This window comes from Cryptomeria japonica, chromosome 11 (genome assembly GCF_030272615.1).
Source record: "Cryptomeria japonica chromosome 11, Sugi_1.0, whole genome shotgun sequence".
Taxonomy (NCBI): Eukaryota; Viridiplantae; Streptophyta; class Pinopsida; order Cupressales; family Cupressaceae; genus Cryptomeria; species Cryptomeria japonica.
The window spans coordinates 197,631,011-197,764,253 of NC_081415.1; the positions used below are offsets into that span (position 1 = coordinate 197,631,011).

The window sequence follows — 133,243 nt, forward strand, 5'->3', positions numbered from 1 at the left end:
TGGATTTTTCTTGTCTGGATCCTTTTCTCACAAATACCTCAACCTTTTTCACTCTTTTCTTTGACTGAATTTGACTTTCTATGGTCTCAGCACTACCAAGTACTTCTTCTTTAGGTTCATTGGGGGCTTCCAGAAGTGCTTTGGCATAAGTTTCAATGATATGATCATCAGTCTCATAACCCATCTCTGTTACCCAAATTATTCTAGGGATGACTGCTTCCATCCAGATCTCATCCTTTTTGATTACAAAACATATATCATCCTTGTATTTGTTGACAATTTCCTGTGATAGTCTGATTCTTTTGTTCCTTCTGACCTTTAGTGCTTGAAAATACTCATTGATATTTTTTTCCTTGTTTTCACCCATGTTGTTGAATAAGTCTAATAATTGTTTTCCTACCAGTATGTCAAATCCAAAATCTTTGTTGCCTATACCGGGAACCTGTTTGGTTATATGTAGCATTAGACATACAAGTAAATTTCCAAATCTAAAAGTTCCTTTCTTATCCTTCTTGATTTTGGCTAAGTTATCAATCAACTCATCTTTTAACCATTCACATACATCAATTTTCACATTTTCTTTTACCATATCATGAGCACTCTTAATGCATAAACTGGAAACTGAGTTAAGTCTGTTTGCATGAGTTGCTTTGTACCCTAAAATCATGCTAACAAATCTAACATTTATATCGGTCACATCATTAACCCTTAGAGACCTTCTGTCTGATGTTGCACCAGTTAAGTTCATTACTAGGTCATTGGAGACCTTCTTAGTCTTGTCAGGTCTGTTACCGGTGGAAGGTAACCCTGTTACTGCTTTCACAACTTCCTTTGTGATTTTGTGAACTGAATCAAGCCAAAATAATGAACCATGTACCCTGCTTAAAACTATCCTAACCACTTCCTTGGGAAATTCAGGAATGCAGAGGATTTCAATGAATCCTAGGGTTTCAACAACTTTATGTTCATGTTTCACATTTCCGGAATTGTCACATATAACAGTCCTATACATGTTTTTAATTTCTTCATCACCTAATTCCTCTATGTTGCAATGAATATACATTCTAGGATCTTCTGCATAAACAACACCTTTTGGAATTTGGGAAAAAGCACCTATATTGTCATCTTTCTTAGCTACCTTGGGAACTAGCTAAAATACAAGCCTAGGGCGTTTTATAACCTCGACTACTGTAGGGTTTGCTATGAATTCAGGTGCAGAGGAGGATGCCATGATGATAAATACCTTTTTCTACCTTTGGATGGATTGATTGCTGAAGTGCTTTGCCTCTTTGCTCGAAATGCCTTAGCTCAGAAATCTTCGCGCTCTCTGAATGTTTGAATGCTCGGTGAAGTGAAATGGAGCCAAAACCTTATTTTATAAAGTCTTTTCTGCTACCTACCACATTAATTGCTTGTCGGTAATGTATTAACTTATCTTTATTTGCCAGTAATGAGTGATTTTCAACTTCTTTTCTCTAACCGAGGGAATAATAGCACATGTGTCATTAGATTGCCAAACCCTCAAGATAATTTTCTTCAATTAGATGAAGAACTTCCTGTCGGTGGAGCATTGCTCTGTCCTGCCGGTGGAGCATCACATTGTCCTGCCGGTGGAGCATTTGTTGGTTCTACCAGTGGAAGAGTATTCCCAATATTTAGATCAGCTTTTCTAATCCATTGCTTTGAGAATTCTTGCTTAACCTCTTCAACCTTTTATTTACCTTTCAAACTAGTACTTTTGTTGTCTACCGGTGTACCTTTCCTTCTACAAAATTTAGCAATATGACCAATCTTGTCACATGCATAACAAGTTACATTATTTTTCTGAATAGCTTTCCCATAACCTATACCGGTTTGTGTTCTACATTGATTTGATAAATGTCCAAATCTTCCACAAACATAACATCTTACATTCATTCTGTAGTTTTCAGAGTTATGACCAATTTTGTTGCATTTGGAGCATTGACCGGTGGGAGGATTGATATTCTGATAATTCCTAGATCTACATTCATTTGCCCTATGACCATATTTATTGCAGTTAAAGCATTTTCCATTGAATTTGTAGGTATTAGAAGGTCTTACCGGTTTGCTGTGATCTTGGGTATTTGCAGTACCGGAGCTTTCTCCAATTTCAAATCCAATTCCAGAAGTGTCACCTTTGGGTTTTTGATTCTTCAATAAGGTACCAAGTTCTTCTGAGCTTTTCTTGAATTTTTCTTTGTGTTGATTTGCAGTTTCCAATTCCCTTTCCAAGATTTCTTTTTGTCTCATTAGTTCATTCAAGTCATTCTGAGTATGCATCAGATCTGTCTTCAACATGTCATTTTCATAGCTAAGTCTTGTGTTCTCATTTGCTGCATCACTTAGTCTTCTGGTCAATTCTTTTTCATTCTTCTTTCTGTCCTCAATCTCTTTGCAAAATCTCATAGTCATATCCTGCATTTCATTTTTTGTTGTCATGATCTCTTGTTTCAACTTGCTTATCATATCATTAAGTGATTCCTTTTCATCATTCTCATTTTGCAATTTTTCACAAAGTTCTCTTCTCTTATTTCTTGTAACAGTAAGATTTTCTTGAAGTGCCTGAATGATATCTTGAGCTGCTTTTAAATCATCTTCTAATTTGATATTCTTCAACTTCTCTGCATCATAGTCAGTAAGAGCTCCTTCAAGTTGCTTCATCAGATTTTCCATCTTTACCGATGTCAAGATCTTCCTCAAGCTGTTAGGCTTCTGAAAATAGAGGACCAGGCTCTGATACCAATTGTTAGGGTTCCCACAGATACTGAGAGGGGGGGGTGAATCAGTATCTGACTGGTAATGTGATTTTCTTAAAACAGAACATGTAGAACATAAAGTAACAGTATACCGGTATGCAAGAATTAATGTGATTAACAGAACCAAAAACATCCACATGAAAAGAACACCATAACACAAGATGTTTAACAAGGAAACCCAGTGTGAGAAAAACCTTGGTGGGATTTGTGACCCACAATATTCACTTACTGGCCAATAAGAGAATATTACTTACAATAGGGGCCTGCACATGCAGGAAGGCCAACTGCCTAGAGCACACTGCTCAATAAGAAGTCACACTGACTTACAATGAGGATTATGCAAATCCAATGATCTGTACTACTTTACAATAGCATCTTCAATGCCAGATTCAGTACCGATTCTTGCTCTATTCTTTACATATACCCTTGACCTATAATTCGCACATTAGGTCTGCCTAATAATTTTCTTTATGCTTCCTATCCATATCCTACAAATGTCTACAATGATCTCTTTTATATACAAGAGTCATTTTACAATTTGCCAAGTCGACTTACAATAATAAACAAAATATTACATATCAAAAATCCTGTTGGCCTCTGTGCCGGTATACATCTTTTCTTCTATTCCGGTGTCGGTGCCGGTGTAGAGTGATCTTGCTGATGCTGGTGCACTGTCTTTCTTGAATAATGCTTTGTCGGTATAGTGTCTTGTCGGTGCCATAGGATTGCAAGGTTGCCTGTGTAATGCTTTGTTGGTATAATGTCTTGTCGGTGCCATAGGATTGCAAGGTTGCCTGTGTAATGCTTTGCCGATATAATGTATTGCCAGTGCCATAGGATTGCAAGGTTGCCATCAATGACAAAACCTTCAATCACACACAATGTCTCATTGGAGTGTCCATATGCCAACAGTTTGAAACAAGGGTAGATCTCTATGTGGTACCCCTGGGATTATATGACGTAATTATTGGAATGAGTTGGTTAACAAACCATCAAGCCAATGTAGATTGCTATAACAAAGTTGTTGAATGTTTGGATGATGGGGGAAAAAGGTCAAAATCCAAGGAAAGTTTAAACCCATTAATATAGAAACCATCTCAGCCATGCAATTAAAGAAGGAAAGGAGAAGAGGAGGCTTAATCTATATGGTTGAAATTGATGAAGGAAAAGAGGAAAATACACCAACCTTTGAAAATGCCCCCTTCTTAAAAGAATTCAAGGATGTTTTTCCAGAAGAATTACCCGGCTTACCCCCTAAAAGGAAGTTTGACTTTTCTATCGAAGTACTACCAGGAGCTGAACCAGTATCAAGGGCACCCTACCGAATGAACACAACTGAATTACAAGAGCTCAAAATGCAATTAGAGGAACTCTTAGCTAAGGGATTAATAAGGCCAAGTGTATCACCATGGGGAATGCCAAACTTATTTGTTAAGAAGGATGGAACCTTAAGACTATGCATCAACTATAGGATGTTGAACAAGGTCACAATAAAGAATAGGTATCCCTTACCTCGCATAGAGGATCTTTTTGACCAAATGAAGGGAGCAGCAGTTTTCTCAAAGATAGACCTCTGGTCAGGGTACCATCAACTCAGAATTAAGGAGAAAGACATTCTGAAAACAACTTTCAGGACTAGATATGGGCATTATGAATTCACAGTAGTTCCTTTTGGTGTAACCAACACCCCAACTGCATTTATGAACCTAATGAATAGTGTACTCCATGACTACTTGGATAAATTTGTTTTGGTATTTATGGATGACATATTGATTTACTCTAGAAATGAGGAGGAACATTTAGTACACCTACAAATTGTTTTGCAAAGGTTGAGAGAACATAAGTTATATGCGAAATTGTCAAAATGTGCCTTCTTCGAGGAAAAGATTCACTACCATGGGCATATAATATCAAAGGAAGGAATAGCAGTTGATCCAGATAAGATAAAGGCAATAGTAGAATGGCCAATCCCTAAAAATGTTTTAGAGGTGAGAAGCTTTATGGGGCTAGCAGGTTACTATAGGAGGTTTGTGGAAGGTTTTTCTAAGATGGCAAACCCAATCACCTCATTACAAAGGAAGGGTAAAAGGTTTGTGTGGACAGAACAAAGTGATAAGGCATTCCAAATTTTGAAAGGGAAACTAACTTCAACACCTATTCTAAAGGTACCAGATCCGAATGGACACTTCACAATCGTAACTGATGCTTCTATTGAAGGTTTAGGAGGAGTACTTGTCCAAGATGAAGGGGTAGTAGCTTATGAATCCAGAAAGCTAAAGACTCATGAAGTCAATTATGCACCCCACAACTTAGAGTTGGCAGCAATTGTGCATGCCCTACAAAAATGGAGACACTTCTTACTAGGGAAGCCCTTTGAGTTAAAATCAGATAACCAAGGACTAAAGTACATCTTTACCCAATCCCACTTAAATGCCAGACAAAGAAGGTGGTTAGAGTTTCTAAGTGAATATGATTTTGAAATTGAATATATTAAGGGGAAGGAAAATAGGGTGGCAAATGCCTTAAGTAGGAGGAGACACTTGATGACTATAGCAACTTTCAAAACTTCTTTCAAAAGGCAAGTAATGGATCAACAAGGACATGACCCATGGTATGAGCAAGTCAAATTGACTTTAGAATACGATCCAATCGATCATAAGATTGAAGGGTATACATTAGATGAAGATGGGTTGCTCAGATACAATAATAGAATCTATATTCCTAATTCAGGAAACTTAAGGGAAGTAGTCTTGTCAGAGGCTCACAATACCCCTTATTCAGGGCACCCAGGAGTTAACAAACTTTATGCAGATCTAAAGAAGGTATACTTTTGGCAAGGGATGAAGAATGACATTGTCAAGTATGTGGCTAAATGTTTGGAGTGTCAAAGAGTAAAGGCAGAACATAGACATCCAGCTGGATTGTTGCAATTGCACGATGTACCTCAACACAAGTGGCAAGTTATTAGCATGGATTTTGTGCAAGGGTTACCCATGTCACCTTCTAGGCATGATGCAATAATGGTGGTAATTGACAAACTCACTAAGGTGGCACACTTTATACCTGGGAACCTAACGGATGATGCACCTACCTTGGCTAGGTGCTTTGTTAAGGAAATATTTAGGCTGCATGGAATACCAGAGAAAATCATATCAGATAGAGATGCCATGCAATGTCCCCTCTTTAGCAGTTGACCAAGTGTGTGTGCGTTAGCCTTGTTATACATGGTCCTGAGGGCTAACGAAGGGTTTAAGGGGATCCTGGAGTGTTTTGGCCTAGTCATTTCCAGTTTGGGCCAAAACGAAGTTGATTTACTCAGTTTCAGGCATACTTACTATTTTTAGTAAGTCAGCAGGACATAGTGGAGGCCAGTTTTGGTGTTTGGATTTGATACTCCTTGGTGAGAGCTTTCCGACGAGCTATCACTCGCATTATTCGGAGTCTGATTGCTAATACATTTTAATGCCTGAAGTTCTATTAAAGTAACATTTAATTTAATTGTAAAATATTAAAGTGTTACTCTAATATTTATTTTATGGGGATCTATACCCAAGGAAGACATAAGTGAATATTTTAATATATGTTTTATATTTCTCATCTTTTATCCCACATTGTCGATGAGAGTTGAGTCGACCCTTGGAAAAAGAATAAAAGAAAGCGTTTGTGGCTTCATTAGATATGTTGAATATGAGAAGAAATTGGTGTATGAGTTGTAGACACGTTCTTGGCATCAGAGGATGTCTATCCTCTCTTGTGACATTCTAGACGTCATTCCCCTGGGGTTTGGCCTTTGGAATCCATTGCTACCAGCTTCATTATCAGGCAGTTTGGGCACATTTCTAGCTATAGGCAGATTGGATGTCTTGCTGATAACTTCTTCTCCATTTGTCCGATGCTTATGCCACTTTGAGGGGATGATATATGAAGACATTGGACTGACTAAAGATAAAATATATACTGTAGCAGCCGCGTCACTGTATCAGTCGTGTACTGTAGTAGCCGTGTCACTGTAGCAACATCACTATAGCAGCTGCGTACTGTAGCATCTTGTTAGCAGCAACCTAATGCTATGGCCCAGGCTATCACTCTTTGAAAACAATATTCATGCCATTCTATTGCTGGAGTATTTAGTGAGTTGTATCATTGCCAATATTGCACTTAATCTGAAAATCATTATAAATATAGTGTGCTGGTTATTTCAGTTGTGTGTTTATGCTTTCATTTTCATATTCATGTTACATGCATAGATCCTTGTTAAAAGGACACCAAAAAAACAATACAACAAACCATTTCGGAGTCATAAGGGTTGTAACACAAAAAATAGAGAAATTAGGGACTACAAGCAAAGTGTTTGACGGAATTACTTTATAGCTGTGATTTCTTTTAGAAGTGGATTTTGGGGTAACCATTACAGTGGTATCAGAGCTATAAGTCCTGCCATCTTGTGGAGGTCTTACAAGAGACTTTGGAATAGCTAGATAGAGGGAAAAGTGTTTGACAAAATATCAAAACACTAAAATCAGAAATTAATGAATTAAAAACATGCTAAGCATGTATGTTTAAGCATGCAACAGAGGCCTTATAACTTCTGCCATACCAAAGCAAGACAAAACAGGAATTTGAACTCACAGAGCGAGCAGTCTAGTTCATTCGTACAGATGGACATAGAATCCAATCATACAGACATAGAGGAGATATTCTTTGATCAGGACAACAGTATGGGTGACCGAGATGATAGGAATACCGGTCCACATCAGGGAGAGGTAATGTTCAGACAGTTACTGGGTACATTAGAGCAAGGGCAGCGTATGCAGCAGGAGCAAAATAGGCGAATGGACATGATGTTGCAGCTTATGGCTAGACAGATGTGCGTCAATATTAATCCAGGTGATGCCAACAATGGAAACAATAACAATGGGGGAAACGATAACAATAGGGGTGATGATAATAATGGAGGCCGAGGCAACAACAATGGCCCTGAGAATAACATTAATGGTAATAATGGACATGGCAACAATGGGAATGAGATGGATAACTTTAGACACGTTGCACGCCCAGCTCGAACAGCAAGCTCGAGACCTCTTCTACCCACCTTCCCACCTAGGGATCCAGTTCAACCAGTGAACGAACCGCAGATTACTGAGTTACAGGGTCAGTTCAGGAGGGACTGGGAGGCCAATGGACCTGAGTTTCAGGCAGATATTTCCCTCAAAGATTATATGGACTTGAGGATGAGACATATGCCTAGAGCAGGAGGGAGGAAGCATAATTTTGAGCTGAGAAAGAAAGTTGGAAAACTTTCCTTGCCTTATTATGATGCTTCAGGGAAGATGACCGCACGAGCTTGGGTGCAGAAGGTAGATACATACTTGCAGCTAAATCCTATGCCTGAGGATGAGGCTATCAAGTATGCGGCTATGCATTTGGACGGCGTTGCACATGAATGGTGGCATCATGGCATGGTAACTCTGGGGCATAATCAAATTACATCCTATGAGGAATTCACAGAAAGATTGATTGAGAGATTTGACACTAGGGATCCCGAGTTACATTTCAAGGAGCTAGCACAGTTAAAACAGTCAGGTTCTGTGGATGCTTACATCACCGAGTTTCGGCGTTTGTCTGTACTTGTTACTGATATCTCTCCTAGGAGATTGGTAGTGTTATTTTGTGATGGGCTTGCTGATCCATTATGTGGTTGGGTGAAGGGACATGATCCACTCACCTTAGCAGAAGCAACTAAAAAGGCACAAGATTTAGCCCCTTCGGTATACAAAGGAAAATACCATTCAACAGATTCTTCCTACCGTAAGGACAAAGACAAAAAACCATTTCAGAAAGAGTATAACAAACCCAAAGAAGGATCAAAAGGACTAGACAGTGAAACCTTGAATGAACTACGAAAGAAGAAACTGTGCTTCCAATGTAAAGAGCCTTGGGACTTATCTCATAAATGCCCTCTCAAGGCTAAGGCAAATCAAATGGAGTATTTTTCAGCAGAGGAGTCAGAGTCAGAGGGGGAGGATCAGCACTCCAATTCAGATGAGGGTAACACGATAGAGGAGAGAAGCATTCCTAAGGATGATAGATCATTGGCACGCTTGACAGGGGCCCAAAAGGCAATCACATTTAAGGTCAGGGGTACTATTCAGGGGCAGAAAGTGATATCTCTCATTGACACTGGCGCTACGCATAACTTTATAGATACATAGTTGGTAGCCAGGAGAGGCTTACAGACAGAGGAGAATGATGGTTTTAGAGTCATGGTGGCTAATGGCCAAAAGCTATTATGTACTCAGAAGGTTTCGAATCTTCACATTAGATTTGGAGATGGCTACGAGTTGGAGGATGATTTCTATGTCGTGGACATGGGAGATTACGACGTCATCCTCGGTATGACATGGATGGCATCGTTGGTTGAGTTCACTTTCAACCTAGCGAAGTTGGAAATGAGGTTTCAGCATGAGGGTAGTGTTGAACACTATATTTGAAAATAAAAAATATATAAAAAAAAATGTATATTCCCATAGGCGTGAAGACTGAAAGATGTTTCGGCCAGCAAATTGTATCGAGCACTGCAAAAGAAGTTTCATCAAAAGAGTATTTTCATCGAAATGAGGTATAGAAAGCACCAAGCAAAAGTATTTCAGCAAAAGTTACTTTTGATGAATGTAGAAAATCACTCATCGATACTCTAAGTTTCATCGAAAAGGTAAAAAACGAAAGGCAAAAAGGCAAAAGTGATTTCGAAGGAATATCATTACCAAAGAAACTCATAAAGCATTCATCGAAACGCAAGTTTTCATCGATGACATAATGTCGAACAAAAGCAAAGGTGTTTCATCGATAAAGGAGGATATCGATGAAAAAGGAATGTCGATGAACATACATGGGCCCTCACCGAAGAAAGAAACTCATCGAAAGAATGATTTCGATGAAACTTGCGAGTGACTTATCGAAAAGGAGGTCTATCGATGAAAGAACGACTTCAATGAGTCTTGAAAGTGGCTTCTCGACATGGGCTACTCACCAAAAGAATAGTATCGAAGAAAATGGGCTATCGATGAAAGATTTAAACACTCGGCCGAAGACAAGGGTTTCATCGATAACTTGAAATATGATCACTTTGAGCGAACTGTACTTCCCGTGAAAGAGTTAAAGGCCCAAGTGAAGAATGTCACATCTGCAATTAAGTTTAAACACTTGAGTAGCCGTTGTAGACAAGTTGCCCATACGATTACAGTTGAACTGATTGAATTTTCATAAGAACCAGATCAATGCTAAAAGACTGAAAATTGCGAAGAACTTGTGGAAACTTGCGAACGATAACCAGAAGAGCTGAGCATTTCTCCAAGTAAGTGTTGTTTCTCATATTTGCTGTAATCATGGAACCTTCGTCTTCTTCTTCTAAAAAGAGTAGGAAAGGAAAAGAGTTAAACCCTGAAGAGAAGCCCAAGAGACAAAAGAAGGAAGGAAGAGCTCTGACTCAGGATTTATTAGACCAATGTCCCTCATCTAGTGTAAGGTCCAAAAAGATCAAAAGTGAAGAAGAAGGATTGGAGGATAGATTTGAAAATCTAGGAGATATTTGGACTGAAATCAGAGGACATGAGTTATTCTGATTTAGTTACAAAAGAAGGGACGCTCCTGAACCCATAAGTAATCTATGGAAGAAGAACTTAGGCAAATTGGTAGTCCCAAATGTGTTTGTAGATGTAGAATTAATGAAAGCTCTGGTAGATTGTTACAATCCAAGAACCAAAACCATATGTGATTACAGAGGGAATACATTAGTGGTAATTAACAAACAGACTATTGATATGGTGTTTGATTTGGACTGGGAGGTGGAGGAGAGTATCGATATGAAGAAACTTTCACAAGAATTCTTTAGTTTGGAAAACATCTACAGGACTTGGAGGCTACCTATTCACAGGCCAAAAGTGGGTGGGTCATTTGTTCCATTCAGCAAAGATGACAAGGTGTCATTTGATGTCAACCATTTCCATCCTTATTTTAAATATACCTACTATGTTGCAGCTCAAGTATTAGGCCTAGAGGCTCATCCACTCATGGATATTGGGGTTATGGTTCTGTGTGCTGATTTACAGTCAAAAGACCCTAGGTCATTTGATTTTGCCACTTATGTTGCAGATGCTTTAAATCATGGATTGGAAAAGTTGAAAGGGGACCTTGTGAATGTTCATTTTTCATTGTATTCCTTGTTAATGCATATCATTCTTTATTGTGGACAAGAGATTAATTTCTGGTCAGATGATTTCTGCATTCGATCCTATGATAAAAATGGTTTGAAGAAGCCAGTTCAGTTATGGGTATCTGCATGGGACCAGAGGTTCATGAACAACCAGTACTGGCACTTTCAAGAATATTTTGTGAAACCTCTTAGTGCAGCTTTTGGGCAACACAGGGATTACACTTTGTCCCCTGAAATCAAGAGATTTCTCAGACCAAAGGACTTCTCTCCAGAGTCACAGATTGATCATAATTGGGGTGATTGGTATTGCCATAACAATCACACAGAAATCAGGGTATTTGGATATGAAGGAAAACCCCACATGCTCCCAATTACAGTGCCAAACAGGGTGGCTAGCCTGGAGATTATAAGACAATTGTCTATTGTCAGTGCTAAACACCTTACAAATTCTGGTAAACAATCCATTGTTCTAGGTTTATTGGTTTTTTCTGATTTCATTGTTAAAAGTTCAAAAAGTTATCATTTACTGCAGAACAAGTTAGACTACTATGGCATGACTCTGGGTGAACCTAGAGAGAACTTCGACCCTGAAGGATATATAAGAGCTACCAGAGTATCACAAAAACTCAAAGCTGGAATACATGTGGCCAAAATGCCAGATGACCTGATTAAGAATCTTGAAAGAGAGGAGGCCAAAGCTTTGAAAGAAAAGAGTGAGTTAGTTTGGGAGGCCTACAAATGGAAAAGGGTAAGGGGAATGATAGATGGAGACCTAATTGGAAATCTCCAAGATCCTCTGGAAGTGGCTAAAAGGCTGCTTCAACATGAAGCAGAAATCATGCATAGAGTGCCTTCACAATTCCTTCATTTCATTAATACTGAGAAGGATAGTTAGCCCCTAGCCCACATGTCACCAAAATCGACCGCCAGTAGTATCCCAGCTGATTCTCCTAGAGAAGATTATCCTCCTGGTTTCGAAGCAGAGATGAATATGGACACTGGTGAAATTAACATCAAGGATGTCGTCGATATAAGGATGACTGAGCATGAAGATTTTGTTGCTGATGATGGATTCACCTCCTCTAGGGAATTTCTTTCATTTTTATACCAATACAAAGGAGCTCATGTAAAACGAAGCATGGCTGGAAGACCAGAGGAGGAACAGATGAAGAAATTGCAGGATGAGATTGATGTCCTCATGAAAGATATGACTCCTGAGAAAGGGAGGAAATTACTGAAAGAGGCCGGTGTAATCATCTTCTCTGGTTGGGATATAAACTCAGCACTTTTATTTGACGGCTTCCTGAAGAAACAAGACTTAAATCAACAGGTGTTGCCTCAGGAGATAGACAAATTGTTCTTAGGCTTTGGATATGATCCAGACAAGAAAGCTCTCCTACAATGGGCATTATATCCAAAGGGGAAGAGGCCTATCATTGTAGACATTGAAGAAACCTTTGGGCACCTCATGGTTCATCAAGTTGGTAAGACAGACCCTAGGGTCACTGCTAAACTCAACTTGGATGTTGCTAGATTGAACCTGGACCAGACAGAATTTTTGGTCAGAGAAAACGTCACATATAAGGGGTTATATGAAAAATCTAAAGAGGAAAATCAAAAGTTGCAGGCAAAAGTATTGCAACTAGAGACAGGGACTCCTATCAGTGAATACACCTCATACCCCGCAGGACGTAGCTTGGACGATGTCTCTGATGCTCTGTACTGGAAGTATCAAGCAGAAAAGGCCAATAAACACGCAGAAGGTATCCAACAAAGGATGGACAAACTGGTCAACGACATCATAGGACATCGGTTTAACACCATGCTCTTGCAGGTTGAACCATATTGGAAAGTATATAATGGAACGATAAAGGCGTTAACAGAGCATGAGAGACTAAAAGAACGACTGCATGAAGTACTGAATAATGTCGATGCCATGACACCAGAGGAAAAAGCTGAGGGGACTGCGTATATGGAGAATCATGTCAAACTTGAGGATACGCTGAGGAGAGACCTGAAGGATTTGGATGATGAGAAACCTGTTGGAATGCCCTCCGTCTACAAAGAAGGAGAAGTGATATCCCTGGAGGATTTGCGAAAAGAGCTCGTCAGCGTCAAGGATTGGGCCTTGTCAGAAATAGATCGAAGTAAAGATATGGCCCCTACTGTCAACCAGATGATATTCAAGTATCTATCGCAGGGAGATGAATTAAAGAAACAAAGTGCTCGAATCAAAACCTTCAAGGACGATGATTACATTCATCATTTAGGACTTCTAAATCTCTTTCTGCTTAAGTTTAGAAACACTGAAACTAACGATTAGTATTCCGAAGAGTCGTGTCTCTTCATGAAAAGCCTTCATCCTCATTTATATATGAGAATGATTTTTGTAATATGGTGATAGGGATTAGATAGGATGAAGGTAGCGATAAATGACAGCCTGTAAGTCTTCTGTATACGAACCATAATGGAATACAAATTTTGATCAATTATTTCTCTGCATATGTGTTACGGATCATTTCATTTTCTTTTGGCAATCGTCTGTGATTTTGTCTGATAAGATAAGGTTATTCATGTTCTTAAGATCGAATTTATGCTTTGTATTATAATGTTGCAACAAAAGTTTTGCTTGCGGATTGTGATTGTTCCTTGCAGAGCTTAATTGACTGGTCCCTTAAGGGTAGGGTTAAATTCACTCAATCAGCATATGATATAAGCATTTATTTGGTTCCAAAAGAAATAATAACTGACAGGTTCACAAAGGGATGAATTAAAAAACTGTCTCACAAGTTCGCATCATAAGTCCTGAAGAAAAGTGTAATGACTCTGTAACCCAAGCAGCAAAGAAGGCACTGGCTAAATTACAAATTACATTCATCATCTCATTCATAATTGATTGTTTTAACAACAATAGAAGTGATTAAGAAACATAAGACAAACAGTTATTACAACAACAATCTTGAACTCATCTGCTATATCTCCATTCAAGGAACTCATGCCATTTCAAGATCAGGAGATATCAGATTAGGTTAATAAATCTGCTATAAAAGGCACTGGTTATTGGTGACATTCAGTGAATAGGTATACCCGCCTAGGTCCTGCAGAGCCTAAAGTGAGAGAGTTAGTAACCAAACAGGTTCACTCTATATGTTGGCCAAGTCAATTGGAGGGTTTGATCATAGGAGTTGGCATTTCCTTAGAACCTATCCAATCTGTTGATTTGAGACCCAACAGGTAGGACTATTGTTCTCAGGGGACTTTTAGATGGGAGTTGCAGGGTAGTCTCTTTGAGGAGAATGGAGAGACTTCTTCGGCATAATGACATAGAGTGGGCAACAGAGTGCTTAGTTATGCCATCTTCACCGGAGCCTCGGGTGAAGATTCATCCACCAGATATATAGGAGATTCTTGACAGACATGCCAAGGTATTCAGTGATATTCCTCACGGGGTTCCTCCTGACAGGGGTGCAGAGCATGTTATTGAGCTCGAGGAGGGAGCCAAACCAGTGATGATCACTCCCTATCGTCATCCTAAGAAACATAAAGATGAGATAGAGAAGGCAATTAAGGAATTGTTGGAAATGGGGCACATCAGGCCTAGCAAAAGCCCCTTTGCTTCAGCTGTAGTTCTGGTAAAGAAGAAGGATGGGACAATGCGCATGTGCATCGATTATAGGGCATTGAATAAGAAAACAATAAATAATAGATATCCCATTCCTCGGATTGATGAGTTGATTGATGAATTGCATGGAGCATGCTTTTTCACCAAAATAGACTTACGGTCTGGATACCATCAGGTCAAGATGAGGGCAGAGGACATTGAGAAAACTACCTTCCGATGTCACTATGGCCACTTTGAGTTTATGGTTATGCCATTTGGACTAACCAATGCACTCGCTACATTTCAGAGTTGTATGAACCAGGTATTCAGGAAGCAGTTGAGGAGATTTGTCTTGATCTTCTTTGATGACATCTTGGTCTTCAGTAAGACCTGGGAGGAACATTCACAACATTTGGAGGAGGTATTATCTATCCTAGAGAGAGAGTCTTTTTATGCCAAGGAGTCTAAGTGTGAGTTTGGTATGATAGAATTACTATACCTTGGGCATATTATTAGTGCAGATGGAGTTCGAGTAGACCCTGAAAAGATTAGAGCTATAGTTGATTGGCCTACTCCTACAAACCTCACACAGCTTAAGGTATTCTTTGGTCTTTGAAGATTCTACAGAAGGTTTGTTAAGGGTTTTTCACAGACGGCAGCGCCTTTGACAGATCTCACCAAGAAAGGGGCCTTCATGTGGACAGGGGCAGCACAGAGGTGTTTTGAGCATTTCAAGCAGGTAATGTCTTCATGTCCAGTTCTAGCTCTACCAGATTTCACGAAGCCTTTTGAGCTTCATTGTGATGCATCGGGTGATGGGATTGGAGCAGTATTGATGCAGGAGAAGCATCCCATTGCATTTGAGAGTAGGAAGCTCCGGGGAGTTGAGAGGAGTTATTCTGTCTATGACCGGGAGATGTTGGCCATAATACATGCATTGGCCAAATCCCGATCATATTTGGTAGGTGGGTGTTTTGTGATCAAAACTGATCACAACAGTATTAAATAATTCATGAACCAGCGTGATCTTAATGACCGGCAACAGAAATGGGTTACTAAATTGTAGACTTATGACTTTGACATTGAGTTTGTCAAAGGTAAGAAAAATGTGGTGGCTGATGCCTTATCTCGGAGACCTCACTTATGTGCTTTGGCAGAGATTTCAGGAGATTGGAGAGATCGTATTATAGCAGAATATGTCAGAGATGCTTGGGCTTCTGGATTGATTGCAGGTACTATACAGGAAGATCGCTATGAGGTGATAGATGGATTGATCAGAGTTCGGGACAGGGTTTATTTGATTCCGTCATCACATTTGAGAGAGGTGATACTGAAGGCATTTCATGATGCACCCACAGCTGGGCATCCGGGGATTTTCAAGACCTACAGGTAGATCCGAGAGCGGTTCTCATGGAGAGGGCTCAAGGATGATGTTCAGAGGTATGTCAGGGAGTGTGCGGTTTGTCAACAGAATAAGGGAGAGCACACATTTCCTCCAGGTTTATTACAACCCTTGCCCATTCCTGATAGGAAATGGGAAAGTATTTCGATGGACTTCATCACTGGTTTACCACAAGTGCAAGGAAGGGATTGCATCTATGTGGTGGTGGACCGTTTGACGAAGTTCACTCACTTCTTTTCTATTCCGTCCATTTACATAGCAACACAGGTGGCTGATCTTTTCTTTAGAGAGATATTCAGGTTACATGGGTTGCCCAGATTCATTGTCAGTGATCGGGATAGTAAGTTTATGAGTGTTTTTTGGCAGGAGTTGTTTAGGTTGTGTGGTATAGATCTTACACCTAGCACTAGTTATCATCCGCAGACAGATGGGCAAACAGAGATTGTGAATAAATGGGTGGAGGGATATTTGAGGAACTATGTAACTGCACAACAAAAGGCTTGGGTCAGATGGTTGCATATGGGAGAGTATTGTTATAACACCACTTATCATATGTCCATCAGGATGACTCCTTTCATGGCACTCTATGGTTATGACGCACCTAGCTTCATGGATTTAGTTTTGGGGGACAGCAGAGTGCCCAAAGCCAAAAACTTATTGCAAGATAGTCAGGACATCCTGAAAGTGCTCAAGGAAAATATACAGCAGGCCTAGAATCAACAGAAATTGTACGCTGATCAGCACCGAATAGAGCGCAGTTTCGAGGTAGGGGATATGGTTTACTTGAGGCTACAACCATATAGACAGTCATCGCTCAAGAAGAGCGGAGCTGAAAAGTTGAAGCCTAGATTTTATGGTCCCTACAGGGTGATTCGCAGAGTGGGTGAAGTCGCCTATGAGCTTGAGCTTCCAGAGGGCAGTCGGGTGCACAATGTGTTTCATGTGTCTAGGCTTAAGAAAGCTATTGGTCAGAGTGTAGTGCCTTCTACAAATTTACCCCCTTTGGATGAGGAGGGGAAGCTTGTGTTAGTACCCGAGGCTATTCTGGACACTAGAGAGAGGAAGCTTAGAAATAGGATAGTGAAGGAGTATTTGGTCAGATGGAGAGACCTGCCGGAGGAGGATTCTACATGGGAGAGTGAGCAGGTTATTCAGCAGGCTGGACTGAGATTGCTCGAGGACAAGCAATTTCAAGGGGGGCAGACTGTAATGTCCCCTATTTAGCAGTTGACCAAGTGTGTGTGCGTTAGCCTTGTTATACATGGTCCTGAGGGCTAATGAAGGGTTTAAGGGGATCCTGGAGTGTTTTGGCCTAGTCATTTCCAGTTTGGGCCAAAATGAAGTTGATTTACTCAGTTTCAAGCATACTTACTATTTTTAGCAAGTCAGCAGGACATAGTGGAGGCCAGTTTTGGTGTTTGGATTTGATACTCCTTGGTGAGAGCTTTCCGACGAGCTATCACTCGCATTATTCGGAGTCCAATTTCTAATACATTTTAATGCCTGAAGTTCTATTAAAGTAACATTTAATTTAATTGTAAAATATTAAAGTGTTACTCTAATATTTATTTTATGGGGATCTATACCCAAGGAAGACATAAGTGAATATTTTAATATATGTTTTATATTGCTCATCTTTTATCCCACATTGCCGATGAGAGTTGAGTCGACCCTTGGAAAAAGAATAAAAGAAAGCGTATGTGGCTTCATTAGATATGTTGAATATGAGAAGAAATTGGTGTATGAGTTGCAGACACGTTCTTGGCATCAGAGGACATCTATCCTCTCTTGTGACATTCTAGACGTCATTCCCCTAGGGTTTGGCCTTTGGAATCCATTGCTACCAGCTTCATTATCAGGCAGTTTGGGCACATTTCTAGCTACAAGAAGATTGGATGTCTTACTGATAACTTCTTCTCCATTTGTCCGATGCTTATGCCACTTTGAGGGGATGATATATGAAGACATTGGACTGACTGAAGATAAAATATATATTGTAGCAGTCGTGTACTGTAGCAGCCGCGTCACTGTAGCAGCCGTGTACTGTAGCAGCCGCGTCACTGTAGCAGCCGTGTACTGTAGCAGCCACGTCACTATAGCAACATCACTGTAGCAGCTGCGTACTGTAGCATCTTGTTAGCAGCAGCCTAATGTTATGGCCTAGGCTATCACTCTTTGAAAACAATATTCATGCCATTCTATTGCTGGAGTATTTAGTGAGTTGTATCATTGCCAATATTGCACTTAATCTGAAAATCATTATAAATACAGTGTGCTGGTTATTTCAGTTGTGTGTTTATGCTTTCATTTTCATATTCATGTTACATGCATAGATCCTTGTTAAAAGGGCACCAAAAAAACAATACAAGAAACCATTCCGGAGTCATAAGGGTTGTAACACAAAAAATAGAGAAATTAGGGACTGCAAGCAAAGTGTTTGATGAAATTACTTTATAGCTGTGATTTGCTTTAGAAGTGGATTTTGGGGTAACCATTACATGCCAGATTCACTTCAAGGTTTTGGACCACTCTTCAATCAGCTCTAGGAACTCAACTAAATTTTAGCACCGCATACCATCCTGAAACCGACGGTCAGACAAAAAGGAAAAATTAGATTATGGAAGACCTACTTCGCATGTATTGCATGGACCAACAGAGGAAATGGGAAGAATACCTACCTCTAGTAGAATTTGCTTACAATAATACATATCAAACATCTTTGGGAATGACACCTTTCGAAGCATTGTATGGTAGACCATGTCGAACACCTTTGAGTTGGGATAGTCTTGAAGATAGAGTAATTGTTGGACCAGATATGTTGAAGGAGATGGAAAGGAAAACTAAGGAAATTAGGCAAAGATTGAAGGAAGCCTCAGATAGGCAGAAAAGTTATGCAGACAAAAATAGGACACCAAGGGAGTTTGAGGTGGGAGAGAAAGTCTTCCTAAGGGTTAGGCCACACAAGAGTTCGTTAAGATTTGGGAAAAAGACTAAGCTTTCACCTCGTTATGTTGGACCCTTTGAAATATTGGGAAGAATTAATCCAGTTGCATACCGGTTGGCCTTACCTCCCCAGTTGAGCCGAATCCATGATGTCTTCCATGTATCTCTTCTTAAAAAGTATGTACCTAATGAGAAACACATTTTGAATTGGGATGCTTTACAGGTCCAGGAAATGGGAGGAATAATGATAGAGCCATTCAGAATCTTGGAGAGGCGCTAGTGCCAGTTGTGCAATAGAGAGGTTGATCAGTGCAAAGTGCAATGGGACCAGTATGATGAAATGGATGTCACGTGGGAAGATACTAAGGAGATGCAGCAGTTGTTTCCTTTTTGTTTTAATCATGAATTATAGACTCTTTTGGATGCATCCAATAAGTGCATCGGGACGATGCACAAATTAAGGGGGGGAGGATGTCACAACCCTCATTTATCACTTTTGGATTTAAAATACAAACTCTATTATATGATTGAATGAATATTATAAAAGGATAAAATAATAAAACACACACACACACATGGAAAATATACATTTTTCTTAGTTATTTATTTACTTTTCCACATCCAATTATGGCACATGTTGTAGGAAGAATAAGAAGCTTCTAGAGGATTCTCCACCACCTTGCATGTAACTCCTCCACTAAGTCTAATCAATTTGCATGAAGTCCAAAATTGGGAAAGAATAGCTAAGATTGCTTTGGAGAAATTTTCCCAACCTTGAAGGATCAAGGGAGGCTAATTGAAGGATTCATAGGGGATTCTACATCAATTGGAAGTATCTAGGTTTTTTCTTCTTATTTAGTTTTACTTTATTTTGAATCATGCATCTTATTTTTGCTGTGAATTAGATTAGATCAATCTTGGTTCAATGCATTGCTGAAATTGGATTAGATCAATCTCGTTTTTCAATTCCTTGCTGTAATTTGGATTAATTTAATAAAATCTTGTTTATATACATGTTGTGAATTAGTTTTGAAGAATAAAATCTTGTTTTCAACTCCTTGCTGTAATTTAGATTAATTTAATAAAATATTGTTTATATACATGTTGTGAATTAGTTTTTAAGAATAAAATCTTGTTTTCAACTCCTTGTTGTAATTTAGATTAATTTAATAAAATCTTGTTTTATATACATGCTGTGAATTAGTTTTTAAGAATAAAATCTTGTTTTCAACTCCTTGTTGTAAATTGGATTAATCTTATTTTATATACACGCTGTGAATTATATTCAAGGAATAAAATCTTGTTCATTTTTCTTGCTATGAATGGATCGAATCCTCCTGTAGGAATAAGTTAACTTCTCTGTAAACAGAAGTCGTCTGATAGCAAATTATAAATCTCAGTATACCCATTATTCTCTGAGGAAGCGAAATATAAGTCTGTCTCTGTAAATTTTAGATTGAAAAATAGAATATAAATTCACCTGTGTGAGCTCGCATTTCTCAGTATAATCATTTATCTTTCAATTATTTGTACATTGCTGGGAACGAATTAATCTCCCTGGGTTGTTTTATCTCTGTGATTAAATTCTCATTCGCATAAAATATTCCTTTTGTTAAACTTATATCTCTCTTATATTGTAAATAGACTGGAAATAAAACAGAAATATTTAACCACACACACACACATATATATATATATACATATATATATATATATATATATTTATTTATATCTATGAAAATGAAGATATTAAACACCGCAAACAAATTTAAATTTTGAATCACGCCATTTATGAGTGTCGGGCGGTGTGCAGGCAAGTGGAGGCAGTTTAGTAACCGTCGGGGAAGTGGAAACTGTCACTGCAGTGGCCGCAGGGTAGTGGAGGGGACCACGGGATCCCCTCACCACTGCGGGCCTGCTTCCACAGTACTCGCAGTGGTGATGGGACCCATGGGTCCCACTCCCACTCCCTCCATTCCAACCCCTTTTTTTTCAAAATGCCATTTCAATTAAAAAAAAATTTGTGGTATGTTAGTATTTTTTTTATAAAAATTCTAGTTTAAATAAAATTTTAACTTAGGTAAAAAAAAATTTGATTTATAATTAGTTTTAGCAATTTATAAGTTGTAAACTAAATTATACCAAATTTTATAATTAGATTTTTTTAGAACCACTTAGCAATTAATTCATATTAAATGATTTGAAGCTAAATTCTATTTTGGGATTAGTAGCTTTATAAGCAATACTCTCGCATGTAACTTACACTGCCTTCACCTCATGCAAATTGCTTTACATTGATTACATTTATTGGTGTTCCATCTCTATGCAAATTTCACGTTTAATTATTAGCATGTAAGTTTCCCAATTGTCATTTTTATGCAAGTTATATTTCAAGTTATGAATAATAAAAAATGCTAGTTATGGTTTTTATTCCGTATAATTCATCAAGTAAGCTATTTTTGATTAATTGAGCTTTGTATACGCATTCAATTCATAATTATTTTCCAAGCATGATGTTTATCATAAGTTAGAAAAATTAAATAAAGGAAGTTGGGAAACCAAAACCTAGCAGCGTTCGGTATATACAGTGCCTCTGGTTCATGCTTACGGGTAATGTCGTCGTGTTGAACTACTGCACTTAACGCCTAATAAAGCTGCATCAACGACGTATGTGGCATCGTCCTTATAAATCGTCGGGGAGTAATAAGGGACACTTGGAAGTTATAATCCAAGGGGCAGGTAATCCCTCTTGGATCGATAATCTAATAAGATAATTTTTAAATGATTTTACATCCGTTGAGATAAACCATAGTAAACCCCCTATAGGGATGATGATTGGAATGTGTTTATAAAACTGATTTAATCTCGAAGAATTATTGTCGATTGGCAATTGGTCAAGGGTGACGCTCATGATAAGAATTAGGATCTAGTTGTTTTAGGCCACAAGCAATAGGCCTTCTTGAGCCTTTGCTTAAGCGCTACCATTGTGGGTAGCAACTGCAGAGAAACTGTTTGGGACATTGACCCTAGAAAGGGTTGCGTACCCTCTAATCAGTTTACATCAAACCATAGAGTAGAAAATAGAACTACATACTTTATGCCTTGATCCCGTGCCGAAGCGAGTATGTAGGCAGTCTTGGGATGGAGTTGTCCCTCGTACTCAAGTGTTCGTGGGTGGGGTCTAGGCTTGGTAAAGGAAGGATTGAGTAAGAATCCTATTTTGAAAGATAAAGATAATTAAATTGGAAAAAGTAATTCAATGCATACTCCTAAGGACGGCAACCTCGGTGCACTTCTGTTAGAAGAGTGTAGTACTTAGTGAGTGGCTCAGGACCCAAATGGTCCCGATGAGTCTAAGTCTCTGGCCAGAGCACCTCCTATCCCGATCGGATAGATGCCTACCCCGTATGGGTAGATGCCTATCTCGTATTGGATAGATGAAATCTTATGTCCCGTATGGACAAATGCCTAACCCGTATGGTTAGATGCTCATCTCGGATGGATGAATGCCTAATCCAAATGGATGGATGCCCAGAGTATGCGATTGAATCAAACATAATGATTAAATTAAATAAAAAGAAAAGAATGGTCAAATTTGTTGAGTTAATTATGGTGGGTTATTACAAGGACAAGTAGAAGATTGCTGGATTTATTGTTTGCAGAAAAGATTTGGGAATGAAATATTTTATATTTTAAAGTGCAGCAATGTGAAAGGGATTGTAATTACTTTGAAAAGAAAATGTATCTATTTTAATAGAAGTCCTCATTTAATAGAAATGAGGGACTAGTTTGGGTATTTTCTCCCTCTTGTAATAATGTCTATATTGTATTCTAAAAATGCCTTAAATAAATGCATTATTTCTGTTAATTTATTATTGCATAAATGAAATGATTATGTTAGGTTTTAGCTTGTATTGTTCTTAAAAGTTTAATGAATGCATGCATGTTACTTTGAAAATAAATATTCAGTTTATTTCCTATTTGCATATCTCTAAGGATAGATTCAAATGATTCTAGATAAATAAAGTTGCAGAAATTAAAATCACATATTTATTTGCAGAAATTTAAATCTAGAAATCAAATGGTCTATCTAATTTAAATAATCACATATTTATATAGTTGATGTTAAAATTATTAAACTCTGTTATTTACTTATTGCAGAATATAAAATCTAAAGTTAAATAACCTAGCTAATTTAATTAATACCCTTTTTATTTAGAGGCTGTTTAAATTCTAATTTATGTCATTAATCTAAGATTAAATAAATGATTTCAGATTATAGCAACTTGGGATTTAAAACAAAAAAATAATAATATATGGTTGCTTAAAAGAAAATTTAGCCCTTATCTAATGAGTATCCAAAATATATGTATATAAATAAATAAATAAATAAATAAATATAAATATATATATATATATATATATATATATATATTTATATTTATATTAATATATATTTCTATATAGATTATAATTATATTTTTATAAAAAAACAAAACAAAAAAAACAAAATAAAATAAAAATATATTTTTTAGGACCTTGGGAAGGGGACTTCTCCCTTGCGGATTTTCCTGCAGGGCGGCCCCCCCCTCCGCACTGTGGGCGGCGACCCCAGCGACGGCCACAACCGCCACTATGGGCCGCAACCCACAGTGGGGAGGCTTCGGCCCCCCTATGGGCGGCGCCTCACAACGGCGATGCTGCCGGGGTGCAGGTCGCGTTCCACAGCGGCGGCCTAGGTCGCCTCTGTGGGCCGCGACCCACATGCTTGGTAGTGGCTGCCCCTGCAGGGAGCCCCCCTTCATGGCCGTCATAGCCTCCCTCTCACAACCAAAAAAACTTCGGCCGCCTCCGCCTCCTCCACAATCCGCCGCTTGGCCTCCACTGTATACGCTCGGCCCCCCTGCATAAAATAAAAAAAAAAGATAATTCGAAACCCTAACCCAGGGTATTCGAAAAGTAAAGAAAGAATAAGAAATGAAAGAAATAAAAATGACTTTATTATTATAATAATAAAGTTAGGGTTTGCATGGATAACTTTTAATAAAGTAAAAACATATTGATTTATAAATATACATTTATATGTATATATATATTTACATATATATATATAGAGAGAGAGAGAGAGAGAGAGAGAGAGAGAGAGAGAGAGAGAGAGAGAGAGAGAGAGAGAGAGAGAGAGAGAGAGAGAGAGAGAGAGAGAGATTTTAAAATATGAAGGGGTAGGGCAAATTTTAGATTAAATATTTTATTAAGTGTTTTTAATCTATATTTGTTTATAATAAACATACGGGAAAATATATGTTTTTGATAAACATAAGGGTATATTTTAAAATGATGTTTAATATTTTATTATTATTTTTGTAGTTTGATCTGATATAGATTTTGGAGATTAAACCTTATAGGACAATTTTCGTTATGGATTTATTTGACCCTATGTCGATTTAGTTTATTCTTATTTTAATTATTGTTAAAATAAAATTTAGACATTTATAAACTAAGAGCTAGGACTAATTTAATTAGTTCCAAAAAAAAAAAAAAACAATTAATGGTTATTGGAGATTAATTTTATCTACGTCAATTAATTGACTAAATTAATTTATTGACTTAAAATGATGAGATAATAAATAGTTCTTTTAGTGTTCCGCATTTGATTTAAATTAATATCACTTACTTGAGTTGTGGTTAGGGTTAACCCACACATAGTTAAGACAAACTTGCTAGTGCATTACATGTTAGCAAATTTAATGTTTTAAGTTGTGATTTAAAAAAAAAAATTTATCTCGTTCATGCCCAAAAGTTTGGGCATGACCTATAATAAATCCTTAACACATTTGTATAACTTAGTCACTTAGCATACTCTTTAGATTCTTTTAGAAACTATGAAAACAAATACTCCTAATATCCATTCTTTCATTCATCATAAAATCATCATAGTTTGTATAACCATTCTTTTCTATAGGACTAGATTATTATTTCAAGTTTCATTATATATATCTAAGATAACTAGCTCATTTACCTAAGTAACATAATCCATTTCATCTAGATAATTTTCATTTCTTAAACAAGATCTATAACAACAACTACTATTCTTCCAACTTAATTTCCATAAGATTATACATACAATCCCATCTTACAATTTCAATACAATACAAATGCATACACACTAACTCTTTCTTATCCACATTGTCTAACTTATAATCTAACATTACATAATGAATATCCAATACTTCAATGAATGTACCATAAGAACTTCACCTAACTATTACATCTTCCCTTTCTCAATTACATCAGCATCCATATGAAGATACATAACATAAGGGTACATAATCTCTTATACAAATATAAATCATCATGATACAATGTTTCTTTTTCCAAGTACATAGAAATAAGCTCCAAATAATATTCACATGAGGAAGAATTCAAGAATCCAATCCATGCATGCTAACATCCAAGAAGAGGAATATCCCAATGGAAGAAGGCATCAAACCACCCGACCATGTGGAACCAATAGGAACCACCACCTGTGCTAGGAGATGACATAAGGTTCCAACTCACACTCAAGACCTAAGTCGACACCCAACAACCATAGGATACAACATGACACCACAAGACTCCAACATAAGAGTACAACATCAAAATACATCTCATGGCTAAATCAAAACAATCAACCTCCAGAGGCACAAAAAAATAATCAAGGCATATGAATAATGGATATATGTGGGGTAGAGTGTCATCACATGCTAACCTCATGTGGCATCTGTCTCCACCTTGGAGTCACTCAAGGGAGATCCGGTATACCGCTCCAATGGTCTTCCCAATCTAGGATCCCAAAACCACCTCCCTGGGTCCGTCCAATTGGGGCATACAACATCATATTCTTTATCTTGATTAGGTGAATTCCTAAATACCCAATAGACTAATCAATTATTTATAATGTTATCACTTTCGAATTAAACCATAAACTCTTCATGTGATTCCATAGGTCTAGACCCCCTTACTAGAGATCTACTGCTCATAACCTAGGTCAAACAAATGCAAGAGCCCACTCTCCCAAACATAGACCAAGACAATAGGGTAAAAACATAATAAGATGCATCATAATAACAACATGAAACTCATCAAGGAAAGCATCCAAAATTCATTACAAATCTGACACAAACATAAACATAAATGATAGTTATAACCGTACAAACAAAAGCCATATAACAAGAATCATGCCATAAGCTCAAAGAAACATAATGCAAAAATAAAGAGAGCCTCAAGAGTTATATAAACACAAAAATAGGGAAAGATTATGTCCAATGATACAACATAGTCCTCAACAAGCACAATCATAACCTCTCGCTGGAGTTGCATATACTCATCCTCAACAGGAAGGGATGCACACATCTTGCTGGAGCAACATTCCATACCTCAACAAACAAGTGCACAATACTTGTTGGAGCCCAAATAGGATTCAAATGAATCAAAAAGGAATAACACAATGCCCAAAAACATCAAATATAATAGTACAGAGCCTCTGGAGTCCAAATCCATCAATAAAAGTCAACCGAGAGGTCAAAACCCTAACAAAAAATGTTGATATTGTTTTGGCACTTTTGTCCTACTCTGGTGCTATTGGCTCCTAGAGTGGTGCTATTGGACTCTGTTTTAGCACTTTTGTACCTGGGTTGCAATTTTTGAAAAACAAGAAAAAGAAGCAATCAATCTTGCCCAAATTCGGGCAGAGGCTCAACCAGGGTCTGAAACTGACTCATAACACATCAAAAATCATGATATAAGTAGAATAGGGAATACACAATCCCAATAAGGTCATATATCCAAGAATTTAACTTCAATCGGCGAATACTTGCACAAGAAAGTGTCGTAGAGATAACCATATCAAACCAATACACAAAAAAAGATCACCAGACAATAAGAGGTCCTAAAATAGGATTCACAAGGGCAAATCAAGCCTCCACAACTCAAAAACCATCACATAGAACATTCACAGGAAGAACATAGCCATAAAATTCACATATCAAAACACCCATTTCCTTCGCTACACAAAATCAAAATTCCGGATTCAAATGCAATCTTTTATAATTTATTTCTTTTCAATCAAAACAATAGTAAATAACTAAAATCACTCACAAAAAATTTCCCCAAAACAATCTTTTAGCAGACACGAAGAAAACAACTCTTTTCAAAGATCAAAATGCAAGAATGAAAAAAGATCTCCAACCTGGAAGTAGAGTGATGGTAATGCAATCGTAGAAGAGCAAAAATCCAAACCAACAAGCTTTCCAAAATCCAATCCAACCAAGCAATTCTCACTCCAAGAAATTCGAAATCTAAAAGTCGCAAAAAGATATCCAGAAGCACACACCACAAAAATGCTCACCATGCCAATAAATAAGATCTCATTCAAAACTACAGAAAAATATTCGTCAATCAAAATATTCCAATAATATATATTATATACCAACCCCCCTTCCAAAAATCGAGGTAAGAATACAAAATAATATTATTTACTTACCCTCAAATCTCAACCAATAAAATAATAGGGTAGGTATAAACATAACATTTAATTACTCAATTAGTAACAAGAGAATGTAATATAATAATTAGTGATAATAAATTAAAGCCCAATAAAATAAATCAAAGGCATTATAAATAAATGTTCCAATTAAATATAGACCACAAATAATATAAATAAATAAACAAACAATTAAATAACAATAACCTCACAATCACAACTCCCAAGAGGGCCAATCATAATAAGGGGTACATACATAACAAATAAATAAATAAATAATCAAAACAATAAATAATTAGATAAACAATAAATAACCCAACAATAAATAAATAAACAATAATTCAATAAATCAAAAGCTCATATAATAAATGTTCAATTAAACATTAGACCATAAAATAATAATAATAATATAAAATCATCAAGTAAATACAAATTCATGAAATAAACATCAATTAATAATAATTCACACATTAATATCAAATATTAATGCCATCCATTAATTTAATTTTATACTAAATAAACTATATAAACTGATTTATTATTAATTAATAAATAATCACAAATTCACAAGGCAACCCAACATAAGGTTGAACAACATACCACATGACGTAGACCAACGACTCAAGCCAAGACACTAATTGACAAGGGTATCAACTTAAACCTAAAGTATGAGAGGGAAACACACGTCATCTCCGACAACTTGCCATTGGGATAAGACACGCTCAGACCTATGAGACCGGGTCGAGTCAATGTCTGGTACCTGCAATCCTGCATCCACCACTAAAACACAATACAACATATGTATGATACACATATATCATAAATGATCAGGCAAGTGATAGAGAATCACAACACCATATCATGCTCACAATGAGTGGTGTGACATCATCCCTATCATGAAGACACTAGAAGGCAGTCACAATCATCAACTCAATCATTATCATAATTATAGAATAGGGTTAGCATAATCAAGATAACATCACAACCTCATAAGCAATATAATCCATACATGAATAGTGAGTGCATAAGCCTGATAAACATATTAGTCCAAGACATAACTTCATCCACATAAATCATAATGAATCCACTAATATCAAAGAGACTATCAGAGCACAAATATAAAAGTTTTTATCACATTCTCTCATAAAGGATGAGTGATGGAGGGGCACTACATTTATTATACTACTAACAACCTTAAAAGACAAATCCCCTCTTAAATATCAATTTAGATTTGAGAAGATGTGGTTCATAAGAGAAAACTTAGAGGATTCAATTCAACAATGGTGTTTCAAGCCAACAATTCTAAAAGGGATGAAGATGTTTATATTTACAAAAACAAAATATAACGCTCAATTATTGGAATAGCAATTATTTCAAAAATATTTTGAGGAGAATATTATAATAGAAAAGGAACTAGAAGAATTAAATCAAAAGTATCTCCTCAAGTATGTTTTAAGGAGATCACGTAAGAGAAAATAATTTTATGTCTTAGAATGCATAAATATTATGTTGAGAATACATTTAATGGATCTCCAAATCTAGAGAAACTTGGTTGGATGGAGATTTAAATACAAAAAAAATCTACATTTCTTCAAAATTTAGGAGAAGCCAAAATAATTGACAATATTTCATCAATAAATACTCATCATCTAACAAATGTGAAATATGTCCATCTTTAATTCATTTCCTTTTATTAAAACATGGTGGTGGGTAGTAGTTGCATAGACCAATTACTGAATAATCATTCCCTACTTAACAGAGGAAGAAAATGAGATTTTAATGGTTCTGGTAATCAAGCTAGAAGTAAACAAAGTGACTTTCCAATTGCCTCCAAACAAATCCCCATGCTTGGATAAGCTACCTATGTCCAGGTGCAGTATAATGTGTTGAAGATATTTGAATGCTAGAGCCACCTTCATTTTTGTAATTACAATTGTATCCCAACTTACCAATTAGATCCTTTTGATTTTATTATAATCTACTACTAGAAGTCCCTTCATGACCTTTCCATACCTTGTATTTATTTTTGTAGAATGTAAAGGTATCAACCCATAATCCCCTTTACTAGCACTTTTGAACAACCTTAAAGATGTTATTGAAATACAATAAATTTTGAAACCTAGGGAGTTTGCAATTAATTTTTTGTGTCATTTTCCTTGTGTTGAAAAAAATATTGGTTTTTCATTGTTAATTAATTGAATAGATAAATAAATATAGGTACCAATCATGCATTTGATTGTGGTAGCCTCATCCATATGAACTTCCACATATAATATAGTGTCATCAATAAATTTCTAACGAGTAATGGGTTCCATATTTATAGCAACTTGTACTTAATATGAAATCCAATAAAATACTTAGCATTAATTTCTCTCCCAAGGGCCATTGACATTATTATTGTGGTGTCATAAATTGTCACAGGCCAATTTACACCTCATGTTTGTGCCCCTACTTAACTTGTCCTATCCTCATCACTTTTTTAGGTCCGTTTTGTGCCTATTATCCATCTTTGAGGCCAGGAACACCCATTGGTGGGTCCCCTGGTGAGGTACCCCTCCCCCCTGAGCCTTATCTTGGTTTCTTATGTAGAAGGACCATGGTGATTGGCGCCATGGTACCTCTTAATGGGGCCCAAATTTGAATTGGGGCAGGTGTTGGATTTCCCTAATGAGAATTGATCCCCATGGCTCCACATGATCGTTGGACGTCGACCTAATCGGTAATTTACCTAGAACCCCCTATATAAAGACATTTTATAACTTATTTAATGTAGATCAATTCAAAGTCTCCATCTACAAGCAATCTATCATTCTTACATCCCTGAAGCATTCATTATCAAGCATTTTCAGAGATCTTCAAGGTTGCATATTCATCATTCAACCATTGTGGAGCAAACTTACATCATTCCTATGCAATTATGTGTGTGATTAGGGTTTTGGTCATGTTCATGCCATTTCATTCAACATATGTTATTATATTCAAAGAAGAAAAGCACCACCATTAACAATTGCATATCTAAGGTATATCTATCTAGCATTGTTTTTAGCATCTGCATTATTCCATTCAAAGTTAATTCCAAAACCAAGCTTTGACTTATGAAAATCCCTATTCCCAACAATTTCCCTCTTTTTTATTGTGTGAAGGAACAGGTACAAAGTTGTGTTTGGGAGGATCAACATGATTCACAAAGATGAACATGTTCACCTTTTGATGGCGAGAAATTCAAAGAACCAAGGCAACCACCACCACGGTCCCAAAAAAATAAGCCAAACTCCTAGGAGCAGATCTAAATCATTTTTTTTTTTCAGATACAGGTCGGTGTCTCTGTATGATGATTGTAGCTCATTGTTTATGCTTGATCTCTTCAATATCCTTTCATTTACCCCAATTTTAGCATTTTCACAGTTCAATTTAGAAAGAGAGAATAAAACCCTAACCCAAGCGGAGCCGGCTAATCATCATTTGAGATATTTTTCCCTAGAGGAATTAAGCCTAGATCTATTAGCTCCAACCCTCTTTCAATGTGATGGTCCTTGTAATGCCCTGCCAGGAAACCCCGAAGGGATAAAGCTAAAAACACAAGAATAGAGTGCAAATATATATATATATATATATATATATATATATATATATATATATATATATATATATATATATATATATATATATATATATATATATATATATATATATATATAAACACAACACAATGATACAACGAGATATCATAAGATTTGAAAACACAGCGGAAGATTCAAATAACACCTAAAGAGTTTCCCAACGTGATTACTTAATTTGACACTTAATTCGACTCACGCTAATTAATCCAATTAAGATGATTAACTTAATGACATGATAATACTTTAAACAAGGATAAATTCTCTCTGTAAAATAAAATTATAGATAACATGATTAAGTTCATCCATTACCATTAAACCATACATTACATTCAATCTTTCATTAAAACATAAATCATGCATCTAATTTCATTGCATACTTTAATTTCATTCTAAACTAATGAATACTTACCATGATTCAAATCCACATTCTTTCATGATCCAAATTACTGCATTTAATAAGATGACTACATACATGCATTTAAGATTAACTTCATCTAACCCACATTATACATTCTAACATAATTTCATCCATACATGCTAAATTAAAAAAGAAACATAAGAACATAAACATCACATAACACCGAAATGATATCGGAGTTCACCCCTAGTGGGCTACATCTCTGGGTCTGCTCAACTGCAAGACCCCTCTGATAAAATAATAGGGTGAAGAATACATAAGGTTCACATCATTTACAATCCTTCCATCAAGGCGTACATAAACCAATAATACATACGACCACATCGGTCAAATAAATACATGAATGATCCCTGAATAGGAAAGGATCCAACTGAACTTGATAAGAAGCAAATACAAGATCAACTGGAACATCCGCAAAACTAAATCTTCTCAACCCATCATAACCAAACCATGGTCTAACACGAATATCAGTTTCTCACAAGGGTGCAAACAATAGGATGACTCCTCAACATTGCTTTTATCAAGGACGACACAACAACACACTAGCGAACATAAGGGACAAGTGTCATCACATAACCTGGTATGGTTACCATGGTAGGTCTTCATAGGTTCTGGCCCCATCCATTGGGTTACCCTGACAACCTATTCCGAACCTCCGGCCCATCCAAGCCTCATGTGGACCCACACATCCTTTCGTGAAGACAAGGTTGATGGTTTGCCATTTCAGGCCTTCTCACTACATGTCGGGTCTATACTAGCAATCATCCCATATGTGAGGCACAATTAACTTACTTAGTGATTCATTAACTAACTCTCTAATATGCTATTAGGTTATCACTTATTTAGACACACTTTCGATGGGTTACCTAGCAACCAGTTTGGGTGCGGCCCCCAATCGAAAACCACTTTCCCATATGACACTAGACCATAAACCAACAACTCCTAAAACCCAGGAATACACAAGGTCAAGCATACATAGTTCAAAACGGTAGGAATACCCACTTGGTCAAACAAGACATCATACGAGGTGCACTGACTAACAGTACTCTAAGTAGAGACCTGACCAGCTATGGTCAACCACGAATCCACATTCAACACCTGCATAAAGAACATGACCAGATACAACACCATCACAAGAAAACAGTCAAAACTCAAGATCAAGGACATAAGCAGGTACCCAAATCAATCATACGACAGTGTCCAAAAAAACAAAATCAAAGACTTGCCATTTCTTAAGCAAATGCGAATACAGAAAATTAAACATGCATAGACATAGATTGGAAAAGACAATCTTCTTTCCTATTGTTTACACACAACAATCGATCCATTTTTCGAAAGGATCTAAGTTTGATTGCAGTTTGTCTACCTCGTCTAGGTACAGGTCGTTCATGGTTTTCTAACTCACTAAGTTCATTTGCATCATAACATTAATATGACTACTTCCTCATGAGTTTTCAACCAAAATCACATTAATACAAATATTATATACACAGAACACCCAATGATATAAAATCAAATATTCAGATTAATCAACTAACATATGATATTTATTGTTCAAAATAAAACATCATTCTTATTCTTTTTGAAATAAATAAACCACTCTTATATCTCCAAACAAGCATATACTTTCCAAAAATGGAAATATACATTTAGAAAGGGGCTAAAACAAAAAAGTAATCATTTTCCGAATTAAAATAATACTTCCTTACGTATATTTAAAAAAATATATACAAGCCAAAATATTAATTAGTATATATATTTATATATATATATACATTAATTAATAAAATTAGTAATCTAAAAAACTATTAATATATATTAATTAGTAACTTAATAATAAAATAAATACTTTTCTTTTTCTTTTTTTTAAAAGAAAAACTTTAAATTAAATAGCATTGCAACTTTAATATATATATATATATATATATATATATATATATATATATTATTTTATAAAATTAAAATTAAAAAAATGCCAAAGGGCAAACCCACGTGGAGACCACGTGGGCCTCCCTTTCCTCAAGGGAAGGCTGGGGAGACCATGTCGTGGTCTCCACCCAACCTCAGCTGAGTGGAGGCCACGACATGGCCTCACCATCGAGCCTCTCCCCATGGTATGGGGAAGTCTCAACTCTCCCCAACCATGGGTCGAGGGCCTTGTCTTCCATGTCGCCCCTCCCCGATAGCCAAACATTAAACTAATAAAAACAAACCCCAAATCTGCAGTCTTAGACTTAGAATTCTCTGAGAATTAAATTTCATTTTCAAATCCTTAGACACATATATATGCATTTTTTGATAATCTCAAACAAAACCCCCAAATAAAATAGACTCGGAATTTTTCTGAGACAAAACAGAGAATGGATCCAGTCAATTTTAAACACATCATTTCTTTCTCAAAATGAAGAAATGGATTTGCATCCATGAAACAAAGGGTTCAATGCTAAATTAATTTTTCAATTCATATCCAAAATGAAGGAGTTTTCTTAAAGAAAAAGGCAACCACACACATAGGAAGCTCCTTTAAATTCAAGCAAATTTCAACAAAAATAAAGTGTTAACCAAAATGCCAACCTTGAATGTTATCCTGGAGGTGTTGAAGATGAGCTCCACCTGCAAAATACCCAAAATCCTTCCACAAAAATGCCCCAAATTCTTCCCCAAATTTTTTTCCATCCAAAAATATATCTCTCCAAAATAATCCTCCCCAATATTTTTCCAAAACCTAGGTTAAATGGGAAAAGTTTTGACTAAAAAATCCCATTTTTGAATTTAAAATATTTTTATTTAAAATAAAATCCCAAAATTCATTCTTTTCAACAATCATATATACTAGACTTGCTTTTCCTAATTAAAATTGATTTTTCCAAATAATTGAAATTAACCTCTCCATTCCAAAATGCCAAAAAGAACAAATCATTCCTATTTCGAATAAATTTAAATATTTTCTTTCCAAAAGCATAAACTGAATAAATTCATCATTAAAATTAACCATTTAATTTCGGACTTGCTATAAACAGGAATTGAACAATTCTAATTAACGATTAATCGCATAAAGGGAACCTATTTAATTTAGTCCCTTAATTACAATGCATAAACACACATTTAATCAAATTAAATACTAAGGATTAAATACTCAATTTAACCACACACAAAACATGAAACCCAAGAAAGCCAAACAGATAGACGACCTGCATACCCCACCAAAAGGGAATACATACAGACGATTGACAATGCTCACTTGAGCACGACTATGGTCAAACGGGGTCTTATAACCACCTAATCCAATCTCTAAGGACCAAAGAGGAACACTCACACCTGCGAAACCCGGTGGAGATTAACCTCGTACCTATGTGGTACTGTACCTGCAATCTCTTGCAACCAAGAGTTATATATATATAATGAAAGTGTTAGCCCGAGATTAATAACACAAATCAGGAGAACTAATAAACTTACATACGAATTGATGCGAAAACCACCTTAACAGGTAGGCACAATAATCATAACATCTGACTATAACATCATAACATGGTAAACTAACCAAGGTCAAACCGAGATTAGAATCTGATTAGGGCAGGGGTACTACAGTCTTTTAAGCAAAATTAGTGGTTTTGTTACCTTAATTGGTGAAACCCTAATATTTCACCATTTCAATTACAAAGAGGAAGGGAGACAAAGTGTTCTTTATTGAGAATATGAGATAGAAGCTAAAGTAATAAATACAAACAATTACACTCTTATTCAAATACATATTTATAGGATTTTCATAGCCTATTATTTAGGAAACAATATTCCTAAATAGACTGAGTTGTTTTAGCAACTCAACATATGACCATTAATAAAATAATGTATTAAACAAACTATGTAACTAATAGTTCTAACAAATATGTGAACACTATCAATAGTTTTCCCAACGTTCCCCCCCTTAGTGTGAACATGGTAAGAACTCACACTCCACTTGCAGTAAGCCCAACTCTTCAAGGTCGTGATCTTGATTCAAATCAAAGGCACCTCCCATCAAACTTTCATGATTTTCACGCATGCTTACCACAAACCTGGTCATGAACAAGAACCCACCAATTGTCCACCTCGTGTGGTTTTTGGGATCTTCCTACAAAACCTTTCAAGATCCATGAACTGCATTACATTAGTGCTCTTGTTAATAGCACTAATTTACACTAGTGAAGTTATATATGAATCAACATTCATATCGCAAATAGGAATGGAACATTGGTTATATTCCTCCCCACAATGTAAAATTTCCACTTATTCACACAACCAGAAACATAGGAAAACAAATCATATGCTACATACTAGAGAATAAAATGCCATCAATGTTGATAAGCGACCCCGTAGTTGGTGATTGACGAGAGGATGTTGATTGTCCTCCTTCCTACATTATCTCCAACCTCTAGTTTTGAAGTTATCTAAATCACTTATTCATCATCACTAGGACATAATAGCTCTTCATCATGGGCATGGTTTTCCCAATTAGTTTCTTTAGCTAAGGAAGCATGATGATCCAATTTATCATCTAGTAGATCTTGTGCCCTCTTCTTACAATTCAAAATCACATGTCTTATTTCACTACAATACAAGCATTTATTTTTTTCTTTTGAAGGAATATGCTTGGATGTGTACTCGCCTTTTCTTGCTTTGTTATGTACAAATAAGACCTCTTCATATTCCGAGTCTTCATTATGTTCAAGTAGAGTAGATATTACTCCTTTAGGACTGATGGTTACCTTACTTAAAGTGAACACCATTCCAGACATATGTTTAGGCAAACTATTTAGGAGTATTACTTTGGCATCATCATGTTTTACTTTCTCATCAATCCCAGCTAGTTGATTTTGAAGAGAGTGAAACTTACTGATATGATCTGTCATTTTGGTACCTTTTTCCATCTTCAACCCATACAATCTCCGCTTCAATGTTGTCTTCACACTTTCTACTTTAGATATGAAGAGCTTGTTTAATGACCCCCAAATCTCTTTTGCCGATTTTGCAAAATCCACATGGTGTAAGTATGCTTTTGACAAGCCTAGACCAATAGTTCCCAAATCTTTCTAATCTTTGATATTCCACTTCGCAGGTTCATTTGCATCAGTTGGTATGACTGAATTTGGTTTGATAACATCCCAAAGATATTTTTCAATCAAGTGTAACTGCATCTATACCTGCCAGGTATGAAAATCTCTTCCTTTAAATTTCTCAATGAAACTTAATTTATCCATGACTTCTCTTTTAATCAAAGGTGTCAAACTCAACTGATAATGGACCTTGACTATAACAGTTTGACACAAGGACAATTAATTTTAATTGAAATAGACCTAGTTATTTTAAAGAAAATATTACAACTTGACTCACCTAACACTCTGAATATCAAACCAATAATATTTTCACTTCAATCTTTAAAATGTTATCAAGACAATCTATAGACGAAAACTATAAAAACCAAACTAAATATAAAAGTATTACTTTAAAAGACTCCACTCACATGATGAACCATCACAACCTTTATGCTCAAATGATTCTCCAACTTGACTACAATAAATGAAAGCGGCTAAACTGGCTCCAAAACGGGGTTATAAAACTCATGTCATTGACTTTTTTTATTTTTTTTGAAAAATCAAAGCCCTAGCGAATTTTACTAATCACGATCAACAACTTGTAAATTTTGACAAATTTCATGTTATTGACTTTTCATACCGTTTTGGAGCTAGTTTAGTCACGGCCGCAATAAACCACCCGACACACAACCACCCTAAATGACAAATAACACGACAAATCTCAAAAGCAAGTGGATGGCTAGACAACGTGCACAACCAAGAACAAAGAAAACAAATAATAATCAGAGCCGGTTGATGGAAAACCAGATCAAAAGTAGTAAGCTCCACAAACATCTGATCGCTCCAAGCAAGACATTGATCCTGACAATCAACAAGGTCTTAGACCTCTGCAAATCGTCCAACTCATTGCTAATCGTTTGAATAAGGTGTCTCTAATCAAATATTTGGACAAGAAGGATCCTAGTAGAATACTAACCATTGCTAATCGTTTCAATTACTTTCACATATGGAATCTCATGATGAGTTATATGTATCTTATCATAGATTATTTGTCTTAGGCTATCAATGATAAAAATCCTATAAAATTTTGGGTTGCCTCTTGGAATGGATGTGATCCTCTTAGAAAATATTCTTGAACTTGATGACTGTAAAGAAATTACAGAGGATGTGTAGAATAAAAACTTATAGTCTATGTCATCAAATAAATCAGGTAAATGGTGTTGAATGAAAATGGTTTGGGCCAAGTAAAGTAAGTCTTATGGTTATTTGGACAATGAGGAAGGAAATTTTTTCATAATATTTAAAAAGAGGAAAGTAGAAACTGGAGAAGTAATAAAAAAATCAATGCTAGAATAAGTGAATAATTAATTATTAAATAACACAATTTAAATTAAAAAACTTCACAACTTAAGACAAACAAATGATGAAATATTAGACTTTATTAAAATTTATGTTAAATCATAACACCAATGACTCCTTAAACAAATTCTTGAGAAAAAATATTTAAGGTGAAATGGATGCTCTTTAGAGTGGAAAATTAAATTAAATTTTCATGCACTATCTCATGGTAACCTAGGAGCTTCAAGTGCTAAATGCATTTTACCTGAGATAACACAACTTATCTTATTTGGCTTATATCTAGAAAACTTCTTTCAGGCTTAAATAGTGAAGTAGAATTTAATGCTCTTTATGAAGGGATTTAGTTGTGCAAATGGAACTAAGGCATAAAGATATTGAAGCAGATTTGTTAATATGTATTATTTGTTAATATGTATTAATGTAATTAAGTTAAAAGGTTCAAAATAGGAAATTAAAAAAAATGTTAAATACGATATGTCCCACCACAAACAAAATGGAGATAATCAAATAAAATAGGAAAAATTCTTGATTGGGATCTATTAGTATTCAATTATTGTGAGATATGATCAAACTTATCCATAACTCTTGGTTGGGATCTATAAAAAGATGAATTGTGGAAAGCTAAATTCGAAGAAATGTGTGAGTTAAGTGATCCCAAGATGTATTCAACTCCCACATAACAAATATTTTGTTATGATTACCATTCACTATTTTTTGGGGGGGATAACTTTATATTATAGTATTGGCTGATTAAAATTGGAAAAACTGGTGAATAGGATTAATAATAGAGGTAGAGTATGCAAGTGTTTTACAAGAGACCTATCTTGTCAAATCAAGTAACTCTTCACTATTGTTGTCCCAATGAATGAGGAGGTGATAATAACAATGCTAAAAAGGAATCAGTAAATAAAGGTCACATTCTCTTTTTTATTTTTTTAACAATTCTTATTGGTAGGAAGATGTTTGTGAATAGTTGTATATGTAGTTTATGACACAATTTTTTTTAAGGCTATTGTAAACTTTGATTGTAGGTAGTTATGGAAGATATTCATGGAGTGTTTAGCAAAATAGAATTAAAGAACAATTCTTTTATTGGAGAATAATTGAAATTATTTATTTTAGGAGAATCAAAATGTAAAATACATGAATACATAATTTTTATGAGTAATCATTCAAATACTCTCTTCATTCAATAACCATAGAGGCTTTTAAGGTCTTTTAAGGAATTTAACAAGGGACTTCTATATTTAATGCACATTGTAATAATTAAGCTTTGAAAAAAATATTTCCTTTGATTAGAGGATTATTTTGGTTTCTCTATACTTTAATTAATGAGAGTTGTCCCTTTGACAACAACTATAAAAAATTATATATTTTTTTAATCAAGTACAACAACATAAATGACCGTCAAGTGTTATTTTTTAAGAATAGTCATGAGAAGGAGAATCACAACAATCATGACTCTATCAAAAAGGTTAAATAATCAATTTAAAAAGTGATATGTGAGATAATAAGAGGATTTTGTAAGGTCATCTTGGGGAAACTAATTTTTTTCATCATATAATGTAATGGGTGGTGACGGGGTTGACTAGTCTAAACATGAAAATTGGAAATCAAACCCATTTACAAGAACATGCATTTAGGAAACAATGGATAGGTCCAACTTTAGACCTATTGAAAAGATCTAGATACAATGATTGATTCTTTCCCTTTTTATGTTGACGTAAGTAAATAAGATCGAATAATTAAATGTAAGAACTAGGGCTGATGATGCAAAATTGAGAGTAATCTATGTAAACAAAAAGTTTAAAATAGATAAGCAAACTTTGAATACATATATGGGAATGAGAGTCAGGGAGGAACCTGTGTCTAAAATTTGAGCTCAAAAGTAGGGTATGTGCACCAAGATGATGAACAAAAAAGTGTCCAATAGCAAAATAAATGCCTAAAATAGAAGAAACATGTGTTTGTTTTTGATAAATTTAAAAATTGTGTACGTGTTAAGGATTAGAAAATTTGATCCAAAACATGTACACGTTCTTTGAATTAAAAATGTGTATGTGTTATTTAAAATGAAAACACATGCGTGCTTCTAAGAGAAAAAAACACACACACGTTATAACGCATATGTATTATGGTAAACAAGCAAAAAGAATACACATTTTGTTGACGGGTATGTGTAGGATCACAAGGGGCCAAAAAGTGGCAATATAAAAAAAATTGCATTCTCCACTCACCCAAAAATGCGAGAAATCCGTGTTGACTTTTTGCTTGGCTTGGATGTCAATACATGTAGCCATGGCAAAAGACAAAGTGTATTGGATATTCGATATTATTACAATTATACATTATATATTATATTATATATCATATTATATAGTATATTATATATTATATTATAATATGTTATTTTCAACTTCAATGGGGTAAAATGGCTGATAACAATGAGAATCCACAACCACCAAACCCTCTGTTACCAAACCCCCCCTCAATTCAAGAGTTAATTGGTCAAAATTAGAACCAGTTGAGGGGCATTGCTAATGTCTATATTAGAATTCCTCATCTATCCCTCATGTTAGATGTACTAAATGCAATAATCTCGAATGTAGAAACCGTCACCACTAAGCACAATGTTGTTCTTTTGTGGCGAGAGGCCATGAGGATTAAATCTGTGAATGGCTTGTCCAATGATGAGGTGAAGAACCTTGAGATAACTAAAGTTGAAATGCCACCCTGTTTGTTAATCCTTGCGCCCAACAACCCATAGATGTGAAAAAAATAAAAAAAATCATCAAATGGTATCAAAATGATGATATTCAAAATAATTTTTGGGATCATTGGTGGATGTTTTTTGATATACCACCCAACAACAATCTCAATGTCCCATTCTACTTCATCAAGAAATTATATGCCAAGTTTGTTTTGGGCTATCATATCAACTACTTTGACATGAAACATTTTTAGGGCTTGGGGGGGGGGGGGGGGGGGGTGTTTATGCCCCAGGATAGACCTAGGGTAGTTTGAGTAGTACAGGGCCCATATGTTCCCCCTCCTCTCATTGATCACCCTCCAATATAGCCTCCAGATATTATTGTTGAGGTAGCATCACAGACTATATCGACTATTCACTCTTTGAGTAGCCTTTTGGTTTCTCAAGTTGTGACACTAGCTTAGCCAATGAGGGTGATGCTAGCAGTGGATCACGTGGTGCTGACACATCCTCCTTGCCTTCACATATTTGTGTGTCACATACTTGTACTATGTGTCATCATATATGCTTAGGTCCTCTTGGACAACCTGTTGATTATCCCATAGACACATTTGATTACGAGGTGCATGATATGGCCGATGCACCAAATGAGACGACTGGGACTAGAGAACACCCTGGGGAATCCTTGCATGCTAGAGATGAGGAGGTACCTTCATCATACACTACCAATATATGTGGTAAGACTTAATTTGTAATTTCATAGTGCATTTCATTTTAAATAAATATTTATAGGAGATAGTATTAAGTACTAATGTTCATATATATGGTCTATTTAACAATTGGTGTCCGAGGAGGAGTTATCGCAGGTCTATGATGACACCCTCACAACCATTTCATTTGGCCTTGACAGCTATATGGTATATATTATATTGCACCTATTTGTTTACAATTTTTATTGTATACATGCTTTTAATTTAAATTGTCATTAATCAAACTATATATTAACTTACATGTTTATCTTATTTTACTCTTGTAGGACACACTTAGTGCAAGTGCGGTGCCACGCGATCCAGACTCTTGAAGTGCAATCAGAGACAAGGGAAAGGTAATTAAATACAAATATGATTGAATTAAGAGTTTAAAGAACTTATAATGATTATACATGTCTACACAGATTGATAGTTTCACATACTTGTCGTTTTTAGGTATAGAGAATTGTTGGCTTCACATCCTTGTTGACTACTTCCACAATACCTGAAGAAGCAGAAGAAGAGATGCCTCAGGTACATGTGTTTATTTTATTTTTTGTTTAGTAGATATGTTCCTATCACTGACAATTATATGCTAACTTGTATCAATGTTATGTTTATGAACATATATAGGTTGTCTATGAAAATCTCGATGACATCTCTTCTTTACCACAAACATATTCTAGGACTCTCAAGCATCCTAAGAGAAGACGTGGCCTTGAGGTAATCAAAAATTTAATTTTAGAGTTCAATTATAGTTCAATGTGTATTGATTTTGATGTTAACTTTTCAAGTGTAAATCATATAATATAACTAATCTAAATTGTGGTTTGAATTTTTCTTGTGCAAGATCCTTCAGAGGAAAGGAGTACTTCAAAGAGGATTGAATTTGATGATCCATCAGTATTTTAGGATGTGATAGAGACATTTTGGGGTACATGCATGTCTATTTGGCATGTATATGTTGTATATGGACATACATTTTGTTTGAGTTGGTATTTATGTCATTTTTCGTATATGAACATACACTTGCAATTATTCGACAATTTGATATATAGAAGTTGAGATTCAATATAATTTGTTCCTCATGTGCATGGCTTCATTCTTTGAAACTTTAATATTAAATGTAACAATGAACAATAACATGTTATTTGTATAATCTTGAGATTTGATATAATTTGTTCCATTTAAATATCAAGTGTTAAATTTGGTTTCCTTGGGAAACTTCACCAAATTTAATGATATAAACTGCACATTTTATTAGAAGGGCATATCTTACTTGAAACAATCTTTGTTTCCTCAAAATGACAAGAACTGATGTTTTTCACGCACCTAGATCTTCCAAACATATCAACTTCCATGTATGTCTTCGCTATGTATTTGAACACAACAAAATCTCCCATTTTTAAGTTGTGATAACTTGCAAATTCTTTCCAACCATGTCCAAATTCTAGTTTATGATTTGCATACTTTAACTCCAACTCCCACTCCTATCCATTTGGGCTTTGCAACACCATACTAGAAAGCAAGAGGAATGCGCTACATGAAACATATAACACAATTTATTTTCATAGTTGTAAATATAGTATATGAAATCTTTTCAAAATGAATAAAATGATAGGAGAATATGTATACAACTTACTAGTTTCTCTGCAATCAACAATGATATATTTTATTAGTTTATCTTTGGGTTTTTTCCGTTGAGTGAAGATATCAATGGTGCTACATTGTCTCCTTGTCGCTAGGGCTTTAGCCTGAGATTGTTCTACCTTTGGGTGTATTGATAAGGATGTGCCCTGCAATCTTGGCACTGTGAAGGATAACTATGCCAAGGGGAGTGTGTGTCTCGAGCCATTGCAACAACAATGCATTAGAATTTATTCGTGCTGCCAATAAAGGGTTTCATAGGATCTTTTCTTAGACCATTGGGGGTAGGGTGAACCCATTTGTGGTGAATGGGACAAATGGTAGAGGGGTATTAACATGGGGCAGTGAAAATGGAAAATCGATGAGCCATTTTTAGGTTTATTCCGCTGTAGCGAGACAAACTGTGTTTTTAGAGGCAAAAGTGGTGGAAGAGGTTTAAGAAAATAATTTTTTTTTGAGCTGGGTTTGATTGGGAGATTCAAGGGTTTCTAGCCGAGCCTAGGTGAACTTCACAAATGGATCTTCATGTTTTGGAAACCCATCCTTGATGGGGATGTCCAAATCTTCCCAGGGCCGCGAGGCTTTTTTGTAGTTGTTTTCAATAATGAGAAAGACTAGAAGAAGGTTCTCTATGAGTACTAATGGAGTTGGGAGGACAAGTATATGTTTCTTCTGAAATTGCGGTACTCGACTTTCAATTCAACTACGAAATCTTTTGACAAAGTTCCACTATGGGTAATACTTTCGTACCTCCCTTTGCATTTTTGGTTGGATCTTTCTTTGAGGCTATTAGGGATTCATTGCGCAAATTTTTGGGAGTAGAGGAGAACTCCCTGGTGAGGAGAACTCCCTGGTGTTTCAACATACCACCTTTGCTTGTGTTTTGATTGAGATGGATGTAAGAAAGGACTTTCCTACTGAAATTGTTTAAAATTTGGAGATGGAGAGTGGCTACAACTAGTAGATTATGAAGCCATCCCTTTTTGATGTCGTTGTTGTTTTCAAATGGGGCATATTGCTGCAAGTTGTGTTCATAAAAGTTCATCTAAGCAGGGTTCGTGGTTGAAAAATGCCTCTGATTCCCATTATGTGGTGGAAAAGAGAAACATTGACATCTCCTCCTGTTCTTCTCAGGAGAAGGATGCTATCCACAAGCACAAGGATGCTCATATTTCTACTGCTAGGTTTGGTGGTGGCTCTAGGGCTCAGGTTGTCCCTAGTGGTGAGACTAATGACAATATTAATGAGGTAAACAATCAAGAAGGGAGGAATGAGTTTTGTCCAAAGGCAGGAATTTGTGAGGCTTGGGTGGAAAATATTGACAAAGTTAGGACTGGGAGTCTGAATTTAAGGAAGGATCCTTAGGATGAAACTAAGATGGATTCGTAGGAATCTGCAAGCAAGGATGAAGGTTAGACTGAGGTGAAGAGGAAATGAGAAAAGCGAGCTAAGGAGGATGTTTCTTTCAATATGCTCCTCTGATCCCACGATAAGGGAGGACTCAAAACCAGGTTGGCCTATTAATGGGTTTGGTTTTGGTTTGATTTGGGGATGGGGCTCCCCCTTTGTAGCCCCAAGCGGTTCGAGCCAGGCTTAAATCCTAATTTTTAAATAAAACTAAGAAACATTTACCAATGAAAAAAAAAAATGATGTATTTTCACATAATAAGTAATCATGGGTGCCAAACGTTGGTGCGAAGACATATAAATAGGCAATTATACACTAGGCATGCTCCTTTTTTGCCTCCCAAACGTTCATTTCCATATCGTAGGAGTGCTGACCCTTGAGCGCCCTAAGTGCAAAAAATTGTCAAACTTTGACAATCTATTTCTCTAAATATGTGGCACTTGTAAGTTATCTATTTGAACCTACAGAGTCATGTGAGTGCCCTCTACAATATCCTGTCTCAGATTTTCAAGGTTCAGAGCATTTCGCAGGGCAACAATTTTTTAGTTGATGCAAAAAGCATCAGATGCATTCAATGAAATGTTGTAACATAGCCTAATTATCATTTTGTTCATCGTGGGCATGAATTGTTGATTCCAACACATCTGGATAGGTGTTTATACCCTAGGCATACTCTTGTTTTGCCTCCTAGGTCACTTGAATGCTCAGTGTCATACCGTAGCGACACCAACCCTTAAGCACCCTAAGCATGAAAATTTGTCAAACTTCGACAAGATATTTCTCAAAATCAGTGGCACTTTCAAATGATCCATATAAACCTACAAGGTCACTTGAGGCCCCTCTACAATAACTTTTCTTAGATTTTCAAGATTCAGAGCGGTTTTTGTAGGGCAATGATTTTTTAGTTGACACAAAAAGCGTCAAATGCATTCAATGAAAAGTTGCAACAAAACCAAATTATCGTTCTATTTGTCATGGAAAAAAACCATCAATTACAACACATCGAGATAGGCAGTTATACCCTATGCATTCTCCTGTTTTGCCTCCCAAGTCAGTCAAACGCTCATTGCCATACCGTAGCAACACCGACCCTTGAGTGCCCCAAGTGCAAAAAATTATCAAACTTTGACAGGCTATTTATTGAAATCCGTGGCACTTGAAAATGATTTGTCTGAACCTAAAGGGTCATGTGAGGGCCCTCTACAATAGCTTCACTTGGATTTTCAAGATTCGTAGGGAAACAATTTTTCAGTTGATGCAAAAATCATCAAATGCATTCAATGAAAAGTTGCAACAAAGCCTAATTCTTGTTATGTTCATCATGGACACAAATTGTTAGTTCCAATACATCTGGATAGGCAGTTATACCCTATGCATGCTCCTATTTTTCCTCCCAAGTTGGTCAAATGCTCAATGCCATACTATAGCGACGTCAACCCTTGATCGCCCTAAGTGTGAAAAATTATCAAAATTTGATAGGCTATTTATCAGAATTTGTGGCACTTGCAAATGATCCTTTTGAACCTACAAGATCACATGAGGGTCCTCTATAATAGCTTGTCTTTGATTTTCAAGATGCGAAGTGGTTTTCGTAGGGCAACGATTTTTTAGTTGATGCAAAAAGCATTAGATGCATTCAATAAAAAGTTGCAACAAAGTCAAATTCTCATTTTGTTCGTTGTGGGAATGAACCATCGATTCCAACACATTCAGATTGGTGGTTATACCCTAGGCATACTCTTGTTTTTCCTTCCAAGTTAGTTGAACACTCAGTGCCATACCATAGCGACATTGACCCTTAAGGGCCTTAACTGTGAAAAAATGTCAAACTTTGATAGACTTTTTTTTCAAAATCCGTGGCACTTGCGAATGATCCGTCTAAACCTAAAGGGTCATGTGAGGGCCCTTTACTTAATAGCCTATCTCATATTTTCAAGATTCAGAGCAATTTTCGTAGGGCAATGATTTTTTAGTTGACACAAAAAGTGTCAAATGCATTCAATGAAAAGTTGCAACATAACCAAATTCTCATTCTATTCATCGTGGGCATGAACCATCGGTTCCAACATGTCTAGATGGGTGGTTATACCCTAGGCATTCTCTTGTTTTGTCTCCCAAGTTGGTTGAATGCTTAGTGCCATATCGTAGCGGCACTGGCCCCTGAGCGCCCTAAGTGCGAAAAATTATCAAACTTTGACATGCTATTTCTCAGAATCCGTGACACTTGCAAATGATCCATCTGAAACTACAAGGTCATGCGAGGGCTTTCTACAATAGCCTATCTCATATTTTTAATATTTAGAGTGATTTTTTGTAGGGTAGAGATTTTTTATTTGACGCAAAAAGCTTCAAATGCATTTAATGAAAAGTTGCAACATAGCCAAATTCTTATTTTGTTTTTTGTGGGCATGAACTGTTGGTTCCAACATGTTTGGATAGGTGGTTATACCCTAGGAATTCTCTTGTTGTGCCTCCCAAGTTGGTCGAACGCTCAATGCCATACCATAGCGGTGTCGACCCTTGAGCGTCCTAAGTGCAAAAAATGTCAAATTTTAACATGCTATTTCTTGGAATCCACAACACTTGTGAATGATCTATCTGAACCTACAAGGTCATGTTGGGGATGTCTACAATAGCTTGTCTCAGATTTTTAAGATTTGGAGCGGTTTTCATAGGGCAATGATTTTTCAATTGACAGAAAAAGTGTCAGAGGCATTCAATGAAAAGTTGCAACGGAGCCTAGTTCTCATTCTATTCGTCGTAAGAACAAACAGTCGGTTCCAACATGTCCATAGAGGCAGTTATACCCTAGGCATGCTCTTGTTTTACCTCCTAGGTCTGTCGAACACTCGGTGCTATATCATAGCGACGTCAACCCTTGAGTACCCTAAGTGTGAAAAATGGTCAAAATTTGACAAGCTATTTATTACAATTTGTGATACTTGCGAATGATCCATCTAAACCTACAAGGTTATGTGAGGCCCCTCTATAATAGTTTGTCTTAGATTTTTAAGATTCGGAGTGGTTTTCCTAGGACAACAATTTTTCAATTGATACAAAAATCATCAAAGAGCCTAATTCTCATTTTGTTCGTTGTGGGTGCGAACCGTCACTACCAACAACTATATCATCTATAACTACAACCATATACATCTAACATAATCATAATGATCATTAGAAATAGAGGTGACCATTGTGAACAAAATTCATCAGAAAATTTTATTTACATGTACAAATTTCATTTACGTGTACAAAATACATCGTATATCATCAATACAACTACACCAATGTACAAATACATTGTATATCATCAATACAAACAAATCAATGCCATCATGTACAAATGCATCGTATATCATAAATACAAACACATCAATGTCATCATGTACAAATACATCATATATCGTCAATACAACCACATCAATGTCATCATGTACAAATACATCAATGCTATCAAGCAATCCTAGGTACAAAACTAAAACATTTGAATTTGATATTCATGCTCCAATATGCATAACTCCAACCACTGGTACTCTCAAAGACACCTATATTGTAATATTATATAAAATATCAATATTAAGGAAATAATACCAAGTATAAGTAATTTAACAATGAAAGTAACATGAACTCCAACGTGTCTGTGATTTTCATAATCCCTGCATTTCGAAGCTTAATAAATTAGTTTATTAACCAAATAAATTAATGAACCTAAGCATAATGAACATAATGAACCATAGAGATGATTGTATTAACAATGAATTGTACCTTCCATTCCTTACAATAAATTGGTATGAACTAGATATGCTTCATGATCAACACTATGAATCTATGCACCGCTGAATCAAGTGTCCATGATTTTAGTAATCCTTGCATTCGCAAGCCATGAGAAGAATAAGTTTATTAACCAAAAAAATTAATGAACCTAAACATGTAATAAACCTAATGAAACATAGGGATGTTAGTATTAACAATGCATTGTACCTTCCATTTCTTAAAGTCAATAAATATGAGATAGATATGCTCCTCAAGAGTACCTGAAGGGTCATCTCCTTGCTTAAGAGTATCCGGTATTCCTTCATGATCCACTCTACTAAATGTCCATATATCTTTTGTCTTTGGTCTCGCATGATGCTTTAACAACTTAACATTTGTAGCTATAACAAGGTGTGAATACATGAGAATGGTTTTGTGTCTCTCATAGTCTTCGAATGCAATTATGCCATTCTTTCTAATCATGTATGTTCACAACCAAGTTCCTACAACAACACTCTTTAAAAAAGTAGAAAAAAAGTTATGTGTAAATAGAATGCACATCACTCTTTAAAAATGTGGATTGCTATTAAAAACAAGTTATCGAAGGGAATGGAAAAATGAATACAAATTGATTCAAATTTTTTTGAAAAAAATATATTTAGAATTTGCAGACAAGATGTCACAAATCAATAGTTTACATCATCTTCAAATTCCTAACAATTTAGCAGTTATAAATGTCGGAAAGTGGAGTTTTTTTTCAAAATGTTCATTTAAGTGTCAAAGTTGGCCAAAAAGTGTAACCCCCTATTGTGGGATCATCCTTTCATGAATTTTTTATTGAGAAAGTACTTAACATACTTTATTGATCTGCATTTTTTGGAACAAACTATCTTAGTTTTAGGCTAGGTTTTTGAAGGTTATAAAGTTGCATGGTACTAGTCACCTCCCATTTGAGTTAGTATCCTCATAAAATTACAATGATTAGAGATTGGTATCATTAGGTCTAGTAGAAGTTATCTATCAAACATGGGTTAAGATACTCATTAGAGAGGACTTGCCCCTAAGCTCTATCTAATTTGAACATATTCTAGGGGGTACCAAATGTACCACAAAATGATAAAATGGATGTGAGAGAAAATGGATATGGATACATAATGAATTAAGTATGGAAAATACAAAATTATAGTTAGCTCTTGTAGTAGATTATGGTTTGCAATTGTGGTTTCTTATATGATGTTTAATCCCTAATGAGTTAATGTGAGATAGTGGTTGCTACTTTGACCTTGTATTTGGATGATCCTTGTTGCACAAACTTATATTTTGTTTATATTGCTTCATTCCATATCTTTGAAGACTTGAATTTTCTCTCAAACTTGGGCTTCGTCTATAGCCTTGTGGGCTAGTTGATTGGCCCCGATTCACTAAATACAAACTCAACTTAATCCTCATGACCTCTATGACACATTGACATTATATTCCTAGTGAGGAGCAATGAAGGGATTTGTAAATGAGTTAATATTGAGGAATTTGATTTACTTTCTTGATTTGACATTTTGATCACTTAATTGAACAAGGATTAAAACCTATTTGTTTATTCTAATTCTTGATGGATGCAAATATAATACAAATACTAAACCACAAAATATAAATGAAAGTTTAAACCATTTTGTTCCTTTCTCGCAAATAAGCTTCTAGATTATTTAATTACTACGAGTGTGTAGTAAATTCATCTTTTTATATTTTGTTGTACTTTTTCAAGATAAAAACTTGACCATATGAATTTTTAATGCAATTTTGATGTTATTATTTTCATGTTTTGTATGAGTGTGAAAGAATCTCTTAATTTGTTTGTTAAAATGTGACGAGTATCTAAAGATCTCCCAATTTTCTAATTTGTTTGCATTTCTATTATAATGTTTTCCATGAAATAAAAACAACTAATTTAAATCTAATTCTACTTAGACAAATAAATCTTCTGAGTCTACTATAATCTAAGAAAATATAAGTTATTTCTCCTTCGCAGTAGTGGTTATCTAATTACTAATTAAACTACTAAAATAAAATAACCTATAAATATGATGAAACTTAAAAGAAGCTCTTTATTGACATATCTCTTTCAACAATGGTGTGCTCCTATTTAACGAAAATTGGAAGATGGGGAAGACCTATATTTGGGAAGATTGAAAGATTATTTTGATGGTATTTAGAAGATTTGAAGCTTCTATGCAAAAAATTGAAAAAAGATATATATATATATATATATATATATATATATATATATATATATGCGTTGCACTAATCAAAGGTAGCCTATTAATTCTAAAGGTGATTCAAAATCCACTTGATAGAGAGAGAAATGAGAGGCTTTAAAAATAAATGGCCAAGAATGTAGAATAAAAGGCACCCCTATGTTAATCACAAGAAGTGTATAAGTAGGCGAAGAAGCTTCAAAATTATTGGGAAATGATTGAAAAATAATAAGAGAGGTGATTCTGAGTAAGAGGAGAGTAGATTTGGATAGGGGAGAAAGAGGCCCAATCACAACCTAAATCAACCAACAATTACAAGAACATGAAAGGTGGAAAAATCATCAATTTTTTGAAGAAATTATGCATCCTCCAAACATGATAGGGTCACACATTTTGTGGGCTTGAGTTGTCCTAGGTACTAGGGTAGGTTACTTAGATGATTGTATGGTCTATAAAGCAACCCTACAACTAAAGGCTTTACAAAAGTGTTTCTAAAGGGTGCGAAGACTTTGCGATCAAACAAAGGGATATGAAAGGTGGATAAGGCTAGGAAGGACACTTGAAAAACAAAAAGGAGATCATCACTAGTTGGAAATTGTTAAGAAGATATATTTCATGCCACATGGCTCATGAGATAGACAAGGTTATCATCTGATTACCATGGTGGCCAATGCAATTTTGGCCATTTCTAGATACAAGCACATGTGATTTTTTTTTAACAAACCTTGAAGGTGAAATTCATAAGTGGATATAAGTGCATGGGTCAAAGTGTCCCATGACTAGATGATGAGTGCTCCAAACTAATAACAAGCCTCAACTTTTTGAGTAACTCCACCTTATCCTTTTGATCATTGATTGAGTTCAAATTTCTAATGTTGAGTTTTTTGTTATAACATCTCAATGGGTCAAAGAGGTCAATACTGACAACACATTGCATTTTAGATAGGTCTATTTCCTTCTCAACATGTTATTTGCTTCTCCATTTCAATTACATATATCTTCATTACATTAATCAATTTGAACTACTTTAGTCTCGAAGTTAACTTAAAGGGAGTTAAATCCCATCAATTGCAAGGTGTGACTTATTTTATTACAATCCATATGCGTAGAAAATATCATGTTTTCATTTCAATTGTTATTCTTTAACAATTGTGATAGTGAAAAGAAGATAAAGATAGAGACCATAAACTAATAATAGGTTCCAATATTGCCTTAAATTCAAATTGTTAGAATACTTTTAGAGTCATTTGTCCCTTTTTAAAAATTATTTTAAACAATTACTAAATTATGATTTCATATAATTTATTGTCAAATTTTCAAGAAAAAAAAAACAATTAACGAACTTATAATTAATAATCTATGCAAACTTGAGCCCCTCTCTAAACAAATTAAAAAAAAATACAAATTTATGATTAATAATCATGCAAACTTGAACCCTCCTCTCTAAACAAATTAAACTTCCAAATTTTAAATTAAAATTGTTCTATTATTATTGAAAAAGGTTCCAAATATATAAAATTTCAACCTTGAAAATAAACGCAAATGTACTGTAATAAAAAAATTATACGCATATTTAAATACAAAATTTAAAATAGAATATACAATTTACAATTATAATTGGCAACTGCCACAATGATTTTAGATGCTGAAGACGTGTTAATTATATGGTAAAAAAAACTGAGCATCATTGGGCCCCAAAAAATTCAAGACCATAAAAAACAAAATGAAGTCAGAGTGTTGGCTGTTAAATCCTTGGTTTCTGTGAGCCGCTGTAGATCAACACGACCCAATAATCCCACTAAAGAAATCTCCGGACACCCTTTTTTGGTAGCAATGGAGGCCTCTTTGCTTGCTGTTCCTCCTCGAGAACTTGGCGCCCAAGGCTTCCAGGTAATCTTAAAAAATCTTACAAGTTCCCTAAACATAATCTTTTCAAATCAGAGAAGGATTAGTTGCAAGTAAACTTTTGCCAATAAATTTGTGGGTGACTTAACAAGTTTGTTTTTGATATTACTCAGATTCAATGGATTGGCAGATACTCCAATCAATGGATTGGCAGATACTCCAATCAATCTAATATGGATAATCTTGGTTTTCTTTAAATGAACAGAATATTTGTTCATTTTATTCCCAATTTAAGATGCAAGCAAATTAATAGCAGTTAAGAGTCCAATTTATAACCTGCCATGGCCATGTTATAGTGCTAACTATGGTTATGATTTTGGTCCAAGCCCTGGTGGGAATTTTTCGATGTGATTTTCAAGTCAGTATTTGAATGTGAATTCTAATGGATTGAAGATTACAGATAAGACATGTCATGATTTTGAAATTTAACTAGCCCTTATCTACTAGTTCCACTTCTACTCCCAACAATGTTGGGAGATAGGGCTTTGATTTCCATATAAGATTAAATCATGGGCTGTGAGATTACTATGGTCTATATAAATATGTAGGTAAATAGTACGACATAAGACTACTCATATCATCTGAATAACCAGATCTTAAAAGTCTAGTTGAAGCAAATTAATAAGTCTTTACTTATAAAATGTTAAATTTGGATACTAACCAAAATATATCTAATTTTTGAATTATGTTAGATGTATCTAATACTTCCCTCCTTAATGATTAAAGTAGATAGCGAGTTTGTGCAGATTACAAGCTTCAAGAGTCTGATTTCGACACAAACTTAATCAATGCGTAATTTTGACACCAATGCAACAAATATTACTAAGTGTCCTCATGGTCACCTTTCCATCTCAATAGAGTATGAGTAATTTGCCATTGCAATCCCCATATTAAATAGAAAGTGGTGTCAAATACTAAGTTCACTTAGTTGCAATTTCCAAGTGCAATATATATTAATTTGTCTGGAATATTGGGTTTTTCACTTGTTTGTCAATATAGCTAATATTAACAAGAAACTATATATCTTGCATCATCATATTGGGATAGCTAATCTCAAAATACTCAGTTGATTGTAATTATAGACTAAACAACAATATATTGCCTACTTTTTGAACAAAACAAAACCGTTTCATTCCAAAAGTTCATTCGGGGAATGAAACTGTAGTGGTTGATTGGAGACTGACCAGTAATGTGGTGTGTTTATGAGATGGGTGGAGAGATGTGACCATGATATATACGACAGGAATATAATTATGGTATAATCCCGAATTTAGGATATTATTAATATTGGTTTGTTGTTAGTTTGTTTCAACTGGACTAGAATGTGGTTAGTGTTAGATATATTAGATCTTATTCAAGAGTAAAATAATTTTTTGATAAAATCTTGAATTTAACATATTATTAGTATTGGTTGTTTGTTAGTTTATTTCAGCTAGGCTATTCTAGGATCTGGTTACCCGTGTGACATGAGTAAAATCTTATGTTGTATTATTTGCTTGCTTATTTATATAAGCTATTATAATGTAATCTGATGGCCCATGCTCTCCTCTACTCTCATCTCTTACATGGGCTCTCTGTTTAGTACATGACATAACTTTATCAGAATTGAACTGTTTTGTATTACATCCCATGGTCTGCTCTCCTTCCATCTCTTATATGGGCTCTCTATTATTACATGACACAACTTTCTTAGAATCGAACTATTTAGCACTTGACATAACTTTCTCGGAATGAATTGTAATGTATTTCATGATTTTGGATTTTGGATTTATCATGTGTGTGGAGGTTATCTATTTGGGTTTAGGGTTTAGGGTTCCTTTGCTGTATTATCTTTAGCACTTCTAATTTTTTATTGCAGTTTGCTGTACTCTTAAGACCCCTTGAACTACTTTAGTCATTAAAGGACATTAATATGATTTCCTCATTCTATCTTTCTCTCTTCAACCTTGTATACAACATAATTCATTAATGTCCTAAGTGGATGGGTGTCATATCCCATATGTAACTCAATGGAAGATTTTTGTATGTCTATGCAGGTTAACCACTTCTTTCCTTCGTTCATGTACAGTTATTATTTGTTTTGACCATGTCAACCAAAGCTCTTCTTGAGTTTCTACTTATACTTTTCTCTCTCGATGCATAATTATTTTGTGTTGGTTTGTGACATTGAAGGTCTCAGCACTAGGCCTAGGATGTTCAGGACTTTCAGGGGCATATGGTGACTATGCTTCAGAGGAAGATGCAACTGCTCTATTCCAACATGCTTTCAATAAGGGGGTCACGTTTTTTGACACTGCAGATATCTATGGCAATTTTACAAATGAAATATTAGTTGGGAAGGTGAACTTTCTAGTTTGATTTATACCTATATGCTCTCTTTTTCCACTATGCAGGAAATGGTTGAAATAGACTTTATGATTACTGGGTTACAGGCACTAAAATGTTTACCTAGAGAGAGTATTCAGATTGCAACAAAATTTGGTTGGCATTTGGATGGTAATGGAAAATTTGGAATAAAGGGCACTGCAGAGCACATTAGACAGGCTTGTGAAGCTAGCCTCCAGCGTTTGGGCACGGAGTACATCGACTTATACTACCAGCACCGTGTAGACACACAAGTTCCAATAGAGGAAACTGTAACTCCTATTTTTTCACTCTCAATGCTTGAACTAAAGCAGCATTTATCTGGTGGCTTTACTTTCAAATTTCATCTCTTAACTATTTTTTTTCTAGTTTAATTTTAGGAAAGTAATTTTACTTCAGTCCATGTCATCATTTATGCTTCAATTCCTTCAGCATAGATATCTTCCGATCTAAAAGATTAGGGTCTAAATTGCCTTGGTAGCTCAGCTTGTTGAGTTTCCTTTATCCCATTCTTGTACCTGGATAAGCTCATGCGATCACATGCAATATAAAACTAATCAGTGAGAAAGAACTGCTGATTAATTAATTTCATAAGCTATTCCTTTATTTTCCAAGTATCATTGCTTCCTTTTTGAGTGCCTATTAAATTTCCAAATTGCAATTGATCAATAGGTAGGGGAAATGAAGAAGCTTGTCCAGGAAGGGAAAATAAAGTATATTGGACTCTGTGAGGCTAGTGTAGATACAATAAGAAGAGCTTATGCAGTGCACCCTATTACTGCAGTACAGTATGAATGGTCCTTATGGTCTCGGGAGATTGAAGAAGAAATAATTCCTACATGCAGGTACTACAATTGCTTTATACGATTTCTAATCTATTTGAGAAAGTGTAAACTACAATCGATTACTCCTATGCATTCATAATAATTTCTGTCAATTTTGTTAGTTGAGTTAGGGTGGTGAGTACAATTTGAATGATTTGCTCCACTCCATATAACTTGTTACCCCCACTTAGCAACAAAAGATATGGAAATGCTGCCAAAATTTATAGATAGAAGGTCGACAATCTATCTTTTAAACTGAATGCAACCATTTATTTCCTCCCTTAGCATTCTTAAAATCTTGTAAAACATCATGAAGGTCATTTCTTCCTATGACAACATACTTTGGTTGTTATTCCAATAGTAAGTGTTTGTGGTAGGTTAAGAATTGGAATTGCATTATTGTTTTGGCCCAGGACATTACATTTAAGAGGTACCTCAGCAAAGTTTTCATGATTTCTGTCTCTCAGCTCCCTTTTGAAAGGAGTAATGTTCAAGCCCTCCAGCATACTATTAGTTTGATTACTCGGATTACCCTTTATTTCAAAACCATCTTTCGTTTTGTATGGTTTTTTCAGGATCCTTAAACAGCGTTTCCCAGTAAAATTGTTGTTCTTCTTTTTGGTATTGGTATGTGAATAACTTGGATTCATTTGGAAATTAGGTATCTATCATAAAATTGATTCTTAATGAACTTTCCTTTCTACGACAATCATTTGATCAGGTTTTCAGGAAGGGTATCTAAACATGTAAAACTGTTTGTTTTTGCTTCATTTTTAATGAAAAATCCAGTTTCAAACCCATCTTCTTTGAATTTTAACTATTTAAAAAAGGTATCATTTTGTGTCTCCATATTTCAATTATGATGGAAAAAGGTTCATCTTAATTATTAACTTGTAATTATGACCTTCCCTTATATGATTAGTAGGGAATGAAGGGGAAGTATGCCCATGCACATACTACTAGATAACCTTTACTAGGTTTCAGATAGCAGAAAATGAAGGCTTGTCTACACTGACTCTGCATATCTTTGTTTCAGTTGTCACCAAGATTAGGCTACATCAACATTTCTATTAAAGATCCTTTGCATTGTGCAATTCCTTGTAAGTATGATGAAAGATAATGATCCTATGCAAAATTGGAAGATTAATATCCTACACAAGCACTTAGGTCTCTGCATCATCATTAGTCCTCATAGGAATGTTCAACAAGAAGGTGTCCAACAATACTCCTTTCTGACCCTCATGAGACAACTAGCTCCTGCCATGGCAAGGTTCTTTTTGAGTTCTTATTGAAAATTTTGCACACTCCTAGGACAGTCATTTCCCTCTTTATCAAAGGGAATCACAATGAAATACCCTCTAGAGACTCCATTTGGTTAAACAGGTCCTCCTGTTGCATTTTCCACTTAAGAGAAGGTGCCTTCAATATTAGTAAAAGATTGGCAAGGACTTTCTCTCATTCTCGAAAGGTTTTGTGGTTTCTTTTTCTTCCATATTCAGATTAGGAAAAGCTTTCCCAATGAATTCAAGAATCCTTTAATTTTCTCTTCCAATGAAGAGAGCACAGAGACAAATTCTTGTCTTCAGACTCTTGCTTCGCCCATTTTCTGTTAAAATCAGCACCTGGTTATCAATGCTACTTCACTATGACTAGCAAGTGGTTAGTTGTTTCTTCACTCTATTACACATCATATAAAAAAGGGCTCTGTCATCCCATCCTCTTGACCATGTGATGGGTGAATATCCTTTTTTAAGCTGCCATCCAGGTAAATGTATCTTCTTTTGACAAACCTTTCCATAGCAGATTTGAAAAATCAAAAACTTCTACCTAATGTTCAATAGCAGAAGGAAGTGACAAGTCATCCTGATTTCACCATGTAACACTTAATTTTTTTTACTGCCCCCAGGATCTATTAGCCTGAGCTTGTTGTTCAACAACTCTGCCTTCTCCTGAGAAACCCCTTCCATTGTAGCATCTCACCATTCTCTATTTTGGCCTCCCATATCTCCAATTGTTTGCTAATAATTGTCATCCCCAAATTCTAGACAAAATAAAGTAGTCTATTGTAGACAAGGGATAAAAGACACTAGCCTTTTTCTCATTCACAAGTTCTACACAAAAATCATTTTTGTTCCATCTCTCAACTCCCGCCTTAAGTATTCTCCGACTGAGTCTCTCCAAATTTGGATGTAAGTGCCAAATGTGGGATATCTGACACAGCAACCTGGATGTGCATATTTAGGATGGACTTAAATCATTCATATATTTCTTCCTGATAATGGAGCTCCAAACTTGATCAGCCTTTGAATACATTCTTTGTACCAGCTTTTATCCTGGTGATGAATTTAGTAAGTACATCGTCCTTTATCTGCTCTCCCAACAGTTAGTCTGCATACCATCTCCCATATTAGAAGAGTAATTTACCCGTCCTTTAAGATCCCCTGTCACAGAAAGTTCTGCATTATAGATGTCATTATTGAAACGACTATCTTAAGTCCTTTTAAATAGGAGAAGAGATAAGTACTGATTTATTGCAATAATTGTAGGCTAGCAGCCTCACAAGTTGCAATAACTTCATTCAGTTGGATATTTATATTTCTGATTACTTGGATTGAAAATTAAACACATTTGCTTATAAGTTATAGGATTTATTTCCAGATTCCTCACTTTCATAGTCATTCATATAAATAATAAAAATATAATGACAACTATTTTCGGCTGATATTCTTAGTTATTCAACATGTTGAGTTGTATTGGAGCGGGTTAATGCCATGTAATGGAGTTCTTTAGCTTATAACAAATAAAGATAAATTTTCTGACCTTGTCATGGAGACATTGAAGAGCTTTAAATTTTTTTTGTTTCTTTTGATTGTGTTACATTTTAGATCACATTATTGCAATCTGAAGGAACATCAATTGTTCCTTTTTCTCACTAGGGAACTAGGCATTGGAATAGTGCCCTATAGTCCATTGGGTCGTGGTTTTTTCTCTGGAAAGGTTTTCAAAGCGACGACCTATGAGAACACACGGTGGGTACGTTCACCTATCCCGTTATTTTCTATGATGCTTCCTTTCTTACTGCATTTCTGATGGATAGATATTTTCTTTATATCAAATAATGTAGTATTATAGATCTAAATGTGAAAAAAGAATTCATCAAAAGAACCTACCTTTTACAAAGGGATGAAGGGGATATTTGCCCTTAAATTTTGAGAAAATCAGCATTTTTCCAAGTTTCAGGGATACAAATATTTTTTTCTGAATTTCAGGAACAATGTGGGAAAGCTATTAAAATAACTTATAATATATAAAATTAATATTTAAATTTTTTAAATGCAGATGAATAAATTTGTCTACAAATGATATAAACAAATCAAAAGAAGCTGAATTTTTAATATAATCCATGTGATACACTGATCATCACAGACATGACATGAAGCATGATATATATTGAGAGATCCCTAATAAGGAAATACTGGAACGTTCATAATATTAGGTTCATTGAGCAATAGGCTAAGAAATCCAAGTCATTATCCAATTTATATCTTGGAATCTGCTCCTTTTCTTCCTCTTTTGGTGAATGCAACACAACAAAGGGCATGATTTTTAAAAGTTTATTTGGGTTGGGAAGCTTCGTTGGGCTTCCCTTTTTAGGTTTTTCCTTGTTTTAGTTTTGTTTCCAAATAGAATAAAAATAGGATGCCTTCAAAGCTTAAAAAATGGGGGATAGGGAGGGAATGTCCCCTCCAAGTTCCTAAGACATCATCCAAACACACATGGATGTGTCCCCATAGAACTTTTGAGTAAACCTAGTTGTAGATAGGAAAAAAGCAAGGAAGCTTACCGAAAACTATGATTAAGTTATTAACAATGCTTCTTTGTATATCCACTTTGAGAATTTGTTTGCTTTTAGAGGGTTGCAAGGTAAAGCTAAATCGAGCACAACCAAGGCATTAGATGTGGAGACACTTTCTGAAACTTCAGGTGAGTTGAATATCACCACCTTATGGAGGAGTTGGTAAGAAATCATCACATCCAATGGAAACTAGTGCAGAGATAGGTGGTCGTATAGCCGTGGGAACCAATGGATTGGTTTATTGTTATATGACCATGTGGTTAGTCGGGTGGATTTGATCTCCCTGCCTCTTATAGAATGTGAGATGGACGCCCAAGGGTTCATCTTCTTTTTCTTTTCATTTACAACCTAATGAAATATTTCATGTTGAGAACATGTCTCATATTTGAAGGGAAAGGGACCTACTAACACTTACACAATGGGGATATTTTTTCCTTAAGTTTACGAGGAATGAGTGTGAACTCTAAAAGCCTTTTGTTTTGAGTGCAAGCTACTATCATCTTCACATGCTCATTGTAGATGGGGCATTCAAATACCACATTCTCATAATCTAGTTGTTAGTGTCATTGTTTCCATTTGTAATAACCCTTGCTGCAAATTAAATCAGATTTGATAGTTTCTCTAATTTCTGTTTCAAATTTGCAAATATACATTCCGTGAAATTGCGTATGAAGGAAATTTTCTCCAAAACACCACTTAATGAACCTGAAACTTAATATAACCGAAAATATTCTCCATTTCTGTTATTATTGCTCCTAAATACATCGGATAACAGTCATAATATCTGCTGCATTCTACATCACAAAGATATTAAAAAATAGGGGCTCAAACACTAAGGAAATCAACTGCAAACTTCAAATAAACCCTCCAAATCTCAGATAAATGTTTATAACAGAAATACATTTGAAATAAAGCTTCCACAACAGCATAAGAACAGCAAGATATGTTGCTCACAACAGGAACGCAAAACTGAAACTAATCTTCTACTCTAAGCACTCCAAACTCCTACAAACACCTACAAACACCCTAAGAAAACAACATGAGAAAAGTTCTGCACACATAAATCTCTGGATGAGATTGCTAGTGGAAACTCTTAGACCCACTGTCCTTGAGCCTCAATCTCCCTGGTTTATCAGCCCTGGAGATTTCACCTTCTTTGGTTTACTAGCTTCCGAAGGAAAACAACTTTTGCTTGTTGAAAATGACAAGATAACAACTCAAATTAGATAAATAGAAATATGTTCAAACACAATTTTGGGCACCCAAATCCATGCCTAGGAGGGAAAGTTTAAATTTCAAATTTGAAACATTCACTTGTCCTTTGTCCTCCAACTCTTAACATTCTATTCTGAACTGTTGACTTAATCTCCTTATTTAATAATTTCTATTTTCACCTCATAAACCAAATTTGCTATTTCCAAACTCACGCCCCCTTTTCGATTTTAGCAACAATTCAAATTAATTGCCATTAATTCAAATTTGAATAATTCCTTTTTGGCAATTAGACTTTCCCAGCTTATTTGCAGGTCCTGATTGACTATTTTTAGATAACCAGGCTTACTATAAATAGTAAGTTTGTAAATTTAGAAAGGGGACATGACACTCTCTAAATTTTCAGATAGCTTTATTAGGAAGAATGTTGATGTCTATCCTATGTATATCCATGTATGGGTCGAAAGGAAGCTTTGCTTAGTTTCTCTCTAGTATCTATATTTAATACACATCTTTCAAGTGTGTCTTGTATTGTCTTCAGTGTGGTTTGTTCCATAAACAAAAAAGGAGTTGAAAGTCATGGATAAATGTGAAAATATTGGATTGAAGAATCAAAATGTAAGTCAGGTCGATATGTGACCTTTGAGAATCCTCCAACTATCATTAAAATGTTTGAAATTACACAAAAAGAAAAACCTTTGAAAAATAAATTCATCTCATAATTTCCAAAATATTAATGTGCTATGTGGCCTCAGTTCGCCACAATTGAGGTTCTTGGCTAAAACACATTGAATTTATAACTTTAAGTCTTTAAGCTATGCCAAGAAACGTATGCCCATAGGAGATCTCAGATCATGCTTGACAACTATGGAACAATTGATACAAAGTGGAATCATCCCCATCAAGTTTAGGATGACTGATTTTTGCTATGGGGAAGATTGAAGCATCATATTCTTCTAAAATAATTGTGGGAAGAAAACTCAAAATGCTTTCCTTTCTTTCTCTGTGTCAAATTCTTCATAAGCAGCCAACTTAACAATGAAAAAAATAAAAGGAGATTTCTTTGTCACTGCCAAGCTAGACACCAATTTGTTATATGAAACCTGTTAAATTTGAACCAGAATAAATAGAAAGTAGAAAACTAAACTTATAAACAACACAAACACAAGAGCTTATCCTGGGAAAACCCTCCACCTGAGGGTGAAAAACCCAGCCCACTCAAAAATGAACTTTATTATATCTCTGAAAATGAATACAACTGTTGATAGTTTCAGATTACTATCAATCACAATAAGATAAGTTTGATTCTCTACAAATCAATCATGACAATGAAGTCAAATGATACATCTCATATACATTCTATAAACCTTCATAAGACTGAAAACTCTGAACACAGAAAACATATAAGATTACTGATCTGACAGACTACATGCACAATGTTCTCAACTCGCTACCAGACAAACGAGAGAAGCCAGCAATATTTAACTATCCATCTCTGCCGCAGAAGAAGAAGAGCCACGAAAATGGAAGGGTGATGAATATAAAGAATCGGAATTGCAAGTGAAGAGACTCCACGAAGGAAGAGGAAAAGACACCGACAGCCACATCTTCACCGACAGCCACATAGACATGAAAAGTCACCGACAGCCACAAATTCACCGACAGCCAAATAGACATGAAAAGTCACCGACAGCCACAAAGACATCTTCACCGACAGAACATGAAAAGAAAACGGAAGCCAATGAACTGAAGCAGGATAAATAAAGGTAACTGAATCCACAAGATAAATAAGAGACGTTGCATCTTGGATCTCTATCGCAGCTATAACCTCAACAAAACCTCACTAGAGAATCCCATAAAGGATTTTTTTTATCATTTACCTTAAGTTGTTCGAATTGTGCCTCTTTGGATTTAACATTTTAACCAATCTTGTGATAATTTTCAGCTCCATCAAACCATCTAAGGCCCTTAATTTATATTTGTTCCTTTTATTCTCAAGCTGAAATGTTTGAGTTTTACATAAAATGACATGCTCAACCATCCACCATTGTAGTATATTGTTCTTAACATAAGGGACTGTCTTATCAAATTATTGAATTTAATTTCCATGAGTGGATAATCATAATGGTATAAAAGGGCAGTAAAGAGACAATTAGAGAAAAATATGCTTAAAATTGATTCCCCATGCACCTCAAAAAGTGGTTTCAGTAAAACTAAAGAGGTTGATGGAGTTAGAAACTAGAGGACAAAAAGTTTTGGCAGCATAAAACTAAATGCAAAAGAAGAGGGGAAAAAAGGCTTTGTATGAGGAGGGAGGGGATGGAGAGCCGAGGTCTGCAACAGGTGTTTTTTGGGGTCGAGGAAGAGGTCGACAAAAAGGGCGTTTCCTCCCATGGCCCCTGCCCCAATGGGTTTGGGAGGATGCCCGGAAAACTTCAAGAGTCAACGAGGGCAGGGGAACAAGCGAAAATGTCCAGACTGTTCTCAAAAAAGGGTGAGATCGACAACCCTCCAACAAAGAACGAATGGAGACCAAAGAACGTGTTCTCGAAAGCACGTCCTGTTATGGGAAGGAGAATTTCGTTGCATATGGAGGATGAGGAATGGAAGCTTGCAGTGAAAACACTCAAAGATAAAGGCCTCTTTGTCAAATAGGCAGGGGATTGGCCCGTGCTACCTGTTGATGTGTTTTTAATGCACATACGAACACAGGATAAAATACCAAAGTATCTTATCCTCTCCTGAACAAAGTTTCCCCGAATGCTGAAGGTTTTGCTGAAGGATCAATCGAGGCAACTCCAAGGTTCTTGTATGTAGGTTCTCTACTTGTGGATAAGCTCTTGCGGTATGATGTGATTTGCTGGAATCACAAGGGGACTTACATTTGATGACCTGAGCGTCTGATTTGCTTTGGATATCACTGGAACGTGGGTCTTTACTGATCCTTGATTTTTAAAAAAGGGAAAAGGATAAGGGTTGGAGAAGGATCTAATTCTAAGACTAAGAATGTAGGAGCAATGGATGACCTTTGATGAAATTCTAACTAAGTCTTGCTTTGACATGCTATGATCATCTCCACAAGGTTAGTGCGATCTTCTAAGGATAGCTTTATGATGTTCAGATCACCGCTACAAGCATAGACACCGTTAGGTTGATGCATATCAATGAAGAAGCAATAATTGAAGTTAAGCTTAAGTTGAATGATTCCAGTTGACTACGCAAGGCAAGTTTGCAATCAACAAACCGCTAGTAGTATGGATATACAAATTTCACCATTGATCATACAAATTTCTTCCATTCATCTAATAACATGAAATTAAATTTAAGAAGTATAGAGACCATGCAAATTGTAGAATCGACACATAGAATTCACCATTCCTTCAATGAAGTTTACATGTCTTTTGCAACAATCTCTTGGCAACAATCTTTGCCTTCTCTTTCTACTCTACTCTAAAATGCTATCTACTATTGAGCTACTAATTATTGACTATCTCTCTTTTGCTAACTCCTAACTATTCACTGACTATTCTCTTACAAATGAAGAGCCAGGGCTTTATATAGAGAGCCCTTTACAAATTGACGGCTCTGATTGACTCAGAATCAATGGCTAGGATTACAAGATGAAAACCCTAATTAGGGTTTGTTATAACAAACACCTCAGCCAATGAAAAAATTACATTCAATGAGTGTGGACCAATAGGAAGTAGGGGTAGGTACACCGAAGTTTGTGCCGTCCCCGATGAGTCAGGTACATTGAATTTGAACATGCTGAGGTGGACCAATCCGACTGGAGGAAAAGTGACTGGGATGCCACCTTGTCTGACGTTTGTATCTTGGTTGATCCTCCTCTGTCCTTGATGCGAAGAAAGATGCACTCCTTGATCTTCTATGTGCTTGATGAGGCTTCCTTACTATCAAATTTTCTTTCTCCGGTAGCATACCTCGCCTTGAAGTGTTAGTAAGGTCATTCTTCTCTATCATCATGTGGGTCTTTTGTGTGGTAGAATGGAGTCTTTTGAGGCTAGCCTGGAACTCTTAGAACACTTGTAGTCTTCCAATGCTTCAAAACACCTTGAGTCCTCCTCCATGCCTTTGAAGTGTCCTTGATAATGATGGGCTTAGAATAGGTCGTCTTTGTCCTGGCCTGATTTTCTTCCATTTGCAGAACAAACCAAAAGGTGATTAAGTACAAATAAATTCATTCTAACATAGCATTTCCTTTAATATCTTTGACAAGAAGGCATTAGAATGAAATTCGCTCAAGATCCTCTCCAGGGACAAGCCCTACAATAAAATTCGCTCAGGACCCTTTGGAAGGGTCAGGAGCAAAATTTGACAAAGTTGCTCAATTAGACCTCATTTTCATCATTACGTTACCAAGATCAAGTCATTCGCCTCCAAAATTGTCTAGGAATAGATTTTGCTCAAAGACCTAGGCAAAATATTAGACCTCCTAGGAATTTCGCTCTGGACCCTTTGGAAGCGTCAGGAGTGAAATTTGCATTCTTGGCTCAAATCACATTCCTTTAGCCTTTCACTTCACTTGACCTTTGAATCGCTTTCTTTTGAAGACATCATTGATTTGACCCCCAAAAAGACCAAAAAAGAGGATTTCGCTTTGGACCTTGACCAAGGACAGGACCTATAAGGAATTTTGCTCTGGACCCTTTGGAAGGGTTAGGAGCGAAATTTGCATTTTAGGATAAAATCTTCACATTTTGTGACCGCAACTTGATCAAATGCATGCCTAAGGATGTTTTTAATCTCAATCAACGCTAGGTTTGATGCAAAATTGGGAGCAAAATAGAGGTTTTAAGGATTTCGCTCTGGACCCTCTGGAAGGGTCGGGAGCAAAATTCTTCCTTAGGCTCAAATTCTACCATTTCCTTACTCCAAATTGCCTCCCAAGACAAGCACATGCTAGCCTTCTCCCCACCAAGGCGTAGGAATCCATATCTTAGTCTTCATCATGAGCAAACTAGGTCATTTTGAGAATTTCGCTCTGGACCCTTTGGAAGGGTCGGGAGCGAAATTCAAGATTTGCTTTTTTTCCTTCACCTAGATTCATTCTTCATACCTTGTTTTCCTTTGACACTCAACTTTGGATCCCTCTCTCATGAAGACAACACTTGCTTGACCTCAAAATGGCTTGAAAGGAGAAATTCGCTCAAAACCATGGCCAGGGACAAGACCCATTTAGAATTTCGCTCTGGACCCTTTGGAAGGGTAAAGAGCGAAATACAAGTTTTAGCTCAATTCCTTCACTTAGCTCTATCCTTCTCACTTTCTATACCTGGACTCTCATCTTTGAATCCTTCCCCTATGAAGACAACACTTTGTTTGACCTCAAAATGGCATGAAAGGAGAATTTTGCTAAAAACCATGGCTAGGGATATGACCTATTTAGGATTTCGCTTTGGACCCTTTGGAAGGGTCAGGAGTGAAATTCTTGTTCTAGCTCAAAATCTTCATTATTGGTGGCCACAAGCCCTTCAAAGGCATGCCTAGGGGTATCTCCAAGCTCATTTCACCCGGATCAAGGTTTGTCTTGACACAAAAATTGGAAGAAAGCATAGATTTTGGGAATTTCGCTCTGGACCCTTTGGAAGGGTCAGGAGCGAAATTCTTGATTTGAGCTCATTTCTTCATTTTTTCAACTCCAATACACCTCAAAAGGCAAGACACATCACTCCACTCCCATCCATGCCATAAAAACCAAGGATTTGACCCTCTCCAAGGAAAAATAGGTGTTCTTCAAGAATTTCGCTTTGGACCCTTTGGAAGGGTCGGGAGCGAAATTCTAGTTTTAGGCTAAAAATCCTTCACTTCTTCACATTCCATCACTTCAAAAGGCAAAGACATGTTAATCTACTTCCAAATATGCCCAAGGAACAAGGTTGGTAGTCTAAGCAAGGAAGCAAATGAGGCTTATGAAGAATTTTGCTCTGGACCCTTTGGAAGGGTTAGGAGCAAAATTCACAATCTTGGACAAAATCCTCACTTTTCAATGCTTTCAATCACTTCCTAAGGCAAGAACATATCAATCTACCCCCACCATGTCCAAGGAACAAGGCTGTTGGCCAAAACAAGGAAGAAAATGAGGTTTATGGAGAATTTCGCTCTGGACCCTTTGGAAGGGTCAGTAGCGAAATTTCCATTCTAGGTTGATTTTCACCATTTCATCACCTCAAACCTTCTTTCAAAGGCTAGAACACCTCAAGGTCACTCCAACCATGCCTTAGGAGTCACAAATTTGGTCATATCAAAGAGAAAAAATGGAGGATATGGAAATTTCGCTCTGGACCCTTTGGAAGGGTCAGGAGTGAAATTTTTAATTTAGGCTCATTTCTCACCTCCTTTCTCCTTTCCTTGGCTTGGATACAACTTGTTAGGCCTCCTTCCATCATCATCCAGTTCAAATTGGCATTCTCTTCAAGATTTTGTGAAAAACTAGGGTCTCATATGAATCTCGCTCTGGACCATTTGGAAGGGTCAGGAGTGAAATTCGTCCTTGGGCTCAAATCCTGACTTCATTTTCACATCTCTTCATCCAAACAAGTGAATTGCCTTCAATAATACTTGGGACATGGATTAGTTCATAGTTTTGATCAATGTAGAGTGTCCTATAGAGGAATTCGCTCCTGACCCTTTGGAAGGGTTAGGAGCGAAATTCCTATTCTAGACTCAATTCACCTTGAATTTGACTTGACTTTGCCTTAGACTCAACCCTTTGATGCATTTCCTTTCATAATTTTGCCAATTCGCTCAACCACTCACTGACTTAGGTGAAATCTTAGGTCCTTTGTGAAATTTCCCTCTGGACCCTTTGGAAGGGTCAGGAGCGAAATTTGATATTTTAGCCTCTCCGTCAGGATTCATATATGGAATATATAACATTTAAGTATAAGTGACATTTCCTTATATCTTTCTTCTTTCTTATACTTTAAGTTATATTCCATATATATTGTCAGGATGTTTGAGAGTGGTTTCGGACCTCCAGGAGTTATAATGCAAAATCTAGTTTTTGGAGGATTCTTCAATTTTCCAGACTTAGTCAAATTTCAAGATTAGGATGACATTCCAGACTTAGCCAAATTTCAGGACATTTGAGGATCAAGATGACATTATGTATTCAACCAAGGTTTGATTTAGCAACTTGAAGTGCGACCAGATAGTACACAAAAACCACCCTAGGAATGATCTAAATTACCCCTAATCACTCAATTGACCTGACCTCTTAAGTAGATCCACCTGACTCAAGCAGAGCTTACTATCCTAATGATCCCCCTGGCGACCCTTCACTGCAAAAGTTAATAGCCCAGAACCTAAAAAACCAAGAAAACAAACCCTAGAAAGCAAAAGTATGGGTCGCCATTTGCAATGGGGCGATGTGTGAATACGTCACAACACTACCAAAGGTCATCAAATGGTGCGAAAATGCATGGGGACAAAGCCATATCATCAAATCCCTCCCTAATGCCTTTATCCTGGTTATTTGTAGAGATAACAAGATGAAAGAAAGAATTTTGAATGAAGGGCCATTTATGATGGGGGGTAGGGGAGCTTATATTAAGAACTAGGAACCAAATTTTGATCCCTTGTCAGCTAAGGTTGAGGATTTAATATTCCCCTTAATTTTTTTTTAATTTTCAATAGCAAGATTACAATCACACCAATCACCCGTTAGGGTTAGAATAATGAAATCCAAACAACTCAAGGGAACCCTACACCTTTTGACCACAGAGAGCCTAGACTGGGAGGGTGAGAGCATACAGTAGCAAGGGATCGTTAGTAATAATTTGCTGAAGTGCTGAATACAATGATGGGCGGCAAGCTAGCCCCTTCCACTTATCTAGCGGGTGAATCAAGAAGCTTGGTGGTAAACCAGCCAAGAGAACAACACTCCCAAAACACGAATCACTCAACCGCAATGTTTTAGGGGGAGGACTGAACACACCAAACAAACTCAACTCAACTGCTTATGCAGTGGGAGGATCATTACAACAAACATCACTCAACTGCTTATGTAGTAGGAGGACCATTACAAACAGATATCACTCAACCGCTTATGCAGCGGGAGGACTAAGTAACAAATATCAAAATATAGGCGGCAAGCTAGCCTCTTCCACTTTCCAGTGGAAATGCTTACAATCCAAAAATGGTTAGTACTACTACTTAACCTTGCAATATAAAATAAAGAGATAGAATAGAGAAGTAATGCTGTCCAATGCTGATAAATTTCTTCAAACAGTTACTAACTCTCAAAAGATCCTTCAACATGAATTCATGAAATCCTAGGATCAATAACACGTAGACCAGCAACTTCAAGAAACTAAGAAATGCTCAATTCTCTCTCCAAACTCACCCAAAAACACCCCAAATCACTCCCAAATCAACTAACCTACTCACACTACCAAAGGCACTCCCAAACACCAACTTCTGGAAATCTGTAATTTTATGACAGCAAGCTGAAAACCCACCAAATCACTCATATCTTTCTCTATACTCAACGGAAAACCCCCAAACTAGATCCAAATGAAAGATACAAAGAAGGCGATAAGGATAGAATAGATAAACAACAACCAACAATGCCCCAAACCCAAGACACACAACCCAAAGCACCTCTAGCATAGGGCGTACCAAAGCAAAAGTTCAATTTGCAATATAAATTCCAATACGCTACGAAAACCAATGCAAACTTACAGGAAGAATCGCCTAGGACATCGAAAACCAAGGTGCCAATACCTAGAAGCAGCAGGAGGTCACACAGAGACTTATGAATGAAAATATGCTTCAGCCATGACTTCCCCAGCAGCTTGGAAACACACCAAAATTCGAACTACAGCAGAACCAGCAATTCCACACTTCAACAAACTCGCAAATATCACTGAAAGGACAGGTAAAACAGCTAGGTACTATCTTGGAAGTACGAAACTGCACTTAGCTAGGAAGGCTCACTTCGAAGCTCAAATTTCAATTGCCAAACCGGCAGCATAACAATGCAATTTTTCAAGATGTCCAAATGGGGGGCCAAGCACACCTGTATTTACAGTTTTTTCCCTCTGAAATTCAAATGTAAATACTCTCAAATTCACATCTCTTAATTTCATTTCATTTCACTATCATATGGCGTCCAAATGACATTTCATTTCGTTTCCCAAGGTGGGCGCCCAAGTTACATTTTAACCAATAATTAAGCAAGTTCAAACTTGCCTATGTCTTCAACAATAACTTAATGCATTCTTCAAATTAAAATGCCTAACTTAGGAAAATATAACATTGATATTAGATATAAATGTCTTTTCCTAAGTCGCCCAATATATCATTAATCAGTAATAAAATAATTAAATATTAAACCTTAGAATAAGGAAATAATATTTAATTAAATCACTTATGACTCCAATACTAATTATCAACAAAATCTAGGATGACGCTGAGCAATGAAGACCACTGAACTGCTACAGGAACACGACCCTGTCCAAAGTGCTAAAAATAGAATAGCTCAATACTGCCACTTACTAAAAATAGTAAGTCATGGAATACTCCTCCGAAAAACATGATCTTCGCATCCGGAGAAAGAGCTTGGAAAGCTCAGTAAGACAACATCATCCAAACAGCCAAACCCTAACTTACTAAAAATAGTAACTTCTCACTTCACCAAAGAATCAATGGCATGTTATTCCACCTTGGAGCTCATGAAAAACCCAGAAGGAAACCATAGACAGAATTGAAGAATTCTCTCCTGGTAAACCCTAAAAAGCTCGAGTAGAACTCCACAAAAGTTGGAAACCCAAATTCTCGTTATCAAATAGCCTACGGGTCTCAGAAATAGGCCAATGGACCACAAAACTAATCACTGCGGAGAAGGGGACATTACAATCTGCCCTTCCCAAAATTGCTTGTCCTCAAGCAATGCCATCACAACTCCCAAAAATTTTAAACTGATCTGCACCAAAGCAAGTACGATGCTAGGGTCTCAAGAAGAATCCACCATGCTGATGCTGCGCCACTCTGATGACATCAGTCAAAACATCAGGCCAAAACTGCACTAACCTCCCTTGTAACTCCAAAATGTTACCATCCATGATGCTCAGATTGAAATTTTTTGAGGACTGACATCACTATTGTGCAGCATCTCATGCCCATAAGCTCTGAGTACTCAATATCAACAATGCCACTATCTATCACAAGCCTGGGCAATAGGAAATAAAGTCTACACAACTCACAATCAAACTCCACAACATATCTCCCCAAGGTGTCAAGCGGAGCCATGACTGTAAATGTGGCTTCTCCAAATATCCCTGTAAGGATGAAAACAATTCTTTACAAGAGCTCAACAATCTCATCCCCATAGCTCCACATGAATCTACTATGCCTTAGTTGAATTATTTTGATACAACCATGGAGACTCCTCAGAATGATGAACCATAGAGAGCAAAGGTTCGCTGTCCTAATCATAAGTAGAAGAGAGGGCATAAGAATAACCACTAGTTAGAGCTTGACCACTTCCCATACATGGATACTGATAGCCCCAACTCGCCATACCTCTCATTTGAGACCATAACCCGTTTTGCTAAGAGATTGTGAAGTCTTAAAACGAGTACACCAACAACCCACCAAGTTTGAAATGATTCACTTGAGATCTGATTTTAAGAAAATCAGCATCCAAGAAGATGAACAGCTGCTGCAACACAGGAAATCGTCGTCCAAAACAACACATGTGCTGATGGCCAAGGCTGGAAAACACCTCCAAGCAATCTCCAATTGAAAGCCATTACTTGCATGACCAAAGAAATTGCACCAACTCCCTTGAATGAGAGAAAACCATAAATTGAAGTGGTTAATTTGCAACCAATCAGCAAGCCCAAATCTAAAAATCTGATTCATTCTTTTCCAAAGAAGATGCCCAAGAGTATGCATTTGTTCAATGCTCCAATTTTGAAACAATATCTCATGGTTGCAAATTGCACCTAGATCCCAAACTCTGCAATGCAATCCACCCTCACCATTGAAGTCAAAAGGAATTCCCACATCAAACTTGAAAAGTGGATTAACAAATGTCCAATCATCATCTGTATCAAACAATAGACTATCAACCTGCTGATTACTATCAGAGTCATGCTCCACCCAAACATTCTTCTTCTCCAAAATCACTTTTTCAGATCTTTGGGGACAAAGAGCAAGATCATACTCCTCCTGAATGCAATCAAGCTCCTCCATTACCTGATTGATCTCCTTGGCCATTTCTGTATTCTCTCGCTCTCTTAAATGTTTGGCCTCATAAAGTTGATCATTTGCTTCATGAAGTGTCTCTTGGACACTTTGAAAGAAAACCTAGTGGAATCAAGCTCAATGGTGAGCTGACCAACCTCTCCCCTCGATTGCTTATTCAAAGACAAAGTCTCATCAGAAAATTTGGTGGCAACATCTGTATCATGCATCATGTGTAAGAAAAGCAATTTTATTCCTTCCATTGTGTTCTTGATCATGTGCAAATCAACAAGGGGAACATTTTGTTCACATTGGTCTCTTGGTGTCATGAAGATGAATTTTTCAACTAGGCTTCTAATGTCATCCAATCTAGATAAAGTGTGTATTTCATTTTCAGCAGACACCAACAATTAATTCTTCCAATCATAATCATGCAAGGCAAAGGTATTGCTGTTATAATGAATACCAGAATCACAACTATCACAATGGGCATCAAAGTCTTCTAGGCTGTCAAAAATCACCTATGCCTCTTCTTTATCACCCTCAACAATGAACTGGCTCTAGATCAACGAGGTCACTATGTCTATGCTCAAGATCAACAACATGCATTGATAAATCAGTCATGCCATCAACACCATCAATGCCATCTTCCATGTAAACATTGTTCTTTAAAACCAATACAAGATTAGGATCAAATGTAAATTCATCCCATATTGGATCCTCTTCAAACTTAGTTTCTTTTACACCTGGATCCCAAATGCTAAAAGGTTGATTACTTTGTGGAGTCAAAAAGTGCTCACCATAGCTCCAAGTATCCTCCAACTAAGATCTTGAATCTTCTCTTAGTTTCCACTTCCACACATTGCTATTCTCACCAAGAGCAATGCTAGAACAGAGTGATGTTCCATCTTCTATCTCATACAATGGGTTATTGGATGTTGTCCAATTCAGGTCTAGGGTAGAAAGTGCACTGCCACTATGGTCAAGATCCAAATCAGAATCATAATACTTGTCAACACTGATCCCATAGCTGTCCGAGCTCTCTTGTGCATCCTCATCATCACTTTCAGCGGTGTTTTGTGGATCCAATTCACTAAGATGACTAACTTCATGCTCAAAATCACCCTCATGTGAAGATAAGTCTGATTCCTCTCAGGATTAAATTAAGCTTTATCGGTTCTAACCTGCATATGTGTATCATGCTCTTCATTCTTGAACTCATTGATCTCAAGACCAACGTTGACTGAATCTGAATTAGGCTTCAAAATCGGTTTTTTGTTCTTTCCACACAACCAATCATCATTATTTCTAATTTCATGCATGTTTAAGGGAGTATCTTGAGGCTTTGTCACACATTCTTCATATGTCAAGACAACCTTCCCATCCAAGCGCTTGGATTTTGCAGCACTCATTGTGTACACCCTTTTTTCTCTCCTCTTCATATGATTTATAAATGGAAGATTCTGTACGCTGTACAAAACTCTTCAACCATTGCTCCTCTACGTACGGTAAACTCCCCTCTGGAATAATTTGTGTGGCCTCCTTGGAATGTACGGTGATGTCCGTACGGTGTCCCTTGCATGGTCTCCTTGGAATGTATGGTGATGTCCGTAAAGTGTTCCTTGCGTGGCCTCCTTGGGATGTATGGTGATGTCCATACGGTGTCCCTCCCTTGTGCGAGTTAATGATCTTGTTCGTATGGTGAGTGTTTGGACGTACGGTAGGTGTTGGTGGGTGTTGGTTGTATGGTATGTTATGCACAGGGTGTTGGCTGTACGGTATGTTGTGCTGGGAATGTACGGTGATTGAATAACCCCAATCTCCCACTTGAGCCCTCCGTCACTTGGAAAGTACGGTTTACATAGGAAATGGAATGAATTATTGATATTCTGGACACAAGACACTTTAGATGGAGATTCGTACTTGCCAAAGAAATAATCTGAGGATTTGCACATGCAAAGAGAAATTATATTGATAATATACGCACAACAGATTACACAGACTCTGAGCAGAAGGAGAATAGGGTGAGGAGTTACTCCCACCAAAACTGCGGATGCCAAGTAGGGAGGATCTCTCACCTTCGAAATGACAGACAAGCTGAACTCCAATTGGAATTTGCACATACAAAGAAAAATACCAAATTTGCATACCCACACAAATGATAGACTCAGCCATAAATATGGGTTCCGGGAACTTTCCCGAACCATTACAAACGGGCCAACACGACCAAACTAAGACTTGACTAATCTAATTAAATAAAGGACCTGAAAGATGTGTTATTAAATTTGGGCCTTACAATAAAGTATTATTTAATTATATCGGGGACATCACAGTCCTCCCGGGCCAAAAATTGCTTGCCCTCAAGCAATTGCAGACTTGGATGCTCCAAAATTTGCTCGCCTTCCCAGGTGGCATTCTTGATGGGTAGATTTTTCCAGCGCACAAGGAACTCCTTGACCGTGCGTGATCTCAACCTCTTTTCTCTGACATCGATGATCTTCGCCAGCTCCAGACATGACACTTGAAAAACATTGTGAATCTGACTCCCCTCAAGAAGCTCCAACTCGTAGGCAACTTCGCCCACCCTCCAAACCACCTTGTAGGGTCCATAGTAACGAGGCTTCAACTTCTCCTTACCACTTGTCTTCAAGGAGGATTGTCTGTACTGTTGAAGTCGGAGGTATACCAGATCGCCCACCTCAAAATTTCGCTCAACTCGGTGTCGGTCGACATACATCTTTTGCTGGTTTTGAGCCCTCTGCAAGTTATCTTTGAGAGATGTCAGGATGTCTAAACTCTCCTGAAGCCAATCTTTGGCCCTCGGTGCACGACTGTCTCCCAATGCCAGATCAACAAATGAAGAAGGTTCATAACCGTACAGTGCTTTGAAAGGTGGCATGCCTATCGACATGTGATAAGTGGTGTTGTAACAGTGTTCATCCAAATGTAACCAACGAACCCAAGCCTTTTGTTGAGCTGAGATGTAGTTCCTGAGATAACCCTCCAGCAATTTGTGCACAATCTCGGTTTGTCGGTCTGTCTGCGGATGGTAGCTCATGCTGGGCGACAACTCGGTTCCTGCCAACCGAAATAACTCCATCCACAAGGTACTCAGAAAACGGCTATCCCTGTCACTGACTATGTTTCGCGGTAGACCATGTAAGTGGAATACCTCACGGAAGAACAACTCGGCCACTTGAACTGCTTGGTATACTGTGGGGATGGCAAAAAAATGAGCATACTTGGTCAAGCGGTCAACTACGACGAAAATGCAATCCTTTCCTTGCACTCTGGGGAGCCCAGTAATGAAATCCATCGAAATGCTATCCCATTTTCTGGTCGAGGATCGGCAGTGGTTGCAACAGTCCGACCGGTAAGGTGTGCTCAGATTTGTTCTGCTGACAAGTTGAGCATTCCCGCACATACTGCAGGACATCGTTCTTAAGTCCCTTCCAGGAAAACCTTTCTCGGATCTGTCTGTAGGTTTTCAAGTATCCCGAGTGTCCGGCCAAGGGAGAGTCGTGCATTTCCTTCAGAATCTTTTCCTTCATCTTGGACTCGAGTACCAGATAAATTCTGTCCTTGTAGTAAATAATGTCGTCAACCACCTTGCATTAGTCATCCTGCACTTGACCATCCAACAGTTTGCAGGCAAAAATATTCTTGGAGTATTCAACCAACAGGTGTTCCTTCCAATCTGCCGAAATTTGGGATAAAGAACATGTGGCAAGCCTTCTTGTCAGGGCATCGACTACCATGTTATTCTTGCCCTTCACATACTCAATGTCGAAATCAAATGCCTAGACTTTGCTCACCCACTTCTGTTGTCATTCATTCAGATCCCTCTGCTCCAAGAAATATCGCAAGCTGTTGTGGTCTGTCCGTACAACAAACTTTGCCCCAATGAGGTACTGCGGAAACTTCGTTAGTGCGTGCATGATGGCGAGCATCTCCTTGTCATAGATGGAGTACAACTGCTCAACTCCCGAGAGGTTTCGACTCTCGAGCGCAATGGGGTGATGGTTTTGCATCAACTTTGCTCCAATGCCTTCTCCCGAGGCATCACACTCCAGGATGAAAGGGCGAGTAAAGTCTGGTAGTGCCAGAACCGGACACGTACTCATAACTTCTTTTAATTTGTTGAAGGTCTGTTGCGCCTGCGCATTCCAATGGAAGGATCCTTTCTTTGTCAGTGGTGCCCCAAGCTGTGAAAATCCTTTCACAAACCTTCTATAATAACTGCACAATCCAAAAAATCCTCGCAGTTCCGAGAGAGTCTTGGGTGGAGGCCAATCCAAAATTGCCTAAATCTTCTCCTGGTGAACTTGTACCCCCTGGGCGCTGATGACGTGACCCAAGTATAGGACCTCGGTCATTATAAATTCACATTTGGACCTTTTGGCATACAGTGATTGCGATTCCATAATCCCCAATACTTCATCCAAATGTCCCACATGTTCCTCCCAGGTCTTGCTGTAGATGAGTATGTCATCGAAGAATACTAGTAGAAACTTACGCAGTTGCTTGTTGAAGATGTGGTTCATGCAGGACTGAAAAGTGGCCAGAGCATTGGTTAATCCAAATGGCATGACCAAGAACTCATAGTGTTCGTAATGGCAACGAAAAGCTGTCTTTTCCACATCTTGCTCCCTCATATGGATCTGATGGTAGCCGGAGCGGAGATCAATCTTGGAGAAATAGACTACGCCATGTAGTTTGTCCAACAACTCATCGACCTTGGGGATGGGGTGTCTATTCTTGATAGTCTTCTTGTTCAGTGCACGGTAATCAACACACATTTTGAGATTTCCGTCCTTCTTCAACAGTACCACTGAGGACGCAAATGGGCTAGAGTTGGGCCGGATCCATCCTTTATCGAGGAGTTTCTGGATCGTTTTCTCTATCTCTTCTTTGAACTTCTTCAGGTGGCGATAGGGTGTGGTTATAACGGGTTTTGCTCCTTCCTCCAACTCGATGGTGTGCTCAAACCCTCGGTGTGGGGGTATACCAGGTGGAATATCAGTGAAGATCAAACTATGCTTATCCAAAACCGACTAAAGTTCCTCATCTTGGTAGTAAGTCGGTTGCTCTTTCACAGGTTTTGTCGAGATCAAGCAATGTGCTGCCCAAACTACTTCATCATGTCTGAAAATGGCTTCCATCCGTTTGGCGGAAATCTCCCTCGGGCCGCCATTCGACATTCCTTTGAGAACCACCTTCCTGCCATCCACCTCGAATGAGAACTCCATCCTTTTGAAGCTCTGCGTGTACTGGTCGAGGCTCTCCATCCATTGAATGTCCAATATGACATCCGTGTCATCCAGATCTACTACAAAGAAGTCGTCGGTCATGGTGTAATTTCCCATGGTGATGCTCAATTGCGGAACCAAGTGAGTGCATGATAGGAGATTGCCTCCTGCCACCTTGACATTGAACCCTTCATGCTCCTTTGTACACAAACCCCCTCGGGTGATGAGTGATGTGTTTATGAAGTTGAGCGAGGCCCCATTGTCGAGCATTAGAAGGACTCGTTGCCCTTGGAGTGTCCCACGTGCCCTAAATACACTGCACCTCGGGGTACCTGCTAGTGTGGCAATGACGCCTCCCCTCCGTACCAATGTAGAGATTCTCTCCGCCAGGCTGGTTTCTTCGGCAGATTCTTCACTTGGTGGTTCACTTTCCTCGTGCTCCTCTTCTCCATCGGACATCACTTCAATATAGTGAATCTTTCCTTTGCCCAAACATCGGTGTCTTGGTTCCCATGGCTCCTTGCAGGTGAAACAAAGCTTCTTCCTTCTGAGTTCCTATCTTGTGGCTTCATCGAGCGATGACCTCTTCGGAAAGGGTTTATTATCCTTCTCCTTCGGAACGAAAGGTGGTTTGGTATGTGCAAAATTTTTGGAAGAGGAAGATGCTGCCATGTTATGGGCCTTTTTGATTGCTTCCATGAGCGTGCTGGGTTGAACCCTTTCACGAATAATGATTTTACCCAACCTTTCAGTGGTTCCATCAATCTGTCTATGAACAAGACCACCAATCTCCGCTCTGAGATGTCTGTTACCAACACGGATAGTCTCTGGAATTCTGTGATGTAACTGTCCACAGGTCCCAATTGTTTTAGTTGCGCTAACTCCTTGAAGTTGAGTTCTGGATCCTTCCTGTCAAATCGATCTATGAGCTTCTCCGTGAAGTCGGCATAGGAAGTTATCTGGTCATGGCCGAGAGTGACCATCCCATGATGCCACCATTTGTGCGCGACTCCTTCTAGATGAAGTGCTGCAAACATGATAGCTTCATCTTCAGGCATTGGGTTGAGTTGGAAGTAGGTATTTTCTTTTTGAACCCAAGCTCGTGCCGAGGTTGCTCCGGTCCCATCAAAGGATGACAGGTTGACCTTGCCAACCTTCCACTTGATGTCATTGTTATAGTGACCATAATAGCCTTGACTTCTGCCGCCCGAGTATTTCATCCGGACTTCAGCATAATCCTTGAAGGATATGTCCCCCTCGAGATTTGCATCCCTCCAATCTTGGTTCAACTGTGCTTGCATCTCCTGAAAGGTGGGTTCTTGCTCCCCCCGTGACGCTTCTGATTTTTGAGGAAAAGTTGGCATCAATGGTCGTGAATGTGAGCGTTGGATGTTTGACCTTCCAGTGACCGAATCGTCGCCTTGCCCATTCTGTTGTCCATTCGTTTTTCCCAAGGCCAATTGTCGTAAGGTTTCCTCCATGATTTGTTGTCGTTGCTCCCCTCTGGCTATGGTGTCGTTGAGCTGAGCTTGGCTTCTGGTTAGCTCCCTTAATAGTGCCATGACTTCTCTTGTAGGATCGTGTGGTTCCCCCATTCGGTCGGCCGAATGGTACCTCCTTCTAGTGTACGCTTGCATCCACTACCCGACAGGTTGGCAAGATCACCAGTTTTGATACCACTGTAAGATTTCGTATGCTATACGGAACTCTTCAACCACTGCTCCTCTATGTACAGTAAACTCCCCTCTGGAATAATTTGCGCGACCTCCTTGCAATGTACAGTGATGTCCGTACGGTGTCCCTTGCGTGGCCTCCTTGGGATGTACGGTGATGTCCGTACGGTGTCCCTCCCTTTGGTGTGCGAGTTAATGATCTTGTTGGTACGGTGAGTGTTTGGACGTACGGTAGGTGTTGGTGGGTGTTGGTTGTATAGTATGTTATGCACGGGGTGTTGGCCGTACAGTATGTTGTGCTAGGAATGTACAGTGAGTGAATAACTGCCAATCACCCACTTGAGCCCTCCATCACTTAGAAAGTACGGTTTACACAGGAAATGGAATGAATTATTAATATTCTGGACACAAGACACTTTAGATGGAGATTCGTACTTGCCAAAGAAATAATCTGAGGATTTGCACATGCAAAGAGAAATATATTGATAATATACACACAACAGATTACATAGACTTCGAGCAGAAGCAGAATAGGGTGAGGAGTTACTCCCATCGAAACTGCGGATGCCAAGTAGGGAGGATCTCTCACCTCCGAAATGACAGACAAGTTGAACTCCAATTGGAATTCGCACATACAAAGAAAAATACCAAAATCGCATACCCACACAAATGACAGACTTGACCATAAATATGGGTTCCGGGAACATTCCTGAAGGGTTACAAACGGGCCGACACAACCAAACTAAGACTTGACTAATCTAATTAAATAAAGGGCCCAAAAGATGTGTTATTAAATTTGGGCCTTACAATAAAGTATTATTTAATTATATCGGGGACATCACAATAAACTGGTCAAGAGACAAAATGTTTCTGATCTCCGCAGGGAGTGATGCATACTTCGTGTAACAAGCTCGTATCTCATCAGCCACAAGGACTTCAAATTCAGGTGGCGGTGCTTCCCTTGGAAGGAAAACAGGCTGCAAGGGTCTTGACACTGAACCAACTGGCATTCCACCATTGTTACTGCTATGGTTGCTGGCATTCCCATTACCTCCTGGATTGTTAGAGGTGCTAGCATTGTGACCATTGGTGTTTTGATTTTGATTATGACCTCCACTAGGATTTTGAGTCATAGTAGCTAGCAACTGGGACATCATGTTCATCATGGTGTCAAACTTCTTCTCAACTCTTTCCACAACCACATTTGCATCATTCTGACCAAATATTCTCTCTGCCATTGAATCAACCACTATTTCTCTGTCACTCAAGGAGAACTCTGATTAATCGGAACACACAGGCTGGTAGGAAAACCAGCTCTGATGCCACTGTAATATTCCCCTTAATTTTTTTTTGATTTTCAATAGCGAGATTACAATCACACCAATCACTCGTTCGGGTTAGAATAATGAAATCCAAACAACTGAAGGGAACCCTACACCTTTTGATCACCGAGAGCCTAGACTGGGAGGGTGAGAGCATATGGTAGCAGGGGATCTTTAGTAATAATTTGCTGAAGTGCTGAATACAATAATGAGCGACAAGCCAACCCCTTCCGCTTATCCAGCGGGTGAATCAAGAAGCTTGGCGGTAAACCAGCCAAGAGAACAACACTCCCAAAACACAAATCACTCAACCACAATGTTTCAGCGGGAGGACTGAACACACCAAACAAGCTCAACTCAACCGCTTATGCAGCGGGAGGATCATTACAACAAACATCACTCAACTGCTTATGCAGCAGGAGGACCATTACAAACATATATCACTCAACCGCTTATGCAATGGGAGGACTGAGTAACAAATATCAAAATATATGCGGCAAGCCAGCCTCTTCCACTTTCCAGTGGGAATGCTTACAATCCAGAAATGGTTAGTAGTACTACTACTCAACCTTACAATATAAAATAGAGAAGTAATGCTGTCCAATGCTGATAGATTTCTTGAAACAGCTACCAACTCCCAAAAGATCCTTAAACATGAATTCATGAAATCCTAGGATCAATAACACGCAGACCAGCAACTTCAAGAAACTAAGAAATGCTCAATTCTCTCTCCAACCTCACCCAAAAACACCCCAAATCACTTCCAAATCAACTAACCTACTCACACTACCAAAGGCACTCCCAAACACCAACTTTTGGAAATCTGTAATTTTATGACAGCAAGCTGAAAACCCACCAAATCACTCATATCTTTCTCTATGCTCAACAGAAAACCCCCAAACTAGATGCAAATGAAAGATACAAAGAAGGCGATAAAGATAGAATAGATAAACAGCAACCAACAATTCCCCAAACCCAAGACACACAACCCATAGCACCTCCAGCATAGGGCATACCAAAGCAAAAGTTCGATTTGCAATATAAATTCCAATACACCACGAAAACCAATGCAAACTTACAGGAAGAATCTCCTAGAACATCGAAAACCAAGGAGCCAATACCCAAAAGCAGTAGGAGGTCACACAGAGACTTATGAATGAAAATATGCTTCAGCCATGACTTCCCTAGCAGCTTGGAAACACACTAAAATTCAAACTACAGCAGAACCAGCAATTCCACACTTCAACAAACTCGCAAATATCACTGAAAGGACAGGGAAAACAGCTAGGTATTGTCTTGGAAGTACAAAACTGCATATAGCTAGGAAGGCTCACTTCGAAGCTCAGATTTCAATTGCCAAACCGATAGCATAACGATGCAATTTTTCAAGATGTCCAAATGGGAGGCCAAGCTCCTGTATTTACAGTTTTTTCCTTTTGAAATTCAAATGTAAATGCTCTCAAATTCACATGTCTTAATTTCATTTCATTTCACTATCATATGGCGTCCAAATGGTTTTTCATTTCGTTTCCCAAGGTGGGTGCCCAAGTTGCATTTTAACCAATAATTAAGCAAGTTCGAACTTGCCTAAGTCTTCAACAATAACTTAATGCATTCTTCAAATTTCAATGCCTAACATAGGAAAATATAACATTGATATTAGATATAAATATGTCTTTTCCTAAGTCGTCGAATATATCATTTTTTTTTGTTCGGTAATTTTTGTAGTATATTAATTCAGAAATAAAAGATATACAGCCACTAGCATCCATAGGCCATTTAAATGCTGTAAACAACAGCCCAAAATATCCACAGTCAACCTATTCTACAGCCATTCAAATGCGAAACCAAAAGAGGAACCAGTCCTGTGCATCTCTCGCACCAAATATTACAAACATATGACTAAAAACAGCTAATGGTAGTATATTAAAAGAGCATGAAAAAAACAATGGCCAAATGGCCACTCACTCGCTCTCGCTCTGGTTCACCTTCTCCCCGTCCACCTTATCAGCCGACGCTTTACCCCTTGCCGCTTCGCTTTTCATCTTTGGAATTCATTCCAAGCATCCAAAGTCAGGGTCTCCTTCCAAATTTGCCAGCAATTGAACAACTCGCCCTTCCTCAAACCTATCTCGCAGCTCCCTCCCAACCTCCATCCGCACCACCACCTTTAAAGCCTTCAAGACTTCATCCGTCTAAATGAGTTTTACAGAGAGCTTCATGGCTTCCCAACCAATGCGGGCTCATTCGTGACATTGGTCCTTTATGTCATCCTCCGGTCCAGGAACAAATGACAGCAGCTCCTCCTGGTCATCACCCTCCTTAATGGGAACACCTGTCCGGGGCACTACCCACTCCAGAATGGAGTCGAGGTTGATTAGATAGTCCCCGTCAATCAATTTTGTCAGAGTGAGTCTGATTTTCTCCACCTCCGGCTCAAACTCGCATGCCCATGCCAAAATTAGGGAATACACCTCCATGTTAATCCGGTATCGGAAATGGATGTGCGACACCTCTTCTCCAAGCATAAGGCGCGCCACTCTCCACAATTTCTCCTCCTTGTACCTGAAGAGCCCCTACATCCTCTTCTCCGATACTATGCCCAGCAACGGCACCAACTTCTTCTCGGTTCGCAGAGTGAAATTTGCTTCCATGAAACCTGCACAAAGTATTCACTCCAGCTTCTACAATACAAATGACAAAAAAACCATTAAAGATTACACTAAATACAAACGTAAACACCAGCTTGCAAACCAAAGGAATTAAATTCCTCCGTCGTCGTTTGAGATGGGTAATAAATGCAGGCGTGGTGGCGTAAAGGCCATGAGATTTCACAGCAGATTTGCTACACTCCACCACCTTCTGTAAAACGTACTGTCTGCCATGGACAATTGCCACTTTTAATAGCAAACACCAGCTCGGATGTACTTGCCATAACGGGCTTCCTTGCATGCATGTTGTTGGTTGCATATTTCTAGGACTGCATTTAAGACAACTTCCACAATCTTCCGTCTCCATTCCACCACTTGGCCATATCACTATTCATGTCGCAGCCAATATTGGAGAGTAGATCTGCCAATACATTTGCACCTTGCCTGACATGGGAGACACGAAATTCCTCAAAAGATTTGAGTTTCTCTCGGATGATAGACACCCAACAAGATAATTTCTAGGATGGAGTGTTGCCTTTAGTAATTGCATTAATGACCACTTGAGAGTCTCCTTCCAAATGCAATCGTTGGACTTTCATATTTAAGGCCAACTCAGTTACCAGAAGTGTCGCCTGAGCCTCCGCTTCGTTATTCGTACCATCTTGCAGATGTTGTGCTCCTTTGAAAAGGATAGATCCTTTACATTCCTTGCCACTACCCCAACACCTGAGATTCCCGGATTTCCTCTAGAAGCACCATCGAAATTTACTTTTATCCATTCCGTGCTAGGTGGCTCCCATATGACCTCCCCTTTATCTGATGAAGGATTAGCCCCCAAAGAGCCATTAACGGGTTGGCAATCCACAAGAGGCCAATTCACTTGAATGTCTCTGTCTTCATTAGTGAAAGGGTGTTTTGCTAGGTTATGGTTCCTAGTCGCCACAGATACAGCTTCAACTATTGCTCTTTCTACCCTTGAACACAAGCTCCCCACTGATTCTTCTTTTTCTTGGAAGATTCTCCTATTTCTCTCCTTCCAAATCTCCCATACAACAAGGGAGGGGGCTACTAACCAGAGGCTAGAGAAAACAGACTTGCGGTTGGGTAGATTCCAGCTTGAGAAGAGGTCACAAATTGAATTAGGTAACGGGACGACCCAACCTAGCTTACCCAGTAGGAAGCTCCATACCTTCTGCGCTTCCTCGCATTGTAGAAGCAGGTGATCCAAACATTCTTCTGCCTTCTTGCACATTATGCATCTAAAAGGGCCCAGGAAACCTAATCTACACAGTCTTTCCCCTGTCAGAATGCGTCTTTTCAAAACCAGCCAGGAGAAGGCTCCTTCTTTTGGAAGGATAGGGGAATTCCATAAAAGTTTAATTGGCCAATCCTTTCTACCTTCCAATTTTTCTAAAATACTATAACCAATCTTGACCGAGTACTGCCCTGATTTTGATCCACACCATCTAAGAGTATCTTCCTTATTAGATAAGGTTGGCGTGTACTCCTGCATGATATTCTTCAACAGGTCTTTGTGATGTGTTGTCAAAGGAAGGTTATCCACCTCCTTCCACTCACATAGGTCTACCCCATGAGCCCTGCTTTTTGTGAGAAAATCCCCTACCTTCTCTCCCCACTGAGCTTTGGTAACCTGTTTGATATCCTCAAGACCTTGTCTATCCGAGAGAGCTGGCCTCCCGTCCCAAGAATCCGTCCAGAACTTGGCCAATGTCCCATTGCCTAATTCCCAAGTGATGTGCTCAGTAATAAAATGTCTACAGGAAGCGATAAAGTTCCAGATAGCAGAGCCTTTAGGTAGGGCATTGATGGTAAATATACGTTCTCTGCTCATCTGATGAAGATACTTGTGTTTTAGGATTTGTGTCCACCTTTGATTCGGGTGAGAATAAATCTGCCATATCAATTTTGCCCCCATTGCCTCATTTAGTAGAGTCTAGTTCCGCAATCCTACACCCCCTGCCTGTTTGGATTGGCAAACTTTGTCCCACGCCACCAAGGGGATTTTGTCAGTTGTCTCTTTGCCATTCCATAGAAATTTTTTCACTCCTCTGTGTATGCAACTAATCACTTTCTTCAGAATCTTTAAGGCCGTCATGGAATATATGGGAAGAGTAGAGAGAACAGATTTAAGGAGTAGAATACGCCTAGCCAGAGTGAGCCATTTACTTTTCCAACCCTCAAGACGGTTAGCACAACTATCAATAAGGTTGTTCCATAAAGCAGTGCGGTTTGGCCCTCCAAATAAGGGGGTACCCAAGAATTTTCCAGGTAAAGTGCCCATTTTGACTCCTAAGATGTTGGCTATTTCTTGCTGTCTGCTAGCCCCGGTATTGAAAAAAGAACTTCAGATTTTGCCCAATTGACCTACTATCCAGTAGCTCTGCAAAAGGTATCTATTATCCTTCTAATTACTCTGGCCTCTTGAAGTGAAGACTGTCCACAGAGAAGGGTATCATCCGCAAATTGCTGATGTGTTACCGGCTCCATTCCCTCCGCAATTTTAATTCCTTTCCAGGATCCGCGTTGCTTCTGAAAGCTAATTAATCTTCCCAGCACTTCAGCCAAAATAATGAAAAGGAAGGGTGATAACGGATCACCTTGTCCGATCCCACGGGTAGTTTGAAAGAAACCTTGCGGGCTGCCATTAACCAGAACAGAAATCCACACTCCCCCTACATAGGCCCATATCCAACTAATCCACTCTTTTGAAAAACCAAATCTGTGCAGAACCTGGAGCAGAAATTCCCGGTCCACCATGTCATACGCTTTCCTGATGTCTAGTTTGATCAACATTCGATCCACCTTTGTTTGTCGTACTATATGGATAGCTTCATGAGCAATTATTATTCCTTCAACAATCGATCTACCTGGGACAAAAGCCACTCTGTTCTTCTGAAATGATGTGGTTCATAATTGGTTTCAACCGATTTGAAATCACTTTCGCTACCACTTTATAAATGGTATTACACAATGAAATTGGCCTAAATTCATTAAAAGAAGTAGGATGATCCACCTTGGGGATAAGGGCTAGTAATGTGCAATTTAGTTCCTTTGCTACACTTGCCTTACTCCGCGACTCCTCCGCTACTGCCCAAACATCATTTCCTAATATATCCCAGAAAGTTTGATAGAAAAAAGCTGGGAAACCATCCGGCCCCGGAGCTTTGTCACCCGACATGCTAAAAACCGCCTTCCGAACCTCCTCGACCTGGATGGGTTTCATAAGTGCCTGATTTTGTGCTTCTGTTATCAGCTCCGGAATAACATTGAGCCCATTTTGTTGGTGCCTCTTTATTGATATCCTCCAATTTGTCCAGCAAGACATTTTCATTGTTATAAATGGTTGTGATTTTGTTCCAGGACCTTCTCACCTTGACCGAGTTATGGAAAAATTTTGTATTCCTGTCCCCTTCCTTCAACCAGCACTCCCTCGATTTTTTCTGCCAGTAGATCTCTTCTCGGGCCAGAACTTCGTTGTATTGTTTTTTGAGATCTCGCTCCTGCAAAAAGGTCTCGGAGGACATTCCATTTTGTATTATTACCTCTTGTGGTGTGGCCAACCTTTCCTCTAGATCTCTTTTATTGGCAAAAATATTGCCAAACTTAATTCGGTTCCACTCTTTGATATTAGACTTAACAAATTGCAGTTTCTTGACAAAAACAAAAGCCTTTGTACCTATGACCTCAGGGGCCCCAGACCACCATTCCTTGATTAAATCTCTCAAGCTCCCTTCTCTCAACCACATCTTTTCAAATTTGAATGGGCACCTGATGGGAGGGCCATCAAATGCTATAATGAGTTCCACTGGTAAATTGTCTGAAGCCACCATCGGTTTGACATTTGAGACAAAAAGTAAAGGGCTTTCCGCCCAGGGCCCTCCCAAGAAGAACCGGTCAGGCTTTTCTGCTACATGGTTCCCAAAAATCCTTCGATTCGACCATGTGAACTGGCCTTCCTTGGATTTGACTTCCCTAAGACCATTGCCCATCACAAAATTTTGAAAATTTACTTGGGATGCAGAAGGTCCTCTCTTACCCCCCATTTTATCATTTAAATCCAAAATGGCATTAAAGTCACCCCCAATAATGATAACTCCTTCCAGTTTTTGAATGAGGGAAGAGAGGGGTTGCCAAAAGTCTCCTTGATGAGTTGGTTTTGACGGGCCATAGACATTCAAAGGAAAGGAATGAATCTTACACACCTGCCACATACGGGAACCAACGGTTACCTCTACCTTGTGATTGTTCGGGTTCCAAAGAATGCCTGTTGTGACGTTTTCACACATCGCCCCATTGCAAATGGGGACCCTTGCTTTTTTGCTTTTTAGGGTTTGTTTTCTAGGTCTTTTAGGGTTTTGTTAGTTGGCCTTTGCATTTTTGAGTGCTGTCGGGGAGATCAATAGGATAGCAAGTCCTGCTTGAGTGAAGTCCTGATCCTGAAATTTGGCTAAGTCTGAAAGTCCTGATCCTGAAATTTGACTAAGTCTGGAAACTGAAAAACCTCCAAAAACTAGATTTTGCAATATAACTCCTGGAGGCCTGAAACCACTCTCAAACATCCTGAAAGTATATATGGAATATAACTTAAAGTATAAGAAAGATCTTCTTTCTTATACTTAAATATTATATTCCATTAAAATTGTCCTGATAGAGAGTTCGAAAAGTCAAATTTCGCTCCTGACCTTGATTGAGGGTCCAGAGTGAAAAGCGCTCATGTCCCTCTCCAAGGGTCCAAGGCGAATCGCTCCTGTCCCTCACTAAGGGTCCAGAGCGAAAAGGCTTAGTGGAGTCATTCCTGACCTTGTTTGGACAAATTGAGACATCAAAGGCATGATGGAGGACGAAATGAACGTGATAGAGCATCCAGACTTGATCAAAGACAATGAAATGATGAAGTTTTGCCTAGAAGGGTAATTTCGCTCCTGTCCCTCACTGAGGGACCAGAGCGATTTTATTCATATACACATTTTTAGACCTTGTTTGGACTCGAACTTTTATTCATGGCGTGTAAAGAGATGATATTTTCCTCAGCGAAGGAAATTTGAAGTGAAAAGTAAAAAGATTTGGCCCTGAGAGCAAAAATCGCTCCTGTCCCTCACTGAAGGACCGGAGCTTGAATTCCAATTTCGCATTATCCTTGCAAGATTTAAGTGGTTTCCCGATTTGAGGAGGTCAAGGGAAGTATGTTTTGCCCGTTGAATATAACTTAAGTACGGCACAATGAAGAAAATCGGCCTAAGTAACAAAATCGCTCCTGTCCCTCTCCAAGGGACCAAGGTGATTGGCTAGGGCGCTCCTGTCCCTCTCCAAGGGACCAGAGCGATTTTCCCTCAAGGCAAGTTTTTGGCAAAAGGAAGGCAAGTTTCGCATTTGAGGTGGGTGAAGGAAGACGCAATCGATCCGTTGAAGATAATTTTCGAAGCTAGCAAAGGACGAATTGGCTTGTAATTGCAAAAGTGCTCCCGTCCCTCACTGAAGGACCGGAGCTTGAATTTCAAATTTGCACTGTTCTTGCAGGATCAAGACAATTTTATGATTTGAAGAGACCAAGGAAAACATGATTTATCCATTGACTATAATTTGGAAGGCTAACAAAGGACGGATAAGCTTGGATTTGCAAAATAGCTCCTGTCCCTCACCAAGGGACCAGGGTGAAAATGCTTTAAAGTGCACTCATTTCAAAGATCGAATAAATTGAACTCGAAATTCTAAGTAAAAATGCCATCTTGGACGTCAAAAATGAGGTCTTGGATGTAAAAAATCAGAAGTGTGAGGTCCAAAAGGTATAATCGCTCCTGTCCCTCACCAAGGGACCAGAGCGATCTTGTTAATAGCCATTATTTTTCATGATTGGGCGCCAAATATCCTTCAAATTACATTAAATGCCAGATTCGATAAAACCTTGAAATTTTTTTGGCATTTAATAAGAGCGCATGGTATTTAATAATTAATTTTGAGCCTAAAAAAATCGAATTTTTTAATTATAAAGGCATTTAAAATTAATTATTATTATTTTAAAAAATAAAATAAAATTGGAGCGCTTGGGGTATTATTTAATGTTTTTATCAAGTCGGCCTCTTCTTTTATTAATTTTTATTTATCTTTTGGCCTATTTTTCCAAGTCGGCCCATGGAAATAAAATGGTGAGCACTCTATATATTTGAGGCATGTTTTTCATTATTCAAATCATTCACTCATCATTTCAAGTGCGATTTGGAAGAGCAATTTGAAGGAGCGAATTTCTACCAGGAATGGAGACTAAGAAGGGCGAAATTCATATTGAAGGCTATGGGAGAGGCGAATTTCTTGCTACATTTGAAGGCGAATTTCCAGATCTTGAAGAAGCTAGTGGAAGATGGAGTTCTTTTCCAAGCTAAAGGGGGCGCATTTTGCTAAAGGGAGTCTTGATCTACATTTTGCCTAGCGAATTCTCCTATTTTTGCATCATTTTTTAGAATTAATACCCAAGTGGAGGTATGGCATAATCACCTTGGCACCATTTTTGAAGATTTAAATTTTGCTTTGAAAATCCTAAATTAGGAAATGATAACTCAAGATTTATCATGAAGTTTCCTAATTAAAATCTTGAATCTTCCTTTTAAAGTTTAATTTTTAGATTTCAAGATATATTATTAATTGTGAAATGTTGTGTAGGTGTCAAGATGGCGACTCCCAAGCTCGAAAGATCTACAAGTCGGAAGACTCTCCTCAAGGAAAATCAAGCCAGATCAAGGACGATCAAGCAAGGACAAGGACGACCTTCTCCGATCTAGCCTAGCATCGACAAGGACGGCCTTCTTTGGACTAACGTCATCAAGGGCGACCTTCTCCAATCCAGTATTACAAGGCAAGGTACATCATCATCTTGCACATCAAGGACACAAGAAGTTAGAACAAGGGTTCGTTGAAGAAGCAGATAGTACCAGATGAATTAATTAAAGCTAGCTTCTCAACAACATCAAGTTGAATATTTACCAAGTTACAAGTGTCAGACGAGGTGGCATCCTTGTCATCGCTCATCCAGTCAGTGTGGTCCACCTCGGCATTTCCAGATTCAATGTACCTAACTCATGGAAGGTGGCACAAACTCCGATGTACCTACCCCGGCTATCCATTGGTCGATTTTTCCAGAGAGGACATGTGTCCAAGCAATACAATTATTTCATTGGTCGAGCATTAAATGTTATGTAATGGTTGTAACAAACCCTAATTAGGGTTTTCATTATTGAATCTTGGCCATTGATCTCAAATTGATCTTAGCCATTGAATTGTATTGTGGGCACTATATAAGCCCTGGCATTTCATTTTGTAAAGGCAATTAGCAGTTAGAAAATAGTTGGAAGCAGTTAGATAGATAAGAGATAGATAAGTAATAAGATAGAATAGCAATTAGAGTAGAGTAGAGAGAGAAGGCAAAGATTGTTGCCAAGATGTTGTAAAAGACTTGTAATTTCATTGAAGAAATGGTGAAATTTATGGGTTGATTCGACAATTTGCATGGTCTTTATACTTCTCGTATTTGATTTCATGTTATTAGATGAGTGGAAGAAATGTGCTTGATTGATGGTGGAATTCGTATATCCATACTACTAGCAGTTTGTTGATTGCAGACTTGCCTTGCGTAGTCAACTGGAATCATTCAACTTAAGCTTAACTTCAATTGTCGCTTCTTCATTGATATGCATCAACTTGATGGTGTCTATGCCTGTAGTGATGATTTGAACATCATAAAGCTTTCCTTCGAAGATCGCACTAACCTTGTGGAGATGGTCCTGGGATGTCAAAACAAGACTTAGTTAGAATTCCATCAAAGATCATTCATTGCTCTTACATTCTTAGTGTTAGGATTAGATCCTTTCCTCGCCCTCATCTTTTTTCCTTTTTTTTTCAAATCGAAGCTAGTAAGAGCCTGTGTTCCAGCAATATTCAAAGCAGATCAGACATTCAATCATCAAATGTAAGTCCCCTTGTGATTCCAGCAAATCACATCATACCACAGAGAGCTTATCCACACGTAGAGACCCTACATACAAGAACCTTGGAGTCAACCTGATTGATTCTTTTTCGCGATATCTTCAGCAATCAGAGGCTTTACTCAAGAGAGGATAAGGTACCTTTAGGTATTTTATTCTGTGTTTGATTGTGTACAAAATACACGTCAACAATACCCAAACCTCCCGAGGCTCCCTCAGAGTCCACAAAGACCCTCGTCCACTGCTTCCAAGATCTCATGAGCAAACTAGCATCCTCTTTATCCAACTTAGTCTCTTGTAAAAACACTACATCCGGCCTTAATTGATCCAAACCTCGTTTGATCAATCGACATTTGTTAGGGGCATTACAACCCCTGACATTCCAAGTTATGATTTTTATTGTCCTTCAGGAAGGGTGACTCCCTTCCCTACTGTCAGTTTACTTTGTCCCTTAGCACTCCCAGCCAATGCAATCCTAACTTGATTTGACTTTCTACCTCTGGATTTTTTTTCCCCCATACGCACCTTGTTGCACACAGGCTCCGTTTGCTCTATTGTCCTTGTTTCCAGAATGTCTTCCTCATCCATCCATCCCCATTCGTCCTCATCATCATCGCCATCAGATTCTCTGTTTTCATTGTTTTCATCCTTTTCAGGTTCAGAGTCCTGAGCGTCCTCAGTGTTCTTGACTAACTCCGACATTAACCCCATTTCCACGGGAGGTGCGGCTCTGGACCTTGCTTCATCCAGGATCTCAACTGCTTTCTCCACTCTTACTATGGCTTCATCTACCCAACCTGCAGCCTCTATATGTTTGTTTATGAGAGAAGCATCCGTTACTATTTCTTCCACCTCATGGGGCCTATTGTCGTTGGCCACCGAGCCCTCCCCTTGAAAGAAAGGTTGTTGCAGAGGCTGAGTTGTGTCATCTTTTGTTCCCTTCACATCCATTGTATTTGCTTTGCTCACAAAAAAATTTACCTCATCTTCGATCGTTGTCTCCACATTTTTTCCTTTTGGGCCAATCAGACAAGTCTCCTCCGTGTGTCCATCTATTTTACAGTGATTGCATCTTTCATTTGATTCCTCAACCTCAATCTTTTGTAGCCATTGTCCTGCGTTAGTTATGATCTCAATTTGCTCTGGGAGTGGCTTGTGGGGTTTCCAACCAATGCAGATTCGTGCATACATATTGAAATCTTTTGCTTCGATAGCCTCGTCCGCTTTGATGTAGAACCCAAGTTTGCTACCTAAAGCTTGAAAGGACTCCTCGTTCCAGTATTCTCTGGGAAGGTTATATAAACGTAGCCAGATGGGCACCTCTTCAATCGGCGCCAACAAGGGATTGAAGTTAGGTTCCCAATCCCTAATATACAATCCCCTACCACCCATAAAGAAGGGCCCACTATTCAAAATCCCCTGCTTACCCTTACCATCATTAGTAGTTACCAAGAAGAAGCCATTTGGTAGGGTTTTAAGTTCGAATTTGCATTTCCAGTTTTCGGCACACCAACCTTTCATCTTACCCACGAACAGCCAGTCACCAAAGCATTTCATAAAGAATCCCCGCTCCCGGAAAAAAGCCACTGAGTCGGTCCAACTTTTATTGTCTAGCATCAACGAAACTTTCTCCGGCTTCACGCCCTCTCTATTCTCCGAGACATTGATCGTCTTCTGCAGATTTCTTTTGGGTTGCCACTCTTTTTCTTGACAATGTTGCCAGATAGTTTTAGGTCCGTATTCTTTATTGCGATACCCATGGCTTTTGAAAGTCTCACTTCTAAAACATTTGGGCTCCTTGGCTTTCGCCTCCCCCCACTGCTTTTGGGGGTAAAAAAACCTGTTCAGATCCTCCCAAACCTTACTTGGATTTTGCCATGGACGTTTACCAGGTCGCGATTGCTTGTAGCTTTGCCGCATACCCTGGTCTACAAATCTTCGGTCATGAGAAGACCCCCCTTGTGATCGAAAACCCTACAACTCCCTGGGCCGAAGCCCTAGTCTCCTCCGCCGCTCCATCAACGCAAACTACCCAATATATCATTAATCAGTAATACAATAATTAGATATTAAATCTTAGAATAAGGAAATAATATTTAATTAAATCACTTATGACTCCAATACTGATTATCAACAAAATCCAAGATGAAGCTGAGCAATGAAGACCATTGAACTGCTACAGGAACAAGACCCTGTCCAAAGTGCTAAAGATAGAATTGCTCAATACTGCCACTTACTAAAAATAGTAAGTCATGGAATACTCCTCCGAAAAACATGATCTTTGCACCCGGAGAAAGAGCTTGGAAAGCTCAGTAAGACAGCATCATCCAAACAGCCAAACCCTAACTTACTAAAAATAGTAATTTCTCACTTCACCAAAGAATCAAATGCATGTTATGCCACCCTGGAGCTCATGAAAATCCTAGAAGAAAAAAAAAACAGAACTGAGGAATTCCCTCCTGGTAAACCCTAAAAAGCTCGAGCAGAACTCCACAAAAGTTGGAAACCCTAATTCTCCTTTCCAAATAGCCTATGGGTCTCCGGAATCGGCCAATGGCCACGGAACTAATCATTTCGGAGAAGGGGACATTACAATCCGCCCTTCCCAAAATTGCTTGTCCTCAAGCAATACCATCACAACTCCCGAAAATTTTAAACTGATCCGCACCAAAGCAAGTACGATACCAGGGTCCCATGCTTGTCTCAAGAAGAACCCACCATGTTGATGCTGCGCCACTCTGATGACATCAGTGAAAACATCAGGCCAAAACTGCACTAACCTCCCTTGTAACTCCAAAATGTTACCATCTATGATGCTCAGATTGAAAAATCTTGAAGGACTGACATCACTATTGTGCAGCATCTCGTGCCCATAAAGCTTTGAGTAATCAATATCAACAATGCCACTATCTATCACAAGCTTGGGCAATAGGAAATAAAGTCTACACAACTCACAATCAAACTCCACAACATATCTTCCCAAGGTGTCAAGCGGAGCCATGACTGTAAATGTGGCTTCTCCAAATCTCCCTGCAAGGATGAAAACAATCCTTTTTCAGAGCTCAACAACCTCATCCCCATAGCTCCACATGAATCTACTAGGCCTTAATTGAATTATTCTGATACAACCATGGAGACTCCTCATAATGATGAACCATAGAGAGCAAAGGTTCGCTGTCCCAATCATAAGTAGAAGAGAGGGCATAAGGATAACCACTAGTTAGAGCTTGAACACTTCTCATACACAGATACTGATAGCCCCAACTCGCCATACCTCTCATTTGAGACCATAACCCGTTTTGCTAAGAGATTGTGAAGTCTTAAAACGAGTACACCAACAGCCCACCAAGTTTGAAATGATTCACTTGAGATCTGATTTTAAGAAAATCAGCGTCCAAGAAGATGAACAGTTGCTACAACACGGGAAATCGTCGTCCAAAACAACACATCTGCTGATGGCCAAGGCTGGAAAACACCTCCAAGCAATCTCCAATTGAAAGCCATTACTTGCATGACCAAAGAAATTGCACCAACTCCCTTGAATGAGAGAAAACCATAAAGTGAAGTGCTTAATTTGCAACCAATTAGGAAGCCCAAATCTGAAAATCTGATCCATTCTTTTCCAAAGAGATGCCCAAGAGTATGCATTTGTTCAATGCTCAAATTTTGAAACAATATCTCATGGTTGCAAATTGCACCTATTTCCAAAACTCTGCAATGTGATCCACCCTCATCATTGAAGTCAAAAGGAATTCCCACATCAAACTTGAAAAGGGGATTAACAAATGTCCAATCAGCATCTATATCAAACAACGGACTATCAACCTGTTGATTACTATCAGAGTCATGCTACACCCAAACATTCTTCTGCTCCAAAATCACTTTTTCAGATCTTTGGGGACAAAGAGCAAGATCATACTCCTCCTGAATGCAATCAAACTCCTCCATTAACTGATTGATCTCCTTGCCCATTTCTCTATTCTCTTGCTCTCTTAAATGTTTGGCCTCATAAAGCTGATCATTTGCTTCAACAAGTGTCTCTTGGACACTTTGAAAGAAAACCTAGTGGAATCAAGCTCAATGGTGAGCTGACCAACCTCTCCCCTCAATTGCTTATTCAAAGACAAAGTCTCATCAGAAAATTTGGCGGCAACATCTGTATCATGCATCATGTGTAAGAAAAGCAATTTTATTCCTTCCATTGTGTTCTTGATCATGTGCAAATCAACAAGGGGAACATTTTGTTACATTGGTCTCTTTGGGTCATGAAGATGAATTTTTCAACTAGACTTCTAATGTCATCCAATCTAGATAAAGTGTGTATTTCATTTTCAGCAGGCACCAACAATTCATTCTTCGAATCATAATCATGCAAGGCAAAGGTATTGCTGTTATAATGAATACCAGAATCACAACTATCACAGTGGGCATCAAAGTCTTCTAGGCTGTCACAAATCACCTATGCCTCTTCTTTATCACCCTCAACAATGAACTGACTCTAGATCAACGAGGTCACTATGTCTATGCTCAAGATCAACAACATGCATTGATAAATCAGTCATGCCGTCAACACCATCAATGCCATCTTCCATGTAAACATTGTTCTTTAAAACCAATACAAGATTAGGATCAAATGTAAATTCATCCCATATTGGATCCTCTTCAAACTTAGTTTCTTTTACACCTGGATCCCAAATGCTAAAAGGTTGATTACTTTGTGGAGTCAAAAAGTGCTCACCATAGCTCCAAGTATCCTCCAACTAAGATCTTGAATCTTCTCTTAGTTTCCACTTCCACACATTGCTATTCTCACCAAGAGCAATGCTAGAACAGAGTGATGTTCCATCTTCTATCTCATACAATGGGTTATTGGATGTTGTCCAATTCAGGTCTAGGGTAGAAAGTGCACTGCCACTATGGTCAAGATCCAAATCAGAATCATAATACTTGTCAACACTGATCCCATAGCTGTCCGAGCTCTCTTGTGCATCCTCATCATCACTTTCAGTGGTGTTTTGTGGATCCAATTCACTAAGATGACTAACTTCATGCTCAAAATCAGCCTCATGTGAAGAGAAGTCTGATTTCCTCTCAAGAATTAAATCAGCTTTATCGGTTCTAACCTGCATATCTGTATCATGCTCTTCATTCTTGAACTCATTGGTCTCAAGACCAACATTGACTGAATCTGAATTAGGCTTCAGAATCGTTGTTTTGTTCTTTCCACAAAACCAATCATCATTATCTCTAATTTCATGCAAGTTTGAGGAAGTATTTTGAGGCTTTGTCACACATTCTTCATATGTCAAGACAACCTTCCCATCCAAGTGCTTGGATTTTGCAGCACTCATTGTGTATACCCTTTCTTCTCTCCTCTTCTTTTGATTCATAAACTGGTCAAGAGACAAAATATTTCTGATCTCCGCAGGGAGTGATGCATACTCCGTGTAACAAGCCTGTATCTCATCAGCTACAAGGACTTCGACTTCAGGTGGCGGTGCTTCCCTCGGAAGGAAAACAGGCTGCAAGGGTCTTGACACTATACCAACCGGCATTCCACCATTGTTACTGCTATGGTTGCTGGTATTCCCATTACCTCCTGGATTGTTAAAGGTGCTAGGATTGTGACCATTGGTGTTTTGATTTTGATTATGACCTCCACTAGGATTCTGAGTCATAGTAGCTAGCAATTGGGACATCATGGTCATCATGGTGTCAAACTTCTTCTCAACTCTTTCCATGGCCACATTTGCATCATTTTGACCAAATATTCTCTCTGCCATTGAATCAACCACTATTTCTCTGTCACTCAAGGAGAACTCTGATTAATCGGAACACACAAGCTGGCAAGAAAAGCAAATCTGATGTCACTTTAATATTCCCCCTTTTTTTTTTTGATTTTCAATTGCAAGATTACAATCATAGCAATCACCTATTAGGGTTAGAATAATGAAATCCAAACAACTGAAGGGAACCCTACACCTTTTGATCATCGAGAGCCCAGACTGAGAGGGTGAGAGCATACGGTAGTAGGGGATCGTTAGTAATAATCTGCTGAAGTGCTGAATACAATAATGGGCGGCAAGCCAACCGCTTCCGCTTATCCAGCGGGTGAATCAAGAAGCTTGGCGGTAAACCAGCCAAGAGAACAACACTCCCAAAACACGAATCACTCGATCGCAATGTTTTAGCGGGAGGACCGAACACACCAAACAAGCTCAACTCAACCGCTTATGCAACGGGAGGATCATTACAACAAACATCACTCAACTGCTTATGCAGCAAGAGGACCATTACAAACATATCACTCAACCGCTTATGCAGCAGGAGGACTAAGTTACAAATATCAAAATATAGGCGGCAAGCCAGCCTCTTCCACTTTCCAGTGGGAATGCTTACAATCCAGAAATGGTTAGTAGTACTACTACTTAACCTTACAATATAAAATAGAGAGATATAATAGAGAAGTAATGCTGTCCAATTTTGATAAATTTCTTGAAACAGTTACTAACTCCCAAAAGATCCTTCAACATGAATTCATGAAATCCTAGGATCAATAACATGTAGACCAGCAATTTCAAGAAACCAAGAAATGCTCAATTCTCTCTCCAAACTCACCCAAAAACACCCCAAATCACTCTCAAATCAACTAACCTTCTCACATTACCAAAGGCACTCCCAAACACCAACTTCTGGAAATCTGTAATTTTATGACAGCAAGCTGAAAACCCACCAAATCACTCATATCTTTCTCTATACTCAACGGAAAACCCGCAAACTAGATGCAAATGAAAGATACAAAGAAGGCGATAAGGATAGAATAGATAAACAGCAACCAACAATGCCCCAAACCCAAGACACACAACCCAAAGCACCTCCAGCATATGGCGTACCAAAGCAAAAGTTCAATTTGCAATATAAATTCCAATACACTCGAAAACCAATGCAAACTTACAGGAAGAATCGCCTAGGACATCGAAAACCAAGGAGCCAATACCCAGAAGCTAGGTTACCGGGTTCGCCTCTGGGCCCCCTTGGTACGGGTCCGGGTTCGACCGGGTCCGTGGTACGGGTCCGGTTTGACCTGGGTTCGACTAGGGTTCTAAAAACCCAGAGTGGGTTCGACCAGGGGTCGAACCCACTCGAACCCGGGTGGACCCAGTCAAACCCAGGCGGCTGGGCGGCTTGTAAAGTCAAAAAACAATGCAAATTTAATTTTTTTTTCAATTCCACCTTGTAAAAAGTGAAAGTTATAACCTAAAATTGACTTCTAAAACATTTTATTGACTCATTTCACCTCATTAGTGTTGCAAACAAAAGTTTTATGAGAGCAGGTTGAAGAAAGGGTGAACAAAATTATGTTTGTTTTGTTGTTTATATGATGCTATGTGACATGCAAATTTTAATTCATGCTTATAAGCTTCACAACTATCAAAATATATATATATATATATAAAATTTACATGTTTTTGTACTAACGAACCCAAACAAACCCAAACCCCTTTTCAAAATTTTGCCGTACTGGCGTACCGGGTTCTTCAAACCCGAACCCGTGCCCAAACCCAAACCGGTAACTTAGCCTAGAAGCAGCAGGAGGTCACACAGAGACTTATGAATGAAAATATGCTTCAGCCATGACTTCCCCAGCAGCTTGGAAACACACCAAAATTCGAACTACAGCAGAACTAGCAATTCCACACTTCAACAAACTCGCAAATATCACTGAAAGGACAGGTAAAACAGCTAGGTACTGTCTTGGAAGTACGAAACTGCACTTAGCTAGGAAGGCTCACTTCGAAGCTCAGATTTCAATTGCCAAACCGACAGCATAACGATGCAATTTTTCAAGATGTCTGTCTTGACGTCTTCACATATCGCCCCATTGCAAATGGGGACCCCCACTTTTCGCTTTTTAGAGTAGAAGTTTTGCCTAATTTCCTAGTGTTTGCCTTTGCCGATGAGAGGGTTTTTGAATTTTGAATAGGATCATGTGTTTAAAATGTCAAAATATTAGAGTGATCCTGAGTTTTGCCTAAGTCTAGGGGTTGCCTTAGAGTTTTGATTTATTCTTGCTAAGTGTTGACCTTCTTGAGCATTAACGTGTTTTAAACACGCATATCAGTGATTTTAAAGTGCCAAGGTATTTCAGACCTTTTGGAGTTGTTTTCTCGCTCCTAGGCATTATTCAAGTTGATTTCGCACTTAATCCCAATAATTTCCTAGCATTTCGCTCATTTTTTGGGAAAATTTGCCTAAGTCTAGTCAAATTTTGAAGTTTCTAAGTGATTTTGATTGGTTAAAATGCCAAATTTCTAAGAGAAATCCATATTCCAAGGGTTAGAAGGTCAAATTCCATGCTAGAGGTGCTTTTCCCCTCATATTCAAGACTACCCACCCTTTTCCCCCACCCAAAATCCACACTACACATGGGTTTCCCCTGAAATCCATATTGGTTATGATTTTCCACCACTGTTTATCCATGCTTGGGTCGTTTTTGCCCTGGAAGCATTAAAATTGGCTAAGTGTCAGGATTTTTCCAGACTACCTTCGTTTTTCCACCAGGGAGTTTTTTTTTTTGCATATGAAGTGAATTTTTGTGTGGATTCTTTATCCATGCCCAAGTCGATTTTCCCCTGGCCTATTTTATGTGCAAGTTTGATGAAATTTTTGTCGGGATTTTTATCCCAACATGGGGCGAATTTCCCCCAAGAGCATTTTAATAATTTTTAATGAGTTTTTATTGGGATTTTTATCCCAACATGGGGCAATTTTCCCCCAAGGGTTAATTTTGATCTAAATTTTGGAATATTTTAAATAAATTGACCCCAAATTTAATTGTTTTTACAAGTGTTCGACGATTATTTAAAAAATTAAAAACAATTATTTAATGACTTGCAATGTTTTAAAAAATTAAAAAATATTATTTCCTAGGTAAGTTGATTTTTCCAACACAAGTGTAAAAGTGGAAATGTTTTATCCCACATTGCTTGTGTAATGAAAACTCAAGGTGAAAACATGTTTAAAGAGAGGTGACCAGCATTAAAATATCATTATATTTACTGAGTGTGATTGCTAAGTTGCTGATTTGGGTGATTTTCTCCAGCTGGGCGATTTTGGTGAAGTGTCTTGTTAGTTTTGTTGTTCATTTTCTGCCTATTCCCAGCTGGGCGATATTTTTTGGCAGCCATTGGAGCAAGTTTTTGAGAGTAATTTCCAGATTTGGGTGGTGGCGCCATAGCTGAAGTTGGGCAATTTCATTTGGGAGGCTGATTCCTCCATATCTTGATGAATTTTGGTGATATTTGTGAGTGTTAAAGGGCTGCCATTATTTTCAGACCTTGCTGGGCGCCATTGCTAGGAGTGATTTGACCTCCATTGTTGGCTGGGAACACATTTTCAGAATTATTTTTCATTGCCCAGCTCATCCACACTAAGGCGATTTTGGTTAAGGGTTGTTTGGAGGAGTTTGCAATGCATTTTCAAGGGCTGCCATTGTTGTTACACTCTGGAACTCCATAGTTACAGGTTGTCTTCAGACTGATTTTCATTTCCACCTAGTTGCCAACTTGGAAAATTTTACTTGGGCGTCATTTATTATGAGTTCTTTGGGCATTTGGTGGAGCTCCCATTGTTGATCTAAGTCTGAAACTCCATTTTCAGATTTGTCTTCAGACTTAGATATTTTTTATCAGCCTTTTGTTTGTGCCCAGATTTGACAAACTTCACTTTTGGAAGGTGAAATCCATCAAATAGAGGTGTTTCCTATGACTGCGACAAATTTAAATGACTAATTTATTGAAGTTGTAGGTTTTCTTCAGACATTGGGCAGCCATTGTTGGACCTTGGAAGGGTGTCTTCAGACTTTAAGAACTAAAAATCAGACTTTTCCACACCCTTTTCCAAGCATTTTCAGAATTGTGGTATACTTCCGGGCACCATTTTAGATATTTTTCTGAGTATACCAAGTTGTCTTCAGACTGAAACTTTATTTCCAGCCACATAGTTGTGCCCAGGTGTGACCATTTCTGAGTTTTGAAGGTCAAAATAATTCAAATGCAAGCATGTGACATGGCTGTGACCACTTCCAGCCATTGATATTCATCATTTTCAGAGTGTCTTCAGACTTTTTGGAGCCATTTTCAGACTTTCAGAGGGTGTATTCAGACTTAAGAATAAGAAATCAGACTTCAATACACCATTTTTTGAGTATTTTCAGACATTGGAGGGCGTATTTAGACTCAGTCCTCAGAAAATCAGACTTTTATTACAACTTTGATATAAAAAATCAGTCACTTTCTGAGTGTTTTCAGACCTCTAAGTGATATTTTCAGACCTGGACATTCATTTTTGGGCTCCAAGTACTTGATTTTCTGAGTTTACATGGGTGTCTTCAGACTTAGCAATTGTGATCTGACTTATCCTAAGTCTGAAAATCGGTTTTTCTTAAGGAAAATCTTCCAGAATTTAATCCGGACCTTCATATTTTACAGAATTGGTGTTACAATTTTCTAAGATTACCTACCACATGTTGGGACAAATGTCAAGAACAAAGTCCTGATGGTGTCCGGATTTCCACTCCATGGAATAGTGATCCAGTCAACACAAGATTTTCAAGGACAAGAAGTCCAGGTGAGGGTTAGATTTCCACTGCAAGGCGAAATTACAAAGGAAGGAAGTTGTCCAGATAGGCATCAAATTCCCACCAAGTGAAGAATGGACAAGGATAATGCGGATGGTTTTGAGGAATGATCAATCTATATGCGGATGGATTTCCCACCAAGGTTGAAATCAAGTTTATCACATGGGTGTTTGATTCAATGCTTGTTTGTTTTGCAGGACTGTTACGAGGAAAGGAAGTACGATGATCAGGGCTTGAGGTGAAGGAGGATGCACGCAATGAGGATAAGGAAGATCAATACTTCAAAAGATTGGATGGGGATTTTCGGATAGAGATTCCAAAAGGTGAAGATGAGGACTAGATCAATCATGAAGAAGACTTCACTTTGATGGTGAACAAATGAAGGAAAGCAAGTTTAAGAAATGGACACAAAGGATTTTACATCAAGAAATCCAGAACTACATCAAGGAATTCCAACATCAAAGAGCGCCAAGGAAGGAAATATTTCAGGATTCCAAGATTGGGAAATTTTCCAATCATAAGGAGGGAACAATTCATGGAATTCCTTAACATAAGGATGGAATGTAAAGTATCATAAGGGATTCCAAACATTGTGAAGATGAAGAATGTACAAGGCAAATTGGTTAAGTGTATAAGGCAAGCTGATGTGGCATCCTAGTCACCATTCGTTCAATCAAAGGGTACCAAGTTAACATTCATTCAAGGAGGGAATAGGTGACACATGGCGCTACATCAAATATTATTTATTTTACCTACCCTCATTTCTTATTGGCCAATGTAGTGGTGGTTGTACAAACCCTAATTAGGGTTTTATCTTGTAATCTTGGTCGTTGATCTAAATCAATTTGAGCCATTCATTTCTTTTGAGGCTCTATATAAACCTCATTGTCTCTCATTTGTAAAGGAGAGTTTTTGTAGAATTGTTGGTATATGCTACAACTATTTGAATCATAATCATTGTTCAATTGTTGGTGATTTTGCTCTTCAAGTGTTGTATTTGCATTCATGGTTCTCAATTCCTCCAAGTTAGATTAGAATTTATTTTCATGTATGTTAGATTGAGTGGAAGATTTGTTGAATTTATTTGTGTGGAATCCTTAATCCATACCACTAGCCTCTTGCCATTGGTAAGTGCACCTTGTGTGGTCAATTGGAATTTTAAGTAAGCTTAACTTCAAGTATTACGCGTCCCTTGACAAGCATCAACTTGGATGGTGTCAACGTTTGATGGTGATAGCCTGAAAATCTTTAAGTATACCTTAGACGATTGCACTAAGCTTGTGTCAATACCTGATTGTGAGACCTTGATTGGTTTGATTCCACTAGATCGATTCATTATTTCCTACATTCCTAAGTTTAGAATAGATTTCCTGAACCCTATTCCTTTTGCCTTTTTTTTATTAAGAAGTAAATCCAGAGCCATATTGATAAATCTTAAGTTGTCAGCACACCTATTCCGCATCATTCATGATAATCCAAACATTTGCGTAAGTCCCCAAGTGAACACAACAATTCACATCGACCATTGAGTTACCCACTCGTCAAGACCTGACATGTAGAAACCTTGGAATCATTGTAGTTGATCTCATTCTTAGCATCTGAGGTGATTTTGTTCAAGAGAGGGTAAATTGTCTTGGTAATTTATTCTGTAATGTTATGTGCTTAAAACACACATCAACAATGTCCAAATGGGAGGCCAAGCACCTGTATTTATAGTTTTTTCCCTCTGAAATTCAAATGTAAATGCTCTCAAATTCACCTCTCCAAATTTCATTTCATTTCACTATCATATGGCATCCAAATGACATTTCATTTTGTTTCCCAAGGTGGGCGCCCAAGCTGCATTTTAACCAATAATTAAGCAAGTTCGAACTTGCCTAAGTCTTTAACAATAACTTAATGCATTCTTCAAATTTCAATGCCTAACTTAGAAAATATAACATTGATATTGGATATAAATGTCTTTTCCTAAGTTGCCCAATATATCATTAATCAGTAATAAAATAATTAAATATTAAACCTTAGGATAAGGAAATAATATTTAATTAAATCACTTATGACTCCAAACGGTTTTTGAACACTCTCCCCCTTATCACTCTGAGCCACAGGAGTGGATTGCTCCATTTGACTCACAACCAGTTGATAATTGTGGAGTGTTGCGCACAACTGCGGAAAGGAAGTAAACTCAGACAAAAGAAGCTTTAACCTGATATCTTTTTGTAAATTAGAAATGAAAATTCTTTGAATATCATTGTCAGGCACATGAAAAGAAATTTGAGCACACAAATGCTTATATACCAATGAAATCAGTCGCTTTTTCTTTAACACCTTGTTTACAATGCATTAAATAAGTCAAAGTGATTTTAGGATCAATGTTGTTTTGAAATTGTTGGATGAAAGCATTTGCCAATTGTTGAAAGGAAGTGATAGAATAAGAAGGCAAAGAGCAATACCATTGTAAGGCCTTATCTCTTAGGGTTCTTGTAAACAATTTTGCAAACAATCGTTGATCATAAGCAAAATCAGTACACAAGGTTTGAAATGTTTTGACATGCGTAAGAGGATCACCTTTTCCATTATAGAGTTCCAATTGTTTAGGTGGCACGACTTTAACAATATCAAGAGAAAGTGGGCTCGCAACATCAAAGGTGGGCACACTAAACCTTGGTTCTTTGGTGAGCTCCAATAATATTTAATGAACTTTCAGGCTAGCTTTGATAGAGTCTTGGAATGTGTTGATCGTGTGATGATTTCTGCACAATATTTTTTCTCCTTTGCTAGTTGCTTTTCAATCCTAGTGGAGCCATTGCCAAACGTTACCTTGTTAGACCACTTTCCCATCCAATTTAGAGTCCAATGGTAGGTGGGACCTCCTTAGAGGTGTAAAAGTCAATTTAAAAAAAATACTTCTTTATTGAGTCATTAGTGTTGATGTGTTTTTTATGACACCTCGAACACATAATAAAATACCAATTATTCTATGCTCTCTTGAACAAGGAAACCTCGAATGCTAAGCTTCGTGATCAAACAAGGCAACCCCAAGGTTTACAATGCGAACAATTGACTTTATATCGTGGATAGGCTTAGTGTATATGATGTGATATGCTGGTATCACAAAGGGACTTATGTTTTGTTGGAACGTGGAACACTTAACTAACTTGGAAAGTAAAAAGACAAAAGGGAGATAAGGTTAGAGAAATCTAAGCTAATACCTATGAATGTAAGAAATGATTGTTGACTTAGTGAAACCAAACCAAGCTTTGCTTCGCCATGAGGAAACAACTACACAAAGATGGTGCAATCTCCTAAGGATACACAAATGATTTTCATATCACTTATTGTCATGTCCACCAAATTGAGAAGTCCCAGTAGTATTGATTACATAAAGTCATAGCCTTTAAACTGTATTCCAGACGGCTAGCTTATAAGATAACACCAGTTTAAATAAGAAAGACATTTAATATTTGTCTAAGGGAAATAATGATCATTAAATTAAATAAAGAAAATAGTTAAAGACAGCAATTCCTAGAATAAAAGATAATTAAAATATAATTAATGCTCAAAGGTTGTGACTCTTTCAAAAGTGCAATGATAATGAAGAGGCATGACTTCTCATATTGGAAGATATAAAAGGGATAATTCAATTGAAATGGGATATATATAAAAAAGGAGATATTCTCAGAGTACTAAGTATCACACATTAAGTCAGGAAATAGAGAAGCGAATTTACTAATCTAGAATCACTAATGAATATCGATTGAGTCTCAACCAATAAATGCAATTAGATAAGTTATGGAAGGGGTGCAATCAACTAATCATTGTTTACAAGTTTAAGGGAGGGTGCGATTGCCAAAAGGCAAGAGGTATGACCTCTCCCAAGCAAGCTTCCTATTGAAGGGCGGAGATATATAAAGACCAGCCATTGGGTGCCAAGGAGGGATAGAGACATGCAAGGAGAAGAGATGAAAGGAGAGGATTACGTCATCAGCAAGCGGTATTTCTGCATAACAAGCATAGTAACATCTTTCCAAAAATATTGATCAGATTTATATATGCACACTGTTAAGACACACAGTCACAGACTCACAGTAATAGATTCATAAGAAATAAATATCACTAACTCTGGTAATATACAGATATTTGTTAATTATGATATAAATAGATTAATGCACTAAACTCACAATTTGATGGTATTGCTCATAATGGAAGCAAAACGCCTAAAAGAAATCATGAATGATCAAATCATGCTGCTAAATTATTAAGCACATAAATCAGAATTACAATTATAAATGACAATCTTAAATAACATCACAAGTAACAAAAGGGAATTAATGAAATAATTACTGTTTATGCAATCTGATAGAAACTAACTCAGCAAACATAATAATAACACAATACACCAAGTCATGTTCGCTCCCACCCCACCATATACAGATATTCGAGATATTCATCTCCTCGATCAATCTTCGTTCCTTCGATATCTCCCATACCATACATATTTAATATGAAAATCTGTATAGTTAATCATGAATGGAAATTAACAATCCAGCTATAAAGAAAATACTGATAAGAATTTAAAAAACTATAATTGAGGTGTAATGGAGAGGTTAAGGGAGACTTGTAGGTTGGCTGTTCTAGAATGACACCAGAGGTGTCTAGGACCTTGAGAGCACTTAGCTTGAGGAGTCTAGCAACCTGGTTACAGCCTCATCCCGAACTCACAAGGTAAGAAATCCATGAAGAGGGTTGATATATGAGGAGGTCAGTTGGAGACACCAAGTGGAGCAAGAAGGTTGGTGTAAGTTGTAACTACCTCTCTTGGGCTTGGGTAGAGAGACTCCAAAGCAGGCCACTTAGTATCCTCCCTCCAACATCATGTTGTGTATAATTTGGAATTTATATTATAATGTTAAACCCACATGTTTATTAACAGAGGAATGTATCTATTTGCATCTGGATTCTTGGTTATATGCAGGAAATTGTGTTTAATCCAGTTGACCAGGTATAATCTCTAACCTAATTTCATGTTTTTTTCTGATTCTTATTCCAGAATTTAGGAAGGGACATTACACTTATGCACATTAACACCATGAACAATAAGCAAAGAGCAATTGAAGTTAAGCTTTCAATCAAGTTCAAACTAACCATGCACAGCAATTTGCAATCAACAAATTCCAAATGGTATGAACATATAGGCTTCACTATTAATCAACAACAAGATCTTCCATTCAATTGATTCAGCTTATGTAAACATATCTAAACTTGAGAAGTAGAAACCATACAATACATTGTAACAACACACAAAATCCACCATATCTTCAATGAAAGCATATGTTTATTCCAACATAGCCTTGGCAACAATCTCTGAACTCCTACTCTACTTCTACTTGCTAATTATCAACTATTCTCTGACTATATTCTATTAACCTTTACAAATGAGAAGATATAGCCTTATATAGAGGTCTCAATTACATATGAATGGCCAAGATCGATTCTAGATCAATGGCCACAATAATTTAAAGAAAACCCTAATTAGGGTAGTTACAACTAACACCTCATTGACCAATGAGAAAATTACAAGATTTTGGACGCATGTCCTTTGAACCAAGGACCAATGAGAGATGAGGTTAGGTCTATTGAATATTTTTTAATATAGCTCCATGTGTCGCTTGTTTCTTCACTAGATTAGTTAGGTTCAATGTACTTGGACATGTTGACATGGCATCATTTGATTGGTTGATGATAATTGGGTGCCACATCAGCATGCACATCTTGTAAATCATCACAAAAATGTCCTTGAATCCTTATCAATATCTCTTGATACTCAACATTTCTAAGTTTTTGACTGATTGTGATCGTTCATATTCCCAAATTGCAACTTCTTGATCAAGTTTTTCACATTTCATCCTCATGTTTGAGGATTCACCTTGTGATTGCTATCATCTTGCATTTCCATTCTTGATTCTTAACTCCTTGATGTAGTTCATTGACTTCATGGTGCGATGTCTTTCCTAAGTTTCCTTTGAAATATCTTGAATGCTCTTGACCTTGATTCTCTCATCCTTGTCACTGTTGTCTTGCACTGATCATCTTGTAGAGTCCCTCATCTTGATAAGGAAATCCAAGGTCGTGTAGGATCCTTAATGATAAAATGATGTCTTGGAACACCTCCTTATATGCCTTCATCCTCTTGATGAAGTATGAATCTTTGATGTTGTAGAGCAATCCCACATGGTGTAATTGCAATGTGAAATGTGGATCTTGTCTTGTATTGTTGAGTCCTTCATCCGCATGGTTGAGTTCCTTTAGCCCTTGGATTGTTCTCGTGCATCCTCTTTGAAGGTCATGAGCTTGTCCTTGCAAATGTTGTCCTCTCCATTTGGTGAAGTCCTTCCTTCATTTTGTGAAGTTCTTTGTGTTTACCATCATTGCATCCACCTCCTTGCATGAAACTTAAAAAGAGACCACAACTTAAACTATGATTTGAGGATGAAACATTAAGTTAACTATGACAAAAATCGAGAGTTAAAAGCTATTGCATTCAAATCATTGTGAAACATGGACAAAGACTCCATGGAAAATTTCACATGCCCAAATTATTTTGTGGATTTTCATGACTAGTGGATGAATTTTCATGGATTTCCATGAGTCAAGGAAAAATTTACTTGCTCAAACATTCTCCGGGATTTTCCCTAGTCATGGAAAAATCCAAAACCCTTGCATTTTTACATAGATTTTTCAATGACGTGACAAAAATTGAATTTTAAAATTTTTTGTGTATTTTGCTATTGCAAGGAAAAAATTTCATCCCTTCACTTTTCCGTGGCTTTTCCTTGGTTGCAGATTTTTCTTTGTCGCGGATTTTGCTTGGTCGTGGATTTCACTTTGGTCACGGATTTTGTTTGGTCGCGGATTTTGCTTTGTCACGGATTTTGGAATTCCTTATCTCAAACTTAGAGTTTTCCATCATTTTGCCCCTTCTAATCCACACTTATCATTTTCAAATTTCATTTCCTTATCATTGATAAAATCCCACTTTCATCTTTCATTCTTCTCTCAAACCTTGGAAATTTCTTCATTTTCTTGACAACATTTTAAAATTCCATGCTCTATCAATTGAATTTCCATGATCTCATCCCATTTCTCATCTTCGAAGGTTGTCTTGACAAGAATTTCCACATTCCAATTCCAAATTTCCATACTTCAAACATGGATTTTATCCTTGAGAATCAATTCTTGGAAAATTTCCTCACTCCACATCTCAACCCAGGAATTCCTAACTTGATTCACCCTTAAGGATGAACTTTCATTTTCCTTCCCTGGAACAATTGCACATTTCTAATCTCGAAACAAGGGTTTTTTCGTAGTCTAGACAATGGATTACACATTTAGTTCCTATCCCAGGCTTATAATTCCTGACTTGATGTACCCATTACTGACCTAAGACTTAGTGAATTTCTTGACTCTATCTATCCAACTCCAAGGACAAGGTTTCACACTCTTAATCACTTCAAGGATTGATCAACTGTTCTTTCCAAACTGACAAGACATCACCTTCCTTAAGAGCTAGGAAACAAAACTATTTCCAAGCTACACAAACTAAGCAAAACACCTATGCTAACAAGTGAAAAGTGGTGGTTCCCATTTGCAATGGGGTGATGTTTGAAAATGTCACAACAATTAGCCTTCACTGGCCAGAAAGTCTATAATCTTGAATCGTGGCCCGCTTAGTCAACTAGCTAGATTGCTTGGTGGAATGGAGCCATCTAAGGAATGTCTCGTTTTCTTTGCATATGCAAGCAAAGACTGGCTGCCTTTCGACATCGTGCATGCAAGGCCACCACCTTGGATCTCTACAATGCTAGGACGACTCTTGAAGTCAATCCCTTCTCTCTTGCTTTGCAGGTTAGGGTGGTAGAGCTTAGGCACTAGAAGTAGATTGCATATAACCACTCAGCCAGAGGCACTAAAATCAAGGCTAGGTTGCATTGGCACTAAAATCAAGGCTAGGTCACACCTCTCATGGCATTAAGTAGATCAAGGATGACCAAGACATTCTCACAGATTTATTGAATATTCTCCAAGTTTTTGTCAAGCACTATGAACAAGTTTTCATAGCCCCAAGAAAACTCTCTTGAACAAGACCATGCCCTTTAAGTATTCCTCTAGGTTGTTCCTTGTCAGCTTTCCTCCTCACAAGAAGACTTTGATCGATTTCTCTCCATTGTTAATCTCAAATGAGGCTTTTTACGCCATGGAAATGACAAGGCTCTTAGTTGGGATGGCTTCCCTTGTAAATTCTACAAGGCCTTCTGGGATTGTGTGGGTGAGGACCTACATAAAGTTTATATGGAAGCTTTCCACTCTAAGTCACTAGGGAAAGTCATTAACAAAGGAAATATAAATTTCATACCCAAGTCTAGAGAGTTGGAAGACATCTGCAATTGGAGGCCTATCATCTTGCTCAATGTGTCATACAAGATCATTGCTAAAGCTTTGGCTTTGAAGATGTGTCACCTCCTTCCGCAAATTGTGTGGCCAAAGCAAATTAGTTTCATAAAATCTAGGTACATTCTTGATAATATCACTGCAGTTTGGGAAGTTATGGTATGAGCTAGACACTCACAATAGAAGGCTTTATTCTTGAAATTCTTTTCCAAGGCTTATGACTACATTGAATGGCCCTTTGTTCTGACCATGCTTTAAGTTCAAGGGATTGGGGCTCCACTTTATCCAATTCTTTAGCATGCTCTTTGTCAATGCCTCTACTTGCATCACCATCAATGGCAAAATGAAAAAAAGGTGGCTTGATGAAGTAGGAGAGTTACAATTTAAAAGGGAATTCCCTTGAGAAAATTAAAGAATGAAGATATGCCAATTCTCCCACAAGAGAGAAATGGAGTAGCGCATAATGTAGCATGGCTATTACAAAATGGATGTTGAAAATGCTATAGTTTGGTTGTACATAGTTTAAGAAAGTATGAACGTGTGGATGGAGAGTTCACAAAGAAAATTTAAAAAAAAATTATTGTCATTGAAAGTGTACAAAAGAAATAATTGAAAAATAATAAATAAAAAGTAAGGAAGCATAAAGTGAAAGCAACGAAAGACCAAAAAGGGGATCGGTGGAGATCTGGGTGACTATACAAAATAGTTAGTAGTGGAACTCAAACAAGATTGCAAGAAAGAAAAGGAAAATGAAAGTTTTAAATCTGTGAACAATAAAATGTAAAAATATATTGTAATTAATAGTGGAATGGTAGACATAAATGAGTGAGGCCTTATTGTAAGATGGTGGACTAGCCAAAGGTTGTGGAGGATTAGAAAATTAAAGAGCCAAAGTGCAAATAGAAGACGTTGAAAGCATATAGACAAGATCCTTCTAAGCCTTTCCAACCATTTGCTATAGAATGGTCTAACTTAGAGGGCAGATGCATTCAAAAGAACATTCATTAAATGTAGGATGAGATTGACCATTGCATAATGGATTCGATTTAGGAAAACTATTGATGAAGGGAGTTGTACACTAAATTGGAAGTCAAATATGGTGGTCATGCAAGTACTTGTACCTCAACACGTGCAAATTGGTCCTCCCCTTACTGAATTTCAATTTTTTTTCTTAAAAATGATCTTGGTTTGGATACATGTAGGTTCATGTATATAGACAAACCAACCCTACCATATTACCAAGGATGTGATCCATAGAATTACAAGATTGACGAAATGAGAAGATGATTGTTGGTGTAATATTTTACTTCACAAATTTTCTATTTATGTTTGTCCAGAGAAATAAATTTTATCAAGGTAGCTAATAAAAATATGTTTTTCTTTGATTGAAGTTAATCAAGTATCACACTGTATCTAGTTGTCAACATCATGCCTAGACACCAGATTAATGCATCCAAGAGGCTATATATATGTGTATTTTGTTTTCAATAGGTAATGAGAAAGCCGACTTCAATTTATGTGAATAGTCAATTTCTAATTATATGAAGCCGACTTCAATTCATGTGAATAGTCAATTTCCAATTCTATGCATAGAAATGGCTAGTAATAATTAGTTTAATTGCCAAAGTCCCGAATAGAGGTCTTCGACTTTTATTAAAGAATATCTAAATTCCCACATGATGTCAAAGCAAATTTGGTGGTTAGGTTAATTCATTTTTCTTCAATCTATTGAGTTTTTTCAGTCCAAGGGTTCCTTCATTTATGCGGGTAATTTTACACACAGGATTTATAATTACTTTAATAAAAGTTTAAAACCTCTACCTCAAATCATGGCAAGTGAACTAATTACTAGATATTTTTATGTATAGAAGCAGAAATTGAAAGTTCATGTGAATAAAAGTTTACTTTATCATTAGTTTAATTGCAAGGCCCTAGGTTGAAATATTAGGCTTTTGTTAAAAGCATTCTGAAATCTTTCAATTCTAGATGATCAAACTAAGACAGCTTGACCCTAGATAGAATCTTCAAACTCATTGGAACAACAAAGAATAGTGGGTTGTTGTCCACTCCGAATTGATAGTGATAAGCTAATATACTACAAAATGAACAAATTGAAGTTCTACCACAAAAATATGAAGAATTGGTCATTGTAAAAGCCTTGAAAATTGCATAAAGGTATGATAGAGACAAGAACTTTTGATGTAAAATAGCAGAATGCTGATGAAGTAAAGCTGACAAAGTTAACTAATGTTGATGAAGTCGAACTATTGATGTTGTTGAAGTTGAATAGTTGCCATTGAAGATATTTGTTGATGAAGGTGATAGATAGTAGTTGATGAAGATTAAGACAGTTAGTGCTGAAGTCATTTAGTTTGCTGGAATTTCGGGAATAGTTAATAATAGGCAATTTTGTTTTAGGTTCAACTTTTCCAATAGTCTCAAATTAGTTTTAGGAGGCTAAATTTAGTTTGGAGTGGGATTTTGCGGACTTTTTAGGAGCTATATTAAATGGGCATGATTTGCAAATTTATTTGCTCAGTTTTAAAGTCTTATTTTAAGAATCAATCACCTAGTTGAGAGACTGCATGTAGGTGATTTAATTTATGAGTGTTTTAATTGTTTGTTCATCTATTATTTTGAGAAGTGCGCATCTCTATCTCAGATGCGCTATTTTTCAATTTGTAACTAAGAAGTAGTTTTTAGAGACACAGAAAATCATATTATATTTTAACTCAAGAAAGTCAATTTTTAGAATAAATAAAAGCTGCTTGGTGTGTTAATTTTTGAGAAGCCCCTGTCCCATACTAAATTTATTAATATATTGCACTATAATTCTCAAGTATGTGGTGCTAAGTGGACTTCCATCGCGTACCATCAATGCACGAGTGCTATATCATGTAATTTGTTTTCTTTGCATGTGCCTTAGATTTTTCAACTACCACAGCCACAGGCTCAAGAACTTAAGATGTGATTCTATGTGAATTTTAAGATTCTACTTTGATCCTGCAATAGAGATCAATATTTGTTATCGACTAAGATACTTCTGAATACTCTTGTAGTGTGCATACATGTAGATATAACTATCGTCTACTGTAAATGAACCAAATAATTCACAAAGCGAGGATCAATTTTTAACAGTAATAAAATATGTTTGTGGTCATCTTCTCATGAGTTGCAAATCTAGTAGATGATAAAACATCATATTCGTTTCATCTGGATCTGCTAAAGTTAAGATATTAACTTAAGATGGTACAATATATGCCCTTGTCTGTCTCTGTCTGAATTTCAAGTTGTACTGGTTATAATGGTTAGACATAGTCTGGACTCTATAATTGATTCATGATTTATGAAGCATATTGAACCTTCTCGTTGGAGTTATCATAGCTATGGTCATTTTTGTTAATTGTATTTTGCAATAGTTAGTGATTGTTTTAACCAAAGAACATATAGATGGTGTTTGTTTAGTTGCAAAAATGTTTTTATTTTCAGTTTTGTGGGAATGTGACATGTAAAAAGAAACGCTTGCCATATCTGAAATGTTGTATTTTCATTAGAGGATGTTCCCACAGTATATTTTCTGTGATAATGTTACTTTAATTATGCTATGTAAGAAAAAATATTTTCTTTCCAAGTGTGAGTAAAACCTGAGGTGAAGTATTGTACAAAATTAGAGGAATGGGAGGTTTGGAGTGAAAGAACTTCAAGGGTGATGTATGACTCACAATTAAGTTACATAGGAAACATATTCTTCACTAGCATGTCATTCCAATGTAAGCCAAAAAAAGAAACACGAGGCATCCAAACTGCATGTTCCTAGTGGTAGTGTAGTTTCTAAAAATGAAGTCTTCTAAAGATAATTTTCTTTGAAACATGACAATTACAAAATTCTTATATTAATGAATGAGTACAAGTCTTGGGAGGTAAGACAGCTAGAGGTCACTATGAAGCAATTTTCAACCATTAGTTGTTCCTTTTTTATTATCTTAATGCATTTTGATGAAAGAGTACATTAGATTATTGGAATATTTTTCTTTGTTAGTCATTCTCAATTGTTTTTATGGTTGATATTGCACATTGTAATGGCTTGTATGGAAACCTCCAGGATTATCTTGCACACGGGTTATGGCTACCCAAATATGCTTAATGTTAATACATAATGCATGACAACTAAAATATTCTCGTACCCAACTGATTGTCAAGTACGTGGGGCTAAATGGACTTCCATTGTCTACTTCTATAATACATTAGAACCTTACCATTTAATTTCATTTTTCTTTTATGGAAACACTGACATTTATGATATTTCTTGTATTGCTAAAAACATGCATCTAAAACTTTGCTTAACAACAGGGTCAAACTTGAAGATAAAAATTGACGTTCATACAAATGTAAAATATTAAAATAGGTTTCTTGTTCTCACACCAATAACAAGTCCTCAACGGTAAAAATAATGTTTTTAAACCTAATGTTTATATTTATTATAACCAAATTCTGCATACCAACTTTACAGATACATATGGATCAAGATTCAAGAGCTTTGCCTTTTACCCATACAATATTTTTTCTTTTTTGCTCTTCAGGTTGAGTGAAATCTTTATATTTCTTTGTAACCTTTTCGATTAATGATAGTGGACTACAATTTAAGACATGAAGGAAAATACATTTTGCTAGCTGGGTTAATTTGTTTCTTGTTCGAGTGACATAAAAAAATATAATTTCATTAACTAGATGTTGTTTTATGTTTATAGAGTTTTATGTCAAGGTTTAAGCCAGAAAATCTGAAGAAGAACGAAATTTTATATGAACGTGTCTCTAATATTGCAAAGAAGCATAATTGCACACCAGCTCAGCTAGCTTTGGCATGGGTTCTCCATCAAGGAGATGATGTTGTACCCATTCCAGGTAAATGAAGTCATTGATACAGATCACAAGAAATAGGTCATTGTAATTCGGGTACCACCCAATAGGAAACTTACAAGCATTGTATTTGTACAGGAACAACTAAAACGAAGAATTTGGATGATAATATTGCATCATTGAGTATAAAGCTTTCAAAGAGGGATCACGATGAAATTTCAAATGCAGTCCCAGAAAATGAAATTGCGGGTTTAAAAAGTACCGAGGAGGATAAAAGCTCATGGAAATTTGCCTTTACACCTCCATGTGCATGAGCATGCTTGAAGTTTATCGTCCATTACAAGTACATCTGTTAAAATACATTTATTGCATTACCAACATATAGATCTTGACATGTTCGAGGCATCAACAGTCGTTGATCATCTGACTCATAGTCAAATATTGTTTAAGTGTATCTTGACAGTTCTACTAGTTGTTTTTGTGACTTTGTAATACATTTCACATGGCCAGATTAAAAGAAGAGAATGATAGATAGATGGTGCTGGTTCGAGTTTTTGAATACACACTCATTTATCAGAATATATGTTCTTGGACAGGATGAATGAACATATATGAATAAATGTTGAAGATTGATTGATATGGCTCAAGTTCAGGAGATTTAGAATGTATGCCACAACAAAACCTTGATATAAATTGGTTTTGTTAGATTCTGGAACTCTGGGTTCCTGTACGTAAAAAGATGAAGTGAATTTTTGTTCTAAGACGAGTTTTAAGAATTTTGGCATGAGACCATAGTGCAGGAATTGCTTAGTGTTAAGACCAAAGTTTTAAAGTAGGTGAGTACCCCTGATTGCAAAAGTGTCAAACGGGTACTTTTTAAGCCAAGGGTTTGACTATTTGAACTGTATCTCAACAATTTTTCTGACTATATGTAATTTAAATTTATTTTTTGTGCTTTTTATTTGTAGACAATTTTGAAAATTGTTGTTCCACATCACATTGTTAAATAAAGATGTGCTGGTAAAATGGGAAAGTAATATGTTGGAAATAGAATAATTTATACAGTAAACTTAATATTTTCCTTGAAAACTTTAATAAAAGAAAAATCAATTTTGATTGACAAATGTACCAAAATAATATTAAAAGATTACCAATACAATGAGTTATAGATGGCATAGACAGCTACTAATATATTCATTGCATCCAATTTTGTTATTAGTTCAACCAATCATTGTATAGAATTAAAAAATTTGAACAATTCTTTAGTCAATATTTTTTTTTTCATTTAATAATTTTAAAAATGTCATTTATCTTTCTCTCTATTGATTCATGATGGGAATAGTCCTTACAAAAATCATTAAAAAAAATAAAATTTAGTTCAATTAAGTTAGAGTTAATATAAATACTATAGGTAGGATACTAATACATTCATTGCATCCAAACCACGACTTCAATGAGTCAGATCCATTACACAGCTCTTATGACAGATTTATAAAGCAATCTACAGATTTAAAAAGATTACTAATTTTAAAATCCTCTCTCCCATCTTAATTATGAATTTGATAATACGCTTCTTATTAAAGAAATGTTAAGAGGTCCTAATAAGTTTGGAATATTCTGTAAAGAAACTCATGGACTATTTGATAACTTGTCATCTCAGTCAAAGTTAAATTAGGTAACTATTTATCTTTTTTGAGTTGATATATGTAAAATTATCATGGATTATTTGATCATTGGATAATATTGTAACTAAATTTTAAAAATAATAATATAGAATATATTTTGAAAAACAAATTAAAAATTAAACTTATTATTTTCATATAAAGTAATGACGAACATTAAAGAGATAACTATGAAATTGAAAATAACTTGTAAGACAAACAAACCATAAATAAAAGGACATGGCTAAACTGGCTCCAAAATGAGATTATAAAATTCGTGCTTCAAAAAAATTTGAAAAAACAAATCCATAGTGATCACCATCAAGGATTTGTGATTTTTGGAAAAATCAATAACAGAGTTTTATAATAACTTTTTGGAGCCAATTTAACTATTACTATCAATTACTCCTTCATAGATATAGATAACATCAAGAGAATGAAGGGTATCTCTGATCTGCCAGATTAATGGCATTGCACAATGTGGCTGCAAAATCCGAGTCTCTGATCGCAAAAATTAGAATCGCTTCCGCAACAATCTAATTCGCGTGGACAATCATTATAATCGACGCACGTATTATTCAAGCACGCGTCACCTGAAATGCCCACTCCCAGTATTAAAGTTCATTCATTCATTCATACATACGAAAAGAGCTACCTTGGCCATTTTGTTAATGCACTGAAGAGAATAGGATACGAAAGTATAAGAGAGCGGACATCCAATTTATAAGGAGGAGAATCCAGATAAGTGTTGACAAATAAGGCTGTGTTTGAGTGATTATGCAGATGGAGATGGAGGTTTCATTTTGTCCAATTACTGATGATATGTGGACGGAGGATTCCTTGGGCGCCTGCTTTGAGATGGGAGTTTGTTGGTGTTCACATTCATCCTCTATTTCTATGCCAAAAATGCATCCTCTATTTGTACGCCTCTCTATGTTTAATCGTTTCTCCTTGGAAATTACTTTTGATCTTCTAATAAATTTGAATAATCAATCTTCTTTTTTCTTTTCATTAAAAACAGAATTAGCATCAAATTAAAATTTAAAAAATGTCATCTATCTTTCTCTTCTTTTTTCATTAATTTTTTTTTAAAATGTCATTTATCTTTCTTTCTATTGATTCATGATGGAAATAGACATTTGTAAAATCATTTTTTTTTAATTATCATAAAAGTGTGTTGTTGACTTTAACATTATGTTGTTTCCTTAATGACACTTAATGACATTTGTGATGTCATTCAATTCTATCCGATTAAATATACAATTTAAAAAAAATCTTAGATACTATGTAATTTATAAAATACCTACCTACTTTATGTATTGTGTATGCAACAATTATCATTTTTTTTAACAATTAATCATATTTAATGCTTTGATTGTTTTTTAATACTTTGTTGTTATTTTTTTATGTATCTATTATTTGTATAATATACAATGCATTATTATTGCACAAAAATAAATACATACAAATATTTTAAATTTATATATAATAACTCTAATTAATAACAATTTTTTACTAATTATACTTAATTTACTTTAATAATTATTTTTATGTTGAAGATGTTTCATATATGGAATCAACGAGCTATAATTTATTGAAATACATGGTTGTGAATTGTAAAGAATGATGCAAGAATCTACAAATAAGCTTGACCATCTATGTTTTTTAATTTTAATGTGACTACTTGCATGCAATTTTGAGCCTAATAAGCTATGTGACTACTTGCATGCAATTTTGAACCTAATAAGCTATGTGACTAATATAGAGCGTCGAAAGAGAACAATTAGATAGATGACTAATGATGTACATGAATGCTCTGTGTTTTCACTAATCTAACTACAATAATAAACAACTCTACCTAACAATAATTACTATAACACTTATAGGCAAGAACTTGATGCAATGCGTCTCTTGTTGTATACATAATTGTTTAAGCCTTTATTTATATGTTGATGATCAGTAAAATATTCAATGTGTTTCATGCATAAAAACATATCTCTCACCTATATTTATGGTTCCTAGTCATCATGGTGGTTGTAGAAGGATTTCTCAAATGTTGGAAATAATTTTTTTTTTGTTTCAAATTCTATTTTGCATCACTAGGAGCATTTTCGTAATTGTATCTTTGAATCAAGTCATTTCTACAAGGAGTTTCAACATTGTAGATGTGGATTCATGTCACAGTTAGAAACGACTCCACAAATTTTAGATTATGTTTATTGATGATCTTTATATAAATTCAATCTATTAATTCACAAATTTACTTACACATTTGTATTTTTCATGATCCATATAGATTATATATAATTGATAAAACTAGACTTGTAATCAAAGTTCTAGTAAATATAGAATTGGGAGAGTCTTGATTAAATTAGAACTAAATGGGGTTGGGCAATTGAAAGGTTGTATAGTATTATTGAAAGGTTTGAAATTTATGCAGAATATTTTGCACCTCTTATATGCTCAACCTGTTTATTGACTAGCAACATTGGAGATGAAAAGGAGCTTTTGCTTGGTCTAATAAATCCTCCATATAACAATTGTGAGAATTTACTAGAACATGATAAATCTACCCGAGACCTAATATATATGAGTTCACAAAAATGAATAATAAATTTATATACATTCAATAATAAAGCTTAATTACAAAGAGTAATGCACCAATATATATACCTCTAAGATTCACAAATCAAGTATATATAACATGTCCATGAGTTAATAATTTTAGCTTTCAATCATTTTCAATTAGGGGGGCAATCAACTCATTTTAATGAGAATGCTAAATAGATTATAACTCAACATAGATTGGAAAAGTGCAATTTAGGTACATAAACCAAGACATGTGACTATTTGACACAACTACATAAGTGTTCTTAAATAAAATATAAATGTTAATTATTCTAGTTAGTGAACTAGTATGTGTACCTAATCTAGTGATAATATTTTATTATTATAACACCCCCTTGAGTACAACATAAGGAGAGAATAGAAGGTAAAACCCCCAAGAGAGATCTTGACAACTAAACTTAATTAAGTACCCATGTACAATGTGTTCCACCCTCAAAAAAGAGAGAATGGGAAGAAAAAATTATCTCCCAAAGAGAGGAAAGATGTAATATTCTCTTGAAATACCTTCAAGATAAGGCATATGTGTGTGTCTATATAGTTGAGAGTGAATTGATGTAGAATTTTAAATAGTGAATGCTATAGAAAGTCCCTATGCAACAAGTCACGGTTCTTCCTTTTAGAAGAAATAAACTTTAAGCTATCAAATTGTTCAATTCCCGCGTAAATGGTGAAGTGTAGAAAGGAATTAGGATGTATGGTTATGGAAGTTGTTACATGTTTTTTAATGTTGATGCTAAATTGCAACTAATATTGATTGATGTAATCAAGTACCATGTAATTATCATGTAATGACCAGTGTCTTTTGTGGGCAAACTCTAGCTAGGGCAAGTAGAATAAGGCAAACTAGAATTATGTGGGTCCAAATCAATAGCAATTTTCTAATGCTAAGTTAAATTATTTCTTTTGGAGTTAATTATTGTATAGAGCAAAAATCACACTTGAATGGGATTATGTAAAGTTTATTGAATGATAAAAAAATAAAATTAGACAACCCAAGTTAAGTGAAAATAGAGTTTTAGGTTGAGTCCTAGATCAAAAAATAGTTTCTCAACTATTTTATAGGTGTCAGTTGATACAAATAAAATTGGATTGTATATCAAACTATCCAATCTTGTAGCCTTAATATGTCATCCAATCCACTATATGGAAACAAAAATTGAAACATATTTATATTGCAACTTTCATTTGTACATTCATAAAATAAATATCCCAATAGTAATTACATATATTGGAAATTTCAACAAGATGCAAAATGATTTTTTCCCTCTGTTGGTATTATAGATGACTTCGTCATGTACTGCATTGGTTTTGTCATTGATGTCAACACTTGTCTTCTTGGAGGTCTACATTATGTTCATCGGTATGTTTAGTGACTTACGCATAGTTACCAGTATATGTTCATTAGCAGGATATATTGTTCACCGACAGCGATGACGACTTGTTATCATCTAGAGATCATTTGGTTATGTTGAAGACATGGACTGGATGTTTGGATTTGGTGTTTTCCTTATTGGTCTAATCAGGTTGATAGATTTGCCTTTACCGACAGATAGGTCTAGGTTATGGACCGGTACATGATATCTATTCCAAATCAACACGACATGTTTTGGAGATGGTTTATTGATTGGATAATATGGTAAATGTATTGAGCCGATATGTTGTATCCCATCAAGACTTATTTGTAATTGATTTAATTGTAATATTTTTAGTGAGATGACCTATACATTTGGTCTTAGGTTTTGTATATATAATTGTAAGATCTTATTGAAGATCATATATGGTATGAGTGTGTTTGAATATTGAAGAGCGAAATTAAGCAGATCCTTGTGCGAATCACACAAACATTATTTGAAGGTTGAAGGAAGGTTATGAAGGTGTTTGGCACTCATGTTCAAAGCTTAAACCGATACTGAATCCAGCATTGCAGATGCTATTTTGAGCAGTACATTATCATTGGATTTAACCATCCAATTGTAGTTAGTGTGACTCCTATTTTGTGGTTGAGCAGTGAGCTCTAGGCGGTTGGCCTTTCTACATGTGCATACCCCATTTATATACATTTACTATCTGCAGTAGTATCATTTGGTTGTGGGTAAGGTTTCCCACCGTGGTTTTTCCCCTTACCGGGTTTCCACGTCAAAATCTGTGTGTCCTATTCTACTATAAAGACTGATTTAGCTTTCAAAGCATCATCATCAACATCAACATCATCATCATCTGACAAAGCTGATTGGTAAAGCACCTACTGTCAAACCAGTAGAGCAGGGACTGGCAACAAAAATTGAAGAAAAGGATGAATGGGTTATAGATAGTGGATGCTCGCATCATATGACTGGTGATAAAAGAAAATTCTTATCCTTTTAGGAAATTCATGGAGGTCTAGTAAGGTTTGGAGATGATAAAGCTTGTTTAATCAAAGGAAGAGGCACTATATCTTTGGATGGTAAGAACAATACTGACAATGTTTATTATGTAGAAGGTTTAAAGCATAATCTTTTGACTGTTGGTCAATTAGTTGAGAAAGGATTTCAATTACAATTCAAGAATGGAAAATGCAAAATCATAAACAGAACTGGATTGGAGATTGCAATCGGTAATCAAACTAAAGGTAATATCTTTCACTTGAATACCAGTGATAAAACATATTTAATTTCACACATTGATGAAAGTTGGTTATGGCATAAAAGACTTTGTCATGTGAATTTTGATTGCATTGTAAAGATTAGTTCAACTAAGGCAGTAAGGGATTTACCTAAGATTGTGAAACCTCATAATTCAGTATGTAAGGAATGTCAAATGGGAAAGCAAGTTAGAACAAGATTTAAGAGCATTACTAAGAAATCCAATAATATTCTTGATTTAATTCATACTGATTTATATGGTCGAGCAAGAACAAGAAGTCTACAAGGAGATAGATACTTTATGCTAATAATTGATGATTATTCTAGAATGTGTTGGGTTACTTTTCTTAGGGAGAATTAGAAGCTTTTGAAAGATTCAAGATATACAAGGCAATGGTAGAGAATGAAACCGACATCATCAGAAAACTCAACTGTGATTGAAGAACAACAACATGTAAGTGGAAATCAAAACAAACCCAGGTATGTAAGATTGAATCATTCATAGAATCAGATAATTGGAAACAAGAATCTGGTATTTCACTCTAAGACAAAGCATGTTTCGATTAAGTACAATTTTCTGAAAGAGAATGTTGAAGCAAATGAAGTGAGATTGGTTTATGTGAATACTAAAGAGCAAATTGTAGATATCTTTACAAAGCCTTTGCTTAAATAAACATTTGAATATCTAAGAGAGCAACTTGGGGTAATTTCCCCAGTGACAGAGACTTGAATGATGAAGATTGGCATCAAACCGGTAGGGACTAACTGAAAAATCTTTTTCCAACTTTGATAAAGGAGAGCTACTGCTCAGGGAGAGTAGTTAGCTGAATGTTATGTTTTGAATTCTTAACTGCTTTGGCATTTGATGTCAAAGGGGGAGAGATATCTATGGAAAAACATTATACCTTAAGGGAGAGATATACTCTTTGGATATATGTATTTTTGGTTTTGGTTTTTGTTTCTGTTACAAAACTTTGTATTGATCTATCTTTGGTAGATTGTTGGTTTATTGGTTTTTGGCATTCTGTTTTTGGCACTTAGATTTTTTCCATCTAGTGTTGCCATCAATGCCAAAGGGGGAGATTGTTGGTATTATGGATGACTTCATCATGTGTTGCATTGGTTTTGTCATTGATGTCAACACTTGTCTTCTTGGAGGTCTACATTATGTTCACCGGTATGTTTAGTGACTTATGCACAGTCATTGATATATGTTCACCCGCGGGATATATTGTTCACCGGAAGCGATGATGACTTGTTATCATCTGGAGATCATTGGGATATGTCGAAGACATGGATTGGATGTTTGGATTTGGTGTTTTTCTTATTGGTCTAATCGGGTTGACAGATTTGCCTTTACCGACAAATAGGTCTAGGTTATGGACCGGTACATGATATCTATTCCAAATCAGTACAACATATTTTGGAGATGGTTTATTGATTGGATAATATGGTAAATGTATTGAGCCGACATGTTGTATTGCATCAAGACTTATTTGTAATTGATTTAATTGTAATATCTTTAGTGAGCCGACCTATACATTTGGTCTTAGGTTTTGTATATATAATTGTAAGATCTTATTGAAGATCATATATGGTATGAGTGTGTTTGAATATTGAGGAGCGAAAATAAGCAGATCCTTATGTGAATCACGCAGACATTATTTGAAGGTTGAAAGAAGGTTATGAAGGTGTTTGGCACTCATGTTCAGAGCTTAAACCGGTACTGAATCCAACATTGCAGATGCTATTTTGAGTAGTACTTTGTCATTGGATTTAACCATCCAATTGTAGTCAGTGTGACTTCTATTTTGTGATTGAGCAGTGAGCTCTAGGCGGTTGGCCTTTCTGCATGTGCAGAATCCATTTGTATACACTTACTATCTGCAGTAGTATAATCTGATTGTGGGTAAGGTTTCCCACCGTGGTTTTTCCCCTTACCGGGTTTCCACGTCAAAATCTCTGTCATGTGTTGTGGATGTTATTTTATCTTTATGTTTCATGCATTAAGTTAAACTGGTACTGCTATAACTGCTAATATGTTTTACCGGCACTAAGTTTAAGTTGGAATTTAATCTGTTTTGATCTATAATTTATTGACAATTGGTTCACAATTGATTCACCACCCCCCCCTCTTAGTTGTCCTTCCTAGTTGCTAACAACCTCATGCTTGCAAGTCTTCAATTCCTAATGCCTTCACACCTACTTAGCTTCAATTATCTTTTGAATCTAGTTTTTCTCTTCATTATACAACTCTCATGGGTGCCTTGAATACACCAATGAATGCCTTTTTCTCTTCTTCTATTATTCTCCTCTTGGCAAGCTAATTTTCTACACTCTTATGTATGCAATCCTTTAGAAAACCTACAAGTTCTTTCTCCAACCTTGTTGCTATTGATTGATACCTTTTAAAATTAACTAAATGATGTAGATTGTAGATACTAGAATCCTTGTGAGGTACCAAAAATGGACACCCAAATTTTTTCTTTAATTTCCCTCTAATTGTCTTTTAAAATTCCTCATTAAATGCTTCCAAATATGGCATCCAATATTGTTGTACCATATCCAATTCCTTTTTTCTATAGATGCCTTTGAAAAATGGATAAAAATATAAACCAATTTATTCTCATTTGAAAACTAAAGTCTTTAATTATTTTCTCAAAAATACTAACTTTTCCCTCCATTCAGACACTCAAATTGAAAGAATAAGACAAAATACAATGTCAAAGGTCACTTTCCTCACACAAACTTATCCAGGCATCAAAATTGAGAATATAATAAAATTTAAATTAATTTTCCTTTACAAGTTCTACCATGTCAATGGACTCCTTGGATCCCTAAAACCTTGAAAGTGTGCAATATAATCACATTAAACAAACTAGTCGTGTCTTATTTTTTAAATGAAAGCCAAGTTTTGATAAGTGAAAATTTTATCATTGAAACATTCCAACAGATACTCTTGCAACTCAAACCTACACCAAAAGTGATGAGCACACAATTATACTACGAGGGGGTTGGGGTATGTCAAGGGAGGTGAATCAATATAATACAATTCTTTACTTTTTCAAACTTAATACCATAAGCATACGAATTGCACAATATCATTCACATTACATCTAATAATCATGCAACAAAAGAAGAACACATGATTGACATGGAAACCCTTATGGGAGAAAATTGTGGCAAAATATTGCTTATATAAACTTGTCCTACAAAATTCATAGGTACCAATCCCCAATAGACAATAATCCCCTCTTATATGATTTGTAGGCACCTACCCTCTGGGGACACCAATCTCCAAAACTAAATAACAACTCAACAGAAGATGCCAATCTCTTCTTCTAGTAGGCATCAACCTCTTTTGTTCTAAACCTCTTCATAAATTTGCTCAAAACACTTCTCTCGTATGCTCCAAGACTCTTCTCTAATCTAGTAAAAAATTATTCACAATTTTGTCTTAAAGTCTCTCATGAATATATTCATAAGTCTCTCATTACCCTTCTCATATGTTGCTCAAATTTATTATGTAAGTCTGCTCAAATTTGCCATATAATTTTTCTCAAATATTTTATGTAAGTCTACTCAAATTTGCCATATAAGTTTGCTCAAATCTACCATGTATATGCTCTAATTTGTCTTCATAAATGTACTATTAAAGTTCTTTGAATGGTTTGTTATGAATCCATATTAAATCACCTTGAAGGTCTACTACAAATCTACCTCAAATCACCTTGATGTTTTGCCTTAAATTTGCTCATAGGTATGCTCCAAATTTGCTATAAATCAACTCCAAAAGCCTATTATAAATCTCCTTGAAAGGTCTGCTACATATCTACTAATGGAAAATATACTTATGTTCTAATTTGAAAGATATTTTGTTAATTGCATTATGTCATTACCTCAACTTCATCTTTTATTTATACCCCAATCATGACTTTTTACCCAAGAGGTTAGCCTCAAAAGAAAATAATAATTTTACTTTAATTTCACCAAGGAGGACGGCCAACTTCGGCACATAAATAGATTTATTTTAACTCTTCAAGTATTTATCTTACCAAGAACATCAGCCAAATTTTTGCATATAAATAGATCTATTTTATTATTAGTATACATGTTAGCCAACCCTTAAAATTAAAGTATTTATATTTGAAAGTCAATAAGTATTTTCTAATTAAACCGCTTTTGACACCAATAATAAATCATCAATATTAATTCCCCTTTGACACCAACGACATCAATATATAAATAATCACATTAGTACTATTAGTTAATAAGTGTTATTATTAATTAATATTAAACTGTGTAGGATTGATCAACACCCACACTTATACTTAGAGAGGAGGGGGGTGATTTAGTAGAGATAAAAATTTACTTATTTAAAAGTCAACAGTCATGAAAGTAGCAATTACACGAGATTTACCAACTAAGAAACACAAGATTTATGTGGAAACCCTTTCAAGAGAGAACCACAGAAAAAAGGTTGCTTGGAACTAATATCTAAATGTAGTAAAAAAAGAATTCTCTTACATTATCTTCATAGGGAACAATCCATTGGAGACACCAATCCCCACTACTAAGTACTGATTTTTGCAAGAGACACCGGTCTCTTCAATTGAAATTTTTTGTCTTCTTAAATATAGGTTTTTCAATGAATAATCTTCATAAAGTATTCTTGTAACTTTTTCAAATCTACAACTTCTTTAAATCTTATCTATAAAATTTTCTTGCAACTTCTTCAAATCCGTTTCATAATTATTTTTGAAACTTCTTCAAATCTATTCCATAACATTTGCTTGCAACTTCTTCAAATCTGCTCCATGAAATGTGCCAATCAAATATTTATTCCGCTCTAAAAATTTGCCTGTATTTAGAAGGATATTTCATTAATTCCTTGATTTGTTTACCCCCAAATCATCTTGCATTTTAACCACCTTCACGCCTCTTCAAAGGGAGGCGATTCTTCCTCTATGAGGTTGGCCACATTCAAAATTCAAAATATTTTAAATTCATTAATTAAAACAAGACGACTTTCCTTGTGTGGTCGGCCCATATAAAGGATGGGATGGGAAATTTATCCAATATGAGTGCCAAAATGAGGCAATATGGGTCAACCCATTAAGGTTAAATTTAGGACTTTGAAAATAACAAATATTTTTCATTATTGTTTGATTCTTCTTAGCATATAACATCTATGATGATCCTCATTTGATAACAACAATATGATGGTAGTGATAAGTTCCATTCACATCAATGATAATAATATTTCCAACAATCTCCCTTTTTCATTAATGACAACCTTGCAAGAGATAATTTGTGAATGTAACAAGAACATAGTTCTCCCGTTGCTTGTATATCTCTCCCTTTCTTTTATCCTTCCTCTTTGAGATTGATGACAAAGTCTTCATGGAGTTGAGAGATAAGGGAATTGTTAGGAAAATGGTGTATCAACCTTGAATTTACATAAGGTCACTATTTATAATAAGTTTACATTTGAGCATGAATTGGTTCAAAATTTTCTCCCCAATTAGAAATTGGCTAAATAAGCATGTAGATAATTTTTTGTTGCTAGATCATGTATGGATTTGGAGATATTAAAGTTTCTATTTTTTAAAGTTGCGAACAAAAGTTTTGAAGTTGATTTTGAACACCTTAGAGGCATAGAAATAGTTTGAAAATGGCCATAATTGGTGTAGTGGGTTATAGCTTGATGGTATGCTTCATGATCTTTTTGGTGCTTCAAACGATTCATCAATCAGACATATGGTTCAAAAGTTATAGCCTGCTGAAGTTGGGTCTCTTGAAATAGGAAATATAAAATTGTGTTGGACACATAAATGAGTTGTAAAAGGGGGTACACATGTTGGTGTGTCTTTTGACACATCATAGGGTATCTTGGATTGGAGATAAGTTAGGCGCCACTTTTGGGTGATTTTAGCTCATAGTTTTGTAATATTGTTTAATGGCTTCATGTATTGTATCTCCTATATATCAGATGTGTGAGATGGAGGTTATGTGCAATAGTCTTATAGCTATTAAGTTTCTTCTAAATCTTTGGTTAGTCATACTTCTGTGAGAAGTTTTCTCTACAAGTATATTGTATTATGTTATTGATGTCTGAATAATATATTGGGCATTTTTTGGAGTGTGGGTTTTTCTCTTGAAATGGTTTTCCCCATGATATATCTCATGTTTATTGTTAATCCTTTTGTGTGTGTTTCTCATTCTATAATAGTTTAATATTTGTAATAAAATTTACATATCTCACCCACTAGATTAGTGTTAGCAAGCATTTTATGCACCTTATCTTCTTTTAAAAAATGAATAGCCCCCCATAAGTTCATGCTTTTTGCTTGGGAAATTAATGACTAGATGAGAGTGATATCACTCCCAAATCTCTTTTTTAGATACTCCCAAGTTTCTTTTTGGAAGAAGTTTTGTGAAAATGTTTGTAATTTATTCTTTTGTGGCAAGGTACTCCAATTTTACATTCTCTTCTGCTACCCATTATATTGAGAAATGTTATTTGATAGGAATGTGTTTTGTCCTATAGTGCATAACATGATTCTTTGAAATATTAATTGCACTTGTCTTGTCACAACGTATTGAAATTGGATTATCATATTTCATCTTCATGTCTTTCAATGTCTACTTCACCCAAAGAACTTGTGTGAAACATGATATTGTTGCTTTATATTTGGCTTCTATCGTGTATAAAGAAATTGAAGATTGTTTCTTGCTTATCCAAGACACTAGATTGTTCCCAAGAAAGAATCACCTACCACTCAACTAGCTTTCCTATCATCAAAACTTCCTACCCATTCCACATGTATATATGTTACTATAGTGAAATCTTCACCTCTTGAATACCACAAACCAAAGTCCAAAGTTCTCTTGAGATGTTTGAATATTCTTTTGACTAGTTGCACATGACTTTCTTCTTGTGCTTCTTGAAAACGTGTCACCATGGGTATTGCATGCATAATATTTGGACTTGATGTTGTCACATATAATAGGCTCCCTATCATGGACCTATATAGTGTTTGATTTTGTTCAGGAGATTCATCATGTTTATTTAATTTATAGCCTATGACCATGGGTGTGCTAAATAGTTTGTAATCTTTCATCCTAATTTTTTCAACATTGTCTTGATGTATTTGGTTTGCGAGGTATACATGCTCTTTCCAAATTGACAAATTTGTAAACCAAGGAAGAATGACAACTCACTAAGCATACATGTATCAAATTCCTTAAATTGTATTCCCTTTGTAAATTTTTTTGCATATTCTGTTATTTCCACCTCCAAAAATATTGTCATCAACATAAACCACAACAATCAATAGTTCAACTAATCGCATGAAGTCATTGCCTTTCCGTCAGGGTCTGCGTTCAATGGGTTTGGTGCTGCTTCTTCTGCTACATTCAACAGAAATGGGATTGCCTCCTTTGTTCCATTTGTGAGTGATGCTTCTACTACAATAGTCTCTCCTTCTACAGAGTTTGGTGTTGGTTCCCTGCCTCTGTATTTGTTGCATGTGTCTCTCACCCAATCGGTTGCTATTGTTTGGCTCCCTTAATGGTTTGAATAACTAGACTTTGAGGCCATGACTTAGGGATTGGACATCCATACTAAGTAGTTATATGATCATCATGAAAGCTCATTTCTCCGTCAACCTGGGGCGTATACTTGAAATGGGTTAGCAAAGTATATGCACTAAAGTCCTCATTGTAGTCATTCTGCTAAGAAGGAAATGTTGCTAAAAGTAAATAACTGAAATGCTTGAATAGAAACTACTTTAAATTCAAAAAGTAGCAACTTAGTCCATGGCGAGGAGGCAGGAAACTACTCTATCTGCTGTGGTTGCAAGAACAGTCACATGAAGGTTTCCAGTGGCTGCATGAACAGTTAACCACTAGGACAACGAACTAAATACTAAAGGAAAATAACTACTAAATACAAAGGGGTGGAATTATCACTAAGTGGCCCCCCGTAGTGAGTCTTCACAAAACTCAACTCATTCCTACAAATTGGAATATTAAATTATTGATCTAAAAGAACTTGTTACATCATAGTATTTGCTAAAAACTAAAACTTCTATGTGATAAAACTAAAGATTGAAAATTACATTAACTAATGTTCACTGTCCCTGAGAAGGGATATCTAAACTTATTTATAGCAAAGAAACTCCTAACTAATTCTAACTACTAGGAAGTCCATTCCCAAAACATTAGGACACCATTTATTACAACATTAGAAAGAGGATAGGGAGTTACACTCCGATTAGGAAATAGTCAAGTTATTTCAACTACATAGGAAATCTAGCATCTATCCCTCCTAGATTTATTCTCCTACAAACATGAATACTGAAGTTTCATAATTACACTCTTTGAGCCGTAGGTAACCGTCTGTTGACTCCTTCAATACTCATCTTGCTAAGACTTTGTCTTCAACCAGCTAACTAGCATGAACTCTCGTGTTGTGAACCTTTTACCTTTTCATGTTCTTCATTAACTCTTGCATCATGTCACAACGTGTACAAAACAAAGGTATATCTATTTCATATTAGAATAAAAAATATGTAACTAAATGCAAGAATAATATGGATAAATCACATATCATGGCCACTTCATCATAATTTCAACCAAAAGGAATATGTAAGGGTAAGTTCACGCCATTTTCTCAAGTTCATAAAAACATAACAGTATCATAGTTTAAAGAAGTTTTAGGACTTAGACAATATCTAGACCCTTGTCAAAACCTAGTAAAAGTATAGAAAACATAGACAAAATTGATCCATTATTTGAGCTCATAATTCCCCCCAACCTATCTACCTATTGGTCCTCTAGTAGGCACAATGTTCTGCATTTTAGCTTGCAACTTGAAATCACTAGGAATAACCTAGCATGATCCTTTATTAGCAAGACTCCAGTAGAACCCTTTGTTTTTATCGAGCCTGTCCCATTTGGATTTTTCTGTTGTTTCATCAAAAACATTACCATAATGCCTGCAATCTAGGATTGGCCATAACAACATTGATGATTGAAAAATGAGAGGAAGCCAATTATTCTATTTTGATCAGCCCAAATGTATGTACAATGGTTCTCTTCTAATAGTTGCATAATAAATTTGTTGCTAAAATTCCTTTGTCAAATTATTCCATCATTGTGCTAAATATCCCATTATTGTTTGTACTTTAGCAAAACTCATGCGCTCATACTCTTGGAAAATATCTTCTCTCAAGGCCAAGATTTGAGATTTACATTCAGATCTGTGTAAAATATTCTGCCAATCAATGTAGAGGCGTGTTGGATTTATAGCTTCATCCCTTAAGGTCATGGGAATCCAAAGTTATTCTTCTCTATACACTCTAAACTATAGTGCCCAAATAATCTTCTGAATCTAGGACATGAGAGATTTGATATGAATATCACCAATATATACAACAAAGGATTCCAATCATTATCATTGGGAACTGCATAATTGTGAAGATAAAATTCACAAAGCAAATTTTTAGTTGTTGTAGGAGAGGATGGATACATCTGATAAAACTCTTGAGGAGTTTCAATGGAATGGTCTGTTTGAAATAATTCTTGACAAATTGAAAGATAAATTGAGTTCTTTTAAATACATGGCATATACCCGAGGTGGTGTTTTGCATCTTACAATTTGTGGTATCATGGTTGCTACATTATCCACCTTGTTCTATAATGCAACAATTTTCTTATTTTTTTTCTTAATCTCTACATCCTTCTGACTAATTATTTCTTACTACTTAAGTTTTTCTTTATTCCATTCCTCTTCTTTATCTAACATATCCTTATATAAATCCAAAGCTACAGACATCCATGAAAAATAGGTGGGTCTATGCCTTTCAACATGGGGCCTTTTCTGAACTAATTCTTGTCCTTTTTCCTTTTCTAGTTCTTGCTTAGTCATTTGTTCAACTGCAACAACTAATCCAGCAAGGCCACTTAAACCTATATTCTCTTGAAGTTGTTATTCCTCCATTATTGGGCCCCATTGTTTTTAAGATAAATCTTTCATCTTCTCATCTTGTGCCACCTCTTCTTATCTTCGCTTTGCACTAGGGGTAGAATGCTCAAATCCTGAAGAGTCAATTTGAATATTCATCCTAGGTTCATTATGTCTAATTTTCCTAGGTTTCCCTCTAAGCTCGTGGCTTATTATTTGTGGTGCCTTTTCAACCGCTTTGGAGGGTTTGACATGTTTAGGCCTTTTAACAGATGTACCAACCTAAGTAGTGGTAGCAGTTGACTTTCCCTCTCCACTTTTCCTTTTTCTAGGGCTCAAGGTTTCCTTTTCTATTTTTTATTTTTGTCCCTTCTCTTGTTGCTTCATCTTTCTTTGCTTTACCCTTCTCCTTTTGAATAGAAGCCCTAGTCTTTGAAGTTCCAATTTGAATATTGACATTGAGGCCTGCTAAAGATTTACCTATATTACTAGATAAAGGTTCTAGTAGAGGAGAGTTTGTAGTAGTGGCAACCCTAGACGTTGAAGCTCCTGGGGTTGATTTAACAGTTTCCTATATTACCCTAGCCCTTGATTTTGAAGATTGACCCCTACTTCTAGCATAAGTTACTTTAAATTTCTTGACTACCACAAATTCATCCCAAGTCATCTGGGAGACATCTTGTAAATACCTTTCTACGAGAAATTTGATGATGAGAGACAAAGTTTGACCTACCTTTCTGTGTTTCAGATGCCATGACTGAGAGGAAATTGTACAAGACATTTCACACATTCATCCTTCGACCATGTCTAATGTGGCTTAACAGTTTGAAGTGCAGAGAATGGAGGCAGGTGTTGGTGTAATTATTTATTCATCTTGGATATAATTACACTTTACCTAAGTTTACTTAGGTACATGCATAACATTGTAGTTTACATATGAGACACTTATGAAGATGTGCATACATTGGGAGTGTGCATGTAGGATAATTTCCACCTTTTATGGTGTGATCTTGTTGTTACATTCGACCTAATTTGGTGGGTGATCCACCTCTTGTGGAATATTATATTATTTGGAATATTATATTATTTCTCCTACCAACCCTACCTACCCTTGTTTCTCATTGAGCCACATGTCATGATTGTGTGCTCACATATCCATATGGCCTTGCCTTTATAAGCAAACTCATCTACATTGTATGTAATTTTTAATGATCCAGTTGATCACATTTTGCTCTTGATTAGAATACAGTTTATTCTTATCAAATATTTAGTCTCTTTTGTGCTATTCAATGCTCTCTTGATCTTGGCTATTTTCAACAAATTCTTACAGCAGGATTGTCTACCCTCACAGGTAAGATATTTGATCGCATACACTACTACTTGATTCCATTTTTCATGCAAAGAATGTCTCCTACTCCCCTCTTTGTCCACATTAAGAGGAGGGTCGCAAGGTTTGGATAACTTTGCCCTAGCAAACCTAGCATCTTTAGATGAGGGATTTTTTTCTCCTTCCATTAGTAAACCTGAGACCTCTTCTACTTGTTCTTTTATGGCGATTACTTTCAGTCATTTCACCATTACTTCAGCATTAGAGAAAGTTTGAGCAAATTCTAAAGCAATGTCATTGTCAAACCCGTTAAGCTTCAGAAAACAATCCATCTAGCCACATTGTTTGAATTCTGGCTCACAAAGATGATCCTGCAACAATATAGCATTC

The 133,243-nt window shown here is 36.8% G+C and overlaps 1 protein-coding gene across 4 annotated transcripts; it reads left to right on the forward strand.

The window, feature by feature from the left end:
* Nucleotides 1-52,101: 52,101 nt before the first annotated feature.
* On the forward strand, nt 52,102-115,602 carry LOC131051791 (probable aldo-keto reductase 1). 4 transcript variants are annotated; one of them, XM_057986392.2, is made up of 7 exons: nt 52,106-52,331; nt 54,519-54,686; nt 54,779-54,982; nt 55,383-55,555; nt 58,420-58,567; nt 114,538-114,691; nt 114,785-115,602. In XM_057986392.2, the coding sequence occupies exons 1-7, from the start codon at nt 52,275-52,277 to the stop codon at nt 114,958-114,960; spliced, it is 1,080 nt and encodes a 359-aa protein (XP_057842375.2). In that variant the 5' UTR covers nt 52,106-52,274; the 3' UTR covers nt 114,961-115,602. The 4 variants fall into 4 exon arrangements, with proteins under 4 accessions (XP_057842378.2, XP_057842375.2, XP_059070697.1 ...); XM_057986394.2 differs by having other exon boundaries at nt 52,109-52,331; nt 58,471-58,567; XM_057986395.2 differs by lacking the exon at nt 54,779-54,982 and having other exon boundaries at nt 52,102-52,331.
* Nucleotides 115,603-133,243: the final 17,641 nt, after the last annotated feature.

What these genes read in the sequence shown, in the direction of transcription:
- LOC131051791 (XM_057986392.2), top strand. Translation starts at nt 52,275, where the DNA reads ATGGAGGCCTCTTTGCTTGCTGTTCCTCCTCGAGAACTTGGCGCCCAA. An exon ending in AAGTTCCAATAGAGGAAACT is followed by an intron (nt 54,983 to 55,382) that starts GTAACTCCTATT and finishes ATTGATCAATAG; the next exon opens with GTAGGGGAAATGAAGAAGCT. An exon ending in TGATGTTGTACCCATTCCAG is followed by an intron (nt 114,692 to 114,784) that starts GTAAATGAAGTC and finishes GTATTTGTACAG; the next exon opens with GAACAACTAAAACGAAGAAT.